At 45.5% G+C, this 122,928-nt stretch overlaps 1 protein-coding gene across 1 annotated transcript; it reads right to left on the reverse strand.

The window, feature by feature from the left end:
* Positions 1-69,093: 69,093 nt before the first annotated feature.
* On the reverse strand, positions 69,094-109,118 carry LOC103190225 (deleted in malignant brain tumors 1 protein-like). The gene is made up of 5 exons (XM_042345313.1): positions 108,776-109,118; positions 75,355-75,690; positions 72,072-72,356; positions 70,223-70,266; positions 69,094-69,123 (listed from the first exon to the last, which is right to left on the reverse strand). Exons 1-5 carry the CDS (start codon positions 109,116-109,118, stop codon positions 69,094-69,096), a joined length of 1,038 nt encoding a protein of 345 aa, XP_042201247.1.
* Between the last annotated feature and the right edge of the window lie 13,810 nt (positions 109,119-122,928).

Here is a 122,928-nt window from a genome sequence, read left to right on the forward strand (position 1 = left end):
CGAGGCAATATGAAGAGGCTGGAGCCAGCCTTTCGGACGGAAAGAGTAGTGGGTTCGGGAGTAGGCAGGTCGGAGAGAAAGGAAGGTGAATGAGTATGATGTTTTTAAAACTGATATGACGGTCTTGAAATGGATGTTTTCGGGATTTGAAGCTATTGAAATTGGCTGGAATTGTTGTGATGGTGCACGGAGTTTAGTGTGAAAGGGAACCAGTGGAGCCTTACGAAGACTTTTGTGATGGTGGTACTGAGTTTAAAGATTGGTATACTACCGGCGGATTTTTGCACCAACTGGATTTTATAGATAATCATAATAATCCTTGCATTTGATATAGCGCATAATCATAGCTAAGAGACATACCAAATCTCTTCACAGACTACACCGTCATGTGAGTTGACGATATTAACTACACACAGCCGTTTCCCACAAAGAATCATGGATTGAAGTCACCAATTTATTTTCATTATTATTATCATTATTAGTATTTTGATGGAATCATTACCTCCAGAAAATAATCAGCCAATCGATTAATAACTGGGTTCCTACTTAATGCTGGGTAAAGAGAGGTGTGTGGGGTAAAAAGCCTTGCCCAACATTTCGCCCTGGCGGGAAATGAACCAGGGTCCTTTGCTGGCGAGTGAAAGCTTCATCACTAATTTGAAGGTCGATGGTGGTCCTGAGGTGATCGTCGATTAGGGCATTTGATTAATCGAGGTGGGAGTTGACGAAAGTAGGGAAGAGTGTTTCGGCTTCGTCTGGGGAAAACTACGGTGGTAGATGGGCAATGTGCCTGAGGTGGAAGACGTCAACACTCAATTCTAAGATTTGTTTTTGGAAATAACATGATATTACTAAGAATAATATTAATATTAATATTAAAATAACAAGATGGCTGACAGATCACAAGGCGTCCTCAAGGTGCTTCCAGCCGCGCTGAAGACTTGAAGAAGGACAATTGTGGTGAATTATGTCGCCTATGTTATGCGACTGTTTGTTGAGTGTGAGAAACAGACAATGGCATTCAAAATTGTGGGAAGACGTGAAACTTTTATAATTGAATTAGATAAATATTTACAATGGGAAAAAATGCAAGCCTATGGGTAAAGAAAGTTGGAATGGAACGTTGGGTAGTTCTTTCTAAAAGGTAGCACAGGTATGATGGGCCGAATTCTGTACTGTAAGATTGTATGATTTCATGGCAACTTTAGGCTGGGCACTATTCCATCCTGACCCGCTCTGAGAAGGGACGAAGGCACTCTGGTCATTCTCGTCTCTGTTGAAGGACAGCAAGTTTCCAATGCAGGTTAACCTTGTTTCGTCTAAGTTTTGAGTGTAAACGTTTCTGACTTGTATCTTTGAGCTCCAAGGGTTCCCTAAATAAGATCGCTCCAGCCCATTTAGAAAACTACGCCAAGCATTGAGGAGAATTTGCTGTAAAATGTAAACGGCTGAATGAGGCAAGACTCAAAACTACACTGACGTTTTACTGAGCATCCTTGAGATGGAGTGTGTTACACGGTTAGAAATCGCCTAGTAAAATGGATTCTCGTTTTGTGGCGTTGAACTTGGACGTTGAGAATACCAAGATGGCTGACAGATCACAACGGGTCGGGTAAATGTACTCCCAATCACGCTGAAGACCGATACCGGTCAGTTAGCTGCTGGGAAGCATAACCTGGAATCGTATCCACGAACCTATGTTTTTATAACCAGGCCTTGGATTACACCTTGATTGGTTTGTAGAGATTTAATTCGTTCAAGCTCTGCACGACAACTGTTGGAACGATCGCTCAATTTGAAGGGATATGTGTCGCTGTGGGCAGGAAGATGGTGGTAAATGTTCCTTGAATTTCTTGCTAAATATGTTGCCAAAGAGGAGTTTCCCTTCTTGCCCCACTTTGCCCGTCTTCAGATCACATCCGAAATGTATGTGTTCGTAACTATGGTTAGCACACATTGCGAATGGGCTCATCATTGATCTCGCAAAATATGAAGCGCATCGCTACAATACTCCGAATGTTGGGTACTGTAAAAACACAAGTTGCTGTTATTCGGCTATACCTCAGAGAAAGGAAGATGGATTTTATCAATAGCTGAGAGATAAATATTCTATGTCGAGTGCATGCAACCTGGAGGCCGTAAGAATCCATAATATCTACATAAAATTACTTCCGGATGCAAATGTCTCAAGAAGGGAATCACAATATAGTAATATACTAATAATAACCCTTGGAATTGAGACAGTTCCACGTCTTCAACATCACACACGCTACAAACACCGTATAAACTGTAAAGTGCAAATTATTATTCTGTAAAACTTAAGAAATGCGGGATGAAAAAAAAAGACCAAGGGTCAATTAGTTCGCCTTCCAACTTCCTGGCGGTGGCAACCACATTTGTTCCGATCTACCTATGTATGATATCCCATGGTGTTATTTTCCAGAAGAAAACAATCTAATCTGTTTTTGAATGAATCAATACTCAGTGCTTCAACCATCTCCCTGGAGAGCCTGTTCCAAAGTTTTACTCTTTGATGAGTAAGTGTTTGATGATCAGTGTTTCGAAAGATTTCAAGCACAGCAGTTAGTTTGCGCACAGAACTATCCCAGAAACATTCATGAAATTAGTAATTATTTGTATCTGCGGGATTGTTGGCCGGGATACTGGGATAAATTTCTTGCCCTTTTGAATAATGCCAAGGGATATCTTAACATCCATCTGGACATATAGTCGGAACCTGAGTCTAACGTCTCATTCAAAGGCCGGCACCTCCGACAACCCCACCAATATATTGATCCACAATCATCTGATTCAGATGTGAGAGTGCTGCCTTTGATCCAGGCTGGCACCTATGCAGCTGGTGCAGCAATTCATAATCAGATGTATTGTGTGTAAGGCAGTCACTTGAATTGTATGGAATATTATTCTCTGTGGAAAGCATTTCACCTTTAGCTGTCTAAATTTGAAGAATATCCTCATTACCCAAACTGGGGTCACAAAAGCCTTTTTATTTCCCTTCCTGTACCCAGCACTCTCTGTGGTTATTTGAGCAGCTTTATGCCCTTATGTTAAATGTGTGATTTCCTCTGACACTGGAGAACTCCATTTGTAATCGGTGACATGTATGTATCGCTTAGTTGATTCAGATACTTTCATAAAAGTTGGCATTTACGCCTAATGGCGTCTGGGATATTTTAGACAAGCGTTTCAGCATGGATGATAAAAACAGCTGTTTAAAGATAATCTTTGAAGTAAATTACATAACTCTGTTAGACTATGTTTTCCTTACTGCTGAAACGCATCCATGGTCATGTGATAAAATTACTCAACAAAGCGTTCTCCCCTGTGGTTTAAATAAGAATCCATTTTATGCTCTTGAACATCATCCTTTTAGCGTAAGCTGCTGCCTATACCAAGATGAGCAATCACATTTTCTCTTTTAAAATGACGGTTCCGTTAATTTACAGGATACAACTGATATGCGACCCGATTGTCGCTGCTGTTGGAGGTGCTGGCAAGGGGCTTAACCAATTCACCATTTAGATTATTATGCAGTAATTTTTTTTAGACTGGCACGGTTGAGTTCCCTCTGAATCACTGAGTTGTGGGGCAAGGTCATATGTCCAGACATTGCCATTCAGTTCAGACTGACACTGAACAACAAAAACAAAGTACATTTGNACAGCGCTCCTCAAAACAGGTTAGCATTTCAGATCTCACATAGAGTGTCAGAGGATCAGCTCCACTGTTGTTTGTGCAGTCGTAAGAAGTGAAACTTAATAACGAAAGAAGGCTTGTCTTTTGATACGTTTATTATCTTACAATGGCTACAGTATGAATTATTCCACATGATACAGCGCCTCAGCAATTCTTCGAGACGTCACACCACTGTATAAGAAGGGTGGGAGAGAAAAGATGGGGAACTATGGACCAGTTAATCTGACATTAGTGGCAAGGAAATTTCTTGTGTCCTTAATTAGAGATGTCGTTATGGGATTCGTGGAAGACCATAAAATGATGAGGCAGAGTCAACATGGCTTTACAAAAGGGAAGTCATGCATAACTAATCTTTTAGAACTGTTTGACGATGTACCTTGCAGGTCAGATAGGGGGAAACCAAAAGATGTATTATATTTAGGTTTTAAGAAGGCACTTGACAAAGTGCCACACAAAAGGCTACTGCAGAAAGCTAAGGCTCACGGTTTTAATGGAAACATATTAGCTTACATTGAAGAGTGGTTAACGCGTAGTAAACAGAGAGTAGGAATAAACTGGTCTTTCCCGAATTGGCAGTCTGTGACTAGTGGAGTGGCAAAAGGAACAATGATTTGTCCTCAGATATTTACAATTTACATCAATGATCTAGACTGGGATATTGAATGTAACGCATCTAAATTGGCGGATGACACTAAACTAAGTGGGAGAGTATGCTCTGAGTATGATGCAAAAAGATTACAACGGCATAAAGATAGATTAGGAGAGAAGGCGAATAGGTGGCTGATGGAATTTAATGTGGGAAGTTATTCACCTTGGTAGCAAAAATAGAAAAATAGATTATTTTCTAGAGTCGGAGAGATTGAACACTGATTGTGTATAGAGGGATTTCGGTGTCCTTGTACAGCAGTCTCATCAAGTTAATTTGCAAGTGCAGCAAGCAATGATGAATGCGATCGGCATGTTATCCTTCGTTCAAAATGCTTTAGAGTACAACAGTCGCGAAGTCTTTCTGCAACTGTGTGGCGCCTTGGTGAGACCGTAGCTAGAGTATTCTGTGCAGTTTTGGTCTCCATATTTTTAGTCAGGACATAATTGCCTTAGAGGGTATGCAGCGTCGATTCACTAGGTCAGTTCATAGGGGACTAACGTATGAGGCTGAATAAATTATAACTGTATTGTCTCATGTACAGAAGAACTAGAGGAGATCTTATTGAAATATATAAGGTACTTAAAGGGTTCGATAAAGTAGACACTAAGCCACTCTTTTACTTGTTAGGAGAATCTATAAAAGGGGGTTACAGTCTTAAAATTATTTAACGGTCAACCTTTAAGAAAAGTGTTGAGGAAACACTTCTTCACTCAGATGGTAGAGAATCTATGGAATTCACTACCCCAGATGCTCAGTTCTTGAACATATTCAAGGCTGAGATTGATAGATTGTTATAAACAGAATGAATATGGGATATGTGGATTGGGCAGTTAATTAGAATTAGGTCAGAGGATCAGCTATGACCTTAGCGAATGGCGGAGCAGCCTCGAGAAGCCGAATGGCCTAATTCTGCTCCTAATTCTTATGTTCTTATGTTCTTCAGTCTCGAAACGAAAAGCAAATTTCTATTGTTGTACGGCTAAAATTCACGGTGGTAATATTGGTTTGTTACTTTACGGCTATTTCGGTGCTAATCCGCTGCCAATTTTGATTAAAATACAGTCTTTGCTTTAAAATTCTGTTTTACGCTTTGAGATGCTAGGTGACGCTGTATCAAAACAAGGACCTTTCCTACTTAATTCATCAACTGCTGCTGGTATCGTACTGTCAATATAATACGTCACTGCTGTAAATGTACTTTGGAAACGGAAAGCTTGTCGGTTAAACCGAAATGCTTTATTCGTATCTATGTGATTTATGTGATAATGCAGTTTCTAAATAATAAAGCAGTTAATAATAAGGCATCAATAATAAATGATAATACAATTCATGTTCTCCACACAGCACAAGCTCATATGTGAAGAGGTGGTAAAATGGCTCAACATATTGTTCCCCGCTTTAATAAACAAGACTCCGTTTTATGCTATTGAACATAATCCTTTTAGCGTGAGCTGCTGAATGAGCAATTAATGTTATCTAAATGAAGATAAAAATTCCGATAATAGGAGCCATCCTGACAAAGTTAACTTAACAAGAAGAGACAGCCAGGTTTGTCCAATGTGATATTTAAGATTTTTTAATAATAATAGTAATAACAGTCCTTGCACTTGATGTAGCATCTGATCAAGTTTTCGAGACATCTCGATGAGAAAAGCAAATTTCTTGTGTTGTCCTGGCCAAACATCTCCGAGGTAAAACGGATCATTCACTGAATAATTGTCTTTGTGCTGTTTAGAAGCCGCATTTGAATGAAATACGAGCATTGCCGTAAAATCGTTTCTTGTGCTTTGCGAGGTTCGGACGACCGCAGGTGGCGCTGTTTTGTGTGCAAAACTGGCAGCTGTTTAGTCCATAGACGGCTTCTATTATCGGTATAAATTGTCACTGGAAAATTTCTTTTGCCAATGGTAAACCTTTGCTTCTTAAACTAAGTGGATTTATTCAAATGTGTCTGACAATTCTTGTGATATTGCAGTTGGTATTAAAGATTTATCTGAAGGTGAGACACGGCAGATAAGCCACTCATCTGAAATAAGGACTCAGAGGAATATTTCCACCACTGGTTGACAGACTGTGATTTCAAATGTGATTCAAAATGTGCTTTAAAATTTAAAAAAGGCATAGAATCTTAGGGCACATATTAAATCACGTTCTTTACAAGAATTTCCACCATCTTTCTTCGAATCTGCTGTTCCAGCAGAGTGTACATAGCTTTCAGATTATCGGCAATATGTGAATGGTTCGAATGGATCATTCTTACTGACAATTTATTTCTCTCTTCCTGTAGCTAACCTTATGGCCACTGTGATCCTATCTCGAGGGCGCTGTGGTCTCTCCAAATGTATCTCTTACTATTTGATGTCCATGTCATTGGATGATCTGATGGTTACTATTTTCACGTTAATTTTCATACGAATTGTTCCTGGTTACTTCCCAAATTCATTGGTGCTCATCACTCCTGTCTGTCGGCTATTAACTGGATTGGATTTGGCGACAAGTACAATTTCTCTTTGGTTGACTGTGGTTTTCACCGTTGATCGATATGTTGCCATTTGTTGTCAAAATCAGAAAACAAAATATTGCACCGAAAAAACAGCTTGTACATTGATAGCGGGATTGACTCTATTCTTTATGTGCAAAATATTCCCTGTTATGTTGTATTTGAATCAGAGATCATAGTCAACAATATACCGTGGGGGTGTCAATATAAAACAAGCTACTACACTTATCTCCCATGGTTAGTGTTTGACCTGCTCACTGTGATTTTAACCCCGTTACTTCCATTCATTCTGACTGTCAGTCACATACTGGTGGCCAGTCGAGCCCGCAGTAGATTTTGGGGACACAGTACGGGGAACAGAAGGAAATCCGTAGTTTTACTCTTTGCTGTTTCCGCTAATTTTATATTACTGTGGATAACGTATGTTTTATTCTTCCTATACTGGAGGATTTCAAAATCATATTATGCCACAATGCCTAATGATCCGCTGTTTATTTTCTGGAGAATTGCCTTCGTGCTGCAGCTTTAGAGCGGCTGTACAAACACATGCATTTACACGGTTACTCAGACTAAATTCAGAGAGGAGATAATCAAAGGAGTGACATTTCCTTTTATTCTAACTTTGAGATTATTTAATTGACACAGGTTGCCAATGATGTGTTTGTCTGTGTGACTGTTCAGATACAATGATAGGGTCCTGTCTGTCTGTGAAAGTGACTCGGGGCGTAATGTTTCTGTGCGTATTTCTGCATGTTTGATTGTGTGTGTGTTTGTATGTTTGTGTGTGTGCAGATATGTGTCTGTGTCTCTTTGTGGATGTGTGTTTATGCCTGTGCGTATCTCATTGTCTGTGTGTGTGCGTTTGTGTATGTGTATATGAGCGTCTGTGTGTGTATGTGCAAGTGTGTGTCTGTATCAATTTGTATGTATTTGTTTCTGTCCGTCTGAATGTACGCGTATGTGCCGGCGATTGTGTGTGCTAGTGACGAATGAGTGGAATAGACAAAATTATTTTATCCCAGATGGATGAGGGCGGGTTATTCTTTCTGCATGAGTCTATGTATGAGTGTGTGTGAGTGTGTGTGAGTGTCTGAGTGTGTGTGATAGAGAGCTGTAGCATATCACTTTAAGAAGTAAAGGGACATTAAGTAACAGCTAATGAAACCAATAGAGGAAATCGAAAATGTACATGGCTGTGGGACAAACTATTGCGGTTTTGTTCATGTATGGGAGGTTTGAGCTGACGATAAATAAATGTATTCACCAACACGGGCTTTGCATGGAGTGCGATTGCCTTTGCACAAAGGATTCCCAGAAATTTTGGATTTCTATAATATCCAACAACAGAAGCTTTTACTTACATGACTTTTACCCCAGGAAGGGTAGCTTGCCAGAGCGCTTAATGTGAGGTTGTCAAAATGAAAGATGTCATCACATTTCTCTCGATGGGCAGCGTTTAATCTGTTTAAAATTGTGATCCTCCCGACTCTCCAATTTATTCTGATTTTGCTGTTCAACGCTTGAGTGTCAGCTACATTCTCGCTGCGACTCGAGCCCACAGTAAATTGTGGGGGAGCTGCAATACGGAGAGGAATCGAGGTATGAGTGAAGATGTGAGCAATTGGCTGCTACGTTGTTTGCACAAAATATACAGTCAATTCACCTTAAACTTTATCCTGTGAAGCGCTACTTTGATACGCCTCAATGTCGTTTTGCGGCGCTAATCGGGTGACCAATGTCCAGGTTTAGAGCAATTATAACACAATCCTGGTTTTGTTTCTGGAACCGAACCTCACTCTTCGCTTTTCTTGTCCCATTCTAGGAGGGAGTTTCCCTCCAGTTCCGTAACTGCTCCTGCCTTAGATGCCTGCTGCTATTTCATGTTTTTATGAAGTGCCATCATGACACTTCCATGGGTAACTGTCTATGTACAATCCAAACTTAATAATTTCTTCTCGACAGATGACCCCTGATAAACCTTCATTTCATGCAATGACTGCTATCAGTAAGTTAATATAAACTGAGGATCTGCTATTGTAGTGTTGGGACCGACAATGAAACCCTGGCCATCATTGACGCCTACATTCACAACTAATGGTGATAAGGCTTTTGTTGCCTGCGCGGCCCATACATGCACATTTATCGGACCTGCTGCCAAAGCCATTGTATATTCCTTTGATCATTTCACTTGCAGAATAAATATTCCTGATCCCATCACAAAACTATGCAACTCGCTGCCATTGTTATTTAGTAGTTGCCCGGGCATGTAAATCACCAGGAACAGCGCTCATGATATTTCCCGGACATGCAGCCATGAGTACTCTCCTAATCTCTTTATTGCTGAATTCTGGAGGTAGCGCCCCGAAGGTTACCATACGGTGCGTAGCGTGAGCTGGTAACTAGCCATTGCTTTGGCTCCGAAATAGGAAGTCAACGAGTTTACCTCTGTATTTGCTGTCGGCTGATTCATAGTGGTAAATCAGTACTCCGGCAATAACAAACCTGTCAGTTTTTATTGTGACGGACAAAGTGTTCTCATCGAGAGTGGGATTCTTTACCCAAACTGGAGCTGGAGATGGTGGATATTATTTATTGATTATAGTACAAGATCATCCCAATTGATATCATCCCAGACATTCCCCTCCTACGCCATCGTTTCTGGCGTATGCTGTTCTTGCATTTTCTTTTCGAACTCCATTTTTGCCTTGGGATGTCCTACTGACGTAAAAGGCGCTATACAGATATAATCTGATTGTTGCTGTTGCTTACCTGATGATTATCTTGATTTGGGGACGGTTTCTGTGAAGCCGCTCTCAAAGCTGCTGTAGTATCAGAAAATTTAGTTTAGTTTTGCCAACCCGTCTTTTAAATTTGTATTTACTTGGTTAGTGATTGCTAGAGTAATATACTGCACAACTTTTTTGGCGAGATGTGCGAATATTTCAGATAATCTGCCCAATAATAGTTTATCTTTATCTGCCTTCTTTGACAGTTCTTCGTGCCTGGTTCCTGCTTTCTGCTGACGTCTCGCCACGCAAGTCACATTGCCTCCTTTAAGTCTCATCCCAAGACCCTAATCTTCCACCTTGTCACTTATTATCCTTCAAACATTCCATCCTCCGACCCCGCCCACCACCCACCCCCGGTATTCCACCATCGCCGTTCCGCATTGGCACCAATTCACCACGGTGTTCACCTCCGCACAAACAAGGGAAGTGCTACATCATGTTCTGGAAGTAGTAAAATGATAACGCAGCTCTGTGTTAAATTTGAAAATAGTGTAAACCAGAATAAATGAATATATGCCTCAAATGCGCAAAAGCCCACAAGAGAGATGACGGAAACGAAGTTTGATTTCTCTGTCTGACCACTCTCTAACATTAGTTGGTGATAACCAGAACGATGGAATGAGTTATAACATTCATGGTGTTGGATACAATGGGGAATTAATTATTTATGTAAACAGGTAAAAAGGGAATCAGAATGCATTTTTCAATTATAAAACAACACCAAGAAATAGCTCCGAGTAGTGATTCTGCGTGAATGGGGCAAAACAAATGCAGATTGTTTGTTCATTTGTTGAAAAAGTAAGAAAAATCAAGTGAATTCACTTGAAGCTGTAATACCGCGGTCAGCCACTGGGCGAGTTATAAGGTGAACACACGGAGGAATTACAGTGCAGTACCGATACCTGCTGGACACGTGCCTGCACTGCATGTCTCAAAGCCTCTATAATCTGCCTGGACTTCGGGCATTTTAAATTCCACGCGATTCAGTGTGTGATTATTGTTAGCTTTGGGCAAACAGGAAACTGGTGATAAGTGGTTCTGTAGGGGTTCAAGTGGGACGACTTTCCGACGTGAAGGCGCTGCACAAGTGTAATTTGTTGTTGTATATTGGTGTTGCCCCTCCCTATCCCCACCCCTCATACAGACCAGCGCTAACGCCATATTGACCAGCTCAGCACTAACACCATGGTGACCAGCTCACCAGCACCACGGTGACCAGCTCAGCACTAACACCATGTTGACCAGTTGTGACTGATTCAGTGTAGGTGTATCGAGGAGCCTTTTAGAGCCACTGTTGTCATTGTGTCTTTGTTTAACATCAAGATGATCTGTGTGAATTCAATCGATCTCACGTTGAGAGCTGTTTTCAGGCTGGTTTTCGCCGTTGATACGGATGATTTAATTTGTGAACCTGCGGTGAAGTAAGAACTGTTACACATTTCCTTTTAAGTAGCAACATTTTATAAAATATTGTGGCTTTGTTTAGCATCAGGATGGCGTGTCTGAATCTGCACATTTTCATCCTGAGAACTGTTTTCTTGCTTATTCAAGCAATGAGATCCGCAATTATAAGATTTGTTTAATGGGTGAACGTTTGGTGAAGTGGTAACTGACAAACATTTGCTTACCAACAGTAAATTTAATAACAATTCTGCAAGCTTACACATAATTAGACCACACTTAGAATACTTCGTGCAACTCAGGTTCTCACGTTATAGAAGAGATATAGGGGCAGTGGAGAGTGTGCGAAGGAGATTCACAAAGATGCTCCCAGAACAGAGAGGTTATACCTATCAGGAAAGGCTGAACATATCTGGACTCTTTCCTTTTGAAAACAGGAGGACGAGTGTTGACCTGATAGACGTGTTTAAAATGATGTGGACGTAGGGTAGACGTAGGGATGATATTTCGACTTCGAAGGGAGAAAAAAAACAGGGTCCATCAATATAAAATAATCACAAGTAGGCCAAGTCGGGAAGTTAGAAGAAGCTTTTTCACACAGTGAGTAGTGGGAATGTGGAACATGATGCCAGAAGGAGTTGTTGAGGCAAATGGCATAAATAGTTAAGGGAAAGTTATCCAGTTACACGAGGGAGAAATGAGTATAAGGTTCTGCTTGAAAGCGTAGTTGGGTGGGGAAGGGGGGGGGGGGTTGGGAGGCAGGGGGAGGCTCCTATGGAGCATAAACTTCGGCATAGATATTTTGGCCGAATGGCTTGTTTCTGTGCTGTATATTCTAATGAATTCTAATGTATAATCAATGTAATACCTTTCAGCAAATCAAACGAATGCTTACGACGTGTTAGTAATCCAATTAACAAGTACCATAAGTCTGGAAATCCACAGAAATCGGTTTGCTCGCATCAACATATTGTCTTTGATGTAGGAATCACTTGGTTATGTTTTTCATCAGCTGATTCTGAGTAAACACCACAAGCCATTGAATCGACCACTGACAGGCCTGGATTCCTACAGCACCAGGTTACACTCCTCGCAAGCGACAGAACTGGGTTCGATGCCCGAGTTGCGTAAAACCTTGGGCAAGTTTCTTTTCTCCACACATGTGGATAATATGTGATAATAATCCCTCAATAAATAATTACTAACAAATTAGTCACTTCAACTGTTTTTGTGGGACTATTGTGGGACTTTGCTGTGTTCAATTAGCTGTCGCGTTGCGCTCATAAATATACAATCAATTCAATTTACAGTATATTCTGTGAAGAGCTTTCGGTTGGGTGAAAAAAGTGAAAAGGGCTAAATCATATGCTAATGGTCTAAAGATTATTATTATTTGTTATGTTATGTATGACAGAGCTGCAGCTGTGGTAAACATAGTCTTGCTTCTACTCATCGTAACTCTTCCAAACAAACAAAAACAAAATTGCGGCTATTTTCCCAGAACATTTTCTCTAAAGCTCTAACAACTGCCCCCTAACGTACACCACGAATAAATCTAAATTTTCTTCACCTCTATCTCTCTGCCGGTGTTTTCTCACATTCTTTATTTCTCTCTCTCCCCCTCTGGCTGATGCACAGACTCTCTCGCTTTTTTAATATCTTTTTCCTCTCTCTCACCCACTCTCTGTCGCACACTCTCTCGGCCTCACTCTCTCTCAATACCCCGACCTGCCCTCTCCCTCTTTCTTTCCCCTCCCTCTTACACACTATTTCCCCAAATTAATGATTCTGTCGCCATCTCGCTTATCTCTCACACTAACATTCCCTCTTATTGCCTCTCGCCGCCGTCTCCCACACACGTCCTCTCTCATACTATCAAACTTCTCTGTATTCCAATCTTTTCCCTTCTTTCTCCCTTTCTCGCATGCCCTCTTTCACCCCTTTTTTCCCTGAAAAACTCTTATTCTCCTCACTTACACGCTTTCTGCTCTCTCTCTTTGCTCCCCTTCTCCGATTCTTACTGTCAATTTTTCCCTCTCTCCCCGATGTCCCTAAAAATCAATCGCTCATTCTCCCATTCTCAATCTCCCTCTCTCAATCTCTGTGAATCACTCTTTCTCTCCCTGTCTCAAACTCGCGCTGCCAATAATACACTCTCTTTCTCTCTCATCCTCTCACAATACTGTCTTCCCGTATTTCTCGCTCAATCACACAACCTTTTCCCCAAACACACTATCTCTCTCCACTCTCAGACTCTCGCTATCTCTCGGTCACTTATCTCTGTTCTTTCCCTCTCTCCCTCGTGTTCGTTCTCTGTCAGTCACTCCCTCTCCTTCTCTCAATCATTCTCTCTCATCGAGTCTCCCGGGCGGACTGCCTGTTGAGCCACCCTGTAAATTAATCAATAACATTTCTAATTTAATCTCTCTATCCCACTTAGCCTACCTCTTTGTTTCTCTCACCCAATCTCTTTATTTGGCTCTTTTATTCAATCACTATGTGTCTCACTCTCTCTCATTCAGCTTCTCTCTCTCTCTCTTTATTTCTCACTGACTCTCCCTGTGTCTCTCTCATTCTTCTCATTCAGTCCCTGTCTCTGATTCTCCGATTTTCACTTCGCGTCTCTCTCACTGTTTCTTTCTTTCCTCATTCTCCACCAGTCTTTCTCTCTAACTCAGTCAATATTTATCTCTCTCTCACCCAGTTGCTCTCTCTCATTCCTTCTCTCTCTCTCTCACTCATATCTCTCACTCAGTCTTTCTTACTGAGTCTTTCTGTTTGTCTCAGATCCTCGCTCTGTCTCAGTCTCTCTCGGTTTCTCAGTCAATCTGTCTTTCTCAAAATATCAATCAATCTATAACTCATATATTCTGTCTCTCTCTGTCTCATTCTCTCTACCTGTTTCAATCACTCTCTGTCTCAGTCTCTCACTCAGTCTCGCACTCATTCTTAATCACTCGCTCTATCTCAGTGTTAATCGCTGACTTGCTCTCTCTTTGTCTTAGTCTCTCTCTCTATCACGGATGACAAGTGTTATGAGAGACACATTGAGGTCAGATTGACCAACCATTGAACTGAGGAGATGATCGCAAGACGGAGAGAATAGAGAGAGCAGCCGATGTCTACCGGCCTCCACTCTACATTCTTACTCTGGCGTAAACTGTGTCGTCATCCCCACCGGCTTTGCGGCCATTCTCACTCCGGTTTGGGAACGTTAGTTTGGCGTAGATGATATCCTACAAACAGGCCAACAATCAGCACATGTGCAGAGTGTAGAGGGAAACACACACACACGCACAACCTGGAAGACTACAAAGCAAGCGCCAGTGTGTGCCTATCTGTGATTGTGTGTGTGTGCGAGCCTCTGTGTGTGTGCGAATGTATCTGTTGCATGTCAAGGTTAAAGTGTGTGTATGTCTGTGAGTATGAAAATGTGTGTGTATGTTTGTATGAATATGTGTGTGTGCGCGAGACTTTGTATGTATTAGTGTGTATGTGTGTAGATGTGTTTGATCCCCTGTTTTTCTGATGTGTACATTTGTGTGTTTGAGCGTCTATGTGTCAATACTTGTGTTTGAATGTGTGTATATGTATGTGCATGTACGTTAGTATGTATGTGCGTAAATTTGTATGTGTGCATGTATGTGTGCGTGTCTGGGTGCATAACCCTCCCAACCCCAAAACCCTGACTCTCCTTCCTTCCTTCCTTCCCTAGGAATGTTGTGGATGTTACATCTCTTGAAAGGCCAATCAAGTGAATGGTTCCTCGATAAATTCCCCCATTATTAAATTGGCAACATCAATAATTATAATAACTTTGTAAGTGCTAGTTACTTCTGAGGTGAACGGCGCTGTTGGAATATAAAGCCTAAATATATACACACCACACACATGCACACAGAGGTACACATATATAAACACGCACCTACATAGATATACACACACATAATGCAAATATATGCACGTAGCGAAGACGGATCAAAGTACTAAACAAAATTTACTATAAAGCTCAGGAAATTTACAAACAAATATAGTAGCCAAATTGTGAGTAGCGATTCTCACAAGCGCCCTGTGACTCGATTTGGGATATTCAACGGATATAAAACGAGCTATACAACTTGCAAGGATTATTACTACATTTACGAAGTGAACGGCCATTTTTTGTTGACCAGGATAATGGGAGAATCTTACTTCTCTATTCGAATATAGCCAAAGTCCCGAAGAGGGATTCATTGGCTGAAGCAAGAGAAGTGCTGGATTAGTCGGGGCTGAACTGAGCTGAGCTGGGATGACAGAGGCTGAGCTGGGCTGACACAGGGCCCAGCTGGGCTGAGAAAGAACTGAACAGTGGTGAGCTGGGCTGACACGGTGCTGAACTGGCTTGACAAAGGGAACAGCTGAGCTGACACAGGGCTGAGCTGGGCTGACACATGGCTGAGCTGCGCTGATACAGTTGGGCTGAGATGCGTTGAGACAGGTCTAAGCTGGGCTATGCTGGGTTGACACAAGGCTATCTCAGGGATGATCTGGGCTGACCCAGGACGACACAGCGCCTGAACTGGACTGATACAGCACTCAGCTGGGTAAAAACACGGCTGAGCTATGCTGACCCAAGTCTGAGCTGGAGCTGAGGTGAACTTAGCTGAGGTGACTAATCTAGCCTGACACATTCCTGAGCCAGGTTAACACAGAGGCAAATTTGCCATCATTACTTACCGCTGGATGTGCGGAGGGTGGAGCAATTCTTACTGACGCATCTGAAACAAAAACGAAAGGTATTTAACACTTGTTTCAAGTAATGTTAGGAAGGATATTTACAAGTTCAATTATCATCTTAGTGACAATGATAATAATAACTATTGGAACCAGAATAAAATAATGTTTTAATAATCCAGAGCAAGAGAGAGTGGCTGAGAGAACAATGTCCTCTGCTTTGCAGGGTGTCATAAGTAAGCAATGTGTTTCTCCGGCTCTCGGGCAAACGACCGAACACGCATATTGGTGACCAGATCATGTTCATCTGGGCTCAAACCTAAGAAAACTCTCACTCACATGTCATGTTGCCGGGTTGTGTTCCTCGCCCAGTGGTTACGTTCCTAAGAGAAAAACAAGAGGAGACAGTGATAAATTCACAACTGTTTTATTGTGGAAGATTACAGTTTTCAGACCTTGGCTTGTCACAGAGATAACAAGCAAATATTGTCTCTCATCTGGGGGATAAGGCGGGCAAATTGTGCTGACATGATTGCACTTGATGGAGCAGTACAGATACGGGTGTCCGGATGGCCGCTTTCTGTGCTGTCACTGTTACTGCGTCTGAAGTTGGAAAGCAGCAGGAAATGTCCCAGACGGTGCATTCAATACCTGTTAATCTACAGAGCCCGGGCCTGATTTGTAAACAGTAAAGCTTTTTAACAAGCTTTCGTTGATCAGACAGCCCGTGATGCAAAGGAGTGTATGAGAAGAGTGATGGGGTGCAATTATTTCTGTCGTCACCGAAGAATTTTGCATGAAGTTTGAAGTGGTTTAAGGGGGAGAGGGGGCAGTCGGGTGTCGGACACGTGTGAAACCCACCAGCATGCTTTCAAATTACAGTGACGCCTCCTGCACTGAGCCTTTTTCTGTGTTTTCAATGAATGTGCAATACTTCTTCCAAAGTAATCACCACGAGGACTGAGCACATGTTGGCGAGTCAGGATTTGCGGACCTCAGAATGTGTTTTATGGTAACTGCTGTTATCCAACAACCTACAGCTACACAGCTTGCCATTGAGAGGTCTGTCTGGCAAACTTTCCCACTGCCTGTCCAGATAAGATCACCTTTCTCTTGAAGTTTAACAGAAGCTGAGCGGGATGACTACTTCCCACAAGTGAGTGTTTCGCCCTTCAAGGACTTGTCGATATGTGGGAGAGTGAGCATTGGCACAAACACGATGGGGACATAGCAAGGAATGGGATTGGATTAGAGAACTCCAGTGGGAGAGAAAGTACCTGCATAGACAGGATGGAGAGAGAGCAGGGATTAAAGTAGAAATATACTCACGTTTCTCCTCCCGGATTGTTCTGTTTACCTGCAAGTACAAAATGTAATACATATCAAACATTCTTCTGGTTGTATGTTGCTGTGGATTCATCTGAAATAATCCTCCCCTTTCAACCAGCGTCAAAACCTCTTATTAATAATAATAATAATAATCCTTGCATTTGACATAGCGCTTTTCACGTCGGGAGGACGTCCCAAAGCGCTTCACAGAGTACACTGTAAAGTGAATTGACTGTATATTTGTGGGCAATCGCGGCAGCCAATTGCGCACAGCAATGTCCCACAAACAGTCGTAGATTGAAAATGACCAATTTATTATTGTTTTGGGTTTTTGGAGGGATTATTATTAGGCTCTGTGTGGAGTAAGGAAACTTGCCCGAGGTTTCGCCCTCTGCCTGAAATTGAACTCAGGTCTCTCACTTGCAAAGCGAGTGCTCTAACCACTGAGCCACAGGACTCCACAAGCAAACTGGACTCTTGAAAGCAAACTGTGGTCCAGTGCAGTATACTCCCTCCCCCATAGCCCCCCACCCATCCCCAGCAACGCCATGGGTAGACGAACTTTCAGCCACTCTGTCCCCGCTCTCTGGAAATACATCAAAGAATCCTTCTGGTTTACGCCTCGCTAACACCCTCGCACAACAATACCCATCTCTTGAACCGAGTCTGATATTATTATTACTATTCAGTGTTACGCACAATGTAGGTCTTTGTGAACGTTTATTGTTGTATATTCTCAGTATGAAATTTTATTATTTTATCACATTGTGTTGTAAAACATATTCCGCTGACTGTTGTTGAGTATAATTAGTTGTTCGGTACAGAATGTAATAGGACAAGGTCGACTCAGAAATTCCTCTCCAACATTGGTTTTGCCCAAGATAATATAACAATGATAATCCTTGCGTTTGAAACAGCGCCTTATCGCCGTCGAGGTGTGTATAAGATCTTAAGAGGATTTACTCAAAGGGAAGTGACTGCGCCTTTCTTCAGTGAAATGCGTCAGCCAATTGGACACAGCATATTTCCACAACAGCGAAGCAGTGAGTGACCAAGTTTATTTGGGTGAACGTTGACCAGGACACCGAGAGAGAAATTCCATTCTCTTCTCGAGTAGTGCCGTAGGATCTTCAACGTCCACAATACCTGGCAGATGGGATATCGGTTTAACTTGTGCTGCAGACTGAATAATTTAACATTAAAAGTGCCTCATCAAACTTAGTAGCTTCTACACTGGCTCCTTATCACTAACATAGCTCTAAAACCAAGAAGATACTTTACTGCAGCCTATGAATCTCAATATCGTCAAGCGTTCTAATTGCCTATTGTGTTAACATAAACACTATCTCACTCAGCAAACCCGATGCTACGTATGGTCTCCAGTCAGTCAACAAATTGTTAATCACCGAATTCTGGTTACTGGTTTGGTAGCTCTCTTCTCAGTTTCCCATCTGCACACATTGAAACACATAATACCAATACACAACGGTTAGCTCCATTGCTGGCCCTAACTTTACTCTCAGCAAATATATTCTATATTCAGTGACATTATTGGCCACTTACCTCTCTTATACACAGTTAATCCCAACATAAATGCGGTGATCACAATCACAGCGACAATTCCCACTGCCAGTCCTGCAATGTGCACCAAGGCCAAGTTTGCTGGAACGGAAAATGGCCAAACAATAATTTGTCAACGTTGAAGAGATAATATGCGAGACATTCATCATTGTGAAGAGATAAATGAAGTTTCATCTCCTCCTAATGTGAAGTTGCCACAGGCAGTAAAGTTTTCTCTGTTCCAATGAAAACAGCACCAGTTCCCCCCAGTCTGTCCTGATGAGCAATGTATCTGTTCCCTGACAGTCGGGAGGTGGAGCTAAGCAGGGTTTGTGCTTGTGTTACCCTGGTGATCGCTAAACTATGGAAGATCAGAATTTATTCGACCCTTGATTGTCGTCTCCAGTGCAGTGCGTGAGCCAGGCGTGACCGCAGTATTCCGGAGCACTGATGATGGCTCACCATAAGCCGTTGAGGAGAAGATCGGTCAATGGGAGCTGGAATTTTCCCCCTCGGCGTCCAAATAATAGCCCAGACCTGACTGAGAGATTTATGTGTTCCTCGCTGGAAAAGAAGGGTTTGTACACCAGATTGTCCTGAGCGGTTTGGCTGGTTAAATATCTGCTGTTATCAATAGAAGGATCTCGCTTCAGCAAATCTGGTCACAAAGAACAATGCACAGTAAAATGATAAAATTAAGGTCAGCCACAGCATCTCTCACTCTGCGGAAAGTAAAGAGAATTTAGTCCCCGCACCTGCCGTGTTTCGATACCTTGTGCGCTTGTGTTTGGAAACTATTGCGTCTCGGGGATGGTTTCCCACCCAGGGCCAAAATGTCCAGGCAACATCAGGAGATAACATGGTAATATGATGGATACTGCAATGTGTGGTTATAACAGTAAATGATGGTCAAAGTGCGAGCAGTTTATTCTGTGAGACTTCACTCAGCTCTTACCCCGCACAGAGATTCCAATTCGCTCGCTGCCTGGTGACATGAACTCTCGGCCGTTTATGTGCTTAATATATTTACACCAATAATTTCCTGCTCTGATCTCCGATGGGGTGAATGTAGCTGTGTTGTTATTTTTTGGAGCTGATCGTGATGCAATAAAGTGGTCGTCTCTGTACATAGAGAAATTGCTGTCAGGATAATTCCCAGAACACGAGATCTCAGCACATTCTCCTGCCGTGAACACCCGGGAGTCTGGCATCAGGGAAATGATGGGTTTCTGTAATGGATCTGTATTAAAACAAAGTGAAGATAATCTATGAAACTCTAATTCTTGTATTTGTTGTGACAGTAACATTCACTCTGACATCCCACTCAACCTCAACCTGTAAGACTGTTTCTCTCCGTGATTTGAGATGAGGCAGAACTGTGGACTGTTTTTAACCCCGGATTTTAGCAGCTCTTAGTAACTCGCCCACTGAGATAGCGTGTCTGTCTGGCACCATACCTTACACTCTCGTCTCTGTGTCAGACGGTTCTGGGATCTAAGCACATGTCAGCACTTTCATCTCAGAGTCTAGACTATGAACTCCGAGGGAATGAGATCAAGATTATCCAAAGTATCTCCCCACCCGATCTCTTTGACTTTCTCAAACCCAAACGGCCCAGTCTCTACGTGAGCACCAGGATGTTTTACTGCGGCCACCCAACCCCGCCGTTTTTTTTGCTCGCAATATGACCAGTTAGTAGGATTTCGGTAGTCAATTGATTGCTAGATTTCTGGAGTGATAATAGCTCACAACAGCTCACAAATAATCAAAATGTGGGCAATCACAACACCCCTTTTTCTGGGAACAACGCTGTAAGCAATTGGGTGCCACGTTTCACTTCCCAAAGAAATCATAAAGCACTTTAATATTTGTTGTGATGCGCTTTGAGACGTCTCTATTATGTGATAACAAAATGCCTGTATTATTACATTGGTCCTACTCTAACTGGTCAAGAGACAAACAAGTTATTGTGGGAGAGTTCATAGATTGACGAGAGAGTCCACGCTCCTACGCTTACCCCACACAGAGATTCCCACTCGCTCGCTCACTGGTGATGTGATCTCTCGGCCCTCTATATATGTCGTATATTTACACGTGTAATTTCCTGCACTGATCTCCGTTGCGGTGAATGTGGCCGTGTTGTTATTCACTGGAGCTGGCTGTGATACGATACATTTGCCTTCCCTGAATATAGAGAATTTGCTGCCAGGATAATTCCCAGAACATGAGATCTCAGTGCTTTCCCCTCTCACAAACACTCGAAAATCTGGCTTCACGGAAATGGTGGGTTTCTGGAGCGGATCTGGAATTAAAACACAGTGAAGATAATCTCACAAAGACGCGCTTCGTGACACGGACATGGTTCACGTCAGAGTAAAAGTGAAGATTTGCCTGTTTCCGAATCTAGAGGAGGCATTTGCACAAGGGGTGCGAGAAATTTTGAGAGGCAAGTTCAGTTCAGCGAGTGATGGCTAGAGGCGGGTGGCTAAAGAGGGCAGTGAGGCTGGGGACTGGGGTAACAGCTAACGCTAACCTGGAAATGGAGGATGGGAATTTAGTCTGATCCTCTCGTGTGATCTGCAGGCGAGTTTCTAAACGTCGTGGTAAGATTGGGGCAAATTAATCAAACTGACAATTTAGGAGGAAAAGGGAAGTAAAATGTTCAGAATCACTGAAACTGGGGTTGACGCAGATAATAAAGATACATTCAGGTCTAAGTGAGAACTTCACATGAGGGATTTGGGAATATAAGGTGTGGGAGGGAGTGGGCTTATGTGAGAGAGTGAGCGTGTAGGATGAAGGGACTGTATGATAAGGACGGAAAGTGTGAGAGGCAAGGAGGGTATTTGACGTGGGAGTAGGGGAGCGGGACACTCGTGTCACAGAACGGGCGGAACCAGGTAAAAATATGGGTGGCTTTGGAGGGAGAGCTGCGATCGTGGTGGCTGGACTTGAGTAAGCAGTGAGATGCCATTGGAGAAAGTGTCCAAGCTCTAGCTCTTACCGCGCACAACAATTTCCACTCGCTCGCTCTCTAGTGATGTAAACTCTCGGATATCCATGTGTGTAAAATATCTGCACCAGTAATATCCCGCCCTGATCGCCGATAGGTTGAATAAGGCCCTTCTGTTATTCCCTAAATATGCATTTGACGCGATCTGCTCTCCGTCTCTATACAAAGAGAAATTGCCAGGAAGATTCCTGGAACAAGAGATCTGAGCTCTTTCCCCTCTCACAAACACACGGGTATCTGGGTTCAGGGAAATGGTGGGTTTCTCAAGCAGATCTGGAATCAAAACACAGGAAAAACAATCAAACAGAAACTCTCTGTGCTTTAACAAGGAACATCACAATCGACAATGAATAGATTCTCGGCTTGTGAGCCCATGTCTGTCCGAGAATTAATATGGCTCGGGCTAGGATGGGGCGGTGGTTACCAATCACAAGGGGATCAGCAGATCTCATTGCGAGTGGCTGAGCACGGGTGCGGGGTAGTGGTGGGGATCTAGCGGTGGGGATGACTGGGTGCCGGTATGCGTGAGCCCGCCAGCCATGCACTATAGGAACAGAATGAGGGGTTCCCTTTTGGGAGCCCTATGCTCACAATAACTGTTGTGAATCCCCCACAAATGTGCTCACCAACCCCGGTGCTCAATCCACCGTTTCCCCCGCCCTGCAATCATTCTTTATCAGTTGCTCAAACCACCTGTGCTCCATCACCACAACAGCCTCCTCCCTCTCCCCCCGCTCCCCCCTCGTCCCGCCACCATTTGCTCAAATCCCAGGGTTCACCACTAATTTTTAACCCCTGTGCTCATTCCCCAGTCATAAACACCGTGGGTTCACCGCCATGTAATCACCCTATCTCTGCTTACACCCTCCCTACTTACCTGCCCGTACACTGCGTTCTACTGGCTCCGGTCTGCTCCACATTCCCCGCCACAACCGCCCTACCATCGGTGGGCGGTGCCTGCAGGTCCCCTCTCGACTCTCTAACCCCTTTTCGCTTCCTCCCTTCCCTCCCCTTATCCTGACCATTTCCCCCGTGCTCGGATCCTCACCCAACTGTCCAGTGCCTTGGGACGTCCTCCCGACCTGAAAGACGCTCTATAAATGAAATCTTGTTGTTGTTGTTGCTTTGCCCGGCTGAGCTTGCTCTCCCCCTTACTCACCTATTTGATCAATAGCATCTACGCACTCAACAGCGGCTAATGTGTTCACCCAGGTTTGGTGACCTGTGCTCCCCAACAATGCTCAACCACATTTACTCACCACATGTCACGTCCCGTGTTCCCGCCCTGTGCTCACATAAAACCTTTGCTCACACCATCTGTGGTCCCACCACTTGTGCTCGCGACATCCCCTGTGTTCAATCCCAGTTTTTAAACCATTCTGTTAACGCGCCCCACCCCCGTATTCTCCTTCTGTGCTCACTCCATTGTGCTCACGCACCCTGTGCACACATCCTCCCAGTGCTCCCCCCAAGTAACCCATGCCGCGGTGCTAACCCAACACTCGCTCAAAACCCCAGCGCTGAACACCCAACGCAAACTCCCACACATACACTTAAACTCCCAAGAAATAACCTCCACCCCGCGCTCCAACCACCCCAAGCTCATCGACCTACGCTCATGCCCCAACAGGCGTAATTACCCCCGCGTCCTGCCATTCCCAGCGCGTAGCTCCTGTGCGAACACCCCCCCACACGCTCACATCTCCGGCACATATTCCACCACCCACTCACCCCATACCCGCTCTCAGCCACCATGCTCTAAAATCCAAGGTGCTCACGCCGACAGTGCTTTCACCAGTGAGATCACCACGCTGTGCGCCGCCATAGATCCTCAAATCCCCGCGAATCCCCCCACACGCTGCCTCTCACACACACATATACGCTCTCACTACCCCACCGATAACTCTCCGGAGCATGGGCCACCAACAAACATTCCTATCCCCACCCACTGCGTAGAGCGAGGTGATGATCAATGGCAAATTTATTTACCTGAGCAGATGACGCTGGCGTCGTTTGAGTTTGACAGTCGATGGTCTCCCCACGGCTGTGAGGGACATTCTCTCAGAGCAGACTCGCTCCCTCTGCACTGAACATTATAAGTCACAATGCGACCGGATCTTCTCCCAAAGTGAGCTCTTCCTGGTATTGAAATCGTCCGTCCACATCCCAGCTCCCTACACACCACAGCCGCGTCGTCCATATCCCAGCCCCCATAGCTGGACACTCTGCCCCAGTGTCCATCGTGATAAACTTCCACTCTACCAGCACATGGGCTGCCGCCATTCACCAGCTTCACGCTCCCTCTCTCTGTAAAATATCGCACAAAATAATAAGACTTTGTATCGGAGTTGTGGAGGAGCTTGTGTGGGGGTCAGGGGGTAGTGGGGGGGGCGGGTGTTCGTGGTGCTCGCGGCGGCGGTTGGTGTTGAATAGCGATGGAGCGCGGCCATAGCAACTCAACTACCGTCAAAGCCTCGCTCCCAGGCAAAGACGCGCCCCAGCAGAGCCACCTCCCTCCATCACCACACCGCCCCGGGCCGCAGCTTTCCTCTTGTATTCACCCACGCTGTGTCCGTCAATTGTCCTCACCAACCGTATGTCATCGCACCTGTGCTGCAAGCCGGTGCTTACAGCCCCTCTTCTCTGCTCACCCCACTGTGCTCACCACCGCTATGCTCAGCCCCAACCTCTTGCCCACTCGCCTTTGCTGACACTGCTGTGCTCACACTTCCACTTCTTCAACAGCCCCTGCGTTTAATCCCCATCTACGTTCATACCACCACCGATTTTCTGCTACACTGTGCTCACTCCACCCCCTTGTGCACTGCTACACTGAATTCCGTCCCTGTTGTTCATCCTTCCCTGTGCTTCCCTGGTAAATACCTACCGCTCTGTGCTCACACATCGCTGTGCTTACGACTCCCACGCCGTGCTCACTCACTACTTTGCTCACCCTTCCCCGTGTACTCATCCGCATGCGAACAAGCCCACCAACCAACCCCTGCAACCGCGCTCTAAACACTAACAAACCTTGGGGCAGCAATGTGGCCGTTTCACTCCGAACACCGCACAATTATGCCTTTCCAGGGCGCGTTGAGATTCACCTCCAACTTCCCATATGATACGTTACCTAACACCCTCTGTAAACCCAGAGAGAGGAGCTAAAGCCCTCGCTGAACATTGTCAGATATTAGTCTATTCGCTTGGATTGAGCGATATATTCTCTTCCCGTTCACCAAATGGAGTTGAGCACAGATGGAGGCTATCTCTCAGTACTTAATGTTCCCACAGCAGCTTCTGGCTGTTAGATTAGATCACTAACCTGCAGATTCCACCGTGTTTCTCTCCAGAATTATCACTGCCAAAGTAAAAAAAAAGACAAGATCGAAACAGGAACTGTTAATAAGTTAATTTATGCAATCAGGGAGTTAATGTTTTCGATCTCTGACACTACCCGTGTTCGGATAACTGCAGGGCGGGGATGTCAGGTCATTGTTCGATACACTTGTAGAAAGAATGACCAATTAACTATGAACGCATAAAAGTGGATCAGGAATTATAAAGTAGTTTGCCATGGGAAAACACTGAATGGGTTTTGGCAGTATTGTCGATAATTTTTTTAGAGCAGAGAATAAAATATTGATTGCTTTATTTGAGTGTGGGAACATATCATTTGGTGTCAAAAGTGAAATAAGGTGAAACTGAAAAGAACTCGAATTTGAACAAGAATAAAGCACTGCGATGGAGGAGAGTCAATAAAGTAAAGTGTTTAGGACAAGTGGTTAAGCAGGAGGGGTTAAAGATTGATCCATAACATTTAACTGCTCTCACAACAATGCCCACATCTACAATAAGGTGAAAAAGAATGTTGAATTGGGTGACAAGAGTCATTCCCAAAATAAGTGAAGTCACCTAGCATATCAGGAAGCTTCTCAAAGTAAATAGAGATTACATATGGGAAAAGGATTTTTTAAATTAAACAATTAATTCGTAAAATAAGTGAAGCCGTATCAAAATCTCCAGTATTGAAACTTTACGTTTTAAGTTCACCGGTGACAATTATAGAATCCTACAACATTACAACACAGACGGAGGACATTCGGCCCATTATATCTGTGGCGGCTCTTGCCAACAGCTACCCAGTTCAATCCACCTCAACACTCATAGCGCTGCAAACGTGGACATCCAAATAACTTCTATTTCTCACTTAAAATTTATTATCCGATCTGCTTACACCACCGTTTCACATAATGCATTCCAGATCAAGAAAACTCACTGAGTAAAATAAGTTACATTACATGCCCTCTTTTTCTTTTAGCAACTGTTTTAAATTCGTGTTCTCGGGTTACCGACCCACCTGCCAGTGGAACTAGTTTTCGCTTGTGTAACCTAGCGAAACCCCATATCATTTTGAAAATTCTGTAAATTCTCCTCTTAACAGTTTCTGCTCCAAAGAGAATAATCCTAGTTTATCTAGCCTCTCCTCATAACTGAAGTCCTTCATTGCTGGTACCATCCTGATAAATCTTCTTTGCACGCTCTCGAAGACTTTGGCATACTTTCTAAATGGTGTGGCACAGAAATGAATATTCTATCCTTGCTTAGGCCTGAACAATGCTTCGTAAAGTTTCATCATAATTTCCCTACGTTTGTATTCTACCCCCTTATTTATAAAGCCTGATATCCCTTAAGCTTCTTAAAATATGTTTATCGACCTGTCCTGCCACCTTCAAAAATACACTAATATAGCTCCAACCACACCATCGAGGTCCCTCTGTTGCTTCACCGAATTGAAGAATGTACCATCTGTCTTATATTGCCTCTCGTATTCTTCCTCCCAAAGTCATCAATTCACATTACCCCTAATTAAGTTTAATCTGCTACGTGTCTTCCATTTCACCAGTCTGTCTATGTCCTCTTGCAGTCTAATATTGTACTCCGTACCGTTTACTACTTTTTGTAGCTTTGTAACATCGACAAGCTTAAAAATTGTACAATACTTTCCTACGGCCAGATAACTTATATAGATGAAACTTAGCAGTTATCCAAATTCGGACCCATAGGGGACACAATAGCATACATTGCTCCACTAAGAAAAGCAACTGTTCATCATCACTCTCTGTTTTGTGCCTCACAGTCAGCTTTGTTTCCTTTAACACCGCAGGCTTATATTTTGCTTACATATTCTTATCTGGCACTGTAACAAAAGCCTTCTGAAGTGGAAAAATAAACGGGCAGATCACTCGAAAAAGATTGAGACACAAAGAGAAAGAGCGAAGAAACAAAAATGGGAAAGATATTCCATACAATTTAAGAGGAAATTACTGATTAAGTGGGGATCAATGAAATGGATCAGGAATTATCAAGCAGGTTGCAGGGGTAAGAAACTGAAGGGTTTAGTCGTACCGTTGGATTATGGCTTGAAAGCTGAGAATAAAAGAGTGATTACTATATTTGAGTTGTGAGAAGATGACAGTCAGCACCAAAGTTGTGTTGAATAAATGTAAATAGCTGCAGTGGAGGAGCGAGCACCAGCAAACGTACCATGGGGAGAGCAGTGGGAGTGTAAACGGACACAGGGCTATTTCACATAACCCCACACACAAACTAGTGGCCCGAAAGGCCATTTTCTTTATGTGGATTATTTGTGTTCAGCTTCTGGTTCGAGAAAATCGGGCTTGGTGACGGCCCAGTAACAGATAAATCAATCAGAAATGTCGATAGCACACAGAACTCACTGTCTCTCACTTTCAGTTAGAGAGTCTCACTTGCTGTGAATTGTGTCTTGCTTTTCCTGGTTCCCTTTCTGCTGTTCTTATCTCCTCTCCCGTTCTTCCTCCGGCATCTTTGGAAAGAACTCCCATCCCGTTCGACCGAACCTTCTCTTTTCCAATGAAAACAGTTCTAATTCCCATATTTCCATCCACCTTCTCCATACCGCAAACTCTCCTGAACCCTACATCAAACACCCACTCACCCCCAACACCCCTGCCCCACCCCCTTCTCTCCATACGTTCTTTTTCTCGCATCTCTCCATGCTGTCGCTTCTCTGCTCAGTCTATGCTTCCTCAACTCCACTTTTTCCTCTTCCTGTCCTCCCTTTTCGGTCCCCTCCACTCTATTCTGTCCTTTGCACTATCGTTGGCCGCGATATCCATGTGATTGTGCTACAAACGATACTTACTAAGGAGTAGAAACAGTTCTGTCATCCTGACGGCAAGGAGGAAATGTTGAGGTGCAGAGCCTGTCGGCTTCTGGCCCAGGAGCAGAATTTATCGAGTTTTTTGAGCTCTTCCTGTGTCTCGGAATCTCTCTTCACTGAATACAGGAAACCAGCAAAGCTCAGTATGTTCTTAACTGGAACTCCAGCACAACAGAAGTCGACCACACCTCCGCCCACGCTGTATCTGCAAAAAAATGTTGTTAACGCTGACGGCATAAGCTGGACAAGCAGTTGAAGATCAGTAGTGTTCACAGTGGACAAGCTGTGTGATTTTACCGGGTTAAACGCTGGCAGTAAACCCCAATTTACAAACCCTGTGTCCTCCGAAGTTCTGGCCAACGTGCAGCAACCTGGCCCCGTCACAGAGACCATCACACAGACTATCACAGCGGTAGGTCTGGATTCTGAACTCAAATTAACCAGAGAGTCACTTAGAGCCAATTCATTTCCACCACGTTTAAGCTTATATTATACTTGGTGAAAATTAACAAAAGAGAAAAAACTAAAAACAGACAAACTACGAGAAACTGAAAGGGGAAGAAGAGCTTATGAACCTACTGACCTGCGGAAAAGAAACTCTATGGTTTCCCTGATTATGAATATCCTTTAATTTCTCTCATCGCATCATCAGAATGCCTCATAAATCTTCACAGGCTTCCCAAAAGCAAACGTAATCTGCTTGTCGGTCTGTCTGTCTTCTGTCTGCAAATCTGTTGCGTTCATTCTCTCTCTCAGTCTCGCCCTCTTTATCTATCTCTGTCCCTCAATGTCTCACGCATTATAGTAATCTCACATTGTCACACGTTATAATACTCGCACATCCTTCGTATCTCTCACAATGTGTATCACATTCTGTCAGTCCGGCTCACATGCTGTGTTTCTCAATGTCTCTACATCTCTTTCTCACACGTTAGATCTCTGGATTGCTCCAAATGACACATTTCATAGAAGCTCAATTCAAGCTGTATAAAAGGATTAATGTTACACATGGTGTCAAATTACAAATGCTGATGTGTAGCTGAAATACTGTTGTGGAGTTAGCTTGGCAGCGTTTCCGGTCATAAAGCAAAAAGCACACAAATATCTCTGCAAAATATGCTCAAATATTTAACCACACAAAAAAACTGAAGGTAAGAATAGAATTTCTGTACTGCAGATTTTTCCCTACAATTATCTGGATAAAAACCCGCCATGCATATCTAATCTGCTTTCAGTAATAAAATTAATCCTTCTATTTGATGTAGTGCCTGATAATGTGTTCCAGGCGTTTCAGGGAAATATTCATTAATTGAGACAAAATATTCTTCAGAATTAAAGTGCACTGATGCCAGCGAAGAGATTGACCATTTCAAAGAAAAAGGAGCGAAATTGATAAACGAAAGACCAATGTCTCAACTTTTATGAGGCCGCTTCCCTCGGTTAAGTCACGTACCCTCGTAAATTCGCTTCCTGGTAGACTCACCGCAAACCCCCCACCCCCCTTTTTATAACTTCCGTCCCCCGTAAACCCCAGATGCACCCCTTCTCTAATGCCAGCTTGTTCCACCGCTCCAGCCAGCGAACCACCCCCCCCCCCCCCCCCCCCACCCCGCGCACAAACCGATTGTCGTATGGGCCGTCAGCTTCTCAGATCCCATTCTTTGGATATACATCCATAGTATCTTCGCCTCGCTCCCTCCTTCAACGCCCGTCTCAAGACCCTTTTCTTCAACCTTCCCTTCGGTCACACTCTGACACCTCATCCTGCTCACTCGCCATCACTCCTGATCCCAACATCCTGTTCGGGGCCAAATCCCTGATTGTCCAGCGCCTTTAGTCGGTATACTGACGTGAAATCTATGTGTAAATGGAATGTGTTGTTGTCATTGAAATCTAGAGACTGTTTTGCTTAGACAATTGCTGAAGCGAATTTGCACAAAAAACCATGAACTCAACATTAAATTCTATCTGCGGATTCTTTACAAGGATATCGGGAGAGAATGTCACATTTTTTGAATACATCTGCGGATGTTTGACAACAAAATGAGCAGGCAGTCGAGACCTTGATATAATGTCTTATCCAAAGGGTAGCAACTCTAACAAAAGAAAACAAGACAACAGGGCAGAACCAGAAGGCACAGAAGCAGCTAATGTGTAGAACCACAAAGGCCGCTATCACTGGATTGTTCCCTGTGCCTCCTGCATATGTGTGTCAAAACAGCACGATCAATTACATGGATGCACGGCTGGAGAAATCGGTAAAATGTGGGCTTCGGGACATTGGAACATTTTGACAAGTTCTCTGACATTTGGGACTTGCACAAGGTGATTGGGTTACACCTGAATTGGACTGGGACCAATATCCTCTGAGGCATTTCAACTGGTGCTCTGTGAAGGGATTTAAATTAATTTCGAGGTGGGAATCAGGAGGTAACATCTGTGAGGCGAAATAAGTTTTATGGAGAGATGTTGATGTTGAACAGGAATGCAACAGACAGACTTGCAGGAAAAGTAGGGAATACAAAGGGACGAAATACAGATCAGACACTGTTGGACTTGTATTGCATGTGCGTAAATGCATGCTGTGTGACAAATGAGATTAGTGGGCTGCAGTCTCAAATTGCCACAAAGGGTTATGATGTGTTGTCAATAACGGAGACCTAGCTCAAACAGGGGCAGAAATGCTAGCTAAATACTCTTGCCTACAATGTACTGCAGAAGAATAAGGAAGGAAACAAAGTTGGGAATGGGCGTGCCCGTATTTATGAAGACACAGTTCCGACACTTGAGAGGGACGCACCTATTTAAAGCACAATGCAATAAGGAATTAAGGAATAGAAAATGAACCTTTTCTCTGTTAGGTGTAAACTGTAGACCACCACACTGTGGTAATGTGATATAGGAGCAAATCTTCAAGCAGATTTCAGAAAGATACAAAACCACTGGTGTGTTGAAAATTGTTTCAATTTTTCTAAAAAAGACTGGCAAGTAACAGTATAAAGACAGGAAAGAAAAGGAATCTTGGAATTTGTACAGGATATGTTTCTGGATCATTATGTTTCCAGCCATCGATGAAGGAAACAGTGCTAGATATAGTTCTGGAAAATGAAGTGGGGTAAGAAGAGTGGGACAGAGAATATCTGGACAACAGTAACCGCATCATCATTAGATTTAGAGTACTTATGGAAAGGGACAAGCCACAATCAAATGTGAAGATACTTAACGGAAAAATGGCTACTTTCTGTGCGTTCAAAAGGTACCTTGCCAAGTTTGACTGAAAAGAAAGATTGGCAGGTAAAACAGCTAAGCTGCAATGGGAAGTTTTCCTGCAGGAGATAGTTCGGAGACAGTGCATATACATTCCTGCAATAGGATCTCCTTGGGTGTGTAAGGAAATTGGTATTCAAACCAAACAGAAAAGAGGCTTACGAATAATGCCATGTTCAAAATACAGATCCTTGCGTTTGATATATCGACTTATCACGTCGTCGATGTGTTTCAGAGGAATATTCAGAATCAAAGTGCATTAGTGTCAGAGAACTGAAAGGCAGCACATGAAAACCCCATTTATTATAAGGAGAACGGGCGAAAATAGTCAATTACAGAACACTCAGCTCGCAAGTGAAAGGACCTGTGTTCGATTCCCAGGCGGTGGAAACATTAGCCAACATTCCTTGTACCAAAAAGACGCCATTATTTACCGATATGAATATAGCAAACCGCTGGCAAGTCAATTTGTGGATCGCTTTCCGGGTGAAATAATCCCTTCACCAAAAATAAAGTATTATTATATTGTCATTGAAACCTGGACTTTTTGTGCACACGGCGATGCAGGATTGTCTGTCGCATTTCGCCCATAACATATAGTCACTATTCTTTAGAGTGTATCATGTGAAGCACTTTGGGATAAGGCACGTTATGAAATGCAAGAATTATTAAGATATCTGAATGTTTGTTTAGCCACCTCCCGCTGGTAGACCTATTCCCCCAGTAAAGCACTTTCACCTGGTAATCTCATAACCTTAACACCCTTCAAAAAATAATAAATACAATTATTTGATCTCCATATCCACGGCTGTTTGTGGGACACAACTGTGCGAAACTAACTGCCGAATTTGTCCCGCAAAATACATAGTCACACTTCAGAGTGTATCCTCACAAGCGCTTTGAGACGTCTCAAAGGTATGATAAATGGCTTCATAAAATATAAGTATTATTACACGATCTCAATGTTTGTGAATCACCTTCTCCGAACAACCCCTCCAACTTTTACAACTCTTCCCCCTGATACATCCATAATCCTTAGCCCTAACCCAAATCGTGAACATAATCCTGAATCTAATCATGGTTCCAACTCCTGAACCTAACCATCAGACTCAAAATTAACCCCCTCTCCCCAGCTTCTCATTTATTTGGTGGAAATTAACAAAAAGATCAAAACTAGAAACAGACAAACTGTGAGTAGTTAAATGTGGAAAAAGTGGTGAGATAAAGAGGCTGACCTTTGATAAAGGGTCTCTGTGCTTTGCCTGTGCTTAGGTATGCTTATTTTTCCCTCACCACACAAAGAGATCATCTGGACACGCTTTGCTGTACCTAAGATCTCTTTTGTTTTCACTGTGTGTAGATAAGTTTAACGTTATCTCACCAAACCATCAGATCATCTGAACCAGTTTTGCAGTCTGCATAACTGCAATGAAATGCTTTGGTGTCTGTCACTCTTTCTGAACGGTCTCTGTGTCCATCTTTCCCTCTCAGCCTCTCTCTCTATCTCCTCTCCCACAACCGACGTCTCATTCCGCCACCCACCCCGCTACGCACCTTACCGCACCCGCCCTGTCCCTCTCTATCCCTCACACACACACACCGTGGCTCTCATATTCTGATTTTTACAAACACACTTTATCTCTTGCATTCTCAATTGGCTCTCTCTCTCTCAGACACATTGTGTCTCTCAGACACTCAATGTATCTCTCTCCCTCGCTCGTTCTTAGTCTATTTCGCGCTCTCTCTCTCCCTCTGTTCCTATCAGATGAGACGACCAGTTTAGTTACAGTTCGAACCATATTGACGACAGATGATAAAGATCTAGCTAGGATTTTGGGGAAGGAGAGAGCAGCTTCTGATGGTTTTATGGTCCATATCAGCTCAGTTGAAGCTGTATGAAAAGGTTAACAATAAACATGGTGTCAAACGGCAAAGGCTGATATCTAGGTGAACCTGCTGTGTTGATAGCATTGCTGAGTTACTGGATATAAAGCGCAAACCACATCAAATTTGATGCAAAATGTCTCAAACGTTTAACTGTAAGAGGAAGGAAAACAGTTAAACACAGCACCAGAATTGATGCAGAGGATTTGTGTCTCTTCATTTCTGAGGACAGGCACAGCTTTCAATCTCCAGTACGTTTTTTAATAATAATAAAAATCCTTGCATTTCATCAATTGCCTTTTCACGTCTCCTAGGCTATTAAGAGAAATATAATGAATCAGTATGCATTTGTGTCGGAGAAATGAAAGCAGCACATCAAACGCCCATTTTTAAGCAGCAGAACGAGCGAAATTAGTCAACTGCGAAATTAGTTAATTAGTCAGTATGGACTCCTGTATAGTAGTGGTTAAATCAACACCCCGCAAGCGAGAGGACATGCGTTCGGTTACCGGGCAGAACAAATCATTAGTTGGGTTCACTTATTCTACAAAGACGCCTCTGTTCACTTAGTAGTAAATAGCACTGTTAGTCAATTTGCCGATCACTGTCCGGTGGAAATAATCCCTTCACTCAGTAATAAAAAAAATATTTATTTCCTCACTCAATCCACCACTGTTTGAGGGAAACTCTGCTGCACAATTGCCTGCCGCGCTTGTCCCACAAAATATACGCAATTTGTACACTTCAGTGTATAACCTGTGAAGTACTTTGAGACGTCTCGATGACGTGATGAGGCACTTTATTAAGTTTAAGACTTATAATAATAATAATAATAATCCTTGCATTTGATATAGCGCTTTTCACGTCGGGAGGACGTCCCAAAGCGCTTCACAGTACACACTGTAAAGTGAATTGACTGTATATTTGTGGGTGAACGCGGCAGCCAATTGCGCACAGCAATGTCCCACAAACAGTCGTAGATTGAAAATGACCAATTTAATTATTGTTTTCGGTTTTTGGAGGGATTATTATTAGGCTCTGTGTGGAGTAAGGAAACTTGCCCAATGCTAGGCCCTCTGCCTGGAATTGAACTCAGGTCTCTCACTTGCAAAGCGAGTGCTCTAACCACTGAGCTACAGGACTCCACAGGACTTGTTTTAATACCACAATGATTGGGAATACACTACCACCTAGTGCCCCCTCTACCACAGATACAACCCTTCACCCTGGTACATCCATAAGACTGACCCTGACCTTAACCGTAAGGCGCTAACCCCTGAATCTAACACAATGTGTGCAGCTGAATGTGGGGAAAGAAGTGAGTGTGTCTATCTTCCCCTCTCAGTTTCTCTCTCTCCCTTTCTTTCCTTTAGCGGATATACTTTCAAGTGAATTAAACCCCGCTCCCCCCATCACCCCCGCCCCCACCACCACCCCCGCACAAGAAACGATAAGGCGCTTTATAAAATGGAAGGAATATTATAATATCTCAACGTTGTGAAGCCTCTTCATCTTGTGCAAACTCAAAACTAGTTACAGCTTGAACCTGAACCTGAACCTAAACCCTAACCCTGGCACTAAAACCTGGGCCGAAGCCTGAGTCTCGCTCGACAGTCCATCACCTCAGCTTTTCTTTGATTTGGTGGATATTGACACAAAGAGAAAGCTAAAAATAGACAAACTGTGAGAAGCTGATAGTGGAAAAAGTGGTGAGATAAAGAGGCTGAGCTGCCACAACGGATAATTTCCGTTTCCCTGTAAGTAGATATGCTTATATTTCCATCAGCACATTATCAGATCAGCTAATCACGCTTCACAGGCTGCCCAACAGCAACCAACTCTGCATATCTCTTTACTTTTCTTTCTGAAGTTTGTCTGTGTCTCTCTTTCCCTTTAAGTTGCTGTCTTTCTCTTTCTTGCTTTCCTGCTTTCCTGCTTTCCTTCGTTCCTTCATTCAATCCTTCCTTCTTTCCTTCCTTCTTTCTTACTTTCATCTCTCTCTCTCTCTCTCTCTCACTCTCTCTCTGTCTCTCTCTCTCTCTCTCTCTCTCTCTCACACACACACACACACTGTGTCTCCTGTACTCTCAGACTCTACCTGCTCACACATTTTATCTCTAACATTCTCACTTTGTCTCTCTCACATGCGGTGTATCTCACACTCCAACAAGCTCTCGCTCTCACACAGACAAAGATGCTGTGCATCTCATATTCTCAGTATCTTTGTGAGCTTGTCAGTTGAGATGATAATTTGTGGTCTAGTTTGTGCCTTGTTCAGTACAAATGATAGAGATTCCGCAAAGCTATTGTGGAAAGAACAGGGAGTTATAATAATAATAACAATGCTTGCCTTTGTTATAGCACTTTTTGCGTCTTCTGGACGTCCCAAAGCGCTTCACAGCATATACTCTAAAGTGACTTGACTGCATATTTGTGGGCGAATGCGGCTGCCAACTGCGCACAGCAATATCCCACAAACAGCCGTGGATTGAAAATGACCAATTTATTATTGTTTTGTTTTGGAGTAATTATTGTCAGGCGTGTGGAGTAAGGAAACGTGCCCAAGGTTTCGACCTGCCTGGAATTGAACTCAGTTGACGTTAACACCAGCTTACTTCAAGCTGTACGAAACCGTTAATATTGAACATGATGTCGAACAGCAAAAGCTGATGTGCAGCTGATCCACTGTTTTCGTGTTAGCTGAGCAGCGTTACCGGATTTAAACCACAAACCACACAAATCTCGCTGTTGAAAAAGGCTCAAACTTTTAGCTGCAATAGGAAATAAACAACTAACCACGACATTAGAATTACTTTTGTCTCTGCGTCACTCTGGACGGAAAACCGTTGTCAATCTCCAATCTGCTTTTTAATAGTAAAAATAATAAAAATCCTTGCCTTGGATATTTTGATTTTCGAGGCGTCTCAGAGAAATAATAAGAATCAAAGTGCTTGAATGAAAATGCCTCAAAGAGAATGTAAGGCAATAAATAATTTTGTGTTTATTCAATCCACAAATGTTTGTGCACATTTGATTGCCGCATTTTGTCTAGAAAATGCACATTCACTATAATTGAGAGTGTATCCTGTGAAGCGCCTTAAGACGTGTCGAACTCGTGATAAGGCACTTTATTAAATGTAATGTTTATTATAACACCTCTATTTGGTGGAGCCTCTTCCCCTTGCACACGCCCCACATCCTGGTATTGCATTTCTACCTGGAATATCCGTAGTCCCATCCCATAACCCTGACCCTGACTCTGAACCTAAACCCTAACCCTGTAATATTACGAATCAGAGTAACCTAAATCAGAGAAATGAATGGCAGAAGAGGAGTCGCCAATTTTTAGTAAGGAGTACAAGTGAAATTAGTCCAGGACACGTTTCTAACTGCACACACACGTCTCTGTTTACACTTGCAGTAAGTAACAGCCCGCTTGCTAGACAATTGGCAGATCGTTTTCTGGGGAAATAGTCGCTTCACAAAATAATAATAATAATTTGGTCAATCAATCCACGACTGTTCGTGTGACACCGCTTTCCGCAATTATCTGCTGCCTTTGGTCCAAAAATATACAGTAACTACACTTTAGAATCTATCCTGTGAAGCGATTTGAAACGTCTTGAATATGCGATAGGTCGCTTCATCATATATAACGATTACAATAGTTTCTTAATATTTGTGAAGCCGACTTTCCCTGGTACACCCTCCTTCGTCTGGTACATCACTTCCCGATGGTACATTCATATTCCTAAACCCGAAACCAAATCGTGACTATAAAACTGAATATTCCCTAACGCCTGACCCTAACGTTTAGCCTTGCAACACATACCCCACATCAACTTCTCATTTATTTGGTAGAAATTTGCAGAAAGAAAAAANTTAAAAACAGACAAACTGTGAGAACCTAAAAGTTGAAAAAATGTGTGTGATAAAGAGGCTGAGCTGAGAGGAAGGATCACTGTAGTTTCTCTGTCGATAGTTATCCTTACATTTCCCTCACCCTATCATCAGATGGTCTAAACACGCTTCTTGTGCTGAAAACGGTCAAACAAAACCTTCTTTACTGCCATTATTTGTCAAATCTCCTTTGTCCACCATTCCTTCACAATTTCTTTCTTTCTCGCAAACACACCGTGTCAATCATTCTCGGTCACACACAAACACACACACACACACACACACACACACACAGTGTCTCTCTCAGACTATCTCTCTCTCTATCTGACTTTCCCTCTGCCTCACACTCTGTCACCTGAGCATCTTGAATGAAATGATGAATTGAGGTCTAATTTGTGCCGTGCACAGGACAGATGATAAAGACTCCGCAACGCTGTTACGCAAATAGAAGGTATTTTCTACAGTTGATAGAGACCATAGCAGCTCAAGTAAAGCTGTATGTAACCGTTAATAGTTGACAGACTTTCAAATGGCAAAGGCTGGCGTGCAGCTGATCCGCTGTTTTGATGTTAGCCTAGCAGCGTTACCGGAAATAAAGCGTAAACCGCACAAACCACAATAGAAAAAGGCTTGAAACATTTAACTGCCAAAGTAAGAAAAACATGTAAACACGAGAGCAGATTTTCCATCGAGAAATTCTGTATCTTAATTTGTCTGGCCAAGTACCTGCTTCGAATCTCCTGTTTGCTTTTAAATATGAATAAACCTTGCATTGGTTATAGCGTCTCATCACGTCTGCGAGACATTTCAGAGAAATATTCAGAATCAAAGTGCATCTACTTCAGAGCACTGAAAGGCTGCACATCAAACGCCTCATTTTAAAAAGTAGAATGACAATGAGGAGAACTAGTGAAATGAAGGCCAAACCGAGTCCTGGCGTAATAATAATAATAATAATAATCCTTGCATTTGATATAGCGCTTTTCACGTCAGGAGGACGTCCCAAAGCGCTTCACAGAACACATTGTAAACTGAATTGACTGTATATTTGTGGGCGAACGCGGCAGCCAATTGCGCACAGCAATGTCCCACAAACAGTCGTAGATTGAAAATGACCAATTTATTATTGTTGTTTTTTGGAGTAGTGTTTAGAAAGGACGTTGGTTCGATTCCCTGGGAGGCCGAAAGAGTAGGCAAGTTTACGTTTCCCATACACATGCACTGTTTAACTAACGTTAAGTAGGAACCCATGTGTTAGTTAATTGGCGAATCGCTTTATTGGGGAAATAATCCTTTCACAGAAAAAATATTATTTTGTCACTCAATCCATGACTATTGATGGGACACTGCTGTGTGCAATTGTCTACCCCGTTTGGCCAATCACAAACAGTCACCACATTTAACTTATATCCTGTGAAGCGCTTTGAGATGTCTACAATATCTTTATCAAATGTAAGGATTATTACACTATCTCAATAATACTTCTACTGGTACATTCTCTATGCCTAGCACACTACCTTATCCCAAATTCATCGAAAACCTTTGTGACTGCGCTTGTCTTCTATTGCCCCGTTTAACCAAAATTTTCCTTCAAGATCTCATCAGCTCCACGATTCAAAACATTCAGCTCATTGAAAACTCTGCTGCCCGCATACTTAACCCGACCAATATCTGCACTTCCCATCTCGCCTTGTCTGACCAAAATCCACTGACACCACATCACCGAACGGATCGAGTTGAAAATCCTCACACTCGTGTTCAAATCGCTTCTCTCCCTGGCAACTCTCTATCTGTCAAAACTCCTCACTCCCCAATCCACCATCCGGCGCCAATGCTCGACTGCTGCACGTCTCCTTTTTCTCTCGCACGTACCCTCCGCCACACTGTTGGAGCAATCAATCACGACTCCCCGAAAATCAGCATTCGCCGTGCTCCCTCTCCACGTTTCGACCTTGCTGACGCTCACGCCCGCCCCCAACGCCCCACCATCTACCCCTTCCGCTCCCCCACCTCCACCAGCTACACACACACAGCTCCGTGTCAGGTTTCAACACTGTTAAATCCTTGCGTGGAAGTTGCTGTGTAAACGGACGTTATTGATTTGTTGGTGCAGTAATATTTAATATATATATTTGTAATTTTATTATTATATGTATGTGTATTTACGTATTTAATATATATATATGTATTAAGAGAGAATTGGATAGGTATCTGTGGAAGACTGGTTTGCAGTGTTATGGGGAGAAAGCTGGTGATTGGGGTTAGGGAAAGTTACTTGCTCTGTCAAAGAGCCGCACAGACTCGATGGGCCGAATGGCAACCTTCTGTACCGTAACATTCTGTGAATCTATGAATCTATTGGTATAAATCTCTATGCTAAATAAAATGAGGAACAATACCCACAATGCAATGTTTCAGATTGTGTTCAATATAATGACACAAGAGTTGTTCTGAACAATAGAATCACAAACAATATTTGTATGAGAAATGATGTTTCCAATCAGTTTCATCCAATACTTCCGCCATTTCCGTAAATTTTTATATTGATATTTCTGTTCCAGATTCTTATCAAATACTCTGGTCATGCAATACGAATCTGTCTCAGCGTTGGTTTCATATTGGACATTCCAAGAATAACGACAGTCTTTGGAATATCTGCCATCATATATTTTTGTTTAATAATTAATAGTAATTTGCCTTGAATAGTTTTAAGATAGTGGCTTGGTTTCCACAACTTTCTTCTTCGTTTCTGAAAAAGTAAAACTATACGTTTTCATTCACTTGTGAATACACTACAACACTCCAACACCGAGAGCATCAACATCCAACGATTACTTAAAGCAACACAAATGCCAGTGCAGATAAAGCAAACTGATTGCAATACGTTGCGTTACTAACCACGATAACGCGGGCTCATAATCAATCAGAATAGTCTATACTCTATACTGTCACGTCAAAAGTGTTGGTATATTCTGCAGTCCCTTTTATCAATGCATTCTGATGTATGTTGTTTACAAAGTCCAGGAATATTATTGGGTATTTGCGTATGAATATGCCAATAATGTCTGCTACAAGCGTGGAACTCTTGATTGCTTTTTAGTTGCTAAATTGTGAGAATACTGATTTGCATTAATGTTAGTGAATATATTATTTTGTACACAAACAAGGAACCATTATTTTGTTTTGAAGCCTGATTAACTCTATGTGACTATCAAATTAATATTACCTCCATGTGTAAATGTTACTTTGTGTCTGTATCTGAAAAGGCCTGTGTGTTTTGCTGTTGTTTGTAGATGATATTTTGATAGTCAGTGGTACCTCACTATATTTCTAATTATTTTGTACATTTTTTCTAAACGTTGTTCCTGTTCCAAATGTTCACCTCTGTTTCTGTTCAGATAAACTTCTTGCAATCAATCCTGAATTTGCCATTTGCAATTCTGTTCTATTTCTCGATTCATCCTTCAGTGCTATTATTGTTGAATCCCATTTACATTAATATAATTTCGTGTGAGTCACCTTCCCAGAATTTTATAGTGACATTCAACCAGTTTAGCGTTTAACAGAAACATAAGGACACAAAAATATGCGAAGGTCTTTCAGGCCTTCGAGCCTATTCCGCTAGTTAATTAATTCATAATTTATATGTACCTTAACTAATCTTTCAATTCCAGTTTCTCGCTTTCTCTCCATATCCCTTAACAACATAAAAATCTAACCTGCCAAAAATCTGTTAAAGTGGGGGAAGTTAAGATAAGTAATGACGCTTGCATTTATTATCAGGAAAGTCATAATCAACTGCTGCTTATGTGACGCTTATGTTGTATAATACAATACAAATTTATATTTGTGTAGCGCCTTTCACTTCGGCAGGACGTCCCAGTTAATAATTAATTCCGAAAGATTGGGAATGAATTCACAAAAGTCCTTTGAATGAGAAATAGACAATGTGTGTCTTCCACAGGTCCTCGTTATTTCAAAATGCAAAATACCCATATATCTTACTTTGTCGATGATCTTTATTACCTTTGTGCCTCTTTCACTCTATGTCTGAAAAAGAATGAAGCAGTTCAGTCTCTCAATTATTACAATTGAAATTTACATTGACAATGGAGCTGTTTGTGTGTTCCCATCTGGGACTGCTATTAAATACAATCGATTTCTCCAGTATTGAAAGTGATTAGAAATTTTATAAAATTTTTGTTGCTTTTGCCATAATTGTTTCATCTATGAAAACGTTTCTTTGTGTTACTGTACCTGCGTTTGTGAGTGCAGAGCTGACAATACATTATGCATGTTTGCGCACGGTTTCCTGTTTGCTGCAAACCAAAATGTGAATGTGTTACTTGTGGCTATCTCCAGCAAAGCCAGGAAGTGCAAAAGTAATCTTGTTAGTTTCTGTTCACTTTAATATATGGCTGCAAAGTTCACAGTTTTATTATAAGCATACTTAATGTGAGTGGTTGTTTGTTCAAATAATTATTGAATGAACAATAATTCGCATTAGTCTCAGTATTTGTATTTCTTGTTAAATCTGTTAAACTAATCTGTGAGATTGAAATCGATATTTTTGCCGCGACTGTAACATGCCAATGGTCGTAAAATCATTATCTGAGTTTGTGGAGAGAAAGTAATTCACAATGTTTGGTTTGTCACTGATTCTGAATGTGTGTCGAGTCCCAATCTCCGTGTTTGTTCCTTTTATTGTAATCGAGTTTGAATGGATATTGTGTTTGTGTTGATATGTTAATGGATTATATTGATGAATTGCTCAAGTGAGTGCTTCTGTGCAAACTGCAGTGCATATTTGGTAAGTATAGTATGTTTGCTTCTGTGTACATTACATGAATCTTTATCGTATATCTGTTTTACAATATTATTATCCAAATAAAACTGTGAAAGCTTTAATTCTCTATAAAATAGTACAGAATTTGCAGCGTTTAAAATCTTGCGGTCTCCCATCTTTGTGAATAACCTTAATGTTTGTGGCTAATTAGTCCTGTTTTTACCAGTGGAATCGATGTTGAGCTGACACAGCCACTAATGAGCTATTGCTATATAAATGGATGGAAACCTATCACTTGTGTCTCAATCATTAGTATGATTATTGATTAACTGTTTTCCGAGTCTGTCTCCAGCAATTGAAATAGGCAAATGGCTCTCCTGAGTGTCTGCTGTCAGTGCCGCCACGCCTCGGGCACTGACAAAATCATCTCCACCTGTCTGAGAAAGTCCGGAACACTGGCGTCTTGTTTAACTTTCCACTGTTCTTTCTGCACCACATCCGTGCCATGAGCCGCAATACCTTTAGACGCCTCGACATCATCGCCCAACTCTACCGCTGCCTCACCATCAGGCCGCCGAGAACCTCAAACTCTCATTCATCGCATCTTGGCTTAACTGCACTGACTGCCTGCTGCAGGCTGCAGACTGCCTCTAGCAACAGCAGATCATCCAGAATTCTGCACCTCGTGTCCTTTCACGCACCTCGCTCAGTCAGCTCTTCAGCCCCACGTTTGCTTGGCTCCTCTAGCTCCCCAGCCCCCAGAGGATAAAGATCAAATTCCTTCTTCTCTCATTTATGGTACTTCGCGCCCTTGACCCTTCCCTAATTCTGCAACTTGCTGACCCCATAAGAACTTCTCCGCATCCTCCACTCAGCAAGCTCTGGCCTGCTCCCTTTCCCCGCCTCGCCAACCCACCACTGGCAGCCGAGCTTTCGGCCTATCTGCCCCATCCTGTGCAACTCCATCCCACATTCCCTTCTACTCGCTCCCTTCCTATCTTCCTAGGAGATGCGTTTGAAAACTCTCCTCTTCGACCGTGTCATCAGCTACTCTCTTAACATCCCTATCCTCCATCCTGCCGGATTGCTTGTTCCAGCTCGCTACCAAATCGCTGAGTGTCCAGCGCCTTCGGAAGTCCTCAAGACGTGAAAGGCGCTATACAATTGTTATTGTTTCATCATGTCGTAAACTGTAAGTGTATATATAGTTTAGAAGGCGAATGATATTTAAATATCATAACCCTCGCTTATTTATTATGCACATTTCTTTTTATAGAAATCATCGTCACTTTGAGGTATATGTTTTCCTGTGAGACAAGTTTTTGTCAACCCAGATCCTGCATTTGCATAAAATCTGATATTTAATCAGCTAAATCACACTGCTTGCATTCAGCACAGTCTGGTACACAACTGCTTCTTGTCAAGCAAGGACCATCTCATGCTGGAGCTGAATGTTTCACGAGTGTCCTGCCCTCCCTGGCCTTCCCGCTCCCAGCTGTGCCTCCCGCTCCCGCTGTGTAAATAAATACTTGCTGCAGTCTGTCTTGAACATGCCCCGCAAACCCACACCGTCACCCTCGTCGTGACGCCTCCTCCTGTGTGGGAAACAAGGAAATTGGTTAATTTTACTCTGCCATGAACCGTTTCACTGCGTCAGTATCTATCAGATTATCTTTACTGTATTTTAATTCCAGATCCGCTACAGAAACCCACCATATCAATGCAATCAGATTCATTGGTGTTTGTGAGAGGGGAAAGAGCTGAGATCTCATGTTCTGGGAATTATCCTGACAGCGATTTCTTTTTATACATAGATGGCGAGTTTATAAACTTTTGAGTTCCTGTACAGACACCTTTATCTTCGCGGTAACACAGACGAAGTTGCTCACACCAGTCTCAAATCTAACCGATCAGTCCTTCGGCAGATATGGCGGGACGACATCAAAACATTCCGCTATGTCGTCGCTTCCACTAAATCGAACGTTTTCTCCAAAATAATCTTGGAGCCCAAATTCTCCACTTTTCCAAAGAAAAGTGGGTACTCCACCCACCATCTCACTCCTCACGCATCATTTCCTTCAACTCAAACTGCAACTGCGAGTAAATCCTCGACTTCCACGAGTCCAAAATAGAGGGGATCCGCTGAGCCACCACTGCACTTTTCCCTGCTAGTTTCGCCCTTACTATCCGGCCCTACCCATCGTTCCATTTGACCTTCTGTCTCCCGCTAGTATCACATGTTTAAAATGAAGCAACTTGTTTACAATGAAGCAAAAATTTTCTCCCTTGACATCTTAACCGCACCCATCACCTCCCAGCTCCAACTACTTACCCCACCATTAACAAACGTCATCGACGACTACTTGACCACTGGCAGATTTGCCATCCCCTTGAAAATATCTGTCGTTAGGCTATCCTCAATAAAACCTTCCCTGGACCTATCAAAGTTCTCTATCTACCGCTGCATCTCGAATCTTCCTTTCTAAAGTGATGGAAAGTCGTTGCTTCCCAGCTTCACTCCTTTCTCTCCCGCCATATCCTTTTCGAAATCTTCTAATCCTGAGTTTTTGAGGGAAATAGCGTATATGTGTTTAAGAGAAAGCAAGACAGGTATATGAGGTGAAAGGAATGTAATGTTATGTTTGAACGCTTAGTTGAAGAATGGTAGGAAGAGATTCATTTGGAGCATAAACAGCGGCATAGACCAGTTGGACCGAAAGGCCTGTTTCTGTCTGCATATCCTACTCTGTTCTACGGTATTCTAAACTTTCCTGCTACACACATTTTTACATCACTCCTCTTCCCAAACATTTGCATGGGTCCAATTTCCTAACTGCCCAGCAAGTTAGTACATCCTCCTTACGTAAAAGTGATTTACATATGTAATATGTTGTTCTTGTCCTGAAACACAATGAACTTCAACATTAGCAATGAAACTTTACTCATTGTATCAAACAAGAAGAGAGTTGTACATCTCCAGCAAAAAAGCACAAATAAAACATGACAAAAACCTTACATTCAATATTGAGTACAGACACGGTATCGGAGATAAAAAGCTGGAGGATTAAGAATGTTCTCTTTTCCTGAAAGTGCACGTGTAATTAAAGACACATATCTTATGGAAAAGCGAGCTACTGCTCACACGTGGAAGTACTTTGTTTATTCGCAAGTCTTGAACTAATTGCATTCATGATGGAAGATGTAGATTCATGCTCGACTATATATCCTAACTAATTTCAGTGGGACTTCAGTGTGATCACTGAAACCTGGATCACTGAAACCTCTGCCTCCGAGCAATAGTATGTAAAACAGAGCATGGAATTTCCAACGCTGTATGCGATAGAAGCTATTTACTACCCAACTATTGTAGCATTTGGAATTCCAGGTGAGTCTATTTGGTCGCATTTATTAGCAATATTCAGAAGGTTACTGCATTGGGTGGCAGAAGACATTTTATGAATTCTCATATCAGGTTATTCAAGTTGACAGAGAAAAAGAGTGAAGCGTATATATTGACTGTCAGTTCACGACAATGCACAGAAGAGTGCCGGTACATAAGTGCATGAAAGTTGCTTCAGAAACGGAAAGCGCAGTGATGAAAGTTTTTAAAAAATTTTACAAAGATTACATCGATTGTAGAGAACGGAATGAAAGGCTTAAGATCAACCGTTCCATGCTTGTGTTCCGTAATTCACATGAGTCTTTACTCCCTGCCTTGGCCTTCTTGAACGCACCTAACAAAAATATCAATTCAGGTAACAATTTCAAAAGCTCCCTACCCTGTGCGTAAAGCAATCCTTTCTCATTTTTATTTTTGATTCCACCATCGCTATTTAATACTTCTTCACACTGGTTACGAACTCCCCAGAAAGTGGAAACAGCCTCCCAAACTGGCACAACCTACACGAATGTATAGATTTCCAACTATATTTCCTAATCGACATCCCTTACCAGAATCGATTGACTTCACGTCCTCTGCATTGCCCATCTCAGACCATGTCTCACAACCAACAGTTGAAACACTCATTGATTGATGGATCGATATCAAGGTTCTTACACTTACTCAAAAATCATTTCAAGTCGAAACAAGTCGCTCAGCTCCCTACCAAGTAAAACTAAATGGGGAGCTTTGAGCTATCTTTTTTACGCATAATATTGTTCTGATGTGCAATGCCCTACATAATAAAGTCATAGAGGCATTGCACACATTGGGATTGAAGAGGAAATTAGATACTGTATAAAAAGAATAAAGCATTAAAAAATTAGGAGGATAACTAAGGCAGTAAATGTATTTGCATATCTATACAAGAGAGCTGCTGCAGGCTATATTTGCCGAATGAAGTCCATTGTATTGTATGTTTCTCAGGTTCAATTATAGTTTCTATGAACTTGATTAGTTCTCAAACTTGATGTATGATTTATGGTTTCTCAACAAGGTGGGCTTTTTGGAGAGGATCTGATTATTTCTGAGATTGCTGGTATGTCACATTGAGCCATATTTTTTGAAGCTACATAGCAAAAGCTCCATACTCGGACAACATCAGCAGCAACAATAACATGGATTTATATGGCGCCCTCCAGGCAGTACGCTGTCTCAGAGCGCTTCACAGTTACGGAACTTGGGGAAGAGACAGGGGAAAGGCAGGAAGGTGACAAAAGCGGCGATCGAAAAGAAAGATCTTCAGCCGAGACCTCGAATAGGAAGAGATGGGGCGAGGCGAAGGGTGTGAGGAAAGGCGTTCCAGACATCGGGGCGTAGTGACCGGAGGCACGGCCGCCGAAGGTGGAGCGGAGGACTCGGAAGACAAGGGGGAAGCCAGACCAGTAGAACGAAGGCAACGAACACAGTTTTGAGGAAAGAGAAGTTCAGAGAGGGAGGGGGGTGCGGAGGAGCGGAGGGAACATGAAGTCGATCTCTGCGGTACAGGCAGCCAGTGCAATCTGGCAAGGACTGTGGTTTAACGGGGAGCGGAGTTTGGTGCGGGTGAGAATGCGGGTGGCAGAATTTAATATCTGGATTTTGTGGATGGTAGTGGAGGGGAGGCCAGCGAGGAGGACATTAGAATATTCCAGCCGAGGGGTGACAAAGGCATGGACCACAGTTTCAATGGATCTTGGAATGAGACATTGACGGAGACTGGCGATGCTTCGGAGGTGGAGCAAAGCGGTGCTGGTGAAGGAACGAATGCGGGGAACGAAAGAAAAATTGGGGTTGAGCCTGACACCTAGGTTGTTAACGGTTTCAGAGAGTTTTAGTGGGAGGTCATGCAGGTGGAAGAGAGGTGAACTGTGAGATTTAAACTTTGACGTGAGCCGAAGAGTTTGATTACGTGTTGTGAAACAATTTCTTGCAAAACGTATTTTTCAAATCTCTTTGCTGCTATTGGTGTTTTCTGGTCTTCTACGTCCCTATTGTGTATGGAGAAGAGTACTGTGAATACCAAATCGTATTAACAATGCTGGGCAGTACTATTTAACACAACGAGCGTTCAGTCATACTATTCAATGCTTAGTTGTGCGTCCAACAGAAATAATAGTTATCCTTCCATTTGATATTGCGCCTGATCAGTTTTTCTAGACGTCTCAACGCGCTTCACGGAAGACATTATCAAGTGAATTGACTGCACATTCATGAACGAAACCGACAGCAATTTTGCGCACAGAGGAGTTCCAAAAACAGTCGTGGATTGAAGTGAAATTATTTTTTTTTCATGAGGGATTATTATCAGGCGTGTGGGGTAAGGAAGCGTACCCAAGGTTTCACCATGCTGGGACAACGGATGTCTAATAATGACGCAAAATTAGCAAACTGCTTGCGACTTTTCTTGGTTCAAATATTTCATCTAATATTTAAAAATGTTGTCTAAGTTAATGAACTGAAAAAGCGAATATTTTCTATAAGAGTATTGCGCTTTGCTTTCCTCAGTACAAGTTTGCTAATTGCTGTGGATTATTGGCGGTATTGTGCACTTGATAGATGTGACAAATCTTTCAGAAAATACCAGCATTCTGCATCTTTCATGGTGATAAGAAATCAGGAGAGGTAAATAAAGACATTCCCCATGCTATCCCCAAATGCTTTCGTGATTCGATGTCGCTTACCAAATTACTAAAGGTGAAGATATTCCACGTGCGCGAATGACACGTGCAAGTATTATGTAATATTAACTGAGTTCAAAGTTAATTGAAGCAATTGATGCAAAAACATTTCCCAACATTTAGATTGCTAGTGAAACCATTTGTGCATATTAACAATTTCCCCGCTCAATAATTGATCAATATTTTGAGGAAGACATTTTGCTCTCAATGGCAACGACTGCACTTTGTGTGCGAAAACATGAGAAACAATTCAAAAACAGCTGTGTGGGATGTGTTACAGCTTTGCACTTTGAATCTAATACTTTTTAAAATCTAAATTGTGTTTTCTATTGTTATTGCTTCTCGCAGTTAATGTTCTCGCGATTGTGATCGTATCAAGAGGAAAGCGTGGTCTCTCCAAGAATATCACTCGCTACATGATAGCCATGGCAACGGCGTATTGTCATTTCAGATGTGTTGTTGAATAAATTTAAAATTCTGTATTTACCATTAATTATAGAATTTCTTATTCTATATCCCAGTGTGTAGGTTTACTGTTGTGTTGATATCTGCAGCTGTCCACTGCTCTGGGTGGTTCACTATTGCTTTCACTTTCGACAGATTTGTAGCTATTTGGTGCCAAAACTCGAAACTCAAATCTTGCAAGGAGAGAACGGCCACAGTGGTTATTGTAACTCTGTCTGTTTTCAGCTGTTTAGTGAGCATTCCATGGTAATTCAGATTTGATCCTTACGTTATACTTAATGATATCCCGTGCTACTGTGTAATCAAATCAAACTATTATATCTTGGTCGCCTGGAAAGCGTTTGAAAAGCTTCAGTGCGTTACTGGTTCCCTCTTTGCATTTGGACTGATTTGTCTGTTCAATGCTCTGGATATCAGACATTCTGATGACCAGTAAAGTTCGCAGGAGGCTTCGATTTCCGAGAAATGCTGGGAAAACAATTGACCCAGAGTTGGAAAACCGCAGAAAATCCATGGTTTTACTCTTCGCCGTATCAGGCAGTTTTATACTGTTCCGCATAACAAGTGTTGTATATTTTTTGAAATGGCAACTTTCAAATGTACTCTCTGCGAAACTTTTATCGACGACATGCGGTGTATCGTCGAACAAACCCGAATCATGCTTGAAAAGGTTAGTTCTACTAACTCATGTATTTATGCATTGACTCAGACTAAGTTCAGAGAGGATCTCAAGAACGGTTTAATTTATCCATTTAATATCATTGCTAAATTAATCGGGAAATATCAGAACGCAAGATAAGAAAGGATTTGGGTTCACCTGGCAACATACTGGATCGCTCAACAACCATGGAAGCCTGACGTCATTATGAGCAGTTATCAATTATGCACTTTTTCCTTCCAAATAGAATAACTATCTGCAACGTTTAAGCTCCTGCACTGTGAACCTTTAACATTGAAAGTCTGTTAACGTGTGGTGTTGGAATGGTTGATTATGGATCAAATGAAATTTTGCATCACAATTATGTTACGAAACATTTCGAAATATGTTCATTGCCGTCCTCCAAATTACTGTTTCATATATATTGGCAAGAATTTTTTTTCTAGAATGTGTATTGCATAAAATATATGGAGGTCCGATAATAATAGTAAATCTCGCATTTGATACAACATCTTTTTGCGTCTTCCAAACATCTCAAAGTCGTTCACAAGATATACTGTAAAGTGGATTCACTGTGTAAGTTGTGGACGAAACGCAGCAGTCAATTGTTCAAAAACAGTATCCGACAGTGTCATGGATTGAGTCACCAAATTATTAATAATATTTTTTGTCGCGAATGATTTTTACCGCCGCAACTGGGTTCCATTGTCGAGTAAACCAGTGAACAGGTAAACAGGCGAGTGGAGTAGGTAACTGTATCGAACATTTCGGCCTGTCCGAACAACCAAGAGAAACAACACCATCGGCCGTTCACAATTGGTTGTCTGTGCTTCTGAAATTTGCTGACCAGAAATATGTGTTACTGTGGTGGGGAGGAAGGAGCAATACAGTTAGATAATAATAATATTGTTTTTATGTGCAATGCCATACACAATAAGGTGATAGAGGCATAGCCCTCCTTGCATTAAAGAGGAAATTAGATACTGTAGAAAAAGATTAAAGCAATAAAAATTGATGAGGAAAACTAAGGCAGTAAATGTCTATGCATACCTTCACCTGAGAGCTGCTGCAGGCTCTATTTGTTCAGAGGAGCGTAGGGAACTTGAAGTGGATCCTCTCCGGTACAGTCAGCCAGTGCAGTGTGGCACGGACTGGGGTAACCGGGCAGTAGAGTTTGATGCGGGTGAGAATGCGGGTGGCAGAATTTAGTATAATCTGGATTTTATGGTGGGTAGTGGAGGGGAGGCCAGCGAGGAGGGCATTACAGTAGTCCAGCCGTGAGGTGACAAATGCATGAACTGGAGTGTCAGTGGATTTTAGAATGAGATATTGAAGGAGAATGGCGATGCTTCGGAGTTGGAAGAAAGCGGTGCTGGTGAAGGACCGAATGTGGGAGAGGAAGGATAATTTGGGTTGAGCCTGACGCCGAGGTTGTGTACGGCTTCGGAGAGTTTTAGGGGGAAGTCTTGTAGGTGGAGGAGAGGAGAACCGTGAGATTTTAGACTTTGACGTGAAACGAAGAGTTTAATTACGGTTTGTAAAACAATTTCTCGCAAAACGTATTTTTCAAATCTCTTTGCTGCTATTGGTGTTATCTGGTCTTCTACATCCATACTCTATATGGAGAAGAGTACTGTGAGTTCCAAGTCATACTAACAATGGTGGGCAGTACTATTTAATACAACGAGCGTACAGTGATACTATTCAATATTTAGTTGTGCTTTCAACGAAAATAATAGTTACCTTTGCATTTGATATTGTGCCTTATCGTGTTTTCTAGACGTTTCAACGCGCTTCACGCTATGACGTGAATTGATTATATATTCATGATCGAAACCCTACAGCAATTTTCTGTACAGACGTGTCCAAAAACAGTCGTGGAATGAAGTGAGATATTTTTGGAGTCTTTTCTTGGTTTAACTATTTCATCTAATATTTAAAAATGCTGTCTAAGTTAATGAACTGATAAAACGAATCTTTTCTCTTTGAATATTGCGCTTTGCATTGCTCAGTACAAGTGTGCAAATTGCTGTGGGTTATTGGCGGTATTGCGCACTTGATAGATGTGACAAATCTTTCAGAAAATACCAGCATTCTGCACTTTTCATGGTGATAACGTATCAGGAGAAGTAAGTGAAGTCTTGCCCCAATATGCTATCCCCATATGCTTTCGTGATTCGATGTCGCTTACCGAATTACTAAAGGTGAAAACATTCCACATGTGTGAATGACACGCGCAAGTATTATGTTGTATTAACTGAGTTCAAAGTTAATTGTAGCAATTGATGCAAAAACACTTCCCAACATTTACATTTCCGGCGAAACCATTTTATGCACATTAATAGTTTACCTGTTCAATAATCAATTAATATCTTGAGGAGGACATTTTGCTCTAAATGGCACCTACATATCTGCAGTTGTACACTGCTCTGTGTAGTTCACTGTTGCTTTCACATTCGACCGATTTGTAGCTATATGCTGCCAAAATGAAACCCAAATATTGCACAGAGAGAACGGCCAATGTGGTTATTGTAACTTTGTCATTTTTCAGCTGTTTAGGGAGCATACGCTGTTACTTTACATTTTATCCTTACGTTATACTTCACGATATCCCGTGGTACTGTGTCCTCAAATCAAATTATTATATCTTGGCCGCCTGGAAAGCGTTTGAAAAGTTTCAGTGCGCTATCGGTTCCCTGTTTGCTTTTGGTCTGATTTGTCTGTTCACTGCTCTGATTATCAGGCACAATCAGATGGCCAGTAAAGTTCGCAGGAGGCTTCGATTTCCGAGAAATGCTGGGAAAACAATTGACCCAGAGTTGGAAAACCGCAGAAAATCCATGGTTTTACACTTCGCCGTATGAGGCAGTCTTATACTGTTCCGCATAACAAGTGTTGTATATTTTTTGAAATAACAACTTTCCAATTATACACACTGCGAAACTTTTGTCGATGACATGCGGTATATCATCAGAGAAATCGGAATCATGCGTGAAAATGTTAGTTAGTTCTACCAACTCCTGTATTTATGCATTGACTCAGACTAAGTTCAGAGAGGAGCTCAAGAACGGTTTAATTTATCCATTTAATATCATTGCTAAATTAATGGGGAAACACCATGAACGCAAGATAAGAAAGGATTTGGGTTCACCCGACAACGTACTGGAATGCTCAACAACCATGGAAGCCTGACATCATTTTGAGCAGTTATCAATTATGCGCTGTTTCCTTTCAAACCCAAATTTTCGCACGTTGAGCTGAAGAAAGTTGTCTCTCGTCCAGGACTCGATGTCAGACAGACAGCTGTCAGGACATCGGGGGTCGTGGAGTTGAGAGTAGAGGAGGAAAGGTAGAGTTGGGTGTCATCCGCATACATGTGGAAGTTAACTCCATGTCTGCGGATGATGTCACCGAGGGGGAGCATATAGAGGGTGAAGAGGAGGGGACCGAGGACAGAGCCCTGAGGGACACCACATGAGACAGTGCGGGGGGTGGAGGAGAAGCCATTCTTCGAGACAAAGTGAAGACGGTGAGAAAGGTACGACCTAAACCATTCAAGGACAGTGCCTTGAAGGTTGAGGTGGGAGGACAAGCGGTGGAGTAGGATAGCGTGGTCGACCGTATCGAATGCTGCCGATAGGTCGAGGAGGACGAGGAGACAGAGGGAGCCCTGGTCACAGATGGTCAGGATATCATTGGTGACCTTGACCAGGGCAGTTTCTGTGCTATGGGCAGCACGGAAACCTGACTGAAGGGGTTCGAAAAGAGAATGGGTGGAAAGGAAAGAGCGCAGTTGGGAGGCGACAACTCTTTCCAAGACCTTGGAGAGAAAGGGGAGGTTGGAGATGGGCCGGTAGCTTGATAGCTGCGACGCATCAAGGGAGGGTTTTTTCAGGGTGGGCGTGATGATGGCAGTTTTTAATGGAATGGGGACAGAGCCAGAGGAGAGGGACAGGTTGATGATGTCAGTGATATGTGGGGCAAGAAAGTGGAGCTGGGAGATAAGGAGTGGAGTGGGGATGGGGTCAAGGGAGCAGGTGGTTGGTTTTAGGGATAGGATGAGTTCAGTGACAGAGGGTGGGGAAACGGGTACGAAGGTGTGTAGGGGAGGATGGGTAGGAGTCGGAGTGTGGGAGGGAAGGGGTGGGTGGTGGGTGGAAGTTGGAGGGGAAGTGACCGCGGAGCGGATTCCCTTGATCTTGGATTCAAGGAAATCCAGCATCTCCTCGCAGTGAAGGTTGGAGGTGTGGCGGGGTGGCGGGGGGGGGGGGGACGGAGGAGTCGGGTTGTGGTGGAAAACAGTAGCCTGGGGTTGTTCTTCGCCTCCAGGATTATCCTGGAGTAGAAGGACGACTTGGCCGAGGCTAGAGTGGAGCGGTAAATTTTGAGGAGGTCCAGACAGATTTGTCGGTGGACCGTTAGGCCAGATTTGACACAGGTGCGCTCAGCAGCCCGCACCTGGCTCTTCAGTGAGCGGAGGTGGGTGGTGTACCAGGGGGAGGAGCGGGAGTAGGAGACAGTGCGGGAAGTGATGGGGGCAAGAGTATCGAGTGTGGAGGAGAGGGTATTGTGGAGGAGGGAGAGGGAGAGAGGAGAAGAAGGGTCGGTGAGGACCGAAGATCCTCAGGGTTGTAAATGCAACAAAAATATTGCGAATTCTGTATTAATCTCAAATACATCAACCTCTTTTAGCTTTAACGCTCTCTCTCTCTCTCTCTCTCTCACTGTCTCGTTCTCTCTCACTCACGAACACACGCACATACACACGATCTTTGTCTCACAATCTGTCGCAATGTCTCTCTTACACATCCTCACACTCAATCGCTCTGAAACACAATATCTCTCTCTAACACAGCATTCTCTTTCTCGCATACACTCTCGTACGCTTTCTCTCACACGATCTCTCATATTCACTCTCTCACGCACTCACACTCACATAATCTCACACACACTCCCTCACACACTCTCTCAATCAAACAATGTCTCACACGAACTGTCACACACACTCTCTCACAGACGCACTCACTCACACACACTCTCTTGCAAACTCTCACAAACACATTCCCTTACTCAAACACACTCACACAATTTCTCAACTTACTCTCTTACAGACATCCACTGACACACTCTCGCAGAAAAAAAATCTTTCTCCCACACAAACTCTCTCATACATACTCTGTCACAGACTCTTTCGCACACACTCTCTTACAAATATTGCCTCAAACATTCTCGTGGACACAAACTCTTCTCCTGTAGCTCAGAGATAGAGCATTTAACTCGCATCCGACAAGAGCTGGGTTTTGTTCCGTCATAGCCAAATGTTGAGCCGGTTTCCTTGTTCCACACGCCTCTGAATACCTAGCAGTAAATAGGAACTCAATTGTTCGTCGACTGGCTGAACGCTTTTCCTGGAGTAATGATCCGTTAAAATATAATGATCAAAACGTCGCTCAATCCACGTGTGTTGGTGGAACTCTGCTGTGTGCAATTCACTGCCGCGTTTCACACACGCAATATAGTCGATTCAACTAATAGTATATTGTGCGAAGAGCCAGAGCTCTGTGTGTCCCAGTGAGTTTCTGCTACTATGAATTCCGATGACCTGAGGCACAGAGGTCATGGGTCTCTCTCTGTGTAGCATGTGCTACACAGAGAGAGACCGCGCACGTGTCTGTGAGAGACTGTGAAAGAAAGTTAGTCCATATCTGTTAGTGTATGTGTGAGAGTGCGTCTCCCAACAAGTATCTGATAATCAGAAATGTTGTGTGTGTGGGTGAATTTGTGTGTGTGAGAGAGAAAGAGAGAGAGATGAAGAAAGATAGTGAGTGTGTGGGAAAGAGAGAGAGGGAGAGACCATGTGTTGATGCATGAGTGTGAGTGCCAAGTAAGTGGCGGAGGACGAGAGACAGTGTGTGTAAATGAAGAACAGAGAAAATGTGTGAGAGAATGAGACATACAGAGATTGGGTGTTTGTGAGACACTGATAGACTGTATGTGTGTATGAGAGAAACGCAGATGGTGCGAATGTGAGGGACAGAGCGAGACTGTGTGTTAGACAGATAGAGTCTGTGTGACTGTGTGTGTGTGTGAGCTTCCCCTGAATCCATCCTTCTCTTACTCTGCACAAACACTGCAGATCAATATCAGAGAGTCAGCACCTGGGGCCCTAAGCCGTGATGCATGCCGCAATGTTCCTCTCTCTTTCTACTTCTCTCTCTCTCTCTTTTGCTCTCTCACTCTAACTCTCTCTGTCTGTATCTCTCTCTGTCTTTGTTATCGGCAACACTTTTTTGCTCGTTGTTTCTCTCCCTCTTTCTCTCCCTCATGTATTTAACTTGAGCACCGACAACTGTTTTAATATCACCTCTCGGTTTATTATTTTCATAGAGCAGAATGCTACACAGAGACGAGGTTGTTATGCTGAGTTAAATCTGTTTTACACAGACCAACCCATTACACAGAGAACAGGCAGGCTATACAGGGACTAGGCCTATTATACAGAGCACAGGCCCGTTATATAGAAACCAAAGCTGTTGCACTGAGATCACACCTGTTGTGAAGAGCCCATGCTTGATATACAGAGACCAGGCCTTTTTTACAGAGACCAGATCAGTGGAATAGAGATGAATGCTATTCTACAGACATTAGGCTAGATATTCATTGATCAGGCCCACTCGACAGACAGTGACATTTATACGGGGTCCAGGCCTGCAAAGTAGGTGTCGGCTTAATATACAAAGACCAGGGCATTGGCGCAGAGGCCAGGGATTTTGTACAGCGACATGGCCTGTTATACAAATACCAGAACTGTTATGCACAGACGAGGCCTGTTAGACAGAGCCCAGGTTGCTATACAGAGTCCAAGCTGTTACAAAGAGACCAGACCTGTTAGACAGAGAGCAGGCTGATATACAGAGAGCAGGCCAGCTATGCAGAAACAGGAGCTTTTGTACATAAACCAGACTTCTTACGAAGAGCTCAGATCAGCTTTACAGCGACCAGGCTGTTTTACAGAGACGAGGCCTGTTATATATGGATCAGGCTTTTTACACAGAGACGAGGCTGTTATTCAGAAATCAGGCCTTTTATATCCAGACGAGGCCTATTATACAGAAAACAAGTGAATGCACAAAATTCAAGCTATTATGCAGAGAACAGACTTGTTATACAGAGACCAGGCTTATTATGTACAGACCAGGCCATTGATACAGTGACTAGGCTGCTATAGTGTCCAATGTGTTATAGTGAGACCAAAGAGACCAGGCCTGTGTGACAGAGACATGGCTGATATACAGAGAACAGGCTGATTTCTCCAAGACAAGAGCTTTTATACATAGTCCAGACCCGTTATAAAGAGGCAATGTCAGCTTTACAGAGACCAGTCTGTTTTAAAGAGCCCAGACCTGTTTTACAGAGACCATGCTGTTATACAGAAAGCATGCCTGCATATACATAGTCAAAAGGCCTGTTTTACAGATGCTAGGTTGCTTTACATAGGTCAGACTTATTATAATAATAATCCTTGCATTTGATATAGCGCTTTTCACGTCGGGAGGACGTCCCAAAGCGCTTCACAGAATAGACTGTAAAGTGAATTGACTGTATATTTGTGGGCGAACGCGGCAGCCAATTGCGCACAGCAATGTCCCACAAACAGTCGTAGATTGAAAATGACCAATTTTATTATTGTTTTGGTTTTGGAGGATTATTATTAGGCTCTGTGTGGAGTAAGGAAACTTGCCCAAGGTTTCGCCCTCTGCCTGGAATTGAACTCAGGTCTCTCACTTGCAAAGCGAGTGCTCTAACCACTGAGCTACAGGATACAGAGTCCAAACTGTTAAACAGAGACCAGGGATGTTGTATAGATATCAGGCCAGTTATACGGAGAACAGTCCTGTTTTTCAGAACCACAGCCTTTGGAAAGAGACCAGACCTGTTAAAAGGAACCCATGCCAGTTACACAGAAGCCAGGCCTGTTTTACAGAGATCACAGCTATTAAATAGAGACCAGTGCTATTTTTGCATGCATTAGGTTAGTTATATAATGAACAGGTTTATTATATGAGACTGGTCTGTTGTACCGATACATGTCTTTTATACAGATATCAGATCAGTTATACGGAGCCCAGACCTGTTCCACAGAAGCCAAGCTCTTATGTGGAGACCAGCCACTCATACAGAGACCAGAACTTTTATACATAGACAATGACTGTTATATAGATACAAGTGCAGTTTTAATAATAATAATAATGATAATCCTTGCATTTGATATAGCGCTTTTCACGTCAGGAAGACGTCCCAAAGCGCTTCACAGAACACACTGTAAAGTGAATTGACTGTATATTTGTGGGCGAACGCGGCAGCCAATTGCGCACAGCAATGTCCCACAAACAGTCGAAGATTGAAAATGACCAATTTAATTATTGTTTTTGTTTTTTGGAGGGATTATTATTAGGCGTGTGGAGTAAGGAAACTTGCATAAGCTTTCGCCCTGCTTGGTATTGAATTCACGTCTCTCACTTGCAAAGCGAGTGCTCTAACCACTGAGTTACAGGACTCCACAGGACTTATACAGAGATCAGGACTGTTATACAAAGACCAGGCGTCTTACACAGAAACAGGCGTGTTATACAGAGACCAGAGCTTTTGTACAGAGCAATAATTACATGGAAAACAGCCGACTTGCACAGAGACCTGGCTTGTATTCCTTGAAGGCAACTCCATGATCTTGTGACCGCTATTCTCCGACGTCATAGCCGCATATCAGACTGTCTGCTCGCACTGCTCGATGGACACAGACCTGCTTTAGTTCCCCCGCAAATCCCGCCTGACCATTGGCGGTCGAGCATTAAACATACCTGTCCCCACACTCTGGAACAATGTCCGGCTTTCCCTCTGTCTCACCTCCTTCAAGTCCCGTCTGAAGGCCTCCGTCGTAGACCATGCCTTCAATGTCAAATGTTATCATTGCCTTACAGTGCCCTTCCTCTGCGAATTTCTTCAACTCAATTGATCAAGTCACACCATTCTCTCAAAGAACGCCGGGATCTTGATATCACGCCACCATCCTCGTACAATATCCGCCTCACCGTGCAAGATGTCAGCCATTCTACCAAACCCAATCCGGAAATCCATCTCAGTGATTCTGCATCCTAAATAAATTTACATGAAAGCGCTTTTGGTCATCCTACAACCTTCCCCCCCAACCCCCCCACCCCGCCCCACACTCCTCATTCCTCCACCGCCCCCAACCCCACAAACCCCACAACCACGATCTCCACACCAAATGCACACACTACCCATCCCCCCAGTACAATGACTTCCTTGCTCGGATGTCCACACAGCACAGTTATTATATCCTAACGACACTTTACAAAACCATTAGATTTCATTTAATGACGGCTGAGTAATATGCTGCATATCACCATTGCTTTCAAATTATCTTCATGTTGAGCGCTGAAGTAATTGTAAACATGGCACAAACTGGCTGTGCATTTGGCCATGTGGTGCCATCAGAGCGTGAGCCCGTTGACTTCAAACTTACCAAAGAATCCTGTCTTCTAACAGGAGTTTATATTTTGTCTCTGAGTTTATTTGTTTCCTAACGGAAAGTGAAAGTACATTTGTTTTTTGACAATCTCTGATAATGTTGATATGTCTCTCTGGATACTTCCACACACAGAATAAATGTATCTCGTTAGTAGATTATAAGGCTGCAGATCTGGAGATCCATATTTTAATCCATGTTCCAACAATGACATTTTCTGCAACTTTGCAGGTTTTAAACAATTCGTTGGAATTGGGGAACAATTCTAAGTCGGAATTTTTAGAGAGTGAAGAGGAAAGGCCCCAGGATGAAGAGCACCGCTTGTGTATGTTTGGAAACAGCAGAAGAAGAGATGCCTAAAAAGCAATGCAACATTAGGTAAGAGTGAAACTAGGATATGACAGAATCTTGTATGTGGAACAGAAAGCTGCTACTTTTTTGCTCAACCCGGGTATTGCAGGCTGGAGATTGGCTTCCTTATCTGATTGTTATTTTCTCAAATGCCATCAAGGCAGCACTGCTGGGGAACTCTCAAGTTGAATCTTTACTACACAAAGAAGCACACATTTCTGGACAGATACGGCGCAATAGTGGAACATGATGCTTTATTTACCAAAATTTTCAAAAATGTATTTGATTTTGCAATTATTTATGGATTCAAAATCAATCTGCATAGTTCTATTCGTTACAAATACAGTCCAAGTGTTCCCATCGAGTACAAATTTATAGAAACATATGTGCTGTCTACCATCAACTTTGGACAGCATTCCTTACTGTTTGTCACAAGAATAATGATGGAAGAGAATAAAGTGTACGTGTGTCAATCAAATGGCACACTCGACATTGAATCAGAAAATTGTGGGTTGATGCCCCACGTTGGAACTGGGATCCTTAACTTCCACCTGGACCTCAGCAAAGACCTCTGTTGAGTATTTTATCCAAAGGACGGCTTCCCCGACACAACCCCAGCACTTCATTGGAATGCCATTTAAATCAATGTCATCCTACGTCCCAAAACGGGGCTGGAAATTAAAATCCTCTGACCCAGTATCGAGACACCTGCGCCGGGCCAGCAAACACTATCCACAGAAAATTTCCATTTTCCATTCAGATTCACGGGCTTCATTTAACAAAGCCTTTGGGTTTGAAATAATAATAATTTGGTCATATAGATCACGACTATCTGTGAGACGCTGCTGTGTGCAACTGGCAGCTGTATTCTGCCCACCCAATATATATTCACTTAATTTTACAGCGTATTCTATGAAGCAATTTTAGACGACACCATGACATGATAAGGCGCAATATCAAGTGCAAGGATTTGTATTATTATTATTGTGAAATAACAACCCAGCCCCCAGGTCAACTGTTATCAACTTTCACATCATTTCCTTGTTTGTTTTTTTCACTTATCGTGAAAATATCTGCCGCTAAATTCCTTCTTCTCACAAACATATCCAACCAAGCAAGGGAAGAATAACAAATATCAATCAAGAAAATGTGATTAAATTGTCAATATAACCTGCCTGGAATGTAAAGACACATGAAAGCCATTAGTTGCGGAAACACCTGTCTGTTTCATCTCAAGCAGTTTACAGATTTAGCAGCGGACATTCATTTAAACAAAACTATAACGATAAAAATATTTGATCACCTCTATTATAGGCAAAACACACACTAAAACAGCATAATGATAATCTTAGGATAAAAATGGTTAAAATGTTAAAATGATTACAACTATATATTTCATCTGAGCAAAGCTTATGAAAACCACATATGCCTTCCTATTATGTAACAATATCAGTGATCTGAGAAGTTTTCACCTGGTGTGACATCTGCAATATCAAATGTGGGAAGTGTTATTATCATTAATATTTTCAAGTGAATTTAGCGGCTCATGCCTCAAGGCGCCCAATTTAACTATCCCAGGGGGGTAAAGGACACAGACATAGAACTCGAATATGAATGGAGCAAGGTACGTAAGGCAAAAACAAAGGCAGGAAGTTATATCAATTGTAACAGAAATATTTTTTTGTCTAAGACAGAGAATAAGCTGCAGACAAGCTGGATTCTGAGAGCATTCAGGAGATCAGCGGAGAGGCCAGGTCGTTTCTTCAGTAACACTTTCTTGACTGTTGTCTTTTTTTATTCTTCGGTATTCGACTACGAGAAGGGTAATAATTACCAGAGACAATGCGATTACCAGGATTAGACGGGCAAGATTCACAATTCCCTGAGTAGTCAAGGAACCTGTGTGAAAGACACAGACACAACACTGGTCAGTGACTGTTTCATGATTATTACTGTTACTAAAATTTATTTTGTCAGCCGGATGTCCAAGAGAAGGGGAAAATACATCATCATGCTTAAGAATATTCAAACAATATCCACAGCAACAAGTGAATAGTATAGCCCGGTGATGGGCTTCCACTTCAGATCAGGTGAACACGTCTTAAATGATTACAATTTCCAAGAGTGGCAGAGACACCATAGCGATCACCTGTGATGGATATTTCTGTGGTTCTACCTATGCCATAGGCACATGGATATTTGGCTCTGATGGGAATGGAATGCAGCGTGGAAAAGTCATTTCTGAATATCCAATCAAAAGACCGTTACCTACAACAAAAACCTGTAGATATATCGTTCCTTAACACAGGATAACGCATTGTAGAGCTGCAAAGAGAACCACTGTTTGACAAATATGGAAGAGTGGGAGGGAAATGTAAAAATAGAAGCAGTAAAAGAGGTAATTTAAGCCATTACGCCCCGAGGTTCTGTAATTGCCATCCTCACTGCTTTCGTCTCCTATTTCCCCCCCCGGAGAGGGCGAAATGTGGAGGGAGAAATGGTGAGAGAAGCAGAGAGATGGGAACGGATGAGGAGAGAGAAGGAGGGAGAGAGGGCAGAAAGAGGGAGAAAAGTGCCAGACGGGGTGAGAAAGGGGATGAGATGGAAAGTGCGAGACGGGATATAATACTACTAATAATAATAATCCTTGCACTTGATATAGCGCTTTTCACGTCGGGAGGACGTCCCAAAGCGCTTCACAGAACACACTGTAAAGTAAATTGACTGTATATTTGTGGGCGAACGCGGCAGCCAATTGCGCACAGCAATGTCCCACAAACAGTCGTGGATTGAAGTGATCAATTTTATTATTGTTTTTGGTTTTTCGAGGGATTATTATTAGGCTCTGTGTGGAGTAAGGAAACTTGCCCAAGGTTTCGCCCTGCCTGGAATTGAACTCAGGTCTCTCGCTTGCAAAGCGAGTGCTCTACCCACTGAGCTACAGGACTCCACATAAGAAAGAGGAGGGGAAGAGCCAGCGAGAGGGTGGGAGAGAGTTGGCAGATGGGTACAGGTGTGGAGAGATATTGGGAGAGAGGGGTGGAGTGTGGGGAAAGTGGAGAGGTGCAGTTGGTGAGAGGGACGAAATGAGAGGAGGGTGGGTTGCGGGGCACAGAAAGAGCGTAAGTGCTTTGGGGAAATGAATAGAGCGGCGGGAAAGGGTTGGAGAGGTGGGAGAGTGCGGAAATGTTGGAAGCGTGACAAGAGTGAGAAGAGGGTAGGTAGGGTGTTGGGGAGAAAGGGACGAGAGAGAGGCAGTGAGAAGTTTATATAGGTGGGGACATAAGGATAGAGGGTTGGAGAGGGGGAAACGGTAAGAGTGGGGGAGATGCGAGATTGCAGAAGAGAGAAGGGGTAGAGTGTGGGAGAAAGTGTGGGAGTGTGGTTTAGAGAGGGGGAGAGGGGAAGAGAGGGGGAGAGAAAGGCAAGATGGGGGAGGGTGGAAGAGAGGGGGCGAGAGCTATAATAGAGATGGGGATAGAACAAGAGAGTAGGGAGGGGATGGGGAGAGAGGGAGAGAGATGAAAGAGAGGTGGAAATAGGTGGGAAGAGTGGAGCGGAAGAGGTGAGAGGGTGGGAGAGAGAGGCAGCGAGGGAGAGAGCGAATAGTGGTGAATGCAAAGAAAAGGGAGGAGAGAGGGTGGGAGGGCCAGTGGGAGAGAGCACAAGAAGAGAAATGAGGAAGAGTGTGAAGAGAAGCTGGGAGAGCGGGAAAGACCGTGGGAGCAGAGGGCGGAGAGTTATCAGAATGAAGGAGAAATCAAGAGAAAGGACGAAAGAATGGGGAGATGGGGAGACAGGAGGGAGAGAGGTGGAGAGAGGTGGGATGGGGAGATGGGGCTAGGGAAATAGAGGGGGTGATTGGGAGAGAGTGTCGGATGGAGGGAGGGAAAGGATGGGGGGAGGGAGGGTAGAGATAGGTTGGGAGATAAGTTGAGAGAGATAGTGTGGGTTGCGGTGGAGAGAGGCGGGGTGGGGGAGAGAGCGGTGGGTGGGGAAGATAGTGGAAAGGGAGAAGGATTGGAGAACGGAGAGAGTGGGTTTGGGGGTGGCGTGGGTGATTGCACCACACAGGGGACACAGAGCGCCTGTGTGGGCATCACTTGGCAGCTTGGGTTTCGAAAGTGTTTTATCGCTGGGATTTGTGTTCAGCCGGGTCAAAAACTCTAGCAAATACCAGGCGATAACATGGAAATATGGTCGATTGTGTATAGTGTGTTTACAACAGGAGATGCGGTAAATGTTCAGAAGACAAGCAGATAATTTTGTGAGATTTTACTCAGCTCTTACCCCGGATAGAGATTCCCACTCGCTCACTCTCCGGTGAAGTGAAAACTCGGCCGTCTATGTGCGTAGTATATTTACACCAATAATTTGCTGCACTGATCACGGATGGGGTGAATGTTGCCGTTTTGTTGTGTGCTGGAGCTGGTTGTGATGTGATAAACTCGCTGTCTCTGTATAAAGAGAAGTTGCTGCCAGGATAATTCCCAGAACACGAGATCTCAGCGTTTTCCCATCTCACAAACACCAACGAATCTTTTTTCAGGGAAATGTTGGGTTTCTGGAGCGGATCTGCAATTAAAACAAAGTAAAGATAATCTCACACTGTCTCCCCGATATGGACATTGTTCCTGGTCAGACTAAAATTCACACGTTGCTTCATTATCCTCCTGGATTAGGGTCAGGACGATGAGTGATGGGAAGGTGGAGGGAAAGGTATTAAGGGGTAGGTGGCAGACCGACCTGAGCAAGAGTTTCTTTACACAGAGGGATGGGGAGCGGCGGCTGGAGCGGGAAGGCCTGGGATGGCTGTCAACTGGGATAACACCACCACCAGCATGGGCGGTCGTGGAATCAGACGGTGTAGATACATTCAAGAGGATGCGTGAACTTGACAAAAGGGAAAGGAGAAGAGAGGTAATGGAAGGGAGCGAGGTTTCGGGAGGGAGTGAGGGCGTGAGAGGGTGTGGGAGGGAGGGAATAAAAGAGGGTGAGGGAGGAGTTGAATGTGTGAGATTGTGCAGTAGCCAGTGAGGGTGTGGGAGGGAGGGAGATGTTGATAGTTGTAGAGGGTGTGGTAAGATTAGCAGAGGGTATGTTTGGGTGTGAGTAATAGAACGTGTGATAGAGTGAGGAACCGGTGGAGACGTGCATCATTGAGCGGCTGCGACAACGATGAGGATGGAGCTGGGCGGTGCGGATGGGACTGTAATCGAGATAATTGTAAACCAGTGGAGAGCAAGCGGCTATTTTGCAGATTGGTTAAGGAATCCAGACCCTCGCTCTTACCCCACACAGAGATTCGCAATCGCTCGCTCTCAGGTGATGCGAGCTCTCGACCGACAATGTGAGTTGTATATTTACACCAGTAATATCCTGCACTGATGTCCGATGGAGTGAATGTGGCCGTGTTGTTGTTCTCTGGAGCTGGATGTGATGTGATAGATTCGGCATTTCTGTACAAAGAAAATTGGCTTCCGGGGTAATTTCCGGTACATGAGATCTGAGGACTTTCTCCTCTCAAAAATACCCGGGAATCTGGTTCCAGAGAAATGGTGGGTTTCTGCAGCGGATCTAGAATCAAAATACAGTGAAGGTAATCTCACACACACTCGCTCTGTGACACAAAATTCAGCTCAGAATAAAAGTGACCACCTGCTTGTTTCCCATCGTGCAGAACAGGTCGGTACGGGGGTCGGCGGAGGGGGAGCGAGGCGGGGTTCTGTTAAGGGACAGGCTCGGGACAGAACCCTATAATTGTTTCACTACATAGACTGAGGTGACGCGAAGTGTGGGATAGAGGTGGCCAGGCCGGATTTTGAGGCCGTGTACTTGGGTTACACACAACGCCACACTGTGATCGGACGGCGGAAGTTTAGCCGTAACCTCTCTTGTGACCTTCCATCATGGTATGAAACACATTGAAGTAGAAACCAGAAATTCACATGAGGGAGAGGAACAGAACTGTCTACAGGGACCGGCTTCCGGAAATGGAGTATCAGGATTGAGTCCATCGCGATTGATCTCTAACACAAAAACAGAGAGAGTTGGGAAAACTCAGCAGGTCAGGAAGCATCTATGGTGAAAGGCAAGTGAGTCAACGTTTCGGGTCCACGGCTCTACGTCAGAAACCTTCGTTAAACCCATTCAAGTAGAAGCCAGACCTTCACATGAGGGAGAATAACAGAACTGTCTACAGGGACATGCATTTGGAAACGGAATATCAGAATTGAGTCCACGGCAACTGAGTCCATTACCTGAACTGCTCTCTCTATTTATGTTTAAGATTACAGCATCTGCAGTATTTTGTGTTTTGTCTGCGATTGGTCTCTAGTCTGGTTCCTAATTGAGGTGAGTCTTCATTATTCCAGCGCCGTGCTAATGATAGCACAGCCCACACTTTCTCATCGGCAGGAAATGGAAGGGCAGACCAATCATTGGGAAAGTCTATCACAACACACAGTTTCTGTTAACTCTGGAAGCCAAGGCGCTAACAAGAAGAGTGATCCTCGCTGGACAAACAAAAGAAAGCTTGCTCGACAGCGACATCGAAGGCAGTTCTATGTGCGCACTTTGGGGCTTGGCTTTTCACGTTGATTTCGCAGGTTAGGGTATCAGTGTTAGGGGAAATACTTGAGTCCTTAATTAATATGCAGTTATGGGATTCCTGAAAGACCCTAACGAGATTAGTCAGAGTCAACATGTATCTACAAAAGGGAAATCATGCTTAACTAACCTTTTAGAGTTTTTTGAAGATGTATCTGCAGGTTAGATTGGGGGTAACCAGTAGATGCAGTATATTTAGAGTTTAAAAAGGCATTTGACAAAGTGCAACACAAAAGGCTATTGCACAAGGTTAAGGCCCACGGGATTAATGGGAACATATTAGCATGGATTGAAGAGTGGCTAACGGGTAGAAAACAGAGAGTAGGGATAAACGGGTCATTCTCCATTTGGCAGGATGTGATTAGTGGAGTGCCACAAAGATCAGCGCTTGGTCCTCAGCTATTTACAATTTACATCAATGATCCAGATGAGGCCATTGAATGTAACGTATGTAAATTCGCAGATGACACTAAACTAGGTGGGAGGGTAAGCTCTGAGGATGATGCGAAAGATTGCAATGGGATATAGATAGGCTAGGGGAGTGGGCAAGTAGGTGACAGAAGGAATTTAATTCGGAGAATTACGAAGTTATTCACCGAGGTAGAAAAATTAGAAAAACAGATTATGTTCTAGAGGGGGAGAGACTACATAGTTTTAGTATTCAGAGGGATTTGGGTGTCCTTGTACACCAGTATCGAAAAATTAGTTTGCAGCTGCAGCAGCATCTAAGAAGGCGAAGGGTAGTTAAAGTTCATTGCAAAAGGTTTATAGTACAAGAGAAGTGAAGTCTTGCTGCAACTGTATAAGGCCTTGGTGAGACCGCACATAGAGTATTGTGTGCACTTTTGGTCTCCTTATTTAAAAAAAGGATATACTTGCCCTAGACGGGGTGCAGCGTAGATTCACTCGGTTAGTTCCTGGGATGAGAGGACTGACCTATGAGGATAGGCTGAATAAACTAGAGCTCTATTCTCTAGAGTACAGAAGAATTCGGGGAGATCATATTGAAACATATAAGATTCTTAAAGGGTTGGATAAAGTAGACACTGAGGGTCTGTTTCCCCTGGTAGGAGCAATTATAAGCAGGGGTCACAGTTTTAAAATTAAGAATCAGCCTTTTAGAACAGAGTTGAGGAAATATTTCTTGATTCAGAGGGTAGTGACGTTAGGGAATTCACTACCTAAGAAGGCTGTGGATGTTCAGTCCTTCAACATCTTCAAGGCAGAGACTGATAGATTTTTAAAAAATAGAGGGATTAGGGAATATGGGGATAGGGCAGGTACTTAGAGTTAGGTCAGAAGATCAGCCATTATCTTATCAAATGGCGGGGCAGTCTCGAGGGGCCGAATGGCCTACTCCTGCTCCTAATTCTTATGTTCTTATCTGCTGATGATACATGCCCCGGGAATGATGAGTAGGAAGTGTCTCATCCACCGTGATATAGAAGGGGAGGCTGATGATTGGAGGAGGGAGGGAGTGGCGGGGGAGGAAATGGAACAGGACGGAGGGAATGATTGTAAGGGAAGATAGGGTAATGAAGTAGAGAGGGTGGACCGGGGTAGAGAGAGCAGGCGATGAACTAGCAGGTAAGAAGTGCGAGAGAGGGGATGGCCAGCGGGGTGAGAGCACGGAGAAAGAGGGTTGAGAGCGCGGGAAAAATGGGGAAAACGTGGGTGAATAATTAGGTAAGATAGGGACAGAGTGGGAAGAGAATGCAGGAGAGGTGCATTTAGGTGAGAGAGACGGGGGAGAGAGAATGAGTAGAATGGGAAACAAGGGAGGCAGAGGTAGGTAGAGGAACATAGCGCGGGAGACGAGGGAAGGGTTAGTGAGAGAGAATAAGTGAGTGCGAGAGAGGTGAGAAGACGAGAGTTGGGGAAACGCGGGTGAGTACGTGGCAGGAGAGAGAGAGGGCTCGAGAGGAAGGGGGAAAATACAAAGGGGACATCAGGGGATATCATGGAAATATAATCGACGGCGTAAAGCGTGTTTCCATCAAAAGCTGCTGTGAATATTCAAAAGGCAAACTCTGTGTGAACGCTTACTCAGTTCTTACCTCGCATAGTGATTCCCACTCTCTCGCTCTCTGGGGATTTGAGCTTTCGGCCGCCCATGTGAGTAGTATATTTACACCAGTAATTTCCTGCCCTGATCTCCAATGCGGTGAATGTAGCCGTTTTGTTACTCTCTGGAGCTGGTTGCGATGTGATAAACTCGCCGTTTCTGTATAAAGAGAAATTGCTGCCAGGAAGATTCCCAGAACATGAGATCTCAGCGCTTTCCCCTCTTACAAACATCCGCGAATTTGGTTTCAGGGAAATGGTAGGTTTGCGGAGTGGATCTGGAATTACAATACAGTAAAAATAATGTCACCAGCATTCGTTCTGTGTCTGGAATCGGTTGAGGATAGAGTAAAAGTAACTACTTGTTTCTTTCTCAGCTTAAACCAGGCTTCAGGAATATGGTGACGGGGAGGGGTAGAGGTGCAGGTTGAGGACAGAACTAAGCAAGTTCTTATTTACACAGAGGGAGGGGGAGCGACTGCTGAAATCGAGTTGGTCAGCGAGGGCAGTGAGATCGGTAACTGGGGTCTCACATAGCTCCAGACTGGGAGGGAAGGCCGGGAATTCAATCTGAACCTCTCATGTGAACTTTAGAGATCTTTTTAAACACATTCAACTGAAAGTCAAATTTTCATATGAGGGCGAGTAGCATCAGCAGAACTGGGAAAAGGAGATGGGTTTGACAACGGAATATCAGAATTAAATCGACCACAATTGGTCTTCAATCGGTTTCTGGAACGAACACATTCCTGGAATGATGTAAGGAAAACGTGTCATCACCAACTGATACAGAAGCTGGGATTGTGGGGGGATCGACGGTGAGAAGGGGAGGAATTGAGATGGAAGTGTGATGAAGTCGGAAGAGAGCGCTTGGAGCACAGCGAGAGGATTGTGGGAGAGAGGGAACTGGGGAAACAGAAATAGGGAGTGTCAGAGTGAGAGGGAGTGGGAGAGGGCTGAAGAAAGGTATATACGTGGGGGAGAAAGTGCGAAAGAGGAGGAAATGAGGTAGAAGAGAGTTGGGGAAAGAGGGTGAGTGAGGCGAAAGAGAGGGTGTGTTGCTGTGAGCAAGGAAGGGCGGAAGAAGGGGAAAGAGGGAGAATGGAGGGGGAGATGTAGCAGGACGAGAGAGGACGGATAGGGGGGAGAGCGCGGGGTATTATGGGGCAAGGGAGAGATGGAGTCGGGGAGGAAAATGGGGCGCTACACAGGAGATATCAGACGACAGCATGGAAATATGATCGATGATATCAAGAGTTTTTACAAAAACAGATGCAGTAAATGGTCAAAACACACACTGTTTGCCACTATGTTGGGATTTTATTCAGTTCTTACCCTGCACAGAGATTGCCACTCGGTCGCTCTCTGTTGATGTGAAATCTCGGCCGTCTAAGTGTTTAGTGTATCTACACCAGTAATTTCCTGCAATGATCTCCGACATGGTGAATAATGCCGTACTGTTATTCTCTGGATCTGGTTGTGAAGTGATAAACTCTCCGTCCACATATAAAGAGAAATTGCTGCCAGGATAATTTGCAGAACACGAGATCTCAGCGCTTTCCCCTCTCACAAACACCTGAAACTCTGGTTTCAGGGAAATGGTGGGTTTCTGTAGCGGATCTGGAATTATAAAAGAACAAAGAAAATCTCACAAGTACTCGCTCTGTGAAACGGACACCTTTAGCGTCAGAGTAAAAGTGACAATTTGATTGTTTCCAGTCTGGAAGAGGCGTCAGAACGAGGACTGATGTGGAAGGGATGAGGGGCAGATTCAAATCCGACCCGAGCAAGAGTCTCTTTACACAGAAGTAAAGCTGAGAACTGCGTGGCCAGGGATGGCAGTCGACTCTGGTAAAACACAGCACCAGCCAGGGACGGGAGGTAGGGAATTGAGTACGACTTCTTGTGTTATCTTCAGACGTGTTTTTAAGCAATAGGATAAAATCTCGACAAGTGGATCAAACATAGAATGTACTACCAACGAAATCACAAAGAGGGGAGTGTGATATCAGGAATTACTGGCTGAAGCGGTGTGTAGAATCAGTCAGTTTAGATACATTCCTGAATAAGCCAGACATTCTAGAGGGAGAGGGGAATTGAGGGATTCGAAGAGAGGGAGGGGGTGTGGTAAGAAGGCTGTGAGAGCGTGTGGGAGGGAGGGACGGACAGAAGGAGGGTGCCGGAGGGGTTGAACGTGTGAGATGGTGTCGGAGGCAGTGAGGATGTGGGAGTGAGGGAGATGTTGATAGTAATAAAGGGTGTGGGTAAGAAGAATAGAGGGTATGAGTCGGTGTGAGTAATCGAATGTGTGGGGTTTAGTAAGGAATGGGTGGTGACTTTTGTTGTCACGCGGCTGGGACAAGGATGGGGATGGAGGTTGGAGGTGGGGGTGGGAATGTGATCGAGATGATTGTACACCAGTGGAGAGTAAGCGGCTATTTTGCAGATTGGTGAAAGAATCCACGTTCTCGCTCTTACCCCACAAAGAGATTCTCAATCGCTCGCTCTCGGGTGATGTGAGCTCTCGACCGACAATGTGAGTAGTATATTTACACCAGTAATATCCTGCACTGATGTCCGATGCGGTGAATGTGGCCGTGTTCTTATTTTCTGGAGCTGGTTGTGATGTGATAGACTCAGCGTTTCTATACAAAGAAAATTTGCTTCCGGGATAGTTTCCAGTACATGAGATCTGAGGACTTTCCCCTCTCACAAATACCCGGAAACCTGGCTCCAGGGAAATGGTGGGTTTCTGAAGCGGATCTGGAATCAAAGTACAGTGAAGGTAATTTCACATACACTCGCTCAGTGACACGAAATTCAGGAAAAAATTGACCACGTACATATCGCGTAGGAGAGGTCAGTATGGGGTGTGTTTTTTGGGTCCAGTGGTCGGTTCAGGACAGAATCCTACAAGTATTTCATTGCACAGAGGGCGGTGAAGCTACGGCTGGGAGCGAGGTGTCCCGGCAGGATATTGAGGCCGGGACGGGGGTAACATGCAGCTTCAGCCCTGGGAGGGCGGAATTTCAGTCTGAAACTCTCTTGTGATCTTCGGTCGTTTAGCAAAACACATTTAAGTGGAAGCCAGAACTTTACACGAGCAGAGGAACAGCAACAGATCTATATGCAAGAACATGCGTTTGGAAACAAAATATCGGAATTGAGTGCACCGCGAATGCTCTCCAGTCTTGTTCCTAAGTGAGAAGGGTTCTCAGTATTCCAGGGCAGTGCTGATGATAGCACAGCCCAGCCTGGCTCATCGGCAGGAAATCGAAGGGCAGACCAATCACTGGGGGAGTCTACCATCATACTCAGTTTCTGTTAACTCTGGAAGCCAAACCTATAACAAGAAGTGTGATCCTCACTGGACAAACATTGGGGGAGCTTGCCAGCCTACGACATCAAAGGCAGCTATGTGTGCACTCTGGGGTTTGGCTTTCAGTGTCCCGCAGATAATACCCACAGGGAATGATGAACAGGTAGTGTCTCATCCACCGTGATATGGAAGGGGGTGGTGATGATTGGAGGAGGGAGGGAGAGATGTGGGAGGAAGTGGACAAAGGGCGGAGAGAATAATTGTAAGGGACGAGAGTGTTATGCGGGAGTGAGGGTGGACGGGGAAAGAGAGTGCAGGCGAAGAAAAAGCATGGAAGAGGGGCGAGAGATGGAATGGCCAGTGGGGTGAGAGCGCGGAGAAAGAGGGGGGAGGGCGGAAATTAGGGGAAAACGTGGGGGAATAAAAGAGGAAGATGGGGAGAGAGGGCGAAGAGAATGCAGGAGAGTTGCAGCGGAGTGAGATAGACGGAGGAGAGAGAGGGATGACGGGTAAACTAGGAAAGCAGAGGTTGACAGAGGGCAGAGCGCGGGAGACAAGGGAAGTGTTAATGAGAGAAGGGGCGGGAGAGGTGAGAAGGCGAGAGTTGGGGAAAACGCGGGCGAGTGCGTGGCAGAGGAGTGAGAGAGAGAGGGGGGCAGGGGGAAACGACATAGGAGACATCCAGGGATAACATGAAAATATAATCGACTGCGTAAAGCTTGTTTACATAAGACCTGCTATGAGTTTTCAAAAGGCAAACGGGTTATTGTGTGAAATTTTATTCAGCTCTTACACCGCATAGAGATTCCCACTCGCTCGCTCTCTGGTGATGTGAGCTTTCGAATGTCTATGTGTAACGTATATTTACACCAGTAATTTCCTGCACTGATCTCCGATTGGGCGAACGTTGCCGTTTTGCTATTTTCTGGAGCTTTTTGTCAGATGATAAATTCGCCATCTCTGTATAGAAAGAAAATGCTGCCAGGATAATTCCCAGAACACGAGATCTCAGCACTTTCCCCTTTCACAAACACGGAAATCTGGCATCAGGGAAACGGTGGGTTTGTGGAGCGAATCTGAAAACAAAACCCATGGGGAGAGAATGGGAGAGACTCGTGTCACAGAGCGGGCGGAACAAGAGGAAGGATAGCGTGTGGAAAGGGAGCTGTGATCGCTGTGATTGGACACAAGGGGGCAATGAGTGGTTATTAGTGAGAGATTCCAGCTCACATCACCAGACAGCGCTTACCCCACACAGAGATTCCCACTCGCTCGCTCTCAGGTAATGTGAGCTCTCGTCCGTCCATGTGTTTAGTAGATATACACCAGTAATTTCCTGCACTGATCTCCGATGGAGTGAAAGTTGCCGTGTTGCTATTTTCTTTAGCTGCTCGTGATTTAATCAACTCGCCGTCTCTGAAAAAAGAGAATTTGCTGCCAGGATACTTCCCAGAACACGAGATCTCAGCGGTTTCCCCTCTCATGAACACCCGGGAATCCGGCTTCAGGGAAATTGTGGTTTTCTGGACCGGAGCTGCAATAAAATCAAAGTAAAGATAATCTCACAAACAATCGCTCTGATCTTTGCTGTTATAATTAACTTCAGGGTAGACAATGAGCCCAGCCGAATGCCCGTTTGAACTGTTTTGTTTTAGGATTAATATGAGGCAGAAATTTGGATTGATTTTAACCCACTTCTCGATTGGACGCTGGGATTCTCCTGTAATTAAATATTTGTCTGTGCGCTCGGGGTCAGTGTGAGCTGTGGGTCGGTGTGAGCTGGGAGTCGCTGTGAGCCGGGGTTCAGTGTGAGTTCGCGATCATTGTGAGCTCGGGGTAGGTGTGAGCTGGGATCAGTGTAAGTTCCGTGTCAGTTTGAGCTGAGGATTGTTGTGAGCATGGGTTGCCTCTACTCTTGTCTGCCTGTTCGGGTAGAGAACATACGTCTCGGGGCAACATTGAAAATCAGAAGGGAATTTTTCCTTGTGATTTGGCCGACATTCCCCAAACAAAATGGATCATTCACTTCACGGATGTTTGCGGGATCTTTGCTGTGCTAAAGTAATTATTGTGGCAATTGGCCGTGGTTCTCAAGATGTTTTTGCGACAGAGAAACATCTGGTGTAGGGGAATTCCACATTCAGCTCCTTGGTACGTCCTCCAGACATGAGCGGCGTTGGTCACTTGTTGGTGTTGCTGTAAGAACCTAAGTAACGTCTTTTCTGGGGAGTATCAATAGTCGAAGTCAATAGAACTATATAATTCGCACCCACTCAGCCCCTCGCCCTGTGCTCAGACAATTCATCAGAGCACAGCACACCCGCAACCGCACCACCCCGGGCTCCCCAACCCCGTGCACAGCCCCACGCTGTGTTCAGGTTCTCCTCTATGCTCAGCCACCCTCCTTTTCTCAGGCCCTGTGATCACCCGTCTTCCGTTTCTCAGGCCCTGTGATCAGCCACCATCCTGTTCTCACCCCGTGTGCTCACCGCAATGCTCACCCGCCACTGCGCTTCCCTCTGCGCTGACCCCTTGCAAACAACGCCTGAGCCCAACACTTGTGTTCAGCACCGTGTGCTCACCGCATCCTGTGCTCAGCCCTCCTGTGCTAACTATTGTTCTAATCCAGACCCATGTGCTTATCCCCTGGGCTGAACCTCTGTGTTCACTCCCCACTGTGCTCAACACCGCAATGCTCACCCCATCCTGTACTCAGCTCCTGTAATCACCACCCGTGTTATCACACGCTGTGCTCGGCTCCCTGTACCCAACCAATTAGTTCGCCCTCATGTGCTCAATTCCCTGTGCTCAGCGCCCTGCAATCAACACCCACACACTGTGCTCACTGACCCCTGTGCTCACCATCATCCTTGCTAATCCCCATCCATGGTGCTCTTTGACCGTGCCTTCAGCTCCACTCTCGACTCTCTTCCCCCTCCTCGCTCCCTCCCTTCCCTCCCGTCACCCTGACTATTTCCTCCCTCCTCGCTCCCTCCCTTCCCTCACCCTGACCATTTCCCCCCTGCTCGGGTCATGACCCAACTGTGCAGCGCCTTGGGACGTCCTCCTGACGTGAAAGGCGCTTTATAAATGGAATCTTGTTGCTGTTGTTGCTCACCCGAGTTCCTTGTGCTCAGCCCCAGCGCCCAATCTCTATGTTCAAACCTGTGTGTTCACCACCACCTGTGCACACCCGGGCCCTTTTGCTCACCCCCAATGTATTCAGCACGATGTGCTGATTACGTATTTTGCACAGCCCCCTCCCTGTCTTCACCCCAACCGTTGCTCACCCTCATTATGATCAGCCCCTGCTCTTGCAACCTCCCTGTGCTCAACCTCCTATGCTCACTTCCCCTATGTTCAGCCCCCACTGTGCTTTATCCCTCTCTGCGCAATCCATCTGTGTGCTCAAACACTTTGCTTACCCGCTGTGCTCATCCACCCCCACTGCGTTCACAAACTCAGTGCTTAAGCACTGTGGTCACCCCCGGTTCTAAGCCCACCTGCGCTCATGCCACTGTGACAAACACGTCTACCCAGTGTCGTGTGGCCACCTCATGTGTTCAGGCATCTTGGGCTGCACCCCGCTCCCTACCCTGTGCTTACTGTCTGCACACTTTGCTCATTCTCCGCTGTGTTCACATCTCGTGTTCACACCCTGTGCTCACACCCTTTGCCCACCACTCCCGAGCTCTCTATCCTGTTGCTCACCTCTGCATGCTTATCACTCCTTATCCATTGATAATCCCACCTGTGCTCTGCCCCCTTTGCCCTCTTCCTCTATGCTCCCCCTTACCTATGCTCTCACCCCTGTGCCCACTCCCCTTTTCTAAACCCTCCCCCGTGCTCAATCCCAGTGTTTTTTTCCCTGTGCACAACCGACCTGTGTTCACCTCTTCGCTCAACCACCATATGCTCACCCCATATTTACCCCCGCCTTATGCTCACTGCCTTGCGCTCACCACGCAGTCTTCACCCCCTCTGTTCTCAACAACCTACGCTTACCACAGCCTTGTGCCAGCACACCTTTGCTCACCTACCGGGCTCCCCTCATTTTGTGTTACATCCTCGCTCAATCAAGCCCCCACCCCTTTCCTTGATCGCGCCCCCAACCTGTGGTCACACCCGCTGCTGACCCACAAGGTGCTCACACGCCTGTGCTCATCACACTCTTTTTATCATCTTGTGTCACCCCGTGGTCTACCCACCTGTGTTGAACCCACTGTATTCACTCCTTTTTGCCCTCCTACCCTTTGCTCATATCATTCAACCCCGTGCTCACCCCCTCTGGGAAATCCCCTACTGCAGCAATCCAGCCCCTGTACTCACACCCTGTTGCTCATTGTTACTTACCGTCAATCCTGTGGTCCCAACCCTTCGCCCTCACCTCCAGGTTTTTCAATTCCAACCTTGTTCAACTCCCTTTTGCCTGCCATCGCTTGCAAACTTCCGTGCTACACTCAACCCACACTAAGGCCACCATCAAGCCTCCTTCGACAACGAGGAGATGATCAGACTACAAATTTGTTTACCTGAGCAGATGACTCCTGCATCATTGGCGTGTGTCCTGTAATAGTGACCCCAGGGCCATGTGTGACAATCCCTCAGAGCAGACTCGCTCCCTCTGCACCGCACATTGTATGTCACAACGTAGCCTGATCCTTTGCCAAATTGAGCTCGTGATGCTGACAGCGCGTCTCCGCAGCCCAACTCCTTACACACCACAGCCGCGGCCTTCATATCCCACGTTAGAACATAGCCATAGTCATAGCTATAACCATCGATTGTGCCCCATTGCCCTCCCTGGTAAATCTCCACTCTCCCGGCACACGGGCTGCCGCCATTGACCAGCCTCACACTTACATTCCCTGTAAAATAGCATACACAGAATTTAACGTTTGTTTCCTGTTTGATTTCCAGTCACCCAGGTTAATGCAATAAAATATACCTTTACGGAGCGCATGACACATTGGGAGGGTGTCTGGGGTAATAAACAATATAACAAGTATAATAATCATTATAATGTTTGGGCTGACTATTGGCGACATACAGTCCGCAATCCGAGTGTCACAGCAACAGTATATTTCACAACTAGCTGTGCACTTTGCCGCTAAGTTTGGAAACAAAGGTTAGTATCATTCTTCTGTATATTATTATATTTTATCTTAGGTTATTATTTTTTATATTAAATTTTTTAATTTATCGTATATAATTTAATTTATACTTGATATAATATTATACTTTGTGTTAAAATATTGTATTTTATTACATTTATTATGTTATACTTAATATTAGATTAATATATTTTATTACATTATTGTAATTTATATTATTACATATTATATTAGATAATTGTTTGCGTATGTTAGATGACGATATTTCATATTAACACACTTTATATATGTTATTATACTTCCTATAACATTAGGAGTCTCATCCAAAAAAGAATGTCATTGGTTTTCTAATTTGTTATAGAATATATTAGTACAGGTGCACATCTCTAGAATGGTGTGTTATTTTCTCTGTCGATACCATGTTAAAGAGCTCCAAGCGTACAACATTTCTCTGCTAAAGTTGAGATAAACAGTTGATACTCAAACAAGGAGAGTTAGACACTAAACAGGCCAACATGATACTGCAGAATCATAGCTCAGCCACCTCAGGGCTATTCTCTCCGGGGAGGGGAGGGGGAGTGAGTGGGGGGGTGGGGAGGTGGCATAACAATTCAGCATCACAAACAATACGGCCCAAGTCAGAGAGATTCCACGTCTCCCAACATACCCTCCATTTCACAGCTGCCACCCAGTGCACAGCTGACACCGCAGGAACAGCCACTCCTGCAGAGCCCCACACATGCTGGCACAGACCCTCAGTCACAAACACCCAGGGAACAGCTGACCCATCCCCAGGGCACAGAAACATTCCCATTGCACAGCCACTCATATCTGCACTGCCCCTGTCATAGTGCCCAGCGCCCAGCTTCCAAGGGCAAAACGGCTCCCAAATGCACATCCCATCAAAATACAGTCCTTCATTCACAGCACCGCTCCACAAAGCAGAACCCCCTTCGCCAATCACTGCCGCAGTTTATCGTCTTCACACAAAGCAAACATTTCTCCCGTTGCACAGCCCAACCTCATTTCACAAATCCTGCCCCATAAGGTACACGCACCAAAGCACAGAAACCCCAGACAAGCTCCCAAGTCAGCCCACAGTAACACAGGGTATAGCACCTCTCACGGCACAGGCGCTCCAACATGGCAAAGAGACCCCAACGAAGCATAGCCCCCACCCAATATAGCACCCCTTCATGCACAGTAACTGCCCCCCAGAATACGGCGCCCCATGGCGCATCCCCTACACATTAAACTTCTCCCAGACAACCCCCACCCCCAACGCTACTCCCTGGCATAACCCCACTCAGAGCATACCTCCATATATCCACAAACATTGGGGCAGCTGTGACCGCACCCTCCAAAACCCAGAGGCCTAACCGTGAGTTTCTCCACCATCCTCCCAGGCCGAGTCTCACTCTTAGAATCTACCATAGCAGCTTCTCTTTGTGAGATTGTGTCACTAACCTGCAGATTCCACTGTCTTTCTCTTCAGAAATATCACTGCACAATGGAAAAAAAAGTCAAAGCAGGAATTATTAACAACCACCAAATTATAGTTATGGAGCGCCTTTCACGTCGGAAGAAAGTCTCATAGCGCTGAACAGTCAGAGGTCGAGGCCCGAGTATGGAGTGCGGGAATGGGGGTGCGCAGAGTTGCGGGGATTGGGGTTTGTGTGGTGGGGTGGGAATGTAGAGCGGTGGGAGGGCGACCAACGACACGATTGAAGAGAAGTATCTTGATACCGACCTTGAAGGAGGCAAGCTAGGACGCGAGGTCAAGGGACAGAGGGATGGAGTTCGAGAGGATGGGGGCAGAGAGGCTAAAAACTCGGCACCGAAGGTAGGGAGGGTCGGGCGGGAGACATGTAACAGACCGGAGCCCGCTGAACGTAGGGAGCGGGCAGGTTGACAGGCAATTAACACAGCAATTCATGCAACCGGGGATCTAATCTGTCCGGTCTGTCACATTACCAATATTTTGTCCTTAATTACAAGGAAGCCATTTAAGTTGATCAACATAATAGACTCCAGTGGGGATAGAGAGAGAGAGAGGATCGGAATAGAATAGGGAGCTCCAGTGAGGGAACCAGCACCCGAATACAAACGACAAGGAGAAGGAAAGAAGAGAATGGAAATACATTGGAGAACTCCTGTGCTGCAGCGAGAACGATCATATAAACAACAGGCAGAGAGTTAGCAATAAATGGGACTAGCGGAAAGAGCTCCGCTTCGGGATCGTGCACATGCACAGGCATGATGGGGAGAGAGACAGCATGGTATGGGAATAGAACAGAACGGCATTTCTGTGCAAGGACCGTTTCTGTTTCTATTCATGCAGAAGACTGGGTTTGGTGACTGTCCAGAAAAAGAGAAGTTTATCTCAAACCCCGTTTATAGGCAGAACACAATGTTTCTCCCTGTCGATAAGCAGTGCGCTCACTGGCTGTTGTTTACTCCTGGTCGCTCCGCTCCCGTTCGCCATGAGCAACAACTTGCGTTTTGACAACTTGCATTTATACAGCGCCCTTCAAACGGGGAAATGTCCAGGAGGACTTTATCATTGCAAAGACTTCCACAAAATTTCAACCTTCCCTCTGTCAGTGACAACAGCACGAGGTCCCCCTTCAATCACTCTAGCCCTCCCTTTCCACCATTCCTTTCGCAGTCCCTCTGCATTCACGCCTCCCTCTTCCCGCTGCCTTTCACCTCTCTCCCTCAACCCGGACCACTCTATACTCAATATTCAACCTTTTAACATCTCATTCCTCTCTGCTCTCCATTCTCTCTTTCTCCAACACACTCCCTCTCTTCCCTGCTCTCTCTCTCTTCTCCACTTTCTGATTTCACTCACCACTCCACTCTCTCTCCCAATACCCTCTCTGCCATCTCCCGTCTCTCTCCATTCTCGCGTCACTCTCTCTTAACGCCTTTCTCCTCTTTCTCTTCTCTACCCTCTCCACTCTCCCGCCTCTCCTCTACCAACAAAACGAAACTACATCCAGCAGAAGATCGAATTCAAGATCCTCGTCCTCACTTTCAACGCCATTCATGGCCTTGCTCCCTTCTACCTCTCTGATCTGCTGAGTGCCTACCGAACTGCCCGCTCCCTACTTTCAGCGGGCTCCAACCCGACACGCCCTACCATCGGTGGCCGGGCTTTCAGCCTCTTTGCTCCCACACTCTGGAACTCCATCACACAGTCCATTCGCACGGGTTCCTCCCTTGCCTCCTTCAAGGCGGTCTCAAGATTCTCCGATTCGATCGTGTTTTAGTCGCCCTCTCAACTTTCTGCCATCCCTCATCCCTAACCCACCCCTTCCCCATGCTCGGGCCCTGAAACCTGACTGTCCAGCGCGGAGGGAGTTTCTTCTGACGTAAAAAGTGCTCCATAAATATAATTTTCTATTTGTTCTATAGGGTCTTTCACGTCGGAGGTCGACTTTGGCGCTGGGCAGACAGAGTTTGGTACACAAGCTGATGGCAGGCATTAAGGAGTGTGGAGGTCACGATGGAAGGATGGTCATCGAAAGAACGGTCAAAGAGAAGGGTGTTACGATGGATCTTGAATGAACTAAGGAAGATTCGAAGTGGGCATACTGCAGAATGGAGTTTCTGAGTGTGGAGTGGGCAAACGCCTGCCCGAGAATGGTGGGGATTTTGAGGCTGGAGACGTGAATCAGGCAGGAGCTGGTGTATGGCGATATGGGCTGCAGAGTTCTGGGTGACCTGCAGCTTATAGCGGGTGGAGTTCTGGCGGCCGACAAGGGGTGAGTTTGTATAGTCGCAGGCAAGCCCGGATGCTATGAATGCGTGTATGATGGTTTTGGTGGCCAGCGCTTTGAAACAACGGCGGAGCCGAGTAATGTTGCGGATATGGTGGAAAGCAGACCGTTTCATGGCAGAGAGGTGAGGCAGAAAGGATAGTTGTAGGTGAAACAAGAAGCCACGCTCCTTTCCATTCCCTGGCTGAGCCGTCACTGTGTTTGGGTTAGAAATAATACTCACCGAAGATGAGAAGCCATGGCTTCATATCGAGGATGTGGAGGAGTTCGTGGGAAGCTCAGAGCTTGGGGTCTTGTGTTTGTGTCCGATGGGGAGGGGTCTCCGCAGACTTATTGATCAACCACACGCAGTAAATCTCTGAAGCGGCGTTTGCCAGGAATACGGAGCTTGTGATTCCCAAACATTCAATTCCCTATGACAGACATACACAGAGCTGTTGTGACAAAAGCGCACTGAGAAACAATCTGACACACACGCACAAACACAGACACTCACACAGACGAACCGGAGCTGTGACTTTGAGATGGATATTGAGCGAATTTCAGAGCTGGGAATCGGAGACTCAGCCTCTGCTTCTCTCTCTCTCTCTCTCTTCCTTTCTGCAGAGACCAGGCGGCACGAGCATGTCTTGTGATGTCCATTACAGGAATTGTTGCAACATTTGCCTCAGGCTCACATGTAACAGGACAGTGTGAAGCTGATTCACATAAACTGCAATAAGTTATTTTAATATGGTGAGTAAGGGCACTGCGAGCAGAACTGGGCACAAAGGGCGTTGCTTGTTGTGGAAAGGAGAAGTGAGTTCTTCTCCATTGCTATGCGCATCCATGTTTTTGTGTTCGTCTGCCAACATATAGTCACTACACACTATACCTCATTCCCGTTAAACACTATGGAAGGATTGGACACAGAGATAAGACCTGGAGTGAAATCTAACACAATATAAACTGGAGATAAAGATGTATTATTTCAGTTTTTCCTCTCTATCGGATCAAATCCTTCCTCTTTTCAGTTGCTCAGACTTAATACTTTCGTTATTACTTCCGTCTTTGATCCCCCGCAGTATCCCGGGGGACTCAATGCTGATGACAGCCCAGCCTGGCTCATCGGCAAGACCTGGTAGAGCAGACCAGTCACTGCGCGGAGGTATTGCTCCCACTCAGCTCTTGTTATTCCTGCAGCCCTAACTAACGGGTAGAGTGGTGTCAGCTGGACAAGCAGGATGAACGGTTGCCAGACAGCGATCCGAACGGAAACCTAGGTGGATTTACCATGTTAAATGCCATCAGTTACCTAAACATACACGATGAGATCAGCAAAAAAATTGGCTCTGAAGTTGGAACTAGAAGTATAAATGAAGAAACTGTGGAATCACAACTTATAAGCAGTAAATCTAATGTAGGTTATCAGCAACGAGAACTGCGCATTGCCATACAGCCTGCGAAATGCTTTAATGAGTCCTGATGCGGATGTTGATTTATCAAAGGTAAGGAATGCAATACTTTGTTTATATGGTCTATTATGGGAGGTTAGGAGGATAGAGTGTCTCACAGAGTATGGAAAAATTGCGGAATTTGCTACCATATTCTGTGGTTGACGTGAAAATGTCAGTGTATTTAAATTGCTATGTTTAGAAGGGAATAGAGAGGGGTATGAGCAGTAAAAACAGTGGTGTAGGAGAGGGGGACAGAGGGGTGGAGTATTGAGTAACAGAATGTTGTAGTAATGGGGACTAGATGAATGTAAGAAGGGATCCTAAGGGGCGGAGGCGGGGTGGGGAAGGATCGGGGTGTGGGGAGCTCTGGTGATGGACCAGTTGGGTGGAATGGCTTGGTTCTCTGGATCACTCTATGCCATTTTTTGTACTCGGTGTGCCATCATACAAAGTTCTGCTGTGCCTTTCAGGTTTATGTAAAATTTTGAAGTGGAAAAATTCCATAGCTCAGTTACAGAAACATAGAGGAGGATGTGAGTGTTTGTGAGGAACAGCAGCTTTAAAAATAATAGAAATGCTATTAAAGAAAAGCGAGATTTGTCACTTTTTTTTCCAGAAAAACTTTGAACTGATAATAGTTCTTTGCTAATCCATACATTTGTCCTCAAGAGGGATATTTGAACTTTACCTCTTTTTTGTGGGAATATTCTGATTAATTAATAGCCGAGCTAAACGCTGTGATATCGCAGGCATTATCATTGTTGAATGGAATACATATTTGCAAAAACTTTGCAAATAAAACAACATGCTTCCACTATTTTGCTGTACCATTTGAAGCCTTTGTGTTTCTTTGGGTAATAAAGAGTTACTTGAGAGTTCCGCAGCGCTGTTGTCTTGTCCGAATTTACAATCAGACAAGGAATCGGATTTCCGGCTGCCATACACCAGGTGACCACAACGAGAGCAAACATTTCTTCCTTTCAAGCTGCAACTCAGTTATTAATATGCAAGAGAGGAAATTAGCAGATACAATTTGTGCAAATTATTTTAATTCATGTGAAATCCGAGAGTAAAATAATTCTCCTGTATTCAAAAGAGAATTAATAAGTTAAACCTAACCAGGACTGTGTCTGAGATACGCTAACCTTCCTCTCTGTCAGTATCCAGAGGGCAATTGTGGTGTCTCTTCATAAGTGAGACTCAGAATTACGCAGAAATGTCATTGATAAATAATAAGAATAATAATCCTTCCATTTGATACAGAGCTTTTCACATCTTCTAGATGTCCCAAAGCGCTTCACAGAAAATACTGTAAAATGAATACTGTTATGGAAGCCTTGAGTTAGTACTGTCCAAGTGTACTGTTGACAATTGAACGTAAACGCAAACTTATGCTGGTCCTCTGGTTTTAGAAGAATGCTCCAGAATCCGTTTGCAATATCCAGGGTCGAGAACCATTCGGGATGTCCTTCAGAAGCTGGCTCATGTCACTTACAACTGGGGCACAAGCAGGTGTAATTTTATTAAGCTGCCGATAATCAATGGTTAACCGCCAGGAATCATGAGGGATAATATTGGACCAATCCAGGGGTGACTTGACTGAACTGGACGGTACGGGATGGGCTTTTTAATAGAGCACACAGCATGCCGATCTAATATTTCACAAAAACGACCCTGACCAGGATGTTAATTTAACCATAAACAATGATTCGTACAGTCAAGCATAGCGTTACGCGAGGTTAGTTCATCGCTACCGAATATACCGGGTTCAGTGGTTAAATTTACAGAAATTGGCTGTTTTAAAACAATTGTTGCTTTACAAGTCAATTGTACAGGAAAATGACGCAACACTTGACCATACATAGGGCGACCAGATACACCAGAAAATTCCAAACATTCACCCTTTAGGGGAGGAAGCGTTTGGTTGTCGAAATTAAGCAAGGTTGCTGTAGAGCCTAAATCTACCAAATGGAGGCGGGATCTATGCCTAACCCCATAGCAGCAGAGGTATTCTTATTCAATTTCCCTAACCAGCATTTTTTTTGTAATTAGCAGAACCCTCGCTTCTTTGCCGATTCGTGGCGTTCTCCTGATTAGCTGAATATAGCTGCCACAGTCTATGATGGAAAGCCAGGGGACCTTCATTTGCAACCTGCTTACATGAGGTCAAATCTTCAAGGGGGTTTTTCTCCTACTGCCATATGTGTCTTTCTTCTTCGAGGTGTTGGCAACTCACGACAGCCCATTATTTCAACAAAACTTCCTTCTCGCTACCACTCAACCTCCGCTGAATGCCTAACTCCTCGATTTCTCCTACTAAAGGCTTATACCCTGTAGCGCCACTTGGCTGCGGAATATTCTCATCGTTCGCCCCCAACTTCAACTTCTGAACCGTTTTAATGAGCTTCCTTTCAAAGTTCACAGCCCAGTCACAACAAGAATTATTTCCCGGGGCCATAGTGTCAATTACTGTCGGTCCTGGTCCCTCTCCTTACCCAAGGAAATAGTGAGTTTTCTTCGGCTTGCACTGGCTGCCCAAACAGTTGAAATTTACCTCACGACTCACGGTACCAACTCTCTTAATGAGCTTTCTGTTGAATTTCACAGCTCAGTCAAAACCAACAGGTTATTTTCAGCGACCACAGTCACAATTGAAATACAACAACATTCAATTATTATCAGTCCCAGTCCCTCTCCTTACCCAGAGGTAATCGGGGATTTCCTTCCCTCGGTTTGGACTAACTTAACACCTATAGGAGAATAACTAAAAACTAAACATTTATAAATAACTAACTAAAAACTTAACATAAACCTTCGTCAAGGCTTGATTGTAATTACTCCGTCCCACTTTCCTGAACGATCCTGCCGACTAAGCCAAATTGTTAAGGAAAAACCTTCTTTCGAGTTCCAATCAAAGACAACCACTGTTTGCAACCAGAGTAGTGTTTATTAAACTCCAGGATCGGTCCAAGTTCCCGATGGGTGTGGGCAATTAAGCACAATCAATAGATTCACTAACAGAACAATAGTACCGCGTAATCCCTCCTCGTGGTCGTCTACTTCTGCTTTCTCGCTCTCAGTCTTCATACACGGTAGGTACTGTCATGGGCGCCGATCTTGGTCTGGCACAGTCTCTTAAGCTTGTGTACATCCAATCATGGTGCGGATATTAGGTCACCTGGCCAAAATCATGCTTGGTTCACGTGAACATCTCATGGAGTGTACGTGCCTCACACACACAAACACACTGTCCTTGAGACAGTCCGTTATCTTGTGTACTTGCAGGGCAGTAGTACGCATCTTATCCTTGAGACACTCACGTGATCCTGGGAAACTCATGTGTTTCAGTCCAGTTACCCCCCACACTTAACTTAAAAGTTAACCTGTTCGCAACATCTATTATGATTCTAACATTATACAAAAAGTTTAAATTCTAACGTGGGGGCAGGTGCGGTCTAGGGTGGGTGGCTTGGGGGACTGCACATGGCAACAGTTGCCTGTGAGGGTCTTTTTACTATGAAATAAAGGCGAGGATTATTAAATTAATCCCACTACATTATAAAACGAGTACTGAAGAATATTTCACATTTATTGCATTCTATACTGCAGGTAAACAGTATATTCCAAGAGGGGAAAGGTGAGTACATTTCCATTCTAATCCATGCTCTCTTTTCCTATCCTTCCTGCGCAGGTGCTTCCACCCCACTGCAACTCTCTTCTTATAGCATTCCCAGCTCTCTCCCCATATTGTCTTTGATGGTCCTCCCTCCCCAGTGCAGGTTTCCACTTCAGTCCCATTCGTTGGTGCTCCCCATTGTGTTTGCACTTGTGCTCCCTCAGAACATTTTCCGTGCTGTGCGCGGAATGAAAACCCGATTGGAGGTGTTCATGGAGGGGGTAGGAGGAGAAGAAAGTGCGAAACTGAGAGGCAACGGCTGTCTCAAGGACCTTGGAAAGGATGGGGAGAATCAGATGGGCTGGTAGCTAGATAGCTGTCATGGGTCAAGGTAAGGTTTCTTCATGGCGGGGTGATATTGGCTGTTTTGAGAGTGGATGGATGACAGGGAGAGGTTGATTATGTCGGCGAGCTGTGGGGCAAAGAGCTGGAGTTGGGATTTAAGTAATGTGGTGGGGGTGGGGACCAGCGAGCAGGCCGTGGGCTTCCTGGAGATTACGGTGGTAAAGACAGAGGAGTGGTGACGCATTCATAGGTTTGGAAGGAGCGACGGATAATTATCTGATGGACAATCGTGTGGGGTGGGGTTAGGGATGTGTTGGAATTTGGGAGGGCAGTGGTGGCTGATCTTGGACTCGAGGAAGTCCAGCATTTCCTCGCAGTGACAGTCAGACGATTGATTCTGCGAGGCGTGTCGGTGAGGGCGGAGTAGCCAGTTGGTAGTAGAGAATACATTCCAGGGTTGCCCCTCGCCTCCACGATTAACCTGGAATGGAAGAATGATTTGGCTGAGGCGAGAGCGGAGCGGTAGATCGTGATGAGGTCCAGCCAGATGTGGCAGTGGGCCGTTAAGTCGAATTTGAGCCAGGTGCGTTCGGCAGACCGCACCTGGCCCTTAAGCAAGCGGAGGTGGCTGGTGAACCAGGGTGAGGATCGGGAGTAGGAGGTAGTTCGGGAGATGATAGTGTCAAGGGTGTCGAATGTGGTGGAGAGGGTGCTGTGGTGAAGGGTAATCGCAGCGAGTGAGTGTTTGCGAGAAGTGGACACACACTCACATTCACACACACACACAAACACACAGACGGCACCACCCTCAGCGCTGGGGGCACTTTACTGATCATACACACCAGCCGCCTCCGTATGATATTGTAATGAGCTGAACTGTATGCAAGGTTCACCACTTTGTATTATGCTCAGTTGTGTGTCATGTTGGAACTCATAAAGATTGATAGTAACCAAACTGAACGCTGATATTTCTATGCATCGCATCTCAACATGGGAATTCCAGTTGAATGGAATGCAATGTGCAATCTGTCATTGGAGGCTTGCATGCTGCCTAACCAACTACAGACACTATAAAGTGTAAGATAACAAAACTGTGCTGCCTTGCTGAATGTGCTGTTCTGTTGGAGTAATGCTGGAATAAAATCGTCTCAATCGGCAGATGATTATATTGAGTGCAATGCCTACCAAACTTTCGCAGTGCTTATGCATTCCGGATTACACAACCCAGTATTAATCTGCTGTCGTAAAACTGGATCTCTTTGGCGCCGAACTGGCAACACAAAATCACTTAATCATAGAATTGTACAGAACAGAAGGAGGCATCTCGACTCATCGTGCCTGTGCCTGCTATCTGAAAAGGAAGCCAATTAACTCTTAAAGGTAGGGTTAGCCAAGGAGGTGTTACATCGGGTGCTGAATCCATCAAATGTTTCAGAGAGAACGGCAACCAGACCGACCTCTTAGAGCTATTTGCATAATAAACTCGCTTTGTAGGTCAGGGCTATGTAACACTGCACACAATTGATTTTAGGTCATTAAACAGCTCTGAAAACCCCTCAGACAAGTTCATCTTATTTTTGGTTGATGGCCGATTGCTTTGTCTACCTTGAGAGCCTCGGAGTCCTGTAGCTCAGTGGTTAGAGCACTCGCCTTGCAAGCGAGGCACCTGGATTCAATTCCAGGCAGGACGAAACCTTGTGCAAGTTTCCTTACTCCACACGCCTATTAATAATCCCTCCAAAACAAAAAATAATAATAAGTTGGTCATTTTCAATCCATGACTCTTTGTGGGACACCGCTGTGCTCAATTGGCTGCCGCGTATCGCCCACAATTTTCCGTTCAATTCACTTTGCAGCATATTGTGTGAATCGCATTGAGACATCTAGAAGATGCGAAAAGCGCTTTATAAATTGCAAGAATTATTATACTTAGTAGTACTCAGACTGGATTAAACACTGGGAAACGCGAATTCAAACATTATTTAATTTGTGACATTATGAACGGACACAAATGCCCTTGTATAGAGTAAAATTTTATAAAATATTAGCAACCTTATAGATAATCAAAACTATACATTTCGTACTAACGCGAACGACGGGTTAGTAATCAAATTAAAGTTTACGACAGCTTAGTAAAGTCCACTGCAATGGGTTGATCGGATGAATACAGTGGCTTTGATGTTGTATAGCTTGGATTATGGTTCCCATCAGCTGAGTCTCATTAAACAACACAGACCGTTACATCAACATCTAACAAAGAACTGCCACCGTGATCAACATCTTCTTACTTCCGATCAAATTACTGTTTTCCCAGAACATTTTATCGAAAGTTATACCAAGTACACTGTGGTATACATCAAACTTCGACAAAAGGTACAGATGATTCGGTTTAGGTTTATTGTCTAAGATCATTACAATACGGACAGGGATACAATAAACAACATTCACCTGATCATAAAACTTATTTATAATCAGGATTGTGATTCCACGCGTCAGCTAATCAATGTAAGCATTTCGAGCCGAACTCGAGTCAGATTTCAAGCCGTGTTGGCCCCAAACTTCTGGGTGCCGCGGGCCGGATTCTCTATTTGAAAAACGTAAAATGAGCAATAGGTTTCTGTTTCTCTTCCACAAACATAACATTTACACAGATAACTTTTCACATTGAAAGGATGTGTCCGACTGCCCAGCGCCTTGGGACATCCTACCGACGTAAATGCGGCTCTCTAAATGGAATCTTGTTGTTGTTGTTGTTGATATCTTCAATAGTCGACACTGCCGACTGAGCAGTGATGGTGATGGTGGGTCAGATGGGATGGGGGGAAAATGTTTGCGGGTTAAAGGACATGGCCAGGTCGTGAGTTTGCACATTTATAGCTGGCGTAGAGGGGGTGTGGATATAGAATACTTTCTCACAAGGGATTGAGGGGGCAATCTGTGAGTAAGCTGCACGACAAGTCGCTTACTCTCTGTCCTGGACCCCCTCAATCTCTGTACTTCTCTCTCTCGCCCTCTGCCTGATGCTCTATCTCTCTCCCTCTCTCTCGCTCTACCTTTCAATCTCTCCCTCATTCTGTCATGCACTCTCTCACACAATAGTCCGCCCCATTCTCTCTCTCTCTCTCTCTCGCTCTACCTCTCAATCGCTCCCACATTCTGTCATGCCCACTCTCACAAACTCAGTCTGACCTCTCTCTCACTCAATCGTCTGTCACACCCTCTCGCCCCTCTCACTCTCTCGTTCTCAACCCAATTGCACTTTCTCCTTCCCCCACAATTAGTCTTCCTACTCACTCTTATCTTTCTCACTCTCTCTCTCATCCGTCTCGCAATCATTCCCTCACCCCGTCCCCCACACACATCATCTCTCTCTCCACTCTCACACTATCACTCAATCACTATCACGCACCAACCTCCACACCCCACCCACTCCCGTCACATACTCTTTGTCCTTTCATACTATCTCCCCCTCTCTCTACCACTGCCTTTCTTTCTAGCGCTCAATTTATCCTCACTGACTCCCCCTCTTTCCCAAACCCACTCTCTGTATCCTCATACACTATCTCCCACACTCCATCACTCTACGTTTGCAGCCCGGTCTCTTCCAATCTCAATCATATTCTCTATCTGCCAATCACACTGTCTCTACCTTTCACCTGTTCTTCTTCGCGGCCTGCCTGTTGAACCACTGTGTAAATCAAGAAATTATGTTTCTGATCCAAAACTTTCTATCACTCAGTCTCGCTTTATCTCTCTCCCTTTCCCACTCTGCCTATCTGTGTTAAATCTATCTCTCAATTTCTCTCACTCATGCTCAATGTTTATCGCTCTCTCGATCTCTCACTCTCTCTCTCTTTCACTTTCTATCTCTCTCAATCACTCATTCATCTCATGCGCTCTCTCTGACTCAGTCGTTCTTGCTCAGACTCAACAAGTCTCCCCCCTCTCCCTCTCTCAGTCAATCATTTATATCAGTCACTCTGGCTCAGTCACTCAGTCTCACTTTCTCTCTCTCTCACTCTCTCTCTCTCTCTCTCTCTCTCTCACTTGCTTTCTCTCTTTAAGGGAAATGGGTGATTTGAGAGCACAATTCAGGCCTGAAAGATGCTGCTGTTGACGTAGACTGGTTCACCGTCTTCACCAGCTTCACAGCAATTCTCACTTCCGTTCCGTAATGTCAGATTGGTGAAGGTGTTTTCAGGGTCCTGGAAAGGGCCAAAACTCATCATATTTCCTGATGATCAGTGGGAAATATATCCGCAACCGCCCCCCCCCTCCCCACAGCCCCTGTATCCACCCCAGCCCAATCACAAACCCCGCCCCCTCACGCCCTCTCCCTCCGCCGCCGCCCCCCGGGAGACCCCAATCCACAGCTTCTCTTTGTAGTTGTGTATGCGAGAGTGCGCTTAGACGTGAATTTCCATGTGTTTGCATGTACCTGTGTGTATGTGTGTGTGATTTTATGTAGGTGTGCGTGTGATCAATCCCTCCAAATCAAAATAGGAACAAAGTTAATAATATGATTGTATTTGGGAGTTTCTGCTGAGCTTAAAGGAGCTGTTTGAGAGCAAAGCCTACATACACGAACACACACACGCACACACAGACAAACACAAGCAAATACATGCACACACACAAATATATACACACACACACAGACACACAGTCGTAATATAACTTATAGGAACTTTACACCCAAATGCATCAGCCTAACTGCGCACAGGAGCATCCCAAAAATGCACATTCACTCCAACATATTTTAAATCCGGTGAAGCTGCGCTGACACAGGGTTGAACCGGGCTGAGCTGGGCTGACACAGGGCTGAGCTGGGCTGACACAGGGCTGGGCTCGGCTGAGTTCTGCTGACGTAATTCTGAGTTTGGCTGACACAGGGATTAGCTGGGCTGAAAGAGGTCCTGAGCTCTGCTGCCACAGGTCTGGGCTGCGTTGACCCAAGGCTGAGGCTGGGCTGACACAGGTTTTATCTGGGCTCACACAGTGTTGAGCTGGGCCGACACTGGGCGGAGCAGCGCTGACACAGGGCCTGACCTGGATTATCAACAGAGCTGAATTGGTCTGAGATGGGCTGTCACAGGGCCTGAAATGACCTGAGATTTGCTGACACAGTGCAGAGTTGGTCGGATACAAATCCTGAACTGAGGTGACACTGAACTGAGATGGACAGTCAATCTGCTGAGCTGGAGTGACATAAAGATAAGGTCGGCTGAAACAGGGCTTGAGCTGGTCTGTCGCCAGACTTAGCTGAGTTGTCACAGGTCTGAGCTGGGCTGAGCTGTACTGACACAGAGACGGAGCTGGGCTGAAAAGGGGCTTGAACACGACTGCTCTGGGCTGACACACGGCTGAGCTCGGCTGAGCTTTCGCAGAGCTGATCTGGGATCAAACAAGGCCTGAGCTGGGCAGACAAAAGTCTGAACTGTGCTGGCACAGGGTCTGAGCTGCACTGACACGGGGTCTGATAGCGACTTTCAAAAGAGCTGAGGTGAGCTGACACAGCGTGGAGCTGGGCAGACACTTGGCTGATTTGGGTTGACACAGGCTAAGCAGGGCTGCCTGATGCTGAGATGTTCTGAGCAGGGCTGCTACATTGCGAAAATGGGCTGATATAATCCTCACGCCTTAGCTGGGGTTACACATAACTGAGATGGACGGATCTAGGGACTGATCTGTGCTGACACAGAGCTGAACCAGTTTGACGTATGTTGAGAGCCGAGATGACACAAGGCTGAGCTGGGCTAAGCCTGGCGGCCGCAGTGCTCGTGCTATTCTGACAGGGCTGAGCTGAACTAAAACAGTTAGCAGAATGGCGTGAAACCGTCTGACAAAGGACGTGAGCTTCGCTGTCATAATAATGATTTTCACTGAATTATGGTCTAACCTGGGCTGGGGTGGAATAAACGGGGCAGACAAGAGTCTGAGCTGCGCTGAAACAGTTTTGACCTGCTCCGACAGATTTGAGCGGGGACGAAACACGGTTGACCTCGATTGACACAGACCCTGAGCTCGTCTTCTATGGGCTGAAATACGGCAAAGCTTGCCTGGCTGAGCTGAGTTGGGATAACAGAAGATCAAAATCGCTTTGTCATAGGTCTGATCTGTGATCAAACAGGGCCTGAGCTGGGCTGCCACTGGCGTGATGTGGACTGTCAACAGTTCAAAACTGCGCTGCCATCACATTGAGCTGGGCAGACACGTGGCTGAACTGGGTTGACACCGGACCTGAGCTGTCAATATTGCTGAGTTGGGCTGAGATGACCTGACACTGAATCCGAGCTGCGCTACAGAGGGAATGAGATGATCTGACCTGGGCTGACACAGTGCGGAGCTCAGTTGATACAAGGCTGAATTGGGATGAGACAGCACTGAGATGCACAGACTCGGGGAATGAGCTGCGCTGCAACAGTGCTGAGCCATTTTGGCATAGGCTGAGAGGTTCGCTGACACAGGGCTGAGCTGGGCTAAGCCAATATGCACAGGGCATCAGCCCGGCTGCTACACGGCGTGAGCTGCGCTGACATATGAATGACCTGGTCTGTCATAGATCTGTCATAGTGCCTGCGCTGAGCTGAGGTGCGATAAACAGGGCTGACAAAGGGCTGAGCAGGGCTGACACAGCTTTGAGCTGGTCTGACACAGGTTAGAGCTGGACTGACACAGAGCCTGAACTGGCCTCAGCTGGGCTGTCACAGGGTCCCAGTGCACTGACACAGACCTGAGCTGTGCTGATACAAGGGCCTCAGGTTAGCTGACAATGAGACTCATCTGGGCTGCCACAGGACTTGAGCTGTGCTGTCACCAGGCCTGAGCTGGGCTGGAACATGAACTGAGCTTCGCTGACTCAGGGCCTCAGCTTAGCTGACACAGGGACTGATCTGCACTGAGCAAGGCTGTCACAGGGAAGAGATGGGCTGATTCAGGGCTAGTCTGGTCTGATGCAGGGCCTGGGCAGACACAGGACGTGAGTTGCGCTGACATACGGCTGACCTGGGATGACACAGGATCTGAGTTTGGCTGAGCTAGGATGAGCTGGGCTGACACAAGATTTAGCTGGGCTGACGCAAGGCTGAGCTGGTTTTATCTATTTCTGAGCTATGCTGACACAGAGCTGATCTTTGCTGAAAGAGCGCGGAGCAGGCCTGATATAAAGCTGAGCTGGGCTGACACAAGGCCTGAGCTGGGTTACACCAGAGACTGAGCTTGGCTGACACAATGATAATGCCATTTGATATTGCCCTTTTAACTTCTTCGAAATATGATGCTTTCACTACTCACCACTGCAGGTACCGAACATTGAGCAATTCTCATCATCGCTTCTGAAACAAAGACAAACTGTATTTAACACCAACAGGTTTCATCAACACACTGTGTTATTTAAGAATATTATTCAAGATATTAATGATTAATATTAATAAATGTTCATGACAATGACAACGATAATTATTCGACACAAACTAATATATTAATAATCGTTGCGTTTGCAATAACAACTTATCTCGAAGTCGAGACGTCCAAATGTGCTACATAGGATTAACTGCACAGTGAATGACTAAATATTTTGTGAGCAAAGTAACGCATCCAATTGCGCCCAACAGTGCCCCACAAAGAGCCATAAATTGAATGACCAATTTTATTTCGGGTATTGTCGGCAAGGACAATGGGTGAGATTAATTATCTTTCATCTTTAATGTCCACCTGAACAAGCTCACGGGACCTCGGTTTCTTGTCTCATCAGCACAGCATACTTGAAGCGATGAAATTCAGAAAAGTGAGTGAGAGAATGGATGGGGAGAGGGAAGGAGTTGGAAGGTGAGGTGGTGAAATTATTTCCCTGGGAATGGGGACGGGGCAGCCAGGTATCTGACTAGATTGCAAACCCATCACCTTGGTTTCGAGTATTCAAACATTAAAATGAGTATCAGTCAAGCTTGCCACACATAGCAATTCTTGTGGTTCCAATGAATAACTTAGATGGTTATACTTGAAGGCTAAGCTGGGGAAGGGCAGGAAGGGGCTCAAGTGGAATAATAACACCTGCATAGACCGGTTTGATCGAACGGCCTGTTTCTGTGCTGTATATTCTAATGTATAATTTAGTGTATTCTATTGAATGGGTAGTAACTCTGTCAACCTAACTACCATGAGAATTAAATAGAGGCTGGAGAAAATCAGGGCGTGGGAACCACAGAGTGTGCATTTGGGTAACTTCTGAAGTCTAGACAGATGTACACTACGTATTTTGCAACTGAGAGATCTGTCTGGCAAACTTTCCCTATCCCTATCAGTTTGGGGCCACTCAACACATTCGCGCTTTGCCCTAAGTTGAATGGAATGACTATTTGCCCACAGTGACTGATCTGCCATTCCAGGTCCCGCCGATTTGTGAGAGAGCGAGTTCCAGCACAGATACGATGGGGAGAGAGCAGGGTTGGGATTAGAACAAAGACGTCCAATGTGGGAGCGAGTAAAGGAATGAAGGTAAGAAAGCAGGATTTTTCTTAGATTCATAGATTCATAGAATGTTACGGACAGAAGGAGGCCATTCGGCCCATCGAGTCTGAGCCGGCTCTTTGAGAGAGCAAGTCACTTTCACTAACCCCAATCACCAGCTTTCTCCCCATAACCCTGCAAACCCGTCATCCCCAGATACCTATCCAGTTATCTCTTAAAAGCTGTTATTGAATCGGACTTCATTGCCCTTTCAGGCAGATCATTACAAATTTCAACAACTCGCTGATTGAATAAATACCTTCTAACCTCCCCTCTGCTTCTTTTGTTAGATATCTTAAGACTGCGACCACGAGTCTCAGACACACCTACCAGGGGAAACAGCTTTTCCTTATCTAGCCTTTCGAAACCTTTCATGAATCTGAAGACCTCTTTCAGGTCCCAGGGTAACCTTCTCAACTCTAATGGGGAAAGTCCTAACTTCTCCTGCCTGTCCTCACAGCTAAGGTTCCCCATTCCTGCTTTCATTCTCGAGAATCTCCTGGCAAAGGAGATGGTATTAGAGTAGAAACCTCCAGCAGCTGCACAGGCACGATGAGGATAGAGCAGGAAAGGGATTAGATTGCAAAGCTTCAATGGGGCAGCAAGCAGCAGCAAAGACACGATGGAGAGAGATAATAATCCTCCCCTGTCATCAGCCTCAAAGCACTTTCAGATAGTCGTTGTCATGTTCAGTTAACTCGTCTCCCTCCTCCCGCCCCCCACCCTCACCTCACACCAGTGGTCATTGCCGAGATTTCAGCTGTCCATCCCTGTGCTCTGCACATTCATCCTGGATTCACTCTGATGTACCCGTCGCTCACACCCTCACAGCCCAACACCAATTTCTTCAACCATGTCTCATATTATCATTACTATTCACTGTAACGGCCATTGTAAGTTATTGTTCCAATTTATTATTTTCTCTGTTATTTTTTATTATAAAATATTGTGCTGTGAAGTATAGCCTGCTTACTGCTGTAGAATATTATTCGAATTTGGCTAAAAAATGTAACAGGATAACGTGCATTGATTCGGCCCAAGATAAAATTTAAGAAATTCTTTGCATTTGATTCAGTGAATTATAATCTTGTCGAAATGTTGCAGTGAGCTTCAGAGGTCTCACAGAAAGTAGAGTTACTCTGCATTTTGGAAATGAAATGCGGCAGCCAACTGCAAACAGCAGTGTTCCACAAACCGCCACGGAGCGAGTGGTCAATTTTGTTTGGTGAATTGCTGGCCAGGACACCGAGAAATCTCCCTTCTCTTTTCGTAAAGTGCCATGGGATCTGTGACGTCCACATGATCAGGTAGACGGAGCCTTGGATTAATGGTCTCACCGCCGGTGCAGACTGAAGAATTGAACATTGAAGGACTACTATTAAACAACAGTAGCTTCAGCACTGACTATCGCAATCAACGCTCTAAAACCAAGAGGGTCATTGTCTACAGACTGTAAATGTCATTATTGCCAAGTACTCTAAGTATCAAACTACGTATTGCCTATTCTGTGAATATAAAGGCAGACATGTGGTTACGGCTCAACAGGAGTAATGCTGCCAACCGTCTCCTGTTTACAAATGAATTGCTAAACAGTGAATATTGATTTGGCAACACTTTTCTTAGGTGCCATCTGCACATGTTCACAATAACAACAACTTGCAATGTTATATCGACCCAGAAGCAGCGTAGCATACCAGAACAAATAACAGTCAAACAGCTGGAACGCAATACACAGTGGTGAGTTCCATTGCTGCTCAATTCCATTATTTCCTTTATTTCTTTATCATATTCAATATTGAATAACATTAATGGCCGCTTACCTCTCTTACACACACACAATCCCAGAATAAGCACAAAGATCACTGTCGCAGCTAATCCTGCCATGTGCTTCCAGGTCCAGTTTCCTAGAGGGAAATGGAGAAACAGCAATTTGTCAACTTTAAATAGTTAATTTGGGAAAAACTCCTCAATTTAAAAATATCACTTAGGTTTCATCTCCTCCTGATTTCAAAGTGCTATAGTAAGTGATTTTTCCGCTGTTCCAATGATAATAGCCCAAATTTCCCTCGACTATCCTCATGAATCAAGACTCTCGCCTTCTGACCCTGGGAACGGGGAGCTAAGGAGGATCTCTTCGGTGTCTGCGCTGGTGACCTGCAATGATTTCGAAGAACGGCATCGAGTATATCTTTGATGTGGTCTCCAGTCCGGTCACTGAGCCAGGCAAATGAGTGGTATTCCAGGGCACTGTTGATGGAAGCAGAGTGCAGCCTGGCTCATCGGCAAGAGGTTACGTAACGATCGGGATTCATCCACCCCGTTCCCAACAATACACCAAGATGGTATGAGCGATTTTGGTAGTCCTCGCTGGACAAGAAGACGTTGTATACCAGAATGTGCTCAATGCAAACAGTGGAGTTTAGCTTGTTAAATATCTGAAGCAATGTTGCAGCAGTGTCTGGGGTGGCGAAAACTTGTCTCACGGAAAAATATACCTTAAATTGGTTATCATTAGAACAGCAGGGGCATCTCTCCCTTTGGTAAAAGAAGAGAGCGTTTACATAACGGAAACAGTTTTACCACGGGGATGGATTTCCGTCCTGGTCAGACACTCCAGCCAACACTGGGAGATAACATAGAAATATGATCGACAGTGTAAAAAGTGTTTGAAACAGGAGCTGCTGTAAATGGTCAAAAGAAAAAAACAGGTTATTGTGTGTAACTTTACAGAGCTTTTACCCCTCACAGAGATTTCCACTCGGTCGCTCTCTGATGATGTAAACTGTCGTCCGTCTATATTTATAACATATATACACGAGTAGTTTCCTTCCCTGATCTCCAATAGTTTGAATGTTGCCGTGCTGATATTCGCTTCAGTTGTTTGTGATGTGATAAACTCGCCATTTCTGTATAAAGAGAAATTGCTCCCAGGATAATTCCCAGAACATGATAACTCAGCGCTTTCCTTTCTCACAAACTCACGGGAATCTGGCTGCAGTGAAATGTTGGGTTTCTGTAGCGGATCTGGAATTAAAATACAGTCAATATAATCTCACAAACACTCGCGCTGTGACACGGTTCATGTCAGATTAACAGTAATAATTGGTTTGTCTCCCAGAAAGGAGGACGCGCCAGTACGAAAGGATCGATATGGGTTTGAGGTGCAAGTTTATGACAGACCCAAGCAAATATTTCTTTACACAGAGGAAGGGGGAGTGACGGCTGGGACCTGGGTGGCCAGGGAAGGAAGGGGACTGGTGCAACACACAGCTCCAGCCTGAGGTGGCAGGAGGGGAATTCAATCTGAATTGATCGTGTGATCCTCAGACGTCTCCAAACAAAGGGATAAGAGCACATCCAGGGGATCAAACAGAGAATTCAGGAGAAACGACTTCCACAGAGGGGAGTGAGATGATGGAAATCGCTGACTGAAGCTGGGTGGAATCAGTCAGCGTCACTACCAAAAAGAAGCTAGATCTTCACAGAAGGGAAAGGGGAATATAGGCTGTTGTAGGGATGGAACGCGTGATAGTGTGTGGGTGGGATGTAGCAACAGTGGATGTGGGAGGGGGGCGGAGTGAGTAAAGCAGAGCGTAACAGAGTGTGTGGGAGGAAGGGAGTGAATGGGGGAGATGGGAAAAGAGGTTATTAACGGAGGGATATAGCAACAGGGGTGTTGGAGGGGGGGCGGAGAGAGAGGTAGGCAGAGGGGAATACAGTGTGTGAGGAAGGGAGAAAGTGGAGGAGCGGGGATTTGTGTGTACATTGGATGGGATTTAGTGGGCTAGACGGGAATAGAAGGTGCGGGATGAATTGAGGAATATAACGTGTTAGCGGGAGGGAGGAATAGATGTGTTGGTGGGAATGAGGAATAAAGGGTTGGGAGTAACGTTGCGCGGAAGTGAGGGAGATAATGAGAAATAAAATGCTGTGGGTGGTGGGGGGGAGAATGGAGGTTGAGGGATGAAGGGAAGGAGAGATCAATAGATGCGGATGGAGGGAGGAATGGGGAGAGACTCGAGTCACGGAGCGGGTGGATAAAGGGTGAGGATGGTGTTTTGGGGCTTTAACCGCTGTTACTGGACACCAGGGGGCATTAATTGGCCATTGGTGTGATTGTCCAGACATTCACTCTTACCACGCACAGAAGTTGCCAATCGCTCGCTCTCTGGTAATGTGAGCTCTTGTCCGTCCTTGTGTTTAGTATATTTACACCAATAATTTCCATCCCTGATCTCCGATGGAGTGAATGTTGCCGTGTTGCTATTTTCTGGAGCTGATTGTGATGTGATAAAATCGCCGTCTCTGTATAAAGAGAATTTTCTGCCAGGATAATTGCCAGAACACGAGATCTCAACGCTTTCCCCTCTCACAAACACCCGGGAATCTGGCTTCAGGGAAATGTTGGGTTTTTGCAGCGAATCTACAATAGAAGCACAGTCAAGATAATTTCGCAAACACTCGCTCTGATGTGTGCTGTGACGGTTAACGTCAGGGTTGACAATGCTCCCAGACTGATTATGTGAGACTGTTTCTGTCTGAGGTTCAATATGAGGCAGAAACGTGGACTGTAATTATTCGGGTCTTGATTAGATCTGGGTTTCTGCTGGAAGTGAACACGTTTCTGTGACCGTGGGGTCAGTGTGAGCTCGGGTCCAGTGTGAGCTCGGCGTCGGTGTCAGTTTAGGGTCGGTGTGAAATGGGATCAGTGAGAGCGTGAGGTCAGTTTGAGCTCAGGCGTCAGTGTGAGATCGGTGTCAGTGTGAGACGGGGGTCAGTGTGAGCTGGGGTTCGGTATGAGCTCGGGGTTAATGCGTGCTCATGGTCAGTGTGAGCTGAGTGCCAGTGTGAGCTAGGGGAGCCCGATCCCATACTGCCTGTTCAAGTGGAGGTTACAGATCTCGGGGCCATATTCAAAACCAGAAGGGATTTTCTCATCGTGATGACTTGGCCGACAATCTCGAAAATAAAATCTATCATCCACTTCACGACTTTTTGTGTGATCTATGCTGTTTATTGTGATTATTGTCCGTGATTCTAATAGTGGAGTCCTGTAGCTCAGTGGTCAGAGCACTCGCTTTGCAAGTGGGAGACCTGAGTTCAATTCCATGAGGGCGAAACCGTGGGCAAGTTTCCTTACTCCACACAGAGCCTAATAATAATCCTCCAAAACCAAAAACAATAATAAATCGGTCATTTTCAAACTACGACTGTATGTGGGACATTGCTGTGCGCAATTGGCTGCCGCGTTCGCCCACAAATATACAGTCAATTCACTTTACAGTGTGTTCTGTGAAGCGCTTTGGGACGTCCTCCCGACATGAAAAGCGCTGTATGAAATGCAAGGATTAATATATTATATTATTATTATGATCTCTTCCCGACAGGGAAGAATATGGTGTGGCGGAGCTTCACATCCAGTTCCTTGGGAAGTCTTCCTGATATAAGGGACGCTTGTCAATTATTAGCGTTGGTGCAAGGGCATGAGTCACGTCACCCGTTATCTATCAACAGTCACAAGTCAATTGACCCAGAGAGTTTACACACGCTGTGATTCGTTACTCAAACTGTGCTCAGCCTCTTCCCCTGCGGTCAGGCTCGCCCACTGTGATCAGCCACATACCCTGTGTCCAGCACATCACACTGTGCTCAGCTCCTCCCACTATGTTCAGCCCCACAATCCTGTGCTCAGCCTCACCCCCTGGGATAAGCCATTGCCCCTTTGATTATCCCCAACCCTTCTGAACAGTCCCTTCCCTTATGCTCGGCCCACATCTTCTTTTCAGCCCCTCCCCCGATGTCCACCCCCTCTCCCAATGCTAACCTCTGCAACTTGTGTTCAGCGCCTCCCCCTGTTCACAGCCCTTCTCCCTGTCCTCAAACTTCCCTCTATGCTCACCCCTTGTACTCGCTTCACTTTCCTCACCACCCCCTCCGTATTCATTCATTCTGTGCACACACTCAAACTTTGTGCTCACGCCCCTGTGCTCACCCACCCATACAGTTCACAATCACTCAACAGTGCTCATTCCGCTGTGTTCACATTTAACCACTCTGCTAGCAATCACCACCACGTGCTGATATTTATTTCTCTTGGCTCCACACCCAGTGTTCAAACACAACTCTAAAAATCACCTTCACACCCCCACCACCCCCCCCCCTTTTCACTCCCCCTCTGCTGAACACTCCCTGATCAAACTCACACACTGTACTCAACTCCATGGTCTAAAAGTCACATTCTTCTGCACCAATATGCGCCCCTTGTGTTCATTGTCACTGCACTGTTCTCGCCACGTCCTTCCCACCAACCACCCCACCCCGCAAGCTCTATCAATGCACGTTTCGTTATTGTGGCCTGTACCTAAGCATATAATGCCACCGTCCTGTCCGTGTCCGCAGTCAGGACGACCAACCACAGGCCCCGATCTTCCTCCAAAGCGACCGTCACTTGAGGTTGATACAGCAAATCCACATCCCAAATAATTACAAATATCTGCTGCCATCTCCATGTTCAGGATCTCTCCACAAACTGACGCCCAAGTGTGATTGGTGTACAGCTCCACTCTCCCCGCACAGCGGCTGCCTCCATTCACCATTCTGGGGGGTTTACCTCCTGCCAATTACATAAAACAGATTATCCACAACCACAAGTTCAAACATACATGCAATTAACTCTATCTATCCCATCACAATCTGCAGAAGTGTGACTCTGTGTTAGCAGAGGAGGTGTGACAGTGGGTTAGCAGAGGAGGTGTGACACTGGGTTAGGAGAGGAGGTGTGACACTGGGTTAGCAGACGTGTGACGCTGTGTTAGCAGAGGAGGTGTGACACTGGGTTAGGAGAGGAGGTGTGACACTGGGTTAGCAGACGTGTGACGCTGTGTTAGCAGAGGATGTGTGACACTGGGTTAGCAGAGGAGATGTGACACTGGGTATCCATTAGAATAAATAAGCTTATACAGCACAGAAACAGGCCATTCGGCCCAAATAGTCCATGTCGCTGATTATGCTCCCCATGAGCCTCCTCCTTCCCTTTCTCAACAAAGGCTTCAAGCATCAGCTTCTAATCCTTTCTCCCTCATGTACCTACCTCTTCCATAAATACATCTATTCTATTTGCCTCAATATCTCCTTATGTAGCCTGTTCCACATTCCCACGCTCTCTTTGTGAAGAAAATTCTATTTGTTATTATTTTGTATTGATGGCCCCTAATTTTTTTCTACCTCACAAGTGGAAACATCTTCACTCTGTCCAACCTATCAAAATAGTTCATGTTTTAAAGACCTCTATCAGTTCACCCCTAACCCACCACCTTTCAAGACAAAATAATCCAAGAATGTGCAGCCTTTCCTGATAGGCATACCTTCTAAATTCTGGGATCTCCATTGTGAATCGCCTTTGAACCCTTTCCAGTGCGTCCACATCCTTTCTATATTGTGGGGACCAGAACTGCAGACAGTATTCTAAGTATGGTCGAACCAAGGTTATCTGGTAGTTCCACATGGAGAGCGGCGGCAGGACAGCGCGGGGAGGAGCCTGGGCCTACCTCTCAGGTAGTTAAACTCGACGCGGCAGGGAGTCCAGCCATGGGGGGGTGGGGCGGGTTTGGAGGGTTTGGGCTGTGCGGTGTGGGCGCGGAGCGAGGGAACCGCTGACGTCATAGTTCAGTTTTCAGGAGTGTGCGCGCGCAACATATATAAAAAAAAACTCTGCGCACCCCCTCCCCCCCTCCCCCAGGGCTCAGAGCCCACCATGGTCCTGTTGGGTTGGCTGCCCAAGCCCCAGCTTACGGGATAATGCCATCAACCTGACCGCTTGCTCCCAGTTCCCGCGTGCGCACTATGGCTGCCGCTTTGACCCGAGCCCCCTCTTCCCCTCGTCCCTCCTCTCTACCCCCAAACCCTCCCCCCTCTGCATCTCTCCCGCTCTGTCCTCCTCTCTCTCCGTCCCTCTCGCCTTCTATCCCCACTTGACCCTCCTACAACCTACCCCTGTTCCAGCCTGGGAATCCTCCGCCGGCCGGGCTCACCGCGGCACTCGGCGTTGGCTGTCCAGCTGCAGCCAAACCGACTGCCCCATTCCCCACCACACTCGCCAGCCACCCCGGACACAGACTAGTGGAGCCAACCTCTCCTCCTTCATCCCCATTTCCCCCACCCCTGCCTCACAACCTGGACACCCCTCCCCTCCCACACACCCTTCTGTCAACCGTTCACTCACATCAGACTACAAAACGTCCGCTCCCTCTGTAACAAGGCCCTGGTCATCAACGAACTCATCCTTGATGAGAACGTTGACATTATGGCCTTAACGGAAACCTGTCTCACCCCAGTTGACACCTCCCCCATCACGGAGGCCACAACACCCGGCTGCACCTCCCACCGCATCCCTCGCCCCAACCGCTGTGGCGGTGGTGTCGCCCTTATCTCAAGGACACCACTTGCCCTATCCCCCTACTCCTCTGGCTCTTTCCCCTCTTTTGAGCACATCACCCTCTCCCACCCCTCCTTCCGCTCGCTCAAAATCCTCCTCCCCTACCGGCCCCCTAAAACTTCTCCCACCTTCATCTCCGATATTTCGACACTCCTTACATCTCTCTGCCTCTGCTCTGATCGCCTCATCATCCTGGGCGACTTTAACCTGCACTTCACCCCCTCCTGCTCTATCTCTTCTGACTTCTCTTCTCTGCTCTCCTCGCTCAACCTCTCCCTCCACATCAACTCCCCCACTCACAGTCACTGCCACCCACTCGACTTCGTGATTACCCGGGGCCTCAGTGTCTCGGATGGTACTATTAAAGACAAGGCCGTCGCCGACCTCCACTTCATCTCCTTCACCACCTCGACACCCCTCCCCACCTCCACCAGACCCACCACCATCTTCTACCGCCCCTGGAAGAAGTTACCTCCACAATCTCCAACCGCTGCCTTGGAGTCCACTGAACTCCTCTCCCTCTGGCCTTCAACCCTCACTGACCCCTCTTCTCCACTCACCCTCCTCCACAACACCCTCTCCTCCACACTCCATACTCTTGCACCCATCACCTCCTGTACTGCCTCCTACTCTCGCTCCTCCCCCTGGTTCACCACCCACCTCCGCTCACTGAAGAGCCAGGTGCGGGCCGCTGAACGCACCTGCGTCAAATCTGGCCTAACGGTCCACAGACAAATCTGGGTGGACCTCCTCAAAATCGACCGCTCCACTCTAGCCCCGGTCAAGTCGTCCTTCTACTCCAGGATAATCCTGGAGGCGAAGAACAACCCCAGGCTACTGTTTTCTCCCGACTCCTCCGTCCCCACCGCCACCCCGCGCAGGTCATCTCCTCCAACCTTTACTGCGAGGAGATGCTGGATTTCCTTGAATCCAAAATTAAGGGAATTCGCTCCGCGGTCACTTCCACTCCAACATCCACCCATCCCACACCCACTCCCTCCCACACTCCAACTCTTACCCATCCTCCCCTACACACTTTCGTACCCGTTTCCCCACCCTCCGTCACCAAACTCATCCTATCCCTGAAACACACCACCTGCTCCCTTGACCCCATCCTCACTCCACTCCTTATCTCCCAGCTCCACCTCCTTGCCCCACATATCACAGACATCGTCAACCGGTTCCGCTCCTCTGGCTCCGTTCCCATTCCCTTAAAAACTGCCACCATCACTCCCACCTTGAAAAATCCCTCCCTTGATGCGTCGCACCTATCCAGCTACCGGCCCATCTCCAACCTTCTCTTTCTGTCCAAGGTCCTGGAACGAGTTGTCGCCTCCCAACTGCGCTCTTTCCTCTCCACCCATTCACTTCAGTCGGGTTTCCGTGCTGCTCATAGCACAGAAACTGCCCTGGTTAAGGTCACCAAAGACATCCTGACCATTTGTGACCAGGGCTCCCTCTGCCTCCTCGTCCTCCTCGACCTGTCGGCAGCTTTCGATACGGTCGACCACACTATCCTCCTCCACCGCTTGTCCTCCCACCTCAACCTTCAAGGCACTGTCCTTCAGTGGTTCAGGTCGTACTTCTCCCACCGTCTTCACTATGTTACCACGAATGGCTTTTCCTCCACCCCCCGCACTTTCTCGTGTGGTGTCCCTCAGGGCTCTGTCCTCGGTCCCCTCCTTTTCACCCTCTATATTCTCCCCCTTGGTGACATCATCCGCAGACATGGGGTTAACTTCCACATGTATGCGGATGACACCCAACTCTACCTTTCCTCCTCTACCCTCAACTCCACGACCACCGATGTCCTGACAGCTGTCTGTCCGACATCGAGTCCTGGACGAGAGCCAACTTTCTTCAGCTCAACGTGCGCAAAACTAAGGCCCTCCTGATTGGCTCACGTCAGCGCCTCCGCACCTCAGGCGCTGACAGCATCAGCATCCAAGGCTGCACTCTCCACCTCTCAAAGCCAGTCAGGAACCTCGGTGTTCTGTTCGACCCTGAGCTGTCCTTTCTCCCTCATTTCCGCACCACAACTGGCACTGCCTTCCATCACCTCCGGAATATCGCCAGACTACGGCACTACCTCACCCCTCACGCTGCTGAAACCCTGGTCCACGCCTTTATCACCTCAAGGCTGGACTATGGGAACTCTCTCCTCGCCGGCCTTCCCAGCACCTCCATCCACACTGCAGGTCATTCAGAACTCTGCAGCTCGTGTACTGTCCCGCACCAGACACCGCGACCACATCACTCCCACCCTCGTTCGCCTCCACTGGCTCCCCATGCCTCAGAGGATGGATTTCAAGATCCTCATCCTCACCTACAAGGCCATCCACGGCCTCGCTACCTCCTATCTCTCTGACCTACTATCCCCCTACATACCTGCCCGTACCCTCCGTTCCTCTGGCTCCGGTTTGCTCCACATCCCCCGCCCCAAACGCCCTACCATCGGTGGCCGGGCCTTCAGCCTCTCAGCCCCTAGGCTTTGGAACTCTATCCCCCAATGCCTTCGCCGCCTTCTCCCTTTCCTCCTTCAAAGCAGGTTTCAAGACCTTTCTCTTTGACCGAGCCTTCAGCTCCCCTCTTGACTCTCTAACCCCTCCCCGTTCCCTCCCTTCCCATCCCTCACCCTGACAATTTCCCCCCTGCTCGGGTCCTGACCCAACTGTACAGCACCTTGGGACGTTCTCCTGACATGAAAGGCGCTCTATAAATGGAATCTTGTGTTTGTTGTTGTTGTAGTTTGCCATATATTCCCTTCTTTTCATTTCAGTCCCTCTAGAAATGAACCCCAATACCTAGTTTACCTTATTTATGACCTTGTTAACCTGTGTTGCCCCGTGACGTGAGTTATATATGTTTATCCCTGGATCTCTTTACTCCTCGACACCATTTACGTTTCATGTTTCAAGATGTATGTGACTTCCTTATTCCTTCTCCTAAAAGCACCTCACACGTTTCTACATTGCATTGCATTTGCCATTAAAATACCCATTCAGTAAGTTTATTCATGTCTTGCTGTAATTTGTTGCAGTCCACCTCTGTACTACTGCTCCCAATTTGTTGCTGTCTGGAAATTTTCAAATTGTGCTGCTGATTCACTAGTCCAAATCATTCCTGTATATTGTGAATAATAGTGATACCAATAGCGATTCTTGTGGAAAACCAAGGCACACCCCCCCCACCCCCCAGTCTAAGTAGCTACCCTTTACACCTACAATATATTGTTTGTGATTTGTAGCCAGCTTGGTATCCATTCTGCTATTGTTCTCCTGACTCCATAGGCTCTGACCTTATCCGTTCGTCGACTATGTGGTATCTTATCGAACATATTTTCGAAATCTAAATATATTACGTCTACCGCATTACCCTTGTCTCTATATTTTGTTCATCCTTCAAAGAATTTAAATTGAGGTTGGTCAAGCATGATATTCCTTTTTCAAATCCGTGCTGACTAGCCGTTATTATATATTCCACTTCTAAACGTTTTTCTACTTCCTCTTTCGGGTAATGATCTTATAATCTTTCCTACAACAGATTTTAAGTTGACAGGACTGTGGTTTCCAGGGATTGTCCTTTCTCGCTTTTTAAATATAAGAATAGATATCTACCGTCTTCTGGCACTGCTCCTTTTACGATTGGGTTATTATATATGTGTAACAGTGCCACTGCTATCTCTTCCCAGGTTTGTTTTAATATACGCGAATGCAGTCCATCTGGACCAGGGAGTTTGATCTCTCTGATTATTGTTAGTATTTCTATTATGTCTCCCCTTTGTAACTTAAATGTATTTGTTTTATTTTCAATCTACTGTCATGTCCACCTGATCGGTCTCCCTGGTGAATACTGATGTGAACGATTTGTGACACTGGGTTAGGAGAGGAGAAAGGATACTAGATTAGGAGAAGAGGAGGGACACTGGGTTAGGCTTGGAGGTGGGATACTGGATTAGCAGTAGAGGAGCGACACTTCGTTAGGAGATGAGGTGTGACACAGGGTTAGGACAGGAGGTGTCATATTGTGTTTGGAGAAGAAGTGTGATATTAGGTCAACAGAGAAGGTGTGCTCACCGCCTTTTTCTCACACACACATTGTTGTCATTAACATCACCCACACCCGTGCTCAGCAATACCACCTTGCTCCCCTTCCGCCGTGCTCACACACCACCTCGTGCTCACCAACTCTGAGCTCACCCACCTGTGCTTATTCACCACGTCATGCTCACACCCCTGTGTTCTGCCACACCAATGTCTGATACACTAGTGCTCCACCCCAACCCCTATGCCCCGCTGTGCTCACACATCCGATTTACTTAGACTCCACCCAATCGCTTCCCCCCTGCTCACCACCCTTGTGCTCAACTCTGTGCTGACGCTCGCTGCGCTCACAACCCCTGTTCTCACCCACATTGTGCTCATTTCTTCTATGCTCAACCACACTCAACTCACACCCCCTCTCTGAGCTCAAACATTGTGCTAAACACACTTGCCCACCCCTGTCCTCAACCACACTATGCCTACACTCACTCTTTACACACCATTTGCTAACAGCCCGTGTATTCCCACTCGCACCGTGCTTCCCGCATGTGCTTACTCCCCAGTGCTGATCGCTCCGTGTTCTTCCTTGTGATTAACTCCAACTCCCCCCTCTCCCGTGCTCACCCAGTTGTACGCACCTCAACTGTTGCTCAACCCCCATTGTGCTCAAATCACGTCTTCTCACATCCCCATTTCTCACCCTCTGCGAACCTTCCTTTGCTTTTCGCCCTTCTATGCTCACCCTGTCTTAGCCCTTAGGCCGCTTAGCCCGCCTGTGCTCACGCCCATTGCTCACCGCCTTGTGACACGCCTATTCTCATCCCCGGTGCTCACCCACCCCTCCCGCATGTGCTCAACACCAATGTAATTACCCCCTGATTAAACTGTCATATGTTTCCCCCGCCCCCAACCCCCGCCTTGTGATTACCTCCCGTTTTTCACGACCCCAGGTGAGCTCATTCCCCTCTGTTCTCCGCTTGTGCTCATCTCCCGTTTTGCTCACCCCTCTTCTCTCCACCTCCCGCTTAGGCTCCTGGGTTCACCATCCTGTTCTCTTCCCCCACTTTGATTTCCCTCCATGTGCTCCTCCTCTGCTAAGCACATCCCCGTGCTCCCCATTGTGTTCAAATCCCTGTGCTCATCCACACTGTATTCCTTATCCCCTGTACTCTTCACTCCAGCGCTCACACCAATCCAGCAACCATATGCATACCCCGATTCTCACCCATTGTGCATGGCCCCTGTGTTCCTCGGTGTGCTCACCGCCTCATATGCATACCCGGGGTTTCAACGCCTGCGCTCCCCAATTTATTTGAACTGCACTACTTCCCGGTCTCAACTTCCCATGCTCTGAACCCCGCGGTGCTCACAGTCCTCAAGCACACCCCATCGCCCCGTGGTAACCCTGCACCTGAACTCACCACTCTGTACCCAGCTCCACTGTACTCACCTCCCTCCGCGATCAACCTCCGTAATCACCATCCATTATCCTCTCACTTTTGTGATCCCTCTTCCCGGTGCCCATACACATTGTGTTCAGCCCCGTGTGCTCACACCCTCCAACCGGGCTCACTCACGCGCTCTCCAGACACGCTTTGTGTTCATCCCCTTGTACTCATCCCATGTTTACTCAGCTTCACCCTGTGCTCCCCTACTCATTGGACTCTGTACACACACGACCTACCCTTGTGCTCAAACCACCCGTTCTCGCATCCCGCTGTGCTCACCCCAACTGTGCTTACAACACCGCCCCGCAATTTTCTCAACAAGATTGCGTTCAGACGCTGAGTTCACCTCCACCACCCCTCCACTGTACTCACCACCATGTATTCAGACCTGCTTAGCTCAGCAGCCAACCATATGCTCACCACTTCTGTTCATACACTGTGCGCCATTGTCCCCCACCCCGCCCCGCGTATGCTCTCCGATTTGCTCACCATCCTGTCTTCAAGCACCCTGTGTTCAACAGACCTGTTTTCAAAGCCGACTGCTCATTCCGAACCGTGCTCACCCCGCACCCCGTGCTTAACAACCCTGTGCTTATCCCACCTTTGCTCATCCGCAATGTACTCATCACACCTCTCTCCTCACCTCACACTTTTCTCCGCCCCCTATGCTCAACTCACCCATCCTTGTGCTCACCCCAACCTCTGATGCTCCCACCACTCCGCGTGCTCAATCCCCCTGCGCTCAACCCTCCGTGCGCTTCACACCCTGTGATACCGCTCCATGTATTCACCCCTGTAGTCATCCCCTCTGACATCCCACCATGCGCTCACACCCTGTGTTCACTCCCACCGTGCTCACACGCTGTGCTAACATGTGATCACCCACGGTGTTCAGCCTCCCTGTGTTCACATACCATGTAGTCATCTCCACCCTTACTAATCCGCTTTTGCACACCACCCCATTCACCCCGTGCGCACAGCACCCCACATCCCCATTACGAGGTTATCATAAGAGACAGACATATTTAACTGATAATTTGTCGCCCATATCATGGCATTGTGAAGCAGAAAAGTGATGGTGACACCACCTCACCCCCACCCCCTCCCCAACAGGCTTAATAATAAACTAACGTACTGTAAGATACAAAATTTATCAATGATTCTCCAACTGGGGTTCATCGAAAATATGAGAAAAGAAAAATGATCAGAGAATTGATTGTTTACCTGAACAGATGACACCGACATCGTGGGCTTGAGATAACCAGGCATAATCACTCCAGGAATAATGACTCCAGGTCTGTGAGGGACAGTCCCTCAGCGCAGACTCGTTCCCTCTGCACCGAACATTCCATGTCACAATCGGATCAGAGCCTTCGCCAAAGTGAGCGCCTCCCGGTGCTGACAGCGCTGCTCCACAGGACAACTCCTTACACACCACAGCCTCGTCCAGCGTATCCCAGCCATAGTCACGCACTGTGCCCCATTTTCCATCGTGGTAAACCTCCACTCTCCCGGCACACGGGCTGCCGCCATTCACCAGCCTCAAAGGCACTAATTTACCGGACATAATTAGGATAATAGAACACAATGTGCATCTCTTTACTAGGAATATTAATGCCTGAAAGGAACACAAATATTCGATCACTCAATCCATGACTGTTTGGGGAATACGGCTCTGTGCTATTGTCTGCCGCGTTTACCCAACAAAACATAAAGAAGTTTCCCATTGCAGCATATTCTGTGAACTTTTTTCGGAAGTTTCGAAGACGTGATAATAATTGTATCAAACGATTATTATTGCTATCGCTCATATTCGACTTCTGTATTTTATATTGCATTGATATATGTTATATTACATTATACTTTATGTAGTTACACTTTATATAACTATATTGTACATTATATAGCGATAGGACATTCCCCCCAATATATATCCATTGTTTTCTACTTTGATACAGAATATATTCGTACAAACGTATACCTCTAGAACGGTGTGTGTTTTCCCTGTCGATAATTTGTGGCAGAATTACCATGCATATTTCTTATTTGCAGCTTAATTAAATAACTTTGAAACTTAGATCATCAACGGTAGGATAACCCCGAAAGTATTCGCATGACAATAGCGCATGCTAACATTTCTGTTCCAGTATGAATCATGTCTGAACGTCATTCGGTTATTGCTTGGTTATCAGATACAAAGGCAAAGATACAGACAGTGCCGTCCAGTTAGTATGTTAATAGCTCGGATTTGTAGCTGGCCTAGCTGCACAGTTGATACAGAAACACAGAGAATTAAACACTAAATCGGGCAAAATGATACTGGCCGCACCCTCACAGCTCAGCCCCTCAGGGCTCGTATCTACATTGAGAGGAGTCGGGGGATGGGGGGGAATAACAATTAACCTGCACACAACACGACCGCAGGCACAGCGCCCGCGACAATCCCGCCACCTCCCCCTCCCCGCCCACCGCCTCCCCAACCTCCTCCACTAGGTCCACCAAGCCCCCGCCATCCCCCACCCACGGAGTATAGCCCGTTACGTCGGAGCACAGCTCCCTCCCCCAGGGCAGGACGGTTGCACCCCAGACACGGCCCCCTGCAAGCACAATTCCTCCCCATAGGGCAGTTATTCAACCAATGCTCTGGCCCTCCACCAGAACAGACCTTCCCACACAAGGCACCGCTCGACAAAGGCACAGATCATTCCAGGCGCATTCTCCCCTCGCTCAAAAAGGCACAGATCCTCAGGGCAAACCCCACTTCAAGGCACAGCTCACCACAGACTACAGCGCTTCCCTCAGGCACAGCCAATTTACCTGGAAAAAGCCAAAACTGCAGGCACAGCCACTAACCCCAGGGAACACCCATAACCCAAATGCCCAGCTCCAGCCCCCCCCCAGGGACCAGTTCCCTCGACCCGGCAACAGCCCTCTCCAACGGTATTTGCCCTTCAGACAGTGTAATCTCAGGGAACAGATGCCACTCCCCAGGGAACAGCCGCCCTCTTCCATATCCATTCACATCCCATCCCTCACTCGGTGCCAATCCAGCGCGGTAACAGAAACAAACGCAGAGCACAGGCCACCCAAATGGCATAGAGCGCCTCCAAAAAGGAACATACTCCCACAGGTACAGATCCACTCAGGCACAGATGCCGCTCCCGGTACAGCACCGCTCCAGGCACAGCAACTCCCCAAGGCACAGCTCCACCCTCACGAGCATATCCGGCCATCCCCGGGAACAGCCCTTACCAGCGGTGCAGCCCCGCACTCCCCCAGGCACAGCAGAACTCCCGAGCCCACTTACCCTCCACCCCAGTGTACAGCTCCTTCACCCCAGCGTATCGCGCTTCGCACCAGGTCAGTTACTAACCAAGACAGTTCATAGTCCCTACCCGATGTCAATTCCTTTCCCCCCATAGCAGCAACCCACGCAGAACAGAATCATCCAGTTTATTTCCCCACCACCCCAGGATACAGCCCATCACATAATGTTACAGCCCTTCTCCCAGTGCAGAAACCAAGGGACAGCAATGTGGCCGCACCCTCCAACGACCTGTAAGATTCCCCCTAACTTTCTCCAACACACTCCCGTGTGAAACGCAATCGAACATCTTCTGTAAACGCACACGACCAACAGCTTTCTTGTGAACAGCAATATAGATTTACACAGCGCCACTCGCACAGGATAGCATCCGGAGCGCTTGACATTGGCAGAGCACGTCTCCGAAACGGGGGTAAGAGGTAGTGACCTTATGCATGGTCGATAAGGAAATTCTTCAGGCGTCAACTTAAGGTGGAGAAGGAAGGGGCAAGGCATAGGGATAATTGAAGATAGTGTTCCCACAGCAAATTAAGGTAGTTAGATTGACTCACTAACCTGCAGATTCGACCGTCTTTCTCTCCAGAAATATCACTGCATAAGTGAAAAATAGAAGGTCAAATTACTAGTTATTTATACAGTAATTCAAGAAAACGTGTAGCTGATCTATCCGTCGCTCACGCCATCTATGGACTTTCCATAGATACGGGTAGCCATTTAATGGCGTCGACTAAAATGGTTCTAGTAGAGGAGCGAGCACCAGCACAGAAACAACATGGACAGGGAGGGCAGGGAATGGGATGAGAATAGAGAGCACCAGTGGGGGAGTGAGCAGCAGCACAGACACGAGGTGGAAAGAGAGAGCAGGGAGTCTGATCAGCGTAGAGAACTCTATTGCGGGAGCAAGCTCCAGCACAGGCACGATGGGAAGAGGAAAGAATAGAACTAAACAAATATCTCTTTCATAAACTCCCAAACAAATCAATGGGCGTAACGGCTTCCCTGGGAACACTCAGCACGTCAGACTGCAGGCCTGGCGAATGGTCATTGACTCCAAAAGCTGACTCACTTTTCTTTCTCCATAGGTGCTGCCTGACCTGCTGAGCGTACCCAGCGACTGTTTTTGTTTTCCAATTAATTTTATTGGGTTGAAGGAACTTGGTATTTGCCTTGCGACATGCTCCCTCCCTCCCTCACTCCAACCACCCCTTCTTCATGCAGACCAATCGTGTGACCTTCTCAACACGAAAGGCACAATATAAATGTTGCGTCAATGCAATAGTGAATTATCCAGCCTTGGATTGCCAAGCTTCTTTTTCCATTGACGTTTCTCTGATAGCTTTCCTCGCGTCAAAATATTCTGAGTGACAGCAGGAACCGAAACCAAACGTGAGAAAAATGTGTGAGGGGAGAAAGAGAACCCAATAAGAGCAGGGATGGCGTCAATGGAAATATACCGTAGGCTACCACCAAGCTGATAAGGACAATTTGCCTTCTTAATGTGTAAGGAATGTCTTCCTGCCACCCTCCCTCTCTAGCTCCTACTCGCCTTCTGCTACCTCTCTTTCACCCGCTACCCATTCCTCTCCCTCTACCACTCCACCTGCCGCTGATTTCACATCCTCTCTCTACCACTTTCTCTCCCACTCTCTCTCTCCCTCCCCCAAACGAACTAAACCATCCTCTCCCACTCCATCTTCCCCACCCATTCCCCATTACTTTCCCTGTTGCTCTTTGCCTCGATCTTTGTCCTCTCTTTCACCTCTCTCCCTCTCTCCACTCTCTGTTCATCCCTTCATCATCTCAATCCACTCTGCTCTAACTCTCTCACTTCTAGCCTTTCCTTCTTCTCTCTACGCTCTATACCCCCTCTCCCAGCACACGTTTCTCTGGTCTCTCTCTTCTTCCCTCTTTGACGTCTCTCCTTTCTCATCCCTCTCTCCTACCTTTGCGCATTTAATGTGTGTCCTCTCTCCTCACTCTTTCTTCTCTCTTCACACTCTCCCTTCTCCTTTCTCCATGGTGGAGTCCTGTAGCTCAGTGGTTAGAGCACTTGCTTTGCAAGCGAGAGACCTGAGTTCAATTCCAGGCAGGGCGAAACCTTGGGCAAGTTTCCTTACTCCACACGCCTAATAATAATCCCTCCATAAAAACAAAAACAATAATAAATTGGTCATTTTCAATCCACGACTGTTTGCGGGACATTGCTGTGCGCAATTGGCTGCCGCGTTCGCCCACAAATATACAGTCAATTCACTTTACAGTATATTCTGTGAAGCGCTTTGGGACGTCCTCCCGACGTGAAAAGCGCTATAACAAATGCAAGGATTATTATTATTATTATTATTATTATTATTCTATCCAATTTCCTTTTCAGCTTTTCCTAAATCAAAAATCTAAACAATACATTTCCATAGTTCCGTTTCCGTCGGGAAGATGACAAAAGGCTCTGGAGAGATATTGTATTGGAATCGTAGTCGGGATTGAGGAGCTTGGAGTGCAGGGATTTATGCAGGGTGTAAGAAAGTAGGGTCATAGAGTAGAATTTTGAGATTGATCTTGAATGAAGCAAGAACCGGGCGTGGAAAGGGAACTATAGAATTGAGTTTCAGAGGGTGGTGGCACAGTGGCACTAAAGGCCCAACCGCCAATGGTGAGGCGGGTGAGGCGAGAAACGTGACTCACGCTGGAGCCTGCTGCTCGGAGAAAGCGGGCAGTTTGGTTGGGCGTCAGCAGATGCAGGAGGGAACGAGGCCTTGGAGTATGTTAAAGGTGAGGGGCCGAATCTTGATCTGATTCCAACGGAGTCGGGCGACGATTGTGGTGCTAAGGTCGCAGAGCTATTTTGGAGGCGACGGCACAGTTTGAAGACTTCTGAGTGATCTGCAGCCGATGAAAGGAATAGTTGGGAGGCCGTCAAGCAGCGGGTTTGCATAAGCAAGAATGGATGTTAGGAATGCATGCGTGATGGTTCCGGCAGCCTGAGAGGGTGAGACAGTGGCAGAGACGGGTGCGGTTGCGGAAATGGAGGAAGATAGAGCGGGTCATGAAATGGTTGTGGGGTTTATTTTATTAGAGGGTCAAAAAATAACTCTCTCCAGTCCACCTCTCTGGCTGGTCCGAAACTGTGACTGGTATAGAAAATCAATCGAAACAATACTCACTGAAGATGAGAAACAATGGCTCCATGGTATGGTTGAGGAGGACCTCGTATGATGAGCAACGCCTGGAGGCTTGTGTGTCCCACGAGGATGGGACTCTGCAGACTTAAACCACGCGAAACTGAGGAGCAGCTTTTGCCAGGATCACTGTGCTCTGGTATTACCAAACATCCACTTCCCTGTAACACACACACAAAGCTGTTGTGACACATACACACTGAGAAGCAGTCTTGACCTCAAGGCTGGACTATGGGAACTCTCTCCTCGCCGGCCTTCCCGCCACCTCCCTCCACAAGCTGCAGGTCATTCAGAACTCTGCAGCTCGTGTACTGTCCCGCACCAGGCTTCGGGACCACATCACTCCCACCCTCGCTCGCCTCCACTGGCTCCCCATCCCCCAGAGGATTGATTTCAAGATCCTCATCCTCACCTACAAGGCCATTCACGGCCTTGCTCCCTCCTACCTCTCCAACCTACTATCCCCTACCTACCTGCCCGTACCCTCCGTTCCTCTGGCTCCGGTCTGCTCCACGTCCCCCGCCCCAACCGCCCTACTATCGGTGGTCGGGCCTTCAGCCTCTCAGCCCCGAGGCTCTGGAACTCCATCCCCCAGTGCCTTCGCCTTGCTTCCTCCCTTTCCTCCTTCAAGGCCGGTCTCAAAACCTTTCTCTTTGACCGTGCCTTCAGCTCCCCTCTCGACTCTCTTCCTCCTCCTCGCTCCCTCCCTTCCCTCCCCTCACCCTGACCATTTCCCCCTCCTCTCTCCCTCCCTTCCCTCCCCTCACCCTGACCATTTCCCCCCTGCTCGGGTCATGACCCAACTGTGCAGCGCCTTGGGACGTCCTCCTGACGTGAAAGGCGCTCTATAAATGGAATCTTGTTGTTGTTGTTGTTGTTGACACACACAGCCCGAGCTGTGACAGAAACACACACAAAGCGAAACCCACACTGAGAGGACCGTGAGCCGTGACTTACAGATGGATATTGAGCGATATTCACAGCTGGGAATCAGAGGTTCATCAGACTCTCTCTCTCCCTCTCTCTCTCTCTGTCTCTCTCTTTGAAGATAGCAGGAGGAACTTGCAAAAAATGTGATGTACTTTGCAGGAATTGTTGCAGCACTTGCCCCAGCCTCACCCACAACAGGTCAGTGTGAAGCTGATGCTCAGAAACTTCAGTAAATTATTTCAATGCGGTTTGTAAAGCTCCGATTGGGAGCCGTGAACTGAGCTGGACACACGCCAAGTACTTTGGGTAAAGGAGAAGTGAATTCGTCCTGGTGTCACATTGGACGCTTCCCCATTGTTGTGTGCATCTTATGTGTGCTTGTGATCGTCTAGAAAAATATTGTCACGACACATTTCATTCATTCACGGAAAGCACTATAGAAGGATTGCACGCAGCAATAAAGCATAGGGACAGACGTAACCATATGTAGACTGGAAAAACTACAGATTTAAACTCTCAGTTTAGACCCTTTACCTACTCCCTCTTATCAGTTGCTTACATTTTATCTTTACTTTGTGACATCCTTCTTTGCTTCTCCGCAGTATGTCAGGGCATTCACTGCTATTGACAGGAAAACACAGCCTGCTGATCAACTGGAAGAGAAGACCAGTCACTTGGACCCTGGAATCCTCCCCATCTCCGGTTGACAATACAGCCAAAGCCCAAACTAACATCTTCGGTGGTCATAACTGGACAAGCAGCAGGAAAGGCGGCCAGACAGCGCTCTCAATAGCAAGATATGTGTGCTTACCTGGATAGACTCCCACAATTAGCCAAACACACACAATGATATCAGCCAAAACATTCTCGGGAAACACTATGGGATTTCAACCTCTTTGCCATTATCCTCTGTATCTCCATCCCACATTCTCTTCACCCCGCACCCTCCCTTGCCTCATTCAAGGCATGTCTCAAGGTTACCCTCATTCATCTTGCTCTCTGCCACCTTCCTACCCTCCCTGCCTTCTACAAAACAACACCCTCCCCGTCTACCGCCCAACTCCTCATCCTCCCCAGTTAACCCTCCCCCAACGCCTCCCCCCCCCCCCCCCCCCCACCAACACCGATATAACACGCGTTCTGGCCCTAATTCTTGACTGTTTAGTATCCTGGGATTCCACCTCACACGAGTTACAAACTTAATTTTTAGTTGTATTCTTTCGGAAAAATTAAGTGAAAAACTGCAGACCAGATTGGGCAAATGCTGGAAAATTCGAAAAACAGATCAGGAATAATGGTTAATGTTCTATGGCGTTGGGGAGATTACTGGTTAGATTCATGTGGAAGTGACCAGGATGAGTGAATAAAGTTACTAAGAAAGATTAGATCTTTTCTCTCCAGATTGAGAATGGGCCTCATAGAAGTGGATAACATGGTGAAAAGATTTTTCTGAGGTGGACGTTAATAGCTCTTGTATCCAAACATCGGGTCATTAATAAACAGATTGGCACCTTGCAGTACAGCATGTGAAAGGCGTTAGGGATTCCTGAATTGGATGGTACTAAATCAAAGATAAGGGAGAATATGCTATCGTTTATTTCATCAATCAGGGAATTTAGGAATATATTATTCCCAACAGAAAGTGGTGAGACTGTGGAATGTTTCGCCACAATCTATGGTTAAAGTCAAAACGTCGGTGTATTTTAGGAGAAACTTGATAGTGAGAAGGGAACAGGGAGTGTGGAGGAATCAGGAACAAGAATGAAGGTGAAAGATACATTGGGCGTGGGTTGGGGGGTTGGACAAGATTGGGTGGAATGCTCTGTTTTCTGGATAATTCTATGCCATTCCTTGTATTCGGCGCACCGCCATACAATAAGTTCAGTGGTGTCTGACAAGCTTCTGTACAGTTTTCCAACGGAAATAGCCTATAGTTCAGATATATAGAGAGACAAGAGAGCAGGCGAATAATTGTGAGAAATATTACCTTTCCCCACCTTGCCTGCCCAAAAATCGGCGGTCGGACCTTCAGCCTACCTGCCCCCAAATCTTTGGAAATCCATCCTACAATCCCTTCGCGTCGCCCCCTGCATATCTTCCTTCAAGACGTGTCTCAAGGCACTTCTCTTCGAAAGTTTTTTTGGTCACCCTCCTAGACCTACGCCCATAACACCCACCCTTACTCATTCCAGCCCCCAGCTCGAGTATAAATCCTTGACTCTCCAGATCCTTGTTTCGTCCTTTCATGTTAAAACTTCTGTTTCAACGTGATTTGTTGTTTTTGTTGTTGGTGTATTATAACAATCGAAAGTGCAGTTGAAGGAATGTGAGTTTGCCTTTTTGAGCTGATGATGAATATTCCAGTGTTAAAGTGTATACGTTTAATGAATAGGGATATTAGAACTGTATTGCTAATTACTGGGAATATTATGAGAGATTACAAGCCTAGCTTAAAGCTATGATATCGCAGATGTTAGCATTGTTGAATGAAATATATGCTTCATTAATAAAAGTGGACAAAGCAACATGCTCCCTTCCCTCCCCTCACCCTCACCATTTCCCCCCTCCTCGCTCCCTCCCTTCCCTCCACTCACCCTGACCATTTCCCCCTAATGCTCGGGTCCTGACCCAACTGTCCAGCGCTTTGAGGCGTCCTCCCGACGTGAAAGGCTCTCTATAAATGAAATCTTGTTGTTGTTGTTGTTGTTCAGCTATTGTGCTGCATTTTTGCAGCCCTTTGTGTTGCTTTGAGAAATAAAGATTTATCAAAGATTTCCCCAGCCCTGCTATGCTTTCTGCTTGTGATAGCATTGCAATCAGATAAGGAAGCCAGTCTCCAGCCTGCAAATCCTCGGGTGACAACGGAGGGTGGAATTATGTTTGCCTTCCAAGCCAAGTTCAACAACATATAATACAGATATATTTTTATCTCAACGTTCGCGTCGGGAGTCCAGCTGTATGTGCAAATTAATGTAATTCATGTGAAATGCAATGGTAAAATATTCTTCAATAACCTCAGGAGAATTAATCTGTTAAACTTCATCACAAATCTGTCTCAGATACGATCTCCTTCCTCTGTCAGTATCCAGAGGGCAACTGTTGTGTCTCCCCACATGTTTGATCAAGAACTACCCAGGAATCTCATTGATTTCAATGCTTCTTCATGCGGTGCTTCGTGCAGTCACTTCAGATAATCTGCATGGATTCCAGACATACGCTTTGATGAGAGAGGAGCAGACTCTCTTCTGTTCTGTCATCAATGTGTGGGACAAGTTTTGTCTCTGTGTACGGTCAAAGAAAGTTGCAAGATTTAGAGGAAAACCACCTAAATTGTGTTTATCTATTTCTATAAGGCCTTAGAGCCGCTGCTTTTTGAATTCCTCATGATGGAAATGTAAGTGATGGAAAAATAGGATCAAATTTTGTGGTTGATTCAGAATATTTATTCGAAACCAGAGAGCGAGGCTGGTTGGTCGAGAAGGAAGAACTTGCTTCCGTCACAATAATCAAATAAAATTGGGAGTTCCCGGTTTCAATTCCCGGACGAGCCAGTTTTGTGTTTTACTGCGACCAATAATCATCCAATTACATTGCTCATTCACTCCATGGATGTTTGTGGGATGTTAGTTTGGCAATTTATTCTGCCATGTTCAATTACAAAACACACAGTCACTTCGCTTTACAAAATTTTGTGTGACGTGACTCGTGACGTCCTCTTGACATCAAAGACTATTTGGTAAATGCAAGTATTACTATCCTGCTGGTTAGGGAGGTGTAAGAGGGGACATGTGGGAGTTGAATTGGCTCCAATATGATGCAAAATTCACATGTTCCCCCTCCTGGCCCCGACCCGCATACGAGCACGACTGCCTCTAAACTCACCCCAACCCCATCCTTTCTCTCCCACTCTCTCCCATTCACACACTGTGTTTCTTACTGTCACTTTATCTCTAATGCATACTGTGTCTAGTCACACAATTTCACTCTCACACAGTCTCTCACACTCGCTCTCAAACAGTGCATCACACACTCTGAGTCTCTTTCTCCATCTCTAACTGTCACGCTCTGTCTCAGTGTGTGTCACTCTCACTCTCTCTCCCCTCTGCGTCTCTCACATTGCCAGTCTCTCTCACACACAATGGGTCTTACATACTGTGTATATCTCTCTCTGTGTCTCTGAGCTTCTCACGTGAGATGATAAATTGAGTTCAAGTTTCTGCTGTGTTCAAAACTGATGTTAACGATCTCGCTAAGCTATTGGGCTCAGGGAATGGAGCTTCTCCAGGTGTTTAAGTCCACACCCTCTCATTTCAAGCTGTGAAAAAGGATTAATGTTGGACATGATGTCAAACGGCAAAGGCTGATGTGTAGCTGAACAACAACAAGAAGATTCCATTTATTTAGCGCCTTTCACATCGGGAGGACGTCCCAAGGCGCTGTACAGTTGGGTCAGGACCCGAGCAAGGGGGAAAATGGTCAGGGTGAGTGGAGGGAAGGGAGGGAGCGAAGAGGGGGGAAATAGTCAGGCGCTGACTTCTCTGCAAAAACAGTTAAATAATTCTTTTTTTCTCCATAAAATATTTCGTATTGATGATACACAATGATAGTCATTGTAAATCTTCACTTTTGTACTGACGAGGGATAATTATTCTGTACTTCTAGCTGCTGGGATATTTAGTTATTAATTGTGAGCTCAGTTAAAGACTGTGAAATAAATCTGTAACCTTTGATGATTTAAATACAGGTGCACAAATTCGTGGTGAATAAAGTAAGATGTTTCCACGATTGTGTTGTAGCTGTCTAGCCCTCTGTGTTGCTTTGAGTAATAAAGAGTTAATAAAGAACTGAGAGATAAATAAAAAAATAGAGGCCCACGGTATTAAGGGGATAGTGACAGTTGGAGTAAGAACTGGGTGAGTAACAGAGAGCAGAGGGTGGTGGTTAATGGGTGTTTCACGAAATGGAAGGAGGTGTGTGCAGCGGTGACCCCAGGAATCCCAGGGATCGGTATTGGGACCACTGTTCTTTCTAATATATATTAATGATCTGGACTTGGGCATTGAGAGCACTATTTCCAAGTTTGCAGATGATACACAGATAGGTAGGGTGGTAAATAGCGAGGAGGACTGTAACCAACTGCAAGCAGACATTCGCAGAATGGTGGAATGGGCTGACATGCTGCAGATAGATTTCAGTGTGGATACTTGCGAGGCGATACACTTAGGGAGGAAAAATTATAGGAGGCAATATAGACTTGGTAGCTCAAATTTAAGGTGGGTGAACGTACAGAGAGATCTGGGTGTTCAAGTAAGCGAATCATTAAAGGAGGCGGGGCAGGTAGATAAGGCAGTAAAAAAGGCATTTGGTGTATTGAGCTTTATTAGTAGGGGCATAGAGTATAAGAGTAGAGAGGTTATGGTTGATCTATACAAAACACTGGTTTGGCCTCAGCTGGAGTACTGCACCCAGATCTGGGCATCTTACTTCCGGAAGAACATTAAGGCACTGGAAAGGGTGCATATGAGATTAAGGAGAGTGATACCAGGAATGGGGAATTTTAGCTATGAGGACACGCTGGAGAAGTTTGGACTTTTCCCATTAGAGCAGAGAAGGTGATGCGGGGACCTGATGGAGGTCTTCAAGATCATGAAAGGTTTCGAGGCGAGATAGGGAAAAGCTGTTTCCGCTGGTAGGTGTGTCTGTGACTCGTAGTCACAGCCTTAAGATAACTAACAAAAGAAGCAGAGGGGAGGTTAGAAGAATATCTTTCACTCAGCGAGTTGTTGGAATTTGGAATGATCTGCCCGAAAGGGCAGTGAAGTCCGATTCGATAACAGTTTTTAAGAGAGAACTGGATAGGTATCTGGGGAACACGTTTTGTATGGTTATGGGGAGAAAGCTGGTGATTGGGGTAAATGAAAGTGACTTGCTCCGGCACAGACTCGATGGGCCGAATGCCCTCCTTTTGTGCCGTAACATTCTATGAATCTATGAATCTATGAAAACTTGCGAGTTCCCCGGCCCTGCTCTCTTGACGGCTTTTGAGAATATTACAATCAGATAAGGAAGCCAATTTCTGCCCTGCAATACCCCGAGTGATCACTGTGCAAGCAAATATTTCTGACGTTCAAGTTGCAACATTAATAACTATAATACAAATTACAAATTACATTTGCGCAAATTAGTGTAAATCAAGTGAAATATGATGATAAAATAAGGCTCATTAAGTCCAGCAGAATTAATACCTTAAACTTCACCAGAGCTGTCTGAGATACATTCCCCCTATAACAGTGCCCAGAAGACAATTTTGGTATCTCTCCACAAGTCAGACACAGAAATACCCAGTAATCTCTAAGAGTCCAGTGAGTCTTAAAATGGTGCGTCAGGAAGGCATTGCAGATAGTTTGCACGGTTCGGACACTAGTTGTTCGATCAGGAAATTGCAGGCTGGCTTCTATTCTGTGAGCAATATGGGAGGGCATGTTGCGGATATGCCTAAGATCACAGGACGTTTAAATTTTGAGAAGAAAACCACCTACGTTGTGTTTATCGATTTCTGCAAGGCCTTGGAGCTTGTACCTTTTGAACCCGTGATGATGCAAATGGCACTCACCTCCTCCACCTACCCGAGCTGCCCCTAAATCTCTACGAACCCGAACACAACCGAGGGGTCAGGTTCGATCCCAAACAATCCTTCCTCCCTCACATTCGGTCACTGACCAGCACTGCTTTCTTCAACTACCGACGCATCGGTCATCTCCGCCAATACCTCACTCCAAAGTGCGCTGGTCCATGCCTATGTCGCCTCTCGGCTGGACTACTCCAACGCCCTTCTCGCCGGTCTCCCATCCACCACCATCCATAAAATCCACATCGTTCAAATCTCCGCCACCCCCACACCAAATTCCGCTCCCCGTTTACCCCAGTCATTGCCAGACTGCACTGGCTGCCTATCCCCGGGACGATCGACTTCAAGACCCTTACCATTGTATTTAAAATTGCCTCCACTCCTCTGCACCCCCCTATCTCTCTGACCTCCTGTGTCCTAAAAACAGTAACTGCTGCCTTATTTCCTCCTGCTCTGGCGTCCTCCTTGTCCCACGAGTCCTCTGCTCCACCCTCGGCCTTCAGTCACTATGCCCTGAGGCTCTGGAGTTCCCCTCCTCACTCCCCTCGCCTCGTCCCCTGTCTTCGTATTTTCAGTTCCCTGCTAAAGACCTTTCTTTTCGACCATGCCTTAGGTCAACTTGCTCCCCCTCCCCTGGCTCGGCCCCGTGATACGTTATGGTGAAGCGCTCTGAGACGCCGGTCGGCGTGGAGGGCGCTATATAAATCTAAGTTGTTGTTATTTTGTTGTGAATGATGGGAAATAAAGACACCTTTTGTATTTGAATCAGACTGCTTATTCCAAACCAGAGGGCGAGGCTGACTGGTCGAGGGTTGCAGGAACATAAGGAATAGGAGCAGGAATAGCCATTCAGCCGCTCGATCCTGCCTCGCCATTTAATAAGATCATGCGGAACTATTAACATAATTCCATTTAGCTGCTCTATCCCCATATCCCTGAAAACGTTTATTTTTTAAAAGTCTATCGATAGCAGTCTGGAATGTATTCAGTGATTGAGCATCCACAACAACAACAACAAGATTCCATTTATAAAACGCCTTTCACGTCAGGAGGACGTCCCAAGGCGCTGCACCGTTGGGTCATGACCCGAGCAGTGGGGGGAAATGGTCAGGGTGAGGGGAGGGAAGGGAGGGAGCGAGGAGGGGGGAAATGGTCAGGGTGAGGGGAGGGAAGGGAGGGAGCGAGGAGGGGGGAAATGGTCAGGTTGAGGGGAGCGAAGGGAGGGAGTGAGGAGGGGGACGAGAGTCGAGAGGGGAGCTGAAGGCTCGTCTGGTGTAGAGCCTTCTGGTGTAGAGAATTTCATAAAATCATTACCGTC

The sequence above is a fragment of the Callorhinchus milii genome, unplaced genomic scaffold (genome assembly GCF_018977255.1).
Source record: "Callorhinchus milii isolate IMCB2004 unplaced genomic scaffold, IMCB_Cmil_1.0 Scaffold40, whole genome shotgun sequence".
NCBI classification, from domain to species: Eukaryota; Metazoa; Chordata; class Chondrichthyes; order Chimaeriformes; family Callorhinchidae; genus Callorhinchus; species Callorhinchus milii.

What these genes read in the sequence shown, in the direction of transcription:
- LOC103190225 (XM_042345313.1), bottom strand. Translation starts at nt 109,118, where the DNA reads ATGTCCGGTAAATTAGTGCCTTTGAGGCTGGTGAATGGCGGCAGCCCG. An exon ending in AGTGGGAATCTCTGTGTGGG is followed by an intron (nt 70,267 to 72,071) that starts GTAAGCGCTGTC and finishes CTTTGATTCCAG; the next exon opens with ATCCGCTTCAGAAACCCACC. An exon ending in CCCTGGAGCCAGGTTTCCGG is followed by an intron (nt 69,124 to 70,222) that starts GTATTTGTGAGA and finishes TTATAATTCCAG; the next exon opens with ATCCGCTACAGAAACCCACC.